Source organism: Biomphalaria glabrata, chromosome 11 (genome assembly GCF_947242115.1).
Source record: "Biomphalaria glabrata chromosome 11, xgBioGlab47.1, whole genome shotgun sequence".
NCBI classification, from domain to species: Eukaryota; Metazoa; Mollusca; class Gastropoda; family Planorbidae; genus Biomphalaria; species Biomphalaria glabrata.
In genome coordinates, this window is record NC_074721.1 from 5,530,676 (window position 1) to 5,674,854 (window position 144,179).

The 144,179-nt window shown below is 35.9% G+C and overlaps 9 protein-coding genes across 14 annotated transcripts; 6 read left to right on the forward strand and 3 right to left on the reverse strand.

Moving 5' to 3' along the window:
* Positions 1-7,085: 7,085 nt before the first annotated feature.
* Positions 7,086-12,290, forward strand: LOC106058497 (uncharacterized). The gene is made up of 2 exons (XM_013215939.2): positions 7,086-7,344; positions 8,418-12,290. Exon 2 carries the CDS (start codon positions 8,697-8,699, stop codon positions 9,600-9,602), a length of 906 nt encoding a protein of 301 aa, XP_013071393.2. The 5' UTR covers positions 7,086-7,344; positions 8,418-8,696; the 3' UTR covers positions 9,603-12,290.
* Positions 12,291-18,384: 6,094 nt separating this feature from the next.
* On the forward strand, positions 18,385-27,082 carry LOC106058496 (uncharacterized). The gene is made up of 2 exons (XM_056004387.1): positions 18,385-19,167; positions 22,544-27,082. Exons 1-2 carry the CDS (start codon positions 18,992-18,994, stop codon positions 23,562-23,564), a joined length of 1,197 nt encoding a protein of 398 aa, XP_055860362.1. The 5' UTR covers positions 18,385-18,991; the 3' UTR covers positions 23,565-27,082.
* A 2,273-nt stretch (positions 27,083-29,355) lies between these two features.
* On the forward strand, positions 29,356-34,478 carry LOC106058495 (uncharacterized). Its single transcript, XM_013215938.2, has 2 exons — positions 29,356-29,605; positions 31,123-34,478. Exons 1-2 carry the CDS (start codon positions 29,454-29,456, stop codon positions 32,054-32,056), a joined length of 1,086 nt encoding a protein of 361 aa, XP_013071392.2. The 5' UTR covers positions 29,356-29,453; the 3' UTR covers positions 32,057-34,478.
* A 10,680-nt stretch (positions 34,479-45,158) lies between these two features.
* Positions 45,159-49,883, reverse strand: LOC129929010 (uncharacterized). Its single transcript, XM_056045731.1, has 2 exons — positions 49,743-49,883; positions 45,159-48,340 (listed from the first exon to the last, which is right to left on the reverse strand). Exon 2 carries the CDS (start codon positions 47,939-47,941, stop codon positions 46,211-46,213), a length of 1,731 nt encoding a protein of 576 aa, XP_055901706.1. The 5' UTR covers positions 47,942-48,340; positions 49,743-49,883; the 3' UTR covers positions 45,159-46,210.
* Positions 49,884-52,351: 2,468 nt separating this feature from the next.
* LOC106075153 (uncharacterized) lies at positions 52,352-59,769 on the forward strand. Of its 2 annotated transcripts, XM_056004921.1 has the most exons (3): positions 52,352-52,555; positions 54,368-54,535; positions 57,043-59,769. In XM_056004921.1, exons 2-3 carry the CDS (start codon positions 54,402-54,404, stop codon positions 58,943-58,945), a joined length of 2,037 nt encoding a protein of 678 aa, XP_055860896.1. In that variant the 5' UTR covers positions 52,352-52,555; positions 54,368-54,401; the 3' UTR covers positions 58,946-59,769. The 2 variants fall into 2 exon arrangements, with proteins under 2 accessions (XP_055860896.1, XP_055860897.1); XM_056004922.1 differs by lacking the exon at positions 54,368-54,535 and having other exon boundaries at positions 52,355-52,555.
* A 3,232-nt stretch (positions 59,770-63,001) lies between these two features.
* LOC106075151 (uncharacterized) lies at positions 63,002-76,071 on the forward strand. Its single transcript, XM_013236074.2, has 3 exons — positions 63,002-63,125; positions 66,117-66,295; positions 75,104-76,071. The coding sequence occupies exons 2-3, from the start codon at positions 66,147-66,149 to the stop codon at positions 75,933-75,935; spliced, it is 981 nt and encodes a 326-aa protein (XP_013091528.2). The 5' UTR covers positions 63,002-63,125; positions 66,117-66,146; the 3' UTR covers positions 75,936-76,071.
* A 9,242-nt stretch (positions 76,072-85,313) lies between these two features.
* Positions 85,314-95,154, forward strand: LOC106059581 (mucin-2-like). The gene is made up of 3 exons (XM_013217249.2): positions 85,314-85,516; positions 89,777-89,913; positions 91,923-95,154. Exons 2-3 carry the CDS (start codon positions 89,786-89,788, stop codon positions 92,719-92,721), a joined length of 927 nt encoding a protein of 308 aa, XP_013072703.2. The 5' UTR covers positions 85,314-85,516; positions 89,777-89,785; the 3' UTR covers positions 92,722-95,154.
* On the reverse strand, positions 94,460-114,368 carry LOC106059582 (uncharacterized). 4 transcript variants are annotated; one of them, XM_056004369.1, is made up of 16 exons: positions 114,124-114,368; positions 110,444-110,578; positions 109,173-109,440; positions 107,859-107,995; positions 106,329-106,412; positions 105,149-105,247; positions 103,980-104,091; positions 102,564-102,697; positions 102,090-102,336; positions 101,445-101,542; positions 99,986-100,127; positions 98,252-98,400; positions 97,192-97,240; positions 96,597-96,696; positions 95,043-95,109; positions 94,460-94,920 (listed from the first exon to the last, which is right to left on the reverse strand). In XM_056004369.1, exons 2-16 carry the CDS (start codon positions 110,534-110,536, stop codon positions 94,825-94,827), a joined length of 1,875 nt encoding a protein of 624 aa, XP_055860344.1. In that variant the 5' UTR covers positions 110,537-110,578; positions 114,124-114,368; the 3' UTR covers positions 94,460-94,824. The 4 variants fall into 4 exon arrangements, with proteins under 4 accessions (XP_055860344.1, XP_055860343.1, XP_055860342.1 ...); XM_056004368.1 differs by having other exon boundaries at positions 114,120-114,368; XM_056004367.1 differs by having other exon boundaries at positions 110,444-110,589; positions 114,124-114,367.
* Positions 114,369-122,357: 7,989 nt separating this feature from the next.
* On the reverse strand, positions 122,358-134,950 carry LOC129921788 (uncharacterized). 2 transcript variants are annotated; one of them, XR_008773774.1, is made up of 4 exons: positions 134,872-134,950; positions 131,537-131,712; positions 123,459-125,279; positions 122,358-123,417 (listed from the first exon to the last, which is right to left on the reverse strand). XR_008773774.1 is itself a non-coding variant. In XM_056004643.1 (3 exons), exons 2-3 carry the CDS (start codon positions 131,707-131,709, stop codon positions 124,058-124,060), a joined length of 1,395 nt encoding a protein of 464 aa, XP_055860618.1. In that variant the 5' UTR covers positions 131,710-131,712; positions 134,872-134,950; the 3' UTR covers positions 122,358-124,057. The 2 variants fall into 2 exon arrangements, 1 of the variants encoding a protein (XP_055860618.1); XM_056004643.1 differs by having other exon boundaries at positions 122,358-125,279.
* Positions 134,951-144,179: the final 9,229 nt, after the last annotated feature.

Consider the following 144,179-nt stretch of genomic DNA (forward strand, 5'->3'; position numbering starts at 1 on the left):
GACTCTGGACAGCACTTATAAAGCTAAGCAACAGCAAAATAAAAACAAAAAACTATTCAATGGATACCAGCATATATAGAACAAGAAGGAAATGAGAAGGCTGACACACTCGCCAAGAGTGGGAGAACAAACTCACAATTAAACATTGCACTCTGTCCAGAAGAAATGAAGAAGCTAATAGTAGATAAAGTAAATGAGAAACGGACAATCTCTAATCCGAATCACAAGAAAGATAATGCCTATTATAAGCTATCCCGACAAGATCAACGTCTAATCTTTCGACTCAGGACCGGACACAACAGAATGAGACAACACATGTACTGGAAGCTCAAAATTGGATCCAGTGAAATCTGCCAATGTGGAGTGTCACCAGAAAATGCTGACCATGTCCTCGAAAACTGTTCTCTTTACCAAGAGGCCCGTACAAGACACTGCCCCCCCCCCAAAAAAAAAAAAAAAACAATAGAAAGAAAAGTATATGGAGATCTGCCTGGTTTGGGAACCGCTGCGCAGTTCATATATTGGTCTAGTCATCTGAATACTCCAGCATAAAAATGAGAAGGAGGAAGAAGAGATGTGACTCCCTGTGTTTCAGTAGAGCGGTTTTCTTCAATGATAACCTTTAATGTAGCCAAACAAAAGCTGTTGATCGAAGCGTCATTAAATATTGACGTACAAAACCGATTTACTGCCATTTTATTTTTTTTGCATTTCTTGGATGCTATGACACTAGTTCTCGCTTAGCTGTGTGCAATTTTAAAGAAAAAAATAACAACTATATTTTATAACGTCTAAATTTCAATTTATAGTTGTTCTAAGCAAATTGAGCTATTTTAGTGTTGGCGATAGACTTTTGTTTTAAAACCTGCTATTAACTATCACTTTCTTCACAATTAATACCACAAGTCACACAAGTCAAAAATCTAACATACATCTTAATAATTTGAATAATAGCACATAGTAGAATGATGGCGACCTAAGTTTTCATTATGTAAATTTTAAAGTACTGCCTGTTTTTTTTTTGTGTTAAATTTATCAACGAAGAACACTATTTCGAGTAGATTTGACAAGTTATTGAGCTGATTGAGTTGTGTTAGTGTTTGCGGAGAGCCTGACCGAGAGAATCGCAACCTATAGTTCGTTCAGCCTGGTTCCATGGTGACCACCTTTGCCATCCGGGGGGGGGGGTGACCTATGTGAGCCCAAAATGTTCGGCTGCACACTGGGCAGGTTATTTCAGCTGGAGCTTGTATGGGCAGGTTATTTAAGCTGGAGCTTGTATGGGCAGGTTATTTCAGCTGGAGCTTGTATGGGCAGGTTATTTCAGCTGGAGCTTGTATGGGCAGGTTATTTCAGCTGGAGCTAGTATGGGCAGGTTATTTCAGCTGGAGCTTGTATGGGCAGGTTATTTCAGCTGGAGCTTGTATGGTCAGGTTATTTCAGCTGGAGCTTGTATGGGCAGGTTATTTCAGCTGGAGCTAGTATGGGCAGGTTATTTCAGCTGGAGCTAGTATGGGCAGGTTATTTCAGCTGGAGTTTGTATGGGTAGGTTATTTCAGCTGGAGCTTGTATGGGCAGGTTATTTCAGCTGGAGCTAGTATGGGCAGGTTATTTCAGCTGGAGCTTGTATGGGCAGGTTATTTCAGCTGGAGCTAGTATGGGCAGGTTATATCAGTTGAAGTGTGTATAGGTAGGTTATTTCAGCTGCAGCTTGTATGGGTAGGTTATATCAGCTGCAGCTTGTATGGGCAGGTTATTTCAGCTGGAGCTTGTTCGGGCATGTTATTTCAGCTGGAGCTTGTATGGGCAGGTTATTTCAGCTGGAGCTTGTATGGGCAGGTTATTTCAGCTGGAGCTTGTATGGGCAGGTTATATCAGCTGGAGTGTGTATAGGTAGGTTATTTCAGCTGCAGCTTGTATGGGTAGGTTATATCAGCTGCAGCTTGTATGGGCAGGTTATTTCAGCTGGAGCTTGTTCGGGCATGTTATTTCAGCTGGAGCTTGTATGGGCAGGTTATTTCAGCTGGAGCTTGTATGGGCAGGTTATTTCAGCTGGAGCTTGTATGGGCAGGTTATATCAGCTGGAGTGTGTATAGGTAGGTTATTTCAGCTGCAGCTTGTATGGGTAGGTTATATCAGCTGCAGCTTGTATGGGCAGGTTATTTCAGCTGGAGCTTGTTCGGGCATGTTATTTCAGCTGGAGCTTGTATGGGCAGGTTATTTCAGCTGGAGCTTGTATGGGCAGGTTATTTCAGCTGGAGCTTGTTTGGGCATGTTATTTCAGCTGGAGCTTGTATGGGCAGGTTATTTCAGCTGGAGTTAGTGTCGTTGGGCTTGTTTTTTTTTTCTCTGACGCTTTTCTTTTGCCAAGGCTGTTGTCATGTCCGCTGCACTTTTTGCGCCAGTTTTTACATCGCGACGCAATGGCGCCCTATAATGTGCGTGTATCTTTCAGGTAGGAGTTTGAATCTTGTAGGCTTTCAGAAACGATTTAGGGTGTCCCAGAAGCGTTTTCTTTGTCCATCATTGCTCCTCTTTCTTTCATTAATCATAAAGGAGTCATTTAGAGATGCGTGGAGTCTTCAATTCTGTAGACGTGGTCTGCCCATTGCCTTGCAGCAAGGGATCATGTCAATGGTTCCAAGCTCCTTTCTGAAGACGCATTGGCTTTCTGGTAGTAGTCCATGTTCTAGATGATGCATGAGCCGATTTAGTAGGATACGTACAAGGATTTACAAAGAAATAGAAAGCAGAGATATTCTTCTGTGGTTGTTGCAGATTTGGCAGTTATCTTTTTCGCTAGTATAGATGGACAACTGTGAAATCTTTAATGTCTTGTGGTATTGACTCTTGTTTCCACATAATTAAGGTCAGCTCTTTCAGTCAGTACTAATACACCTTTTGTAGATCTCCTCGGGAATGAAGTCAGCTCCTGGGGCTTTTCCACTTTCGAGCAGTCGAAAGGCAAGATCAGCTTCCTCTAGTCTAGAGGGGTCATCCATTTTCTCAGTTCTTGCTGTAGCCTGTTTATACTGGGGTTTCTTGAGAACATTTTCAAAATGCTCGGCTCATCATTTCTTTTTTATCAGTCTATAGTTTTTCCCATCAGCATTTAGTAATGAGACTCTTTTTAAGGCCCTTTAAAACTCATATATAGTAAGAAAGACGTTCAATGCTCTAAGAACAATAAGAAAAAAAAAGGGAAATAAAAGGAATTTGTTCTAGCATCCGAAACAAATGTTCCTTTGTTTTTTAAAACAAAGTGTAGTAACTCGTTTAACAATATGATTCTGTTTAAAAATAGCTCAATTCACTCCCCTGACTGGAAATACCAAAGCACTCAAATGTGAAGTGCTCATTTGTTAACATACAATGTTAAAAAGTATATGATTCTATTTGTTTCAGTTTGGTGTGCCAGTTTATGCCTGTAGCAGATTTGAAAACGTATGCATATATGACATAATAACGACATGTGAGAACATTTGCTGTCAGTTGCGTCATTCAAGTGTCGTGTTTTCTTAATATACGTATGCGTACTTCTGACCACCAAATGTACACTAGTAATTAATATAACCGTGACGACAAATTTTAAAGATATAATAAAAATTAAAAAGACAAATAAACAGACATATATTGAGAATATATGTAATATAAATGCACAGTTCTGGCCAATGAAATATCCAATGTAGAATAAAATCAAATAGAACATTAATTTCACAAACTAATTAAAGCATATCTTCCACTCTAACAAATAAAAGTCCAACTGTCTTGGACAGGAAACAAAAGTCCGCACTGTTTTACTAAAGAGTTACATTCAATTTAAGAAAAAAAAAATAAAACCTCACAAAGCGAGACAAAATAACAAAACAATCTTCAAGTCAACAACCTGAATTGCGTCCCTTTCTCCTTTAAAGTTAACAGGAGATCCAGACTGACCGGAACTCAGTCTTGACAGCATCTATGTTGTATTATGGCATATGTCACGATTAGGAATTAGTTATTTGTTTACTAAGTAAGAAAAGTTTAGATTTAGAGACAATGGCATAGGATTTTAGGAAGAATAGCGAAGTGTAAACAATACTTTTAACGACTTTAGAAAGAGGCAGCTTTTATGAACGTGGAGATTTAGCTTGACGACATTCGACGGCACCCTTTTTTATTACTCTTTAAAGACCAGACACCAGCTTGGGGGGGGGAGTGGTGGCTGAGTGGTTATAACCAGGTGTCCTGGGTTGGAATCTTGGTGAAAACTGTGATTTTGTATTTCGGGATTAAAGGGCGTCCCGGAGTCCACCCAGCTCTAATGGTTACCTGAATTTAGTTGGGGAAAGTAAAGACGGTTGGTTATTGTGCTGGCCACATGACACCATGCTAGTTAACCGTTGAGCAAAGAAACTGATGATCTTAAAATCATCTGCCCTATAGATTCAAGGTCTGAAAGTATAGTTTATATTTTATTTTTTTAAGGCGCCAACTTGCTTTAACTGAGAAAAAAGAGAGCACATGTCTGCAGGCAGGCTTTGGAACGAGACAGTTGGAGATCACTTTCAAAAGGACGCGGAATACACATTTGAGAACGAAAGGTGAAACCCGCCGCCGAGAACGTTGTCGGCAAGAAGAGCATCTAACCGTTATGTCTGCTCTGGTGGATGTGACAAAGTATGTAAGTCGCAGCTGGGGCTGCATAGCCACGTGACATTGTGTACGCCTCATTCAACTTTGGACTTCAAGACAAGTCTTATTCTTATTATTGTCTTTTTGAAAGCGTGGGAAGCCAAGTGCTTGGCTTGGCTACCTAGAAGGGGGTTCGAGGTTCGACACCCGACTCGGGCAGAGTTGTGTTTACTGAGCGCCTAAAGGCAGCACGGAAAACCAACTCCTAGCTACCCCCTCCCCCCCCACCGGTCCACAAATGAGATTGGACCAAAAGCGCTCTGAGCATGCTATAAGCATGAAAGTAGCGCTATATCAAAGCTATAATGATAATATATATATATACTAGACATATGTTACCCGCGACCCGCGGGTCTTTATTTGCTCATTACTGTCGATATAGTCACAATTAAACGAAATAATAATGTAATAAGTAAAGCGAATGTGTCAATGTAAAAATAGTGTGAATGAAGCTATCAAATCAAAATAGCTAATAGGCTTGAATCCATTTTTTTTTTCAAATTAAAACATTTGCTTGTAGGCCTACATATATTTGATTAAAATTTGAGATGAATAGACTAAATTTTGTATGTTCATGTGTATAAAGTATAAAGTAGATCTTGAGGTAGACATAGATCTAAATATACACTAATCTAGAGTTAAAAATTGGCTATTATAGAGTTCATTCTGTGCTGAGCATGCGTGAACTTTTTTTCATGAATGAATATAGGCCTATCTCAACACGGCTACGCAGCTTTAGCGAACAGCGAACGAATGTATTAAAAATGCTTTAGAAAAACAAACTTGAATGTTAATTTGATTAAAATATGAAATGAATGGACAATAATTAGTATGTTTATGTGTTAAAGCATAAAACTATCTTTGCGAAAAGGAGTTTTATCATCTTAGAGTTCAATAAGAGTTTTAGACCTAGGCCTAGGAATAGACTCAGTAGAGAGATGTGTTAATGTGTAACCATTGGTAATGTCTAATGAAATAATGTTCGCCAGGAAATTTGTAGTCACAGATATCAGGAACTAATTTATGTAAAAAATGCTTTTGAATAATCTAGTGGATTGGATTTAGATGTATGTTAAACTTAACTAATGATCCTTTCAAGTTTTTTCTCTTTCGCTACGAAAATAAAATTAGTTTTGCGAAAATAGGATTACCCATTCATATCTATTAAAAAACAAAAAGAGCGATAGCTTTGTTAAATGAATGGGATTATAAAGTGAACAATTAAACGACATAATTTTTAGTACGCGATTCATGAATGAATATAGATCTAGGCCTATCTCAACTCGGCTTCGCAAATTTGAATGTTTATTTGATAAAAATATGAAGTGAATGGACTTTAATTAATATGTTTATGTGTTAAAGTATAAAACTATCTGTGCGAAGAGAAGTTTTATCATCTTAGTGTTGAATTAGAGTTTTAGATCTAGGGATGGGATTATAAAGTAACAATAAAACGAAATAATTTTTAGTACGCGATTCATTAATGAATATAGATCTAGGCCTTTAACTCGGCTTCGCAGCTTTCGTAGATGAATGTAGCTTTAGAAAACCAAATTTGAATGTTTATTTGATCAAAATATGAAATGAATGGACTTTAATTAATATGTTTATGTGTTAAAGTATAAAACTATCTGTGCGAAGAGAAGTTTTATCATCTTAGAGTTGAATTAGAGTTTTAGATCTAGGGATGGGATTATAAAGTAAACAATTAAACGAATTAATATTTAGTACGCGATTCATTACGGAATTGTCTAATGAAAGAATGTTCGTCAGGAAATCTGTAATCACAGATATAAGGAACTAATTAATGTAAAAAATGCTTTTGAAACACAAAATTGAAGGTTAATTTTATTATATAATGAAATCAATGGATCTTCTTTTGTCTTTTCATGTGTCAAAGTAAAAAACTACCTGCGCAAAGTGTATTTCTTAAAATTAGATCTAGGTCTAAATCCTTTCTATCTTTTCTCATGTCAACATTGTAGACATGGCCTAGATCCATAAAATACTATAGCTGTAATAGAGTCGGACAACTTTATTTTTTTTGAGGGTCTTAAGTTTGTTTTAGGGCTACAATACATACACTACGGTCTAAGTTGGTACCCAAGGAACATTCCTGCCTAGTTTTATCAAGATTGGTCTAGCGGTTTTGATGTCTATAAGTAACATACATACATACATACGCCACACATTCTACTTTATAATATATATATATATATATATATATATATATATATATATATATATATATATATATATATATATATATTTTATATATATATATATATATATATATATATATATATATTGTTCAAACTCATATTAACCACACGATGCTGTAAATGGCCCTGCACGTTTTGGAATCACTGAATTGACATTCGAAATAGTTTCCTTGTTGGATAAACTCGGAGGTCCTCATCAGACAAGACTAGACTTGTAATGACGAGGAAATGAATACTTTAGAAGTATGAACGAAAGAACTTATTTGAATCATTGAGACTTTTGAGTCAGAAAAGTTTGTTTCGTTAACAGTATGTTCAGCTCAACTTGAAAACATGTCGTTGATTTTAAATTTCCTGATTTGTTTCGGTTTTTATCGAGACATGGAGACAGGAGAAGACTATTCAGTTGGAATATAGTGTACACAATTGAGTACACATTGAAGAAAAAGTAAGTTATCTTTATAATCCACTTTTTAAACAAAAAACTATTTAAGTACTTTCTCCTTCCGATTTAGAAGAACCAGGGGAAGACAATTCAAACCTTCTCTGATAAGGAGGGTGTGATGAGTAGATACCAATCGTCATAGAAGGGTTGAACACTATAATGCCACGTCGTAACCTATGTGCATTGTGGATAGGTCTGTGAGGCGTGGCAACGATTATTGGTCTGCCCACAGATCCCGACGTCACAGTTCAGTGTAAAGGCCTTCTATAACGAGAGGTCTTGAATGAAGTTGGCACAGCGACTAAGCCTTTCTTTTTCTGTTCCGAATAAATGTCGACTACATACTACTGTTGGGTAGATTCACAAATGCTCCAAATACTAAAATTAATAGTCCAAGACTTTTTCTTGAGATTTGAGCTCTTGACTTATCGGTTCGGAATTCAGGTGCTTAACCTCCTTCAAGCGATTTAAGTTTACTATATGTATCGAGGTTTTAAATACGCTTTCCTTTTATTCAAAAAGTATAAAACTTGCTTTAAGTTCAGATTATGTATGTTTGTAAGTAAAAAAGTAAAGTTTTCTGTTAGACGCGGATGAGGTAAACAGGGTAGATGATGCTAAGATCATCTGCTTCTTTGACCAACGGGTAAAAAGCAGGGTGTTATGTGGTCAGCACAACGACAACCTCCTTTACTTTCTCCATCTAAATCCAAGTACCTATTAGAGTTGAGTGGATTCAGGGGCGCTCTAAAAAGCTCGAAATTCAAAAGCGCAGTCTTCACCGAGATTCGAACACAACCCTAGGTTTGGAAGCTTAGTGCCTCAGCCACCGCGCTCCATATATACGTTTGTACATGAAGATATTTTCTACAGATGCCTTAGGGCGCCTTAGGCATTAAAATAAACTATATACACTACAGGCACCGTGCGAAAGGTCCTATTTACGAAATTTCGTTAAATTGTTTAAATTTATATTTGCATTGTTAAGTTTTGTTAAAATAATATAAGTTTCTTGTTGCATTTAAAAAAAAGATCTTTTTAAAGCGTACAAATAAATATGTTTAACTATATTTCAGGACGCTCAAGCTTTGCAATGTTCACTTGCCAGTGACATAGCTGGATATGTTTACAATTATAGGACCCTTCGCACGATGCCTGTAGTGCATATTGTTTATTTTAATGCCTACTTGAAAATCTGCAGAAAATAAAAGACATATCGGCAGGCAGTATGAATAAGTTCTGTACAAACAATATTCACTTTCATTACAAGTTCATTGAGTGTGCTAAACAACAATAAAACAAACTGTTCAACTGTTCATCTCTGTTCATCTCTGTTGGATCAATAACAAAAAAAGATGAACTCTTCTAGCAGGAGCAAAGAGAGCTTCAGGGGATTTAAATCGTTGTCTTTTCGACACAAGGGAAATAATAAGATTGTAAAGTCTCATTCATGCAGGAGTTTTAGAAAACCACCCACAGAAACGTACACAAACATCATCGCCGACGATTCCGGCCGGAATGTCATATCGGAAGTTTACGGCAATTCCAGTTGTCAAACTTTGCCCCCGGAAAGTCACATCCCCACAAGGCTTTCCGCACTTGATTGGGCGAGATGGAAATTCTCACTTTTTCGTGATTCGCTAAAGAAGCGGAATAATGACCGATTTATAGAGAAAGATTTCGAGTACAAAGAGTGTGATGACAACGCCGATTGTTATGATACTCCAAAAGACTGTCAGGGTATACACAAGTCTGAGAGTGGCGTGAATGAATATTCAAACACTCTTTGTAAAGAGAAGTCTCAAAGCGCTGACAATGTCAACAAAAAGACCACCCGTCAGCACACACTCGCTGGCCGATTTCATATAGTTCGCTGGATAGCGTCGAAAGTGTTGAAACTTCGGCGTCATGCCTCTAAAAGGCCGAGAGTTACCAGAAGTAATTACGAAATGGCCCGCCCCATAGAGGAGTCAGACAGCGTGTCCATGACATCAAGTAACGCTGACCCCGTGTACATGGACCCTGTCCTCGCCTTCCCTGACCAGTGCAGTCCGGAGAATGTCGTTGAGGTCCACAGAGAATCGAACCCGTATTTTGAGCTTGAGCCAGAGCAGCAATACGAGACCGTGACCATTGATTCTGATTCGAAGCCTGCGTTGTCATTAACTAAGAACGCGGCACCGAGTCAGTACGCCAAGCTAGGAGAACATAACAAGGTCTGTGATGGAAATATTTATGGCGAGTTGTCTCCAGGATGCTAACCCTAGTACATAACTCTAACAATTTTCAAAATATATGATAGTTTAATGAAATCATAATTTTAACATGACTTTCTATTATGATTCTTTATTGTCTGGTGTGACTACAGAGCCCCAACCACGAGACTAACTCTGCTTTATATGGATTATTTTATCACAGATAAGGAATATTTGAGACAAAAAGGAAATCTACTGCCTAGGACAGACGTTAACGGCGAGAAGAGAAAAACCGATAACCAGTGGTTAACACGGTCAAGTCAACGCTGGAAGCTGCAAACTAGGGTTTGCCTAGCCACGTGAAATACTGCATTCTTCCTTCATCTATAGATTCAAAAAACTAGACATTATTATTTATTATAAAATAAAAATCTAAGTTTCAGATATATGTTTATTTCTTTACTATTAAGTACTGGGAATAATTTATATAACTCATTATTACAAAAGAAAATGTTTGGTTTATTGAGAAAATGTACCATTGTATAATCGTAAAGCGAATGAGCTATGCTAATTGTGTTTTTCCTTGATAAGCTGTTGTGTAGAAGATTTGGAAAGCAGCAATGGATGTTGGGTCTGTGAGACTATATTTATAAGAGATGGTTGGGCGAACTTGAAAATTACTGCATTACAAAATGAATTAAGTATGTTTCACGTGGTCAGGAAGAAAAAAAAAGCATCTTTCATTGTCCCTTCCAATATGCCGTTCCTCAAGGCCCTCTCCACGGTCATGTTGCAGTACAGAGTAACCCTCATGAAGCTAAGCCCCAGTTCTCACAGTGTTGGAGGAACCGGACTTAGCTCAAGTGGTCATGACTCCACAGTTGTTGATAGGAGAAGTTAGGGCTGAGAGTCGATGCCCACAGTTGTTGATAGGAGAACTTAGGGCTGAGAGTCGATGCCCACAGTTGTTGATAGGAGAACTTAGGGCTGAGAGTCGATGCCCACAGTTGTTGATAGGAGAACTTAGGGCTGAGAGTCGATGCCCACAGTTGTTGATAGGAGAACTTAGGGCTGAGAGTCGATGCCCACAGTTGTTGATAGGAGAACTTAGGGTTGAGAGTCGATGAAGAGCCACCCTCTCTAATAGCTGATTTTTTTCCCCTTCGGCTAAACTTTTAATTGGAAAGTCACAATGGGACGCCACAGTTGACACGTCATTGTTTTTAAAAAAGCCCTGAAGAAAAATGAAGAAAAATAGAAGTTAAGTGACTTGTCTATTGTAGATTGTCACGATAAACTAAACCATTTGCAGCACACTAAATTGAACTGTTGCCTAACTAAATGAAGAACAAGCGAGCTATAATTTTAATAAGAGCCAATCACTAGGTGGGGGCGCGGTGGCTAATTGTTAAGCGGTTGGCTTCCTAACCTGGAGTCCGAATTTTGGTGTAGAATGAGAATTTGAATTTCGGGATTTTTATGGTGCCCATGAGTCCACCCGACTCTAATGAGTACCTGACTTACGTTGGGGAAAGTAAAGACGGTTGGACGTTGTGCTGGCCACATGACACTCTACTCGTCAACTAATGGCTAATCAGATGACTTTTACATCATCTGCCCTATAGATCCAAAGGTCTGAAAGGGGAACTTTACTTTCATCACTAGGCGATGTAGTTAATTTTTCATTCCCCCCCCCCCCCCCGTCTTTGATTACCTCTAGTTGAACACGTCATTTTAATTAAATTTTAATTCATTGAGTAACAGTCTAATATTGAAATTGGCTAAAACTTGGTTCTGCAGTCCTAAACAGGGCAAATAAATATCATAGACTTAAAAAAAACAACACCCTAACCTATCAACACTTTCTGTATGTCGTACGCCGGAAACACCAAAAAGCTTTCTTGTTTTTCGTGATAAAAATCTCCAAATAGAATATAAGTGAAATGATTGAGTGAATATGTACAGAGAATGAATGCCCAGCTGCCAATGTTTTTTTTTTAAACCATTAATTTCTAAGTTTTTAATATGAAAACTGATGATGAAGACAAACTTCGCAATACGCCAAATAATAAATTAGTTTAATTACACTCGAGAAACTATCGTAAAGAATAAATACATGACATTACATTGTCTTGGTGTAAATTGTATTGTAAATATCATATTTATTTATATTCCAAAAATTTACACTAAAAACACGCAAGCTTATTCACATGTGCATGACTGGCCTGTGGGCAGTTTTTATTTGAACTATAGCTCGTTCCCACATCACAGGTCGTAACTGTAGACAGGTGACATGGCAACGAGCTATTGGTCTAAACTGCCCACAGACTTAACGTTGCAGGCCTTCTATAACGATGGTCACGGTTTCTGTAACCCAGTTACCTTTCCTACGTTTAGTGAGTACTGGAAATCATTCAAAGCTGTTCTCATGAAAAACAAAAGAATAAAAATAAATTTAAAAAAAGGGTATTTATTGTTTACAAATATGTATTTATTGCATGCGTGTAAAGGCTTAAACGTGATTTTATTATTTTCCGTATATATTTATAATTATTTTTAACATTTCATTTTTGTGAAATTTGAGATAAGAGCCTCATCATCCCCTGTTGTGTATTTATATTTCTTGTGTGTTGTGAACTGATCTGTTCTTGTGTGTCAAAATGTGTTGGTGTCCAGGTCAGCTTGTGTGTGTGTGTACTGTGTTATCGTGAACTGTTTTGTTACTCTTGTTCAATAAAACCTAGGATCAAGACATGTCTTCTTGTAGTGTTTTATTTAAAAAAAAACAACAACATATGGTCGGAATGGGAACTTTTATATTATAGCAGTCAAAAATTGCTAACTCAAACTAATGGTGTTTATCATTTTCATTTTGTTTAATTTTAGCAATCTGTGTGCCAGCAGTGTGTATGTGTTTGAAGGTTAATCAGCAAAATGTAATTAAGCTGACTTTATATGACCAAACTAAAAATGTATTTTGATTGATTTTTGGAAGTCAGTTAGGTCCTAGCAGTCCGGTCCTAGCAGTCCGGTCCTAGCAGTCCGGTCCTAGCTGGATGCTTTGGTTTCGTTTAGTCGATCTTTTTTTTCTCCGTGTTTTTGGATTTCCTTTCAGAATTGAAACTTATTACATCCGATTCCAAACCTTCCACAGGACAGGGAATGTCAACGGGCAAGGTTCGATCCCGGGACAACAGAGAGCACAGTCCTGAGCGCATATCACAAGAAGATGCAGCCACTTAGTGTTGTATTCTAAGTAATCCATATGTCCCAACTTCAATGTTATGTAATTCGAACATCGACCGTTATTTATTTATAAATTGCCCTTCTTTGGTGTAAGATACAGCTCAAACGGTCAAATTTTGAAGCGCCAAGGCCCTGGTCTTTTTAAAGACCCCCCCCCCAGTAATATTACCAGTTCAGGTTCTGTCTCTAGTGATTTAAAAAAAAAAAGGTAGAGTAAAGAAGTTTGCACTTAACATAAGCGATTACAACTCTGTTATGTCTTTGTTTCTAAAATCTATTCTAAGAATATAAACGACTCTGTTAGCGAACGACTGATGTAAGCTGATGTCCAATAACAAAAGGACAGAGTCCAGACACAATGCTACAATCCGTCCACTTGACCTCAAACTTGACCTCAGACCGACGTCTGCTGATGACATTGTGATTCACTTTGTCACGTGATAGAATGTTTGCCAACTTAAAAAAAAAAATATTACTGGCTTAAGTGCTCAACAAAGATGACTAGGGTGACTGGGGTAGTATCATCACATAGTACGCATTACTGGCATTTTCTTGAAAAACTATAAATACCTAGAAAAACTCGCTACTATTTTGTTTTTCTCATACCCTTGGTAAAGAAGCATTGATATTTATATATACTTTAAGTCAGAGGCGTAGCGTGCCGCAACAAGTGTTGAGGGGCATCAAACTTTCACAGTATGTTGTCACAGTAAAGAAAAAAAAAATAGAACAAATTTTACATACATGAATAAATACAGACTACTGCATTTAAAATTTTAACAACAAAAAGATGAGGATTCTGTATTAACACGCAAGAAAGAGTTACGAGGGAAATGTATTATTTATTTGGCCGGATTGTTCAAGAAATAATCGCCTGATTTAAGCAACTTCAGGATGAGGCAGATACATTTTTTTTCCCTTTTCTGAACTTGTAAATCATCAAATTCTAATCAATGTTAATAGTGCTCCTAGCGACACAGACGATGACGAGTTTCTTGGAGTCGAAAGAGGCTTGAACTGTTTGGCGCAATTTATTCAGAAGTCCCAAAATGACCTGCTGAGATCTTAAGCTTTTAAAAAAATGTATCAGCTATGCTAGATGATATTGTCATTTGCATTCTTTGGATAGTTGCGGAAAGGGTGGCTACATGTAAGGGAAGTTTTTCGCCAAACTAAAGTTGATCAAGCATTTTTTTTTTTAGATCTAAGATGCCAAACTTACGATTTAATTCTTTAGCGATTTTGTCCATTTATATCCATTGAAAAATAGCTTGTGGAAAAATGATTTAGAAAAAAAAAAGTTTTTTTTTTAGTTTTGCAGTTTTGCAAATATATATATAGTTGCGACTTAGCAATACTTAAATAATTTGACAGTTATTTATAACTTTAAAAATCTCAGCTGAATCATTTTGGGTCGTCTTCTTTTGATTCATTGCAAAAGGTACCGTAACATTTAATATTTGAGAGTGAATGAAATGGGTGAAGAAACGGAAAGTAGACTCTGAATGTAGAAACTACCAAGAAAAGTTGGGCAGATCTTTGCCTTTTTATGGAGTACAAAAATAAGCCAATATTTTTTATTGGTATAGAGATGTTAGTAGCTGCTATTAAAGAACGTAACTTTAAACAGCATTATGAAACCAAAAACAGAAATAAATATTACGGCATTCTTAGTTTGAGCCACCAAGAAAAGATTGCTAAGAAGCGCCTAGAGATTTGAGGATTGTCGTGAAGATTTATCAAGAAGAAACAAGACAATGAGTCGGCGGTAAGGGCATGGCAGAGAGTTGCTCACATTTTAAGTCGTGAATTAAAGTCTGTTTTTCGACGTAAGAGAAGGTTACTATCAGGTGATGGAAGAAATGTGTCATGAAAATAAGAAGGCACTCTTTCTTGCATGACAATTAGAAATCTCCATTAAAAACTAAGAGAGCAGAAGAGCTGGAAATGTTTACCATTAAACAGTCAGCGATATCTGATAGTGTTCAACTCTTGCTACTTGTTCGCAGTACGAAAAGCAATTTTTAAATCACAGAAAAATGCATTTGTACCAACACTGGCAAAGACTTTTTCAAAGAAGTTTTATACATCATAGAGGAGAAGGCTTCTTTCCTTAGGGAGAAATTAATAATAAGTGACTATTGATACCGCCAGGAGTATGGTTGTAGCGAACTGAGAGCAAGACTTAGAAAATTGTCACGTGAACCGGAACCTCTGTTGCAAGAAGTTGAATCAGACTGACACACGCGAATTGCAACTCTTCGTTTAACTGGCGGAAAGGGGCAAAACCAATTTGGCATATTCGCTTCACAGACGAGCATCTAGATTCACTTCTTCATCTTATTGTCTCATGCAGTGGGATCTTCAGAAGCTGGTTTTGGATAAACTTCCTACATCCCATGAGTTAACATAAAGAGTTGAAGCTAGGTGCTGAAACAAATGATACATACATATATTAAACATAAATGAATAACAGCACCAGTGACCAAGTTTTTAAGAGAGAAAGTAGTGAATTGGTAATTTGCATACGGGCGAAATGACTCTGGATCAGAAGAAAGTTTTTTTGGACATTCTGATGGTCTAGAGGCTAGTTTCGTTTGGTGCGTTATCGCTAGGCGGTGGTGTCGAATCCGGAGTCACAGATTCGAGCCTCGGTCGGCGCATGCCCTTATTTTCGTAGCATTTTAATTCACTACTTTCTCTCTTAAAAACTTGGTCCCTGGTGCTGTTATTCATTTATGTTTAATATATGTATCCCATAAGTTAGTGTATATATTATAGTCACGTGGGAGGCGGTGGTGTCTGAGTGATAAAGCGCTTGGCTTGCGGTCCGAGGGGTCCCAGGTTTGAATTTTGGTGGAGACTGAGATTTTTTAATTTCGGGCCGCCTTTAAGTCCACAAAGCTCTAATGGGTAACTGACGTTAGTTCGGGAAAAGTAAAGGCGGTTGTTCGATGTTGTAGTCCTATCCCCGTTAACCGTGGACTACAGAAATAGATGACATTTACATCAACTGCCCTACCGATAGAAAGTTGTAATAAGGAAACTTTTTTTTATTTATTATATCCTCGGATTTCTAATAAAAGTGCATTTTGTATTTAATGTTTTTTTTGTATCTTTTCTGTTATGTGGCCCGCAACACGAGTGTTGGAAATTAAAATGGCCCACCGGCCAAATGAGGTTTCACATCGCTGTCTTATCTAATTAATATTAGAATTAAACATTATTACATGTACATAATTTAGCTATTACCTTATTTCATAACATCGAATCGAGCCCGAACCTGAACTTTAGACCTGGTCGAACCTAACCGAACCCGAACTATACTCGTCACCAAATCTAACTGAACCCGAACTTTAAAGGTTGGGTTCGATTTCTCATTTCTACACAGATGTCATAAAACGATTTTTCAGTTCATTACTAGCTCCGATAAAACGAACGCAGTTCATGGATGATTCATTATCACCAGACTAGAAACAACTTTTCGACATTTCACCAACACGAAGAAACAAAGGTCCTAAAAAACCGTTGTACCCCTCACCTCAAGAAAACATTAAGAAACTAGAACAGACACAAAATAGAGCAGTGATAACAAACGAATATTTACACTTGACTAGAGTAACACCTTTAGTAGAATCACTAAATTTAGAAAGTCTTCAGGATAGAAGACTTAAAAAGTAAAGTAGCAATTATACATAAAACACTGAACCATAATCTTCAAATACAAAAGCAAAATTTAATAAAATACTCAGAAAGACACAAAGATAAAGGCACATTGCTCGTCCCATACGCTACGACAAATTTGAACAAATGCTCTTTCTTCCCTAGCGCTATTAGAGCATGGAATGGGTTGCCTGAGCTAGCCAGGAAAAACCAGTGACTTGGCAGAAATTAGGTCATTGGTTAATATGCATGACTAAATGCATGACGCGTAGGATGCATCTATTTTCTCTGTTGGAGTATCGTCTGTATTTTATAAGATAAGGCGTAATGTATATTAACTAATACTAATAAAACTTCAAATAACTTGAATAACTTCCTTTTGTGAACAGACTAAATAACACTTTATTTAGACTATAAAGAAGATCAAGCTGAAATAAGGTAAACTAAATATAGTAGACTTAAGTAAGAATATCTTTAACAAAATCTAACTCACTACATTGACCCAACCTTTCAGTCTTTCGTTCTGGAGTCGTCCCCCCCCTAACTATGATCAAGTGACGACAATGCCACCTATATTGCATCATTCACAGCAAATCGCTATCCTCTTTCCACCGTTACCATATGAGCACACATACGCACACGCACATTCTATAAACAGGTCTTCTTCTTCTTCTTCTTCTAGCCAGCTTTATTGCTGCTGAGCTGTGAGCTCTTTTGCAGACTGTGCCAAGGAAAAAAAGTGTGCTGTTCTCTTCAGTTGTTCAGCACTGCCGTACGGGGTGTTGGTTATGTTGGGCTGTGGTGGAAGTGGTGTCTGCCTAAGGTGGATTAGGGAGGGGCATTCAAAGAGGATATAGTTTACGGTTTCAAAGGGGTCGGCGTATAAATCTGCAAAGGGGGAGTTGTGTGGAGTTTATTTTGTTCAGATGGTAATTTGATAGTGGTGTGTGTCCAGTTCTTAGTTGGAAAATTGTAGATTGTTCTTTGCGGGGGAGGACGTTAATACTGTCCAGTTTGTTAGGCGTAGTCATTTCTTTGTACATGGCTCTGCCTGTGTTACATGATGCCCATTGGTTAAGCCACTCCTCTTAAATTAAATATCAACATCACTTTACAACGATCCCTGGACACATTGGCATCATGGGAAATGAAAAGGCAGATAAGCTCTCAAAGGCAGGCTCATCTATGGAACAACCAGACAGATCTGTAAGCTACCTCGCCCTAAGGTCAATGTTAGTCAACAATCACGAAGAGGAATAACAGGTCTTCCAACATACGTACTTTAATAAGTAGATCTATTGTCTATGTTTCAACATTCATAAATAAACCTTAAATCATAGTAAAGACTTAGCGCTAGGTTAGTAGACACAGACACAGACACAGACGGGTTCTGCTAATTTTGAGATTCGGTTCATGTTTTGCAATTTAAAAAAAAAAATTCTTTGACTCATCAGAGGCCCTAGACCCTGGCCTAGTTTGCCTATGCTTGAAGCCGTTCCTCAAACAGCACACTTTTTTTCCTTGGCACAGTCTGCAAAAGAGTTCAAGCTCAGCAACAATAAAGATGCCTAGAAGAAGAAGAAGAAGAAGAGGCCGGTCCTGATAACTTGTATGGGGTCACCTGGGGCGCAGACAGGCGCCCCTGTAATTCCTACTGTATCATGTAATAGATCGTTTATGACATCTATGATTTGGTACCTATTTAGGGTTAAGGGGAGGATTACCTTTGCAAATAATCATTTTGGACCCAAAAATGGATTTTTAGATTTAAACGTATATAGAAAGCTTATCCTTTTATTTACTAGAATAGAATGTTCAATTTTCTGAAATAATGCTGTAAATTATAATTTTTACATTTTTAGGGTGCTTATTAATCAAGATTTGATTGAAAAAAAGTGGACGCCTAAGTTGCTTTTAAGCTACGACACTTCTTTATTTTGATTTACTCTTTCATCTATTGAACTTAAGACTAGTAACTCGAAAGAATCCACCTCAGTTGTGGTGGGGAAGTTTTGTATTTCTCATGTCTGCCTCTCCCAAATAAAATTTCCTCTACCTCTTTGCAAATTACTAACTAGGATTAAGACAAAGCATAACTTCGCAATTCATGATTTAAGAGGCCAGCTAACCTCTGACCTCCACGTCCAAATGAACACAGTAGAATTGAAAGAAGGATGTGCTCTTCCGTCAATGTGATGCACACGACACAAGGATCTCTCCAAAAACAGCACAAAGCACATGTCAGTGAAGTGTGCCCTGAACTACCAGGCACTGACGTCTGATAGACTGTGTTCGTTTCACGACCTACGTTGAAACATGTAGAAATGGATTTTTGAATATATTCATGAAGTGATGGGATTAGCTGTTCTTAAAATGCACATACTTTAAAAAGCTTTTTTTGAACTATCATGGACAATTACGTTAAGACAAAAAAAAAGAGATTTTAACTTTGAAGTAAAATTGTATTTTATATGGACCACTGGATTTATTAATGAGAAACACTTACAATGTAAGCTGTGATGTAGAATGAAGCAATAAAGAGGACTATGGCAATGGATTTCAAAACTTGGATGACAAGGCTACTAAAGATTCTCATTGTTTGGCTGTCTTCTTACAGCACCTACGCTATGACTAGCGCCAACGCATTAGTTTTGAGGTTTGAAGCCAACCACACGTTGTCAGCACCTCTCTACATCAATTTCAGTCAAGAAATATTAAAACGGTAAGTATCATGAGGCTTAGACTTAGTACAAACAAGTATAGTATAATGGTTATTTAGGATATTTACTGAGTGGTAGTAATTGGATGCCGGCTTTTAAGTATCTATTTTATTTGGGGGCCACCTAATTCACTTCGCCTCGGGCCTCCAATTACCTCAGGCCGGCCCTGTGTGATCTCCTAGTTAACATTTAAATAATCTTTCTTCTTTTTCTTATCTCTTTTCGTTCTTTCTTCTCTCTTTATCTTTCTCTCTCTCTCTCTCTCTCTCTCTCTCTCCATTAGCTGAAGAGGCATGTACCATATAAAATATTAATCAAGAGAATTGATGTTGGTAATAAAAAAATATAATAATGATTATATCAACTTTAAGAAGTGATTATGATTATTCTAATGATTATATAACAGAAGACGTGAAGTTTACATTATCCACACGATGCGGTGACTGTAACAACCTGGATATTTACCTTGGCTGATACACTTTGTAATGACTGTATAATTATGACCATCTTCTAATATTTACATGTCTTCATTCTTCAGTTCACAATCTTACTGACATAATAGGTCACAGTAATGACTAACAAACTCTATTGAACTCCTGTACATATAGTGTATCTATAATATAAAGCAGAAAGTAAGGCGTATGTATGTATGTGTGTATGTATGTATCATGGGCGTAGCCAGGATTTTTTTTGGGAGGGGTTTTGGGGGGGGTGAAATTTTTTCTCCCCCCCCCGACCCCCCCCCCGCGCGAAAAAAAATTATATGTATTTGTGTGTGTGTGTGTACATAATCTTTATTACATTCTGACCCTTCATTCTTCCGGAAGACGTTTATTGTGCCCTAGAATAGGTTCTTCCATTAGTTAGTGGGAAAATTTTAGATTCCCCGATATCACTAGCAAAGGGGTCTGGGGGAGCGCTAGGAGCTCCCCCAGCGCGGGGCGAAGCCCCGCCGCCAAGCACCATTTCTGATATTGAAGTTCAACAAAATGCATATTCTGAGGTATCTACAGTGCATTTTCCTGCTATTAAAAAGTTCTGTTTCAAAAACCTAATGTGCTATTCTTACTGACTTAGACCCTCCCAGGACGTTCAGAGCATTTGACGTCAAGCTGTTTCCATAAAAATCTGTCACTGGTAATGTCTGAAGCCTCTTCCCACCTACCATGAGGACCTCCATGAATGAGTGGCATCAAGTTGTACTAGGATATCATTGCAACTCTTCTTATGCGTAATTCATTATGTCGGAGAACATTTCCCGCAAACCTCATGCGTCGCTCTCTCACAATCTTACTAAAGGGTCGACTTCCAGTTCGGCATAGGATTTCCTTGATTTAGACCCGATCTCTATAACTGACTCCTAAAATCTGTCTTAGCCATCTTTGTTGAGCTACATTTAGTGTTTTTCGATTTCGGTAGATGACTATTCACTGCAGTTTATTAATGGAGCCCTGCCACTGGTAAAAATGTGTAACCTCTCTTGAATACGCTCTTAGAATTAAGTGACTGTAGTTTGCTTTAGATTTTATATCGAAAAGAGAAGTTTTATCGTCAAAATCTTCTGTTGGGGCATTTCTACCTTAAAAATGCTCTGTAGGGGGATCTTAGACTCAAAACCATCTGGAGGGGTTTTAAACTTTAAAAAAAGCCATCTGTAGAAGAAGGGTTTAAACTCAAAACCCCCGATTGGCTTGGCTACGCTCAAATAATTTTAGTGTTTAATTTGCTTTTTTTTATATTGAAGATGTATTTTTAGCACCAAAACCCTCTGAATGGGGGTTTAAACTCAAAACCCCTTTCGGCAACGCTCATAGCATTTTGAGTGCGTAATTTTGCTTTTTTTTCTTACACTGAAGATGTATTTTTATCCTCAAACCCCCCTGGCGGGGGGTTTAAACTCAAAACCCCTTTGACTACGCTCATAGATTTTAGAATGGGTAATTTTCTTTTATTTATATTGAAGAGGTACTTTTTAGCTTCAAAATCCACTGGAGGGGAGTTTAAACTCAAAACCCCTTAGACTAAACTCATAGCATTTTTAGTGTATAATTTGCTTTGTTTTTATTATTAAAGAGGTATTTTTTACCTTCAAACCCCGCTGAAGTGGGGTTTAAACTCAAAACTGAGTCAAAACCCATTTAGCTACGCTCATAACATTTTGAGTGCGTAATTAGCTTTTTTTTATAATAAAAAGGGGGTTTATCGTAAATTTTAGACGGGGTTTTAAAATCAAAATCTTCCTTAACTGTGCTCTTGGAATTAGGGGATTTTCGTTTGCATTTTTCTTGTTTTGTTTTATAGAAGAGGGGGAGTTAACTGCAAAAACGCAGGTAGGGGGTTTAAAACTCAAAACCCCTGGTAGGGGGTTTTAAACTCAAAACCCCTAGTAGGGGTTTTTAAACTCGAACCCCCCTGGTAGGGGGTTTTAAACTCAAAACTCCCTGGTAGGAGGTTTTAAACTCAAAACCCCTTTGGTTGTGCTGGGGCAAGTGATGGTTTAGTATTAAAAGATCACCTAAAATAAACAAAATCAAAGCAAAAAATCAGTCACTAAATTTCGACTCCCCCCCCCCTCGGGGGGGATTTCATTTCGGGGGTACCCCCCCCCCCTGGCTACGCCCATGGTATGTATGTATCTATGTTATGTCCCGCATAGATATTAAAAACCAATCTCGATAAAACTTGACATAAATGTGCCTTGGGAACAGTAGGCCTAACGTATGTATGTAAAACAAGCTAGATCCTAAAAAAAAAGTTGCCCATCTCTGTGAAAGTATTACTTTTTACGGATCTAGGTCATATAGCCATGTTTACTTGAGACAAGTTCGAAAGGATCTAGATCTAATTTTAAGAACTATACTTTGAAAAGAATGTTGTTGTTTTTTTAACATTCATTTCATTATTTAATAAAATTAATCTTCAAATTTGTGTTTCAAATAACTTCGCCGTATTATTTTGTTAAAGTGGTCAGACCATTAATAGAATCTGCATCACCTGTATGTTTCTTTTTCTTATTCTGAGAATTATCATCATCATCTGTCCAATGATTTTTCGTCGTTGGGGGAATGTGACAGTTAGCGTACACTTTTCCCGGTCAGCAGATGATCTTAGCAAGGTATCAAGAGAGTCCGGTTCATTCTTTTATGTTATACATCCAGCTTTTCTTTGGATGACCATCTCTTCTTGCTCCTTCCACTACCTTGAAGAATAACTTTTTATATAATCCAATAATTAACTTTGAATTATTTATGCATATTGCCATACAAAAATTGTTTTTTTTTAATTTATAATTATTCACAATACATTTAATAACATTTGTAATAATTTGTATGTATATTAACATATTATTAAATGTATTGATACTTTTTTTTTCAACAGTTTCCTACTTTGCCTATGTGACGAATCAGTAGAAAAATGTACCGCAGTAACCAGCAATATGAATGAAAACAATTCGACCAAAGTATTTACTAGTGCCTCTACAAATAAATCGCTTGACAAGTCACATCATCGATATAGAAAAAATCTTTTATGCAAGTCTCAACTTAGTCTAAACTCAACTGTTTGGGAATTTCGTTTTACCTGTTCAAATTCACAAAAAAAGTGCCCAAAACATCATCGAGGAATAAACCTAAAAGCTTTCTGGGACACAGGCAGCAGTCTGGGGAATACCTGTTTAGCTTGTGGTCTAAACATTTTCTGGAATGATTCCATTAGAGAAGAAACGTATAATAAGTCACTATTGAATATCATCAAGAGATGCGAAGAAAATAAGAACAAATCACGTAAAGATACAGGTAAAGAGCAGGATGATTCCCCAGATAACATGACCACGTCTCCCATGACTCTGGCTGCGAAGAACAATTCTTTTTGTCAAAACTTATTCAAGACATTGGAAAGCGTTTCTTCTACTTCATTGACAATACAAAAACAAAGCGAATCTTTAAAGCAGGCAACAGATGTACCGCTCTCCGAAAGTACCACAATGCAAAGTGCTGTTACAAATCAAAGTGCTGTTACAAATGTTACAAATCAAAGTGATGTTACAAATCAAAGTGTAGAACTGACGACTGTGAACGGAAAGACAATCATTGACGTCCCGAGGACTTACGGAAATGACACTGGTGGCAGAAAATTAAATGTCGCCTTGCAAGAGCATTTACTCAAGAAGGTCGAGAATGCTGGGGTTGGCAATTCCAGCGCGTCTAAGGAGAAGACCTCCAGTTCTCCAACACTCATGATCGCGGCAAGCATCACTGGAGCTGTCACCATGTGTGCACTTATTGCTGTTATCGTCTTTGTCGCTGTTCGCCGAAAGAAAAAAGCTTTACAAAGTGCCCGGAGATATTCTCTGCCCCGCTCCCAGAGTTTGGACGAGACAAAAAAATCTATGGAAGTCTAAGGAATAAAGTTACTGTGTATAAAACATAATTAATCCTGACTTCTGGAGAGTAGCAGCCTAGTAGATCAAACTATTACAAGATAGAAGTGTCACAACTCAGAGATTCAAACTGTAACAACATAGAACTTCAAATTGTTTCAAATCGTAACAACCAAGGTTTTGTTAAAAAAGTACAAATAATTTTTTTTGTTACCAAACGAAAAATAAAAGGCTTACTTTTAGTTAGATGTCAGATGACTTTAAGTGTAATCCAATATCGACATACTATAAATCTGCACCAAAGTCCAAAATGTAAAGATACTACGTATTTGGACGAGCATTGGAAGTTAAAAGCCATGACTCATATATTTCGTCAAGCCACTTGCAGATGAAGCGATTACCACAAAAAAATTTTGAAAGAAAAATTTTTCAACAAAGGCATCTTTGAATGCGTTCCTTTATTAGAGAATATAGAATATTCAAGTGAGAAATATAATAGTAAGACATACCATACGAGAAGTCTTTAGCTCGTATCTCGGTATGAATTTTAAGATAACGTATTTTTAGTTCGTCTCAATTCCGCCCACTTCTAAGGGCTACCTGGCATATCTGGGAAAGAAAAAGAGTTTAGTCTTTTTGTTAGTAATTTGACACTTTTGTAAACCGACGGCCAGAAGCAAATGTGTTTTAAATCATTGGCTCCATGGATGGCAAAGTCTTTTTAAAGATAAAAACTCATTTTTTTTGCATATATATTTTTTTTAAATTGTATATTTCCAAAGTTCTACTGGCCAATCCTTTTAGCGCCAATAATAAAATATAAAAAAAATGATTAAACTAATTAACATATACAATATTGAAAGTCGTTCTACGAATGAAATTGTGCGTAGTATCTAGTCAGCTGTTTGGTTAAACATAGGAGTATATCTAGATGTAGATATTTGCAAACAGAAAATGTGTATGTGTGCAAGAAGTCATTTTTATTTTCAACTGTTAAAATATTATTTTAAACAGTGTATTTGAAAGACTATAAATTATTTTTAGGATCGCATATGATGTTCTGTTTGTTTGTTTTGTTTTGCATGTTTCGGATGTTCCTTCGGATTTAAAGATAATAACCCACTCCTCTCAAGTTTGGCATCGGGCTCGGTTTCAAAGCAGGGCTATCTAGATGACTGTCTAGAGAGTATATCATACAATACAGGCGTTACAGCAGGCTAGTTGGAAAGAACTTATCTAGCTTGGTTACCTTTCTTGCTGGTCTTAATTTTTATTTTCTGTAGAAGGATTTACGTTATCCTACTGTGTTCATGGATAGTGCTATTAGAGCATGGAATGGGTTGTCTGAACCAACCAGGAATATCATTGACTTGACAGAATTTAAGATAAGATTAGATAGTTGATTAAAAGTGTCTTGCACATCATTCTTTAGTTTTACTTCATAAAATACACATAGTACTTTCATATCTAACCTTCGCTCATCTAATAAAATACTCAGAAAGACACAAAGATGAAGGCACGCTCCTCGTTCTATAAGCTAGGAAATATTTGTACAAATGATCCTTCTTCCCTTGTGCTGTTAGAGCATGGAATGGGGTTGCAGAATTTAAGTCATTGGTAAACATGTATGACTAGATGCATGACGCGTAGGACGTAAACATCTTCTTTTTTGAAGTAACGTCTATATTTTATAAGATAAGAGTATTAAAATCCCTTCGCTTCTGTTGGTTAGCAGTTTTTTTCTTGGCAGGATATCAAGAGAGGGTCCGGTCCATTCTTTTACGATGTCCAGTCAGATTTTCTAAAGACGGCCCTTTCTTCGTGCTCCTCCACTGTACCTTGAAGAAAAGATTCCCTGTGGTGCTAATGTGTTTGAATTTGCTACACACTTTTAATGAATCATAACTTGCAAAAAAGGGCTTTGGTAACGCAGTTGTCACCAAACGACTTATTTGTTAAGATTTATTTTTAGTTGATACAATGTTTAAAATATATGCAGTGTCCTCATGCTTATTATAAATAAAATATTATTTAAACATAATTTCGTATTTAATATTTATCTGCTAAGTAGAACAGCGTACTTTATGTGTTTCGCCTTATATCTAGATATTTATTTATTAGGTCTATTTATTTTTTATTTTATTTACGTGGTTACTTCTAGCATTGATTTATCAGTATTGATTTATTGATTTATCAGTATTGATTTATTGAGTTATCAGTATTGATTTATTGAGTTATCAGTATTGATTTATTGATTTAACCATATTGATTTATTGATTTAACCATATTGATTTATTGATTTAACAGTATTGATTTATTGATTTATTAGTATTGATTTATTGATTTATCCGTATTGATTTATTGATTTAACAGTATGATTTATTGATTTATCAGTATTGATTTATTGATTTATCCGTATTGATTTATTGATTTAACAGTATTGATTTATTGATTTATTAGTATTGATTTATTGATTTATCAGTAATGATTTATTAATTTATCAGTATCTGTGTCTGGTTCTGCTCAATTATGTTAGAATTCCGTTGCTGAAGATTATTTCAATGATAATAATAATGATAACATCATTACAGCTCTACCATCCTCACATCTCTAGCATCATTACAGCTCTACCATGCTCACATCTATAACATCATTACAGCTGTACCATCCTCACATCTCTAACATCATTACAGCTCTACCATGCTCACATCTATAACATCATCACAGCTCTACCATCCTCACATCTATAACATCATTACAGCTCTACCATCCTCACATCTAAAGCATCATTACAGCTCTACCATCCTCACATCTCTAACATCATTACTTACCATGCTCACATCTTTTACATCATTATAGCTCTACCATGCTCACATCTATAACATCATTACAGCTCTACCATGCTCACATCTATAACATCATTACAGCTCTACCATCCTCACAAATCAAACATTAATTACAGCTCTACAATCCTCAAATCTCTAGCATCATTACAGCTCTACCATCCTCAAATCTCTAGCATTATTACAGCTCTACCATCCTCACTTCTCTAACATTATTACAGCTCTACCATCCTCACATCTGTAAAATCATTACAGCTCTACCCTCCTCACATCTCTAACATCATTACTTACCATGCTCACATCTCTAACATCATTACAGCTCACCATCCTCACATCTCTAACATCATTACAGCTCTACCATCCTCACATCTTTAGCACCATTACAGCTCTTCCACTCTCAAATATCTCTTATATATCACAGCGTTCATGCCATCATATTTCTCAAATCTTGAACAACCTCACATTTCCCACGTCTATGACAGCACCCACATTACTAGTATCTTCTCCTCAATAATATAATTTCCTCTCTAACAAATGTTCCTCTGTCACATCGGCTCTCGGTTCTTTCTACTGTGTGAATTGACTAAAAAACGTCTTTATAATGATTGCTCTCAACTTATAAGTAAAAAAGTGTTGAACATAGCAAAGTGTATTCACTTGAGATGACTCACTGGAAATACATTTTAAGAGAATGGATAGTTGTGTTTTTTTAAGTCAAACTTTGAACCGCTGCGAATATTTTACTGTTAGTCGGAGTGACTCTAATCTGAAGTGGGTCATTATAGTTGGCAAATAAGCACTGAGCCTCCATGTCAATACTTCGGAATGTCAAAATTGACCACTCGCTGACTCCTGAACAGTACAGAGAATCTACAGCAGCGTTTCTCAAACTTAAAGGCGCATTGTAGAAATTCATCTTTTAATAATAGCCAACTACAAGAAAAATATTTCATAAATGTAAATATTTTTAGCTGCTTTGTTACATCTTATAAGTAAGACATTGAAAATGTAAACTATTTCTCCCTCCCCCCCCTTTTTGTTGTTGCTAGAAGTCACTTTTTAAAGCGAGTCTTCTCGAAGTTTTATGTCAGGAAAGTTTAATTTCTTCAAGCTAATTATTCCAGCTCTTATACCGCTAGACAAAAAAAAACAAAACAATACCAAAAATTAATTTACAAGCAAAATATTAAAATATCCTTTTTAAAAAAACAACAACTAAGCAGCCCTTAAAACTATATCTACCAAGAACCAATAATGTAAAAGTAATTTTCTTATTCGGTATCAAACAAAATAATTAATTACCACTAATTAGTTGACTAGTTGGGTATTTTTGTTTGTGGATTCATGTTTTGTAAGATAAAATAAACAATTGTTTAAAGCAGTGATGCCCAACCTAATTTGACCCGCGGGCCATTATATTTTACAACACTCATCTCGCGGGCCACATGAACGAAAAGTTATAAATGAAATGAAATTGTTCTGAAACTATTTTGGTAGAAACTTGTGGATTCGATACTTAACTAATAGGTTATTGGACAATTATATATATTTTTTACGCGTCGGACAATAACTTCATTTCTCTACTTAAATTAGAGCAACACCGACTCATTTTGTGGTCTCGTTTTGATAAATATTTCCATGGATCCTCCAATATCTAAGCATAGTTTAACAATCTTTTATTCGCGACTCGAACCAAGAATGCCACCATATTTATTTTATAATGCCGTTTTTATGTTGTTGTTTTATTTAACAGCCACACTTTCTTTACAAAATAAATATGTTGGCTTATTATCATGTTCAACAACAACAAAAAGAAAAGATCTGCTAACATTTTCCTGGTAGATTCTACATTCAGAGTCCCATTTCATAAACACACAAATGTTAAAGATCATGATACCAATCCATCAGAGAAAAACTGAGGGCCAAAAACGTAGGTAACTAATCATTTTCAAAACTTTTTTTTTGTTTGGAACGTAGATTTTTACACATAGTGCCGACGTTTCGGCGGGCCGGATGGAACCACGTCGCGGGCCGGATCTGGCCCGCGGGCCGTAGTTTGGGCATCACTGGTTTAAAGTATCAAGTTGATCGAAGAATAATTGAGGGAGAAATAGAGTTAACAATTATTTAAGGGGACTAAACCCAACCAATTTAGCCATATCTGTGAATACTGAAGTATTAGTTTCCCTTGTTGCTATTGAAAAAATAAATGAGCTACCAGTAATTGATTGCAATTGAATAATCGTGCGAAGTGTTAGCTTGATTCGAGAATGCGTGTTTGGAGATATAACGTGTACACACTTTTTACCAGACAGACAAACAAACAGACAGACAGAGTGAGTTGATATAAGCTTTTAAAAAAATACTTTAAAACAAAAAAGACAAAACATCCTTTTTACAATGTATAAAGCGATTAATTTGCTTTTAATAACTAATTTTTGTAAGATATCATCTTGGTTAAGCGAATGTATAGATCTACATGAATATATAATATTCTAATGATAGGCTTTTATATCTAGTGTAAGACAACAATGCGCAAATTGTTCCTGAATATTGATTTATTGAATTCTTGAATAATATAATGCTACATGTGGAAATACTCATTCAATACTCTAGACAAATTTACTTTTAGGGTTAGGGTTTTAATTGAATAATTTGAGGAGGGCAATGTGCCTTTATGATTATTTTAGGGACCAAATTTTTTGTTTATTTAATTTATTTATATTCTAAATTGAGTAAACCCCTAAGTCCAGACCGTGCATGCGAGTTGGATTTAAATGTTGTCCAGGCGAACTCAGCAATCAAGACCACAGCGGGTAAGAATCAAACAGACGAATTTTTTTTTCTCCAGTATATGATTAGCATAGAGCTGATTGATCACACTGTTTTGGGCATCATTAGAAAATACTTGAACTTGAAAACAAAAGGGAAGTAATTTAGTGGGTTCACGTCAATGTAGTTCAAATTTCTTTTTTCCGTCGAAAGTCTGAGTCATGATTGTTTTGAATAGATGAACCCTCAAACCTAATTGATACAAATAATGATTACAATGCTATAATTGAGTAAAATGATCAAATTAAAACAAACAACATTCATGTCTTTAAATGCCGGAGAGCTCTGCTTGGTCATCACAACTTTCATTTGGAATCAAAATATTTTATGTTTCGCTAATGCAACAAGGCCTCCCGGTGTTAGCGACAGCACTTGTTCTATCAACTCGTAAGTTGAATTTCTTTTAGGCTATTTATTATTTAGTGACTTGTTGAGATGTTGAAACGTCATGACAATAATTTAGTTTCAACACTTGAAAGAAAGAGAAAAGATAAAAGAGAGAGAGAGAGAGAGAGAGATTTAATGAGAAACTGTGAAAATAAAAGACAGACATACAGACAGACAAACAAATTTATGTTTGAGCGAAATGGAAAGATACGATTTTTTTTTTAAAAAGCCGAATTTCTTGAAATATATAAAGAGAAAGAACTGGAACAAATAAACAGCAAAGAAAAAGAGGGGAAAGGTTTAGAGACAGTACATATTCAATATAGGCAAGTGAGTGAGATGTATTTACAAAAAAAAAAAAAAAATAAAGAAAATAATGAAAGAGAAATAGAGAGAGGTTAAAGAGAATGACGATTATCACGAACTTCATATTGTAGGATTCTTGTTTGTATAGCACTCATAGGGTTATCATTCATACATAGCAATACAGTCCGGATACTGGACGAACAACAATCACAGGAACTAGGAACTACTTGCGAACTTAATATCATATCATGTTTATTTACATCAAATACATTTAACTTCCATAAAGATAATAGATAAATACAGTGGCGGACTGGGTGTCAATATCGGCCCGGGCATTTCGATACAATCCGGCCGATGAAATGTATATCATATGATCCCCAAAATCATTATGTAATACAGTGCAAGAATAGCTGTCCAAAAGCATTAAGTGAGCACTATATTATGTTGACCTTATGTTGCTTTTTAATCGCTAGGTATGTAGATTCTAAAAGGATAAAGCTTACTGGTAGCAATGTCTACCATTGTAGGCTATTACATTATTTCGGAAAATGTGTTAGATTGCAGTGTAATACTAATTTAATCTAACTAATTTACAATATTATTACACTACTGACAGTTTATTTTTAACACGACACTCAAAGGGTCATTTTTATAAGAGAATATTATAAAACATTTAACAATACGTGCCATGGTGGCGTCCATGCGGCCCTTTAGGTGGATTTGGTCGCCCTACACCCATTGGGCCCACCGGGATTTGCCAGAATGCCCATATAACCAGTCTGCGCCTGGATAAATATAATTTACTCAGATCACTTTTTTTCACAAATATAAGTATGGGTTACTTTGTTAACTTTCTAGCTTCACCTACTATGGCCAAATGTCTACACTACTGAAATTCTCAAAACTTATTTCAATAACATATTTAAGACTTGTCTATTTGTTGCATGACTTTTTTTAAAACGGAAAACAAACTTACTGTAACGACTGACTACACAGACTGAATTTGCTACAACTGACTGGACGCTTACTTGCTATTCAAACTGAAAGAGAGAGAGAGAGAGAGAGAGAGAGAGAACGTGAGGGAGATTGGTAGTGAGACTTAGAGAAAGACTGAAAGAGAGAGAGAGAGACAGAGAGAGAGAGAGAGAGAGAAAGTAAATAGGAATAACTGAAATAAAAATACCAATTTTCAATTTGCATCTATCGAACAGAATACAGACCACCTCTACTTCAAAGAACCAGTGCTGTGTTCAAAGCAAAGAATGTATTAAGAATTGCACAAACGTTACATTAAGCACGTGCAATGCAACACTGAATGACTCACTTGTCTGTTGCTGTAACTCCAGCGTCAGCCCGCTCTCTGCAAACAATTCTGCAAAAACAGCCTTAATACTTTCCAGCGTTTTCATTCTTCTAGCTATCTGTATAGCTTTCGTAGTTGTTGTCTTGCGCCGACGGAAGCGTGCGTTGATAAATTCCAGGAAGTACACTCTCATGGCTCGCTTCTCTTCCACCAAGCAAGCCAAAGACGAGGCCAGAAACACCAAGAAGCCTGTAAGGATCAAATCTTTCAGACTGGTTGAGGACCACTGCTACGAGGTGGTTGAAGACAAGCCGCAGTCCGTCACTAGCATCGACTCATCGAAGGACCAATTCAGTCAGTATTTAAAATACATCGAAAAAGAGGACAAAGCCCTTCTCCCTGGCAATGAAACTCTTAATTACGAAGAGATCGAGAAAACACCAAAAGTCCATAAAGACGTTTTTAACAATAATTCTCTCAAGGACGGTACATCCGAGGACACCAAAGCACAAGCAGTCGCTCCTGGTCCCTTCAAAGAAGTAGCCTCCACGGGTTTTCTGTCGACGCTCCTAAACCGCCAGACGGAGAAAATAAAGCGCACGAGAACTAGCAGAAACAAGAAGCCAACAGGATTCGCCCTGAGAAGAACAGCAAGCGAATGGCACACTGACAGGTTCTCAAAGGACGCCAAGGATAAAGCGAAAAGCCACGGCGACCTTGCGAAGCTCACTGCCTCTTTCTATTTCGAGCTAGAGAAAACAGATACAACAGAAAGTGTGCACGCAGATTGCAATCAATCAGAAATGTTTGAGAAAGTGAATCATTCTGGGGACATTCATTAAGACATTGATTATTGAATGTTTTGAACATTATGGATAAATAACCTACCAATCTTTTATTATAAAAACAAAACGTAAAAATATTTCTAATGATAAACAATATTGAGGAAGGGATTTTACTTTTGTCGAAAAACAACAACAACAAAAAAACAACTTAGAAATAAACTATTTAAGAAATTTGATATTATTGTTAATTTACTTTGCTCTTTCATTGATATTTGTATATAACATAGTGAAAATAGAAAATGATATTGTTTTCTGTATCCGTAGTAACAAATGCTGAAACTAAGTTATTCTTTTTTTAAAAGCTACATGGCATTATTTGTGCATGTTTCTCTCTGCAGAAAAAGATTTTCTAAACAAACTTTTCACAAAATGTAGTTGGCAACATTAAAGTTCAACTTATAAATATTCGTGACAATGTTAAATTTATTCCGTACGCTAGAACTAATTCGTACAAGTGCTCCTTCTTTCCTAGTGCCGTTAGAGAACGGAATGGGTTGCATGAATCAGCCAGGAAAACCAACGACTTGGCAGATTTTAAGTCATAGATTAACGTGAATGACTAGACTGACACATGAAATGCGTAAGGCGTAATTATCTTCTTTTTTTAAAGTAACGTCTGTAATATATAAGATAAGATATGGTAAAAATCCACTAATATACTCATTAAAAAATTAAACTATATTTGCGTAACAAACCTTTGAACAATGAACACATTAGAAAAAAAAAACTTAATGATATCTTTCATTACAACTTTACCATGTTACACATTTACTCAAAGCATAGATTGTTTTATCAATGTATATTTTAAAAGACTTATATCTTCACAATAAGTTTGTTCTTCAACACAGGCTATATATAAAATGGACTTCACAGCTACTACAATGGTTACACAGCGCACAGCTTTATACACACTTTATAAACTTAATTATCTTTACAAATATAACAAAAAAATTGTATACAGTTATATACCCCAAAGTAAAAAAAAAGTATCTAAATAAAACAAAACTTTTTGACTCTGTGACACCAGTACCAATACGGACTTAGCTACACTCTGTCTCTGAGTCGAAAAGTAAAAAGTAAAGTTCTCCCTTTTAGACCATGTGGACTACAGGGCAGAAGATGGAAAGGTCATCTATTTCTGTGGTCCACGGTTAACGAGGGTGTCATGCGGACAGCACAATGACCAACCGCCTTTACTTTTTCCCAAGCAAGGTGGACTCAAGGACGCCCTAAACATTCCTAAATTAAAAATCCCTCCACCAGGATTTGAACTCGGGAACCCCGGTTCGGAGGCCAAATTCTTTACCACTCAACCTACGCGCCTCCCGTCAGTGTTTAACTGAATTTAAAATGTTGATCTAATCCAAGAGATCTGCTTCATTACCGAAAAATACTTACAACAAAGAATCAAGTGACAATTTAGTCAGTCTAAAGTGTGTCCATGTTCCCATGTTCTGTGTGTGTTGAAGCTAAGAGTCTATGGAGTATATTATTAATCGTATCTAAATGGTTATGTTAAAATACATTTTAAAGAAAATGTACTATTTATTGTGGCTTTCAGATGTTACTAAACCGTTTGACGAATTACGAAAAGGATGGAGAATCAGTGTTTCTAGTTATATTTATATAAGGTGCATAGAACTTAAATAATAATTATCTTTAAGTGGACTGATATATTAGATCAGGGGTTCTCAACCTGTGGGTCGCGACCCCCTTGGGGGTCGATTGACCATTTGCCAGGGGTCGCCTAAGACCATCGAAAATATGGATTGTTATTGTCTACTCTTCTATTGCTGTATGTGCGTGTGGGGGGGGGGGTCGCGGCATAGTGGGGGATTGTAAAAAGGGGTCGCCGAACTTAAAAGGTTGAGAACCGCTGTATTAGATTCAAATAGAAATTTAGTGCGGGCTAAACTTTTTCTTAAGATGTTGCCTGTGTATCCTAACTCACAAGGTGAATAGTGAATAGATCTGTTTTTTTTTATTCTATATTACTTATATAGCCATTGCAGCGTCCAACCACTGATGATTCATAAGCTACATAACAAGACGATTTTGAAATAATATTTTAGCTCAAACAGGAAAAAAAGTCTTTTTGTGTAACGCATGTTTAAAAATAAATAATTTTAATTTTCAAACAATATCATAAGCTATGCATTTTTAAGAGGCCACTAAAACATATCCTGCTTTACCGTTCTTTGTTTTTAATATTATTTTAATAGTAGATTTTTACAATTGTTCATGGATATTCTTAAATTATTTTTGGGTATTGCTTTATGTTCGCGAAGAAGACTTGGTTTCATAACCTCATCTGAAAATGCCGTCATTCAAAGTAGCACATTGGAATACTTTTTATTTAGTGCACATTCGCTAAATCTGTTATCGATATTCCATTACATACCAGCGAGTTTAAATAACTGCACTTTGTCATTGTTTTTTTGTTTAAAAAAATGGTTAAATTATTCTATTTGAATGTTGGCTTTAACGTTGTTTTGTTTCAATTAACATTTACATATCAATATATTAACATATGCAGATAAAACAAACTTTAATCTAAAAGGCGTATTACCTAGTTTGTTTATCAAATCATGAACGTTTATGCGCGCAAGGACAACAGTTATTCTCCTCATACACCAAAAGAGTAAGAATTTAAAAATAGAAAATGGGATTCCCGAACTCTATTTATAACGTTGTTTCTGTTCTTAAATTAAAAGCAAGCGTACTATATTTGTCTATATTCAGTTAGCCAGCTTTATTTTGGATTTTTTAAAATTTGTTTTGTTTCAGTGCATCTTTAGTTTCTTCTTTCTCACTTTATGACTAGCGCCCCCTCGCCGAACCCTATTGTGCCCAGCTCCCCCCTATCGCCCCTTTAGCTCCCAGCGCCCCCCCCCCCCCCACAAATCTCGAAAACGCCCCCTAGGGGGCGATAGCGCCACCGTTGAACTTTGAAGACCACTGGTCTAGATCCATTACACATTTAATTACACGACTATTCCGAACCAGTCGATATAATTACGCTCGATATAATATTTTTAAAGTATATATTTTTTTTTCTTTAGTTAGTTCATGTGCTTTAAAGGCCTACAAAATGATGTGACCAACCCTGGTACTAATTTTTTTAGTCAAATAAAGACAAACCAATTATTAAACAAAGTAACTAAACATTAAAGACATAATAGGTTCCTTTTTATTTAAGCCATCAGCAAAATGTAAACAATTTTATTCATCTGATGTAACACGACCTATGTTACATACACTCAAACAAAAAACGCAAACTAAAACTCTATGGCCATATTTAAAGTGTTCCGTGGCTAGCAAAGACCTTCCTACAGGGAACAGTTCCAAGAAGAAGAGGAAGACTGTGGAAGTGACGAAAAGAGAACATAAAAGAATGGTCGTGCCTGCCATTGAAAGATGTTCTATCCAAGACAAAAGATAGAGAGGAATGGAGAAAGACGGTCGACAAATCTTGTGTGGTGCCCCAACGGTCCAACAGACTAATGGATAAGTGAAGGTGAAGGAATAATATTCAAACTTCCTCTCACCAATTTAGGATCACTCTTTGGACTCTTTAAGTGTCAGTTGTTATATTGTCTGCAAGTGGGTCGCACTATAATCGATGTACATTAGAATTAATCATCGCCGTCTACTGATGCAAGTGTTTAATGCAGTGACGCACAAAATACGGCCAGCTAAACAAACAAAAAACTTGTCTTAAAGTGTACACAATTAAAAGAATAGTGGCCAGACTTTTACTGTTTTGTACAACATACAGAAAGTGTGTTTGTTTTTATGGAGCATGTGCATTCTAGTCGGTCATTCAGAAGTTAGTTTCGGTAAACCAGCTTGAAACATCCAACCAGTTGCTACAGAAATAATGCTGGATACAACGTGTTTATAATCAAAATGTTCTCTTTCATTTCTAGTTTCGCATTGATGTGGCCCGCGTTAAGAGTTGGGCTATTAATTTGGCCCGTGGGCTGAAGAAGGCTGGGCATAACTGGTTTAATGTCTTAACAAAATTCCATACTGAATCAGAACAGAGGCAGATGCTGGTTTAGCATCTAAAATTGGTAGACATCACAAGGCCACTTAAATTAGGTTAAACCTTATTATGATAATTTAAAAGAGACAATCAAACACATATGTAAGGCCACTGACACGCATTCTAGCAAAGCAATATTCTACAGACTCTTAACTCATTGTGGTGGATTAATTTGTACGCAATTTAAATATTTACAGTTACAAAATTTTAAACAATGACCTTGCTACTCAATAATGTGGGAGTATGTCAGTCATCTAGACCAGTTATCATGACAGATCTAAGCGTACCAATAGTAGTTAAAGTAAGGCAATGACCATCACATGACACTCGCCAAGGTCTTCGAATACTGCTATGGCTGCCCATAATCAGACAGAGATCATTCATTATAGAAGGTCTCACCACTGACCTGCGACGTCGCAACCTGTGGGCTGCGGAGACCAATAGCTCGTTGCCACGTCGTACAGGCATGTGACGTGGCAACACGCTATTGGTCCAAACTGCCTTCATGTTGTGACGTTGCAGGTCAGTGTTCAGGCCTTCTATAACAAATGGTCTCGATCATACCAAATCAATTAAAGCCCGAATATAATGGGCATAGCAAGAACAATCCATTTTCTTGTACCAAGAAAACTAAACTTTTGTTATATTCAATCAGAAGAGAAGAACTTTAGTCACTTGAGTTTCAATTCTAGGTTTAGGGAAAAACTTTTCATCAGCCGTTCTTTACGTACATAAATAAAATAATCGATTGGCTTAACTCTTTCTCTCCGTAATTATTTACCACATTCTGGTGGAATCAACGTTGGTATCGTCAGTTAGGAGAGAAAGAGTTAAACACGTACGTTTATATTTGTTTTCAATCATTCCTACTTGTCAAAAAATAAAGTAAATAAACCATTTCTATTATGTGAGTGATTTTAAAAAGGAAATTAATTAGTCAGTATGGTGATTGAACCCATGTCATTGGCGTGACGCTTTATCCACTTCTCTATGTGGCCTTTTTTGAAATAAGTAATAATTTTCATGTATATTTACTAACGAATACTAATGCTCATCTTACTTTGACTTTAACTATGAAAAATTTATATTATAGTAAGCAGTAAAAGAAAAATTCAAAACATTTTTTGTTCAAATTCAAATAAAATTGCAAATAATGTGTTTTCATTCAAGTTTATTTAATTACTTCACTTCTTCTTTGTATTTGTACAAAGAGTTAAGTTGAAGACTCTTGAAATTCTAGACTCTCAGAAGGTCCCCACCATTAGCCTGTTTAAACTACTGTTATGACCAGAAGGGATCTAAAGAGTTGCAGAAGTTACAGTCCGTCCTAAGAGGCCCTTTGAGGAATGGTGTTTGAATAGATGCATTGTTCTTGGGACTTTCTTCCATCCATTGCAATGGACAAGGTCCTAAGGCGCCCCTACAGTTGTTTTATTTTGCCCCCCCCCTTTATTGGCTTAATCCTCTCCAGTTCTACTCGGGCCCCACGTCGAGACACATCAAGACAGAAGACTAAAAAGTAAAATTACTATAAGACATAAAACACTAAATCATCATTTAGAAATAGAATAACAAAACCTAATGAAATACTCTGAAAGACACAAATATAGAGGCACATTATTTATTCCATACGCTTTAACTAATTCGTGCAAGGGCTCCTTCTTCCCAAATGGAATTAGAGAATGGAATGGGTTGCCTGAATCAGTCAGGAGAACCAACGACTTAGCAGAGTTTAAGTCATAGATTAACATGCATGACTAGATTGCCACATGAAATGCGTTGGACGTAATTATCTTCCTTTTTTTTAAAATAACGTCTCTAATATATAAGATAAGAAGATAAGACAAGTTGACTACACAATTTCAAACACTAGAACCGCTGTATTCTGTGTTAATTAGGTTTTAATTGTTTTAGGACGTCATCTGTCAACCGATTCATTAGGATGTAGTTTTGAATAGTCTTCATAAACAACATTCACAGTTTCAACACTTCTCCCTGGTATGTATTTAATCGCTGATGTAAGGTTTGATTTCTACATTAAACAAAGTGTTTTTTTTAAAAGACTATTTCTATTGGGTTACTTATCTAGTTTTATATTTAAATTATATCTTTTTCGATATAGCGAGCAAAAGACAATTACAGTTCATGATTCATATGTAACCAAATATTTTGATCATGTTTTGTTATGTTGCTTTCTTTTGTAGTTAAAATACATCGCTTCTAAAGATTAATTGAAAAGTGCATTAAACTACGGTGTTGGATCCTATCTCAGCTGCTGCCCTACCATGTGTTGTTTATAGTTTTAAAGTTAGTTTGAAACATATAAATTAATTGTGGATAGAACTTATGATGGGTTATAGCTTCTAACATAAATTAAATTGTTTGTTTTAGGAACACACACATACACACATATATATATATATATATATATATATATATGGCTCCTTTTGTCTCGAAAGGCAATGGATGCGCCCAAATGAGTCACTGGTTTTGGCTTATCTTGAGACGGGGCAGAATCTGGTGTGGCTAATCAAGCCAATTCTAGAACGGCAGACTTTGCCACAATTCGTACATGTGTATGCCTCTGATTTAGGGCTAGCGGACAGGGCAGCTTTCTTTTATTCCCTCTCGATTAAGGCCGCTTCAATTGTTTTGTTCTCAGCAAGGGTTGTCCCAGCACGCACAGTCTGTCTCCATGCATTCCGGTCTTTGGCTATGTTTTCCCACATACTTTTACTGATGCCTGTGGCTCTCATGTCTCGCTTGCAGACATCTCTATATGTTAGTCTTGGGCGGCCCTTGGGTCTGACTCCTTCCACATGCTCAGCATATAAGATATCTTTAGTCACCCGCATGCCAGATGGTAGAATCCCGAAAGATATATATGTATATATATATATATGAAAATAAATACGTGACTGTTTAAAGAGAGAGAGAGATGGATAGTCTGAGTTCAAATCGCTTGAGTGATTTGGCAGCGATTTTGAGGTTCTTCTTCATAGATAAGATTTTCTTAAAAATTTTAAAAACAATTAGGCTATTGTTTTTCTCTAAACGTCATAATAGTATGTGTCATGTCACTTTTTCTACTGTCTCTAAGCTTGCTTGTGCATTACTATAGTTAGAATAACCTAACAAATAAGTCACTTTTTTCCTCAACCTTCTCAACCCTAAGAATGAGGTGCATATGTGTATGAACTTGTCAATGGATCCAGAGTTTTTTTTATTTGGAAACTAAATGCTTTCTTTCTAAAGGGTTTTAATTTGTACTCCAACGATGAGTTCTCTCTGTTCGGCACTACATGCCAGTATTGTACTTGTAAGTAAATATTTAATTTATTCGTATGCTTAAAAAATTCTAATTTAATGCAAAATTATCAAATAAACTTAAAGTTTACGAAACTATGTTAATATTAGTAAGTAGTCATAAAATCTAATATATAAAGCAGAAAGTAAGGCGTATGTATGCATGTGCCGCATGGAAATCAAAACTGGTTGACCAATCTTGATAACACTTGGCATAAATGTTCTGTAGATCAAGGAGGAGACCGTTGTGTATGTATAATGTCTCTACCACAACCTGAGGGCCTTTATTATAAACAAAAAGTACCTAAATGTATCTCTATTAAAAAACAAAACTTTAAAAAACAAATCGGGTGCACCTGTTTTCGCATTATTATATGATATTGATATCGATATAAATATGTCGGTGGACGAGTAAACCCATTTTTACACTCTACTTATATTTTCTTGGTCAAATAAAAAAATCTGAAAGGAATATTCTACATGTTTAACAGATCTAAATTTAAACCAGTAGATCAGTAATATCCAAACTAAGGCCCGCAGGCCGCAGTTGATATCCAGCTTGTGTATATATAACACTACTAATAAACACTTTTGTAAATGGTATAAAGTTCTGCAAGGTTGCTACAGTCGGAAGTGGCGTGCTTCTTAAATAGCCTTTAACAACCTGTCCAACTCCTGGCATTCACTTATGGCTCAGATATTTAGTCCGTTGGAACTGGTTTCACTAACAGGAGAAGGATCAAAGGAGCCTATATTAGTAGGCTTCAATCAAGAGGGGCTCCTTAGCCAGGACTTGTTACCCACCTAGGAGTTAGGAGAAGGAAAATTCTGAACTCAAAACTCCCTTCCCTGCAGCAATGTACCCAAACATGTGAAAGGCTTGGGAGTCAACCCTGAAGAAAAATCAGAAGCCGGACATTCTTAGGCAGTTTGTAGCACTCAGTGGTACACCCTGTCAGAGCATGCGACGCTGCTGATACAAAAGCTTATTGGTACTTTCTGTTACTTTGGATGAAATAGCTGCGTGGAGAGGGGGTGGGGATTCATCTCATTCCCACAAGGTGATAGATATTCGCTTCGCGACTGAAGGTGGCCATATATAAGGGCAAAATTATAATATTAATTAAAAATATTTCATTAAGTGGGAGCAGTGGTTGGGTGGCCAAACGTTAGGCTTACAAAACTGGGGTCGTGAGTTCGAATATCAGTGAGGACTGAGATTTTTAATCTCGTGATTTTTAGGGCATCCATGAGTCCACCCAACTAATGGGTACCGGACTTAATTAGGGAAAGTAAAGGCGTTTGGTCGTCGTGATGGCCACATGACACCCTGCTGGTTAACCTTTGGCCAAAGAAACAGATGACCTTAACATCATCTTCCCTATAGATCACAAGGTCCTATAGGGTGTTTTTTACTCTCTATTTGGTAAAGCAAAATGTTCTTGTTTTCGTCAGTCTTTAGTTCGAATCCCCTATTTAAGTAAAAATCTTAAGTAAAGTACCACCTTGAAACCCCTTGCGATCCTTAGTGCCGGAAGATGTAAATTTCATCTGTTTCTATGGAATACAGAAAACAAGGGTGTCATGAGGGCCACGCTCAGACCAAGCGTCGTCTTTAATTTCCAAACTTAGTTAGGTGGACTCGTGGGGCGTCCTAATAATTCTGAATGAAATCCCAGTCTCAGAACTCGAGACTACTTGCTTCGGAAGCTAAGTGTTTTACGCCGACAGATGCTGTTTACAAAGCTTAAATCTTTTCTGTCTGGTAAAAAGTTTGTATGCGTTATTTCTCCCACACACATTCTCAGATCAAGCTGAAACTTCGCACAGTTATTCATGGGCATAGACAAGACATGAATCAATACAAAAAAAAATTACTAATTGCACAATTAATTACTGGTAATTCATTATTTTGTTTAAAAGCAACAAGGTAAACTAATACTCCAGTATATAAAATAGTGCTAAATTATTTCCAACAAATATTGTTAATGTTTCTCCCTAAAGCATTCTCCGATCAAGTTGATACTTTAAACAATTATCTATTGTACCTAACAAATTTGAATGAATAGAAAAAAACAAACAAACTCAAACTGGTAATTAATTATTTTGTTTAGTGTTGAATAAGGGAAATAACTTCTTCATTATTGGTAGATATAGATTAGATTTTTTTTTTTACTTTTTCTTTTATATTTTGATTGTTGAATGGAACATGTCAATTCAAACGGTTTGTACGCCCTTGTTGTATCAACTCCAGGTCTAGCCATTACTAATTAGAATTATTTTAATTGTATGTGTTGATGTGTAGAGAAACATCGTAGTTTTCATGTTTTCTATTCTAGCTGTTGTGTGTTTCGCTGGCCGTGGTGACGGATGCCAAGAACTGTGACTCTGTGGCCCTGGCCAAGAAACCACTCTCCCAGGTCATCAGGATGTTTGGACAAGGTCATGGCGAGCAAGCAGATGACAACACCATCAGATCGCATCCGCCGTTCGTCCCTGCTCCATTCGTTACCAAGGTGCACCCTTTCGCTACTAGAATAGGCTATAAAGGTTAAAAACAACAGCTAGACCTTTGTAATATTACGAAATAAATAGGAGAAAAAAAAAAGACCATTGTTTGATTTTTTTTTCGTGACTTCACTACATTAATTTATACCAAAACATACTTAATTTTATTCTAACTATAAGAGGCATTATTAAATATGATATTTTTATTTGTTTTTAAGAGTATATACACGCAATACATTTATAATACATACAATACAATAGATAATACCATCGAACCATAAATTACACATCTAAAAACACAACATAAGTTACTAAGAGAGACACATAAAATAGGATTAAGAAAATTGTCTTCTTCCATAGTCAAATGCAAATTCTTAAATTCCCTTTCAGTCCTTGTGATCTATAGGGCAGATCCAGGGCATGCGCCCAGGTGGAAATGATCGTAGGAGGAAACGCTTAGGCTAAAGGGTAGCAAAACAAGTCTACCGTGGGTGGGTGGGGGTGCGAGTGCATCCTCATTGCATTGGGCGAAGCTGTAAAAAAAGCTCCCACAACCTTGTCACAATCCAGGCGCCGTTCCTCAAGGGGCCGTTACATAAATGGCGTGTCCTGCACGGTTAGCCTGGTATAGAAAAGGTCCCTGTGCACGTGGTCTCTGGCCGTGAGTCTGACACCCCGCCAGACATTCAGGCCGGTGAAAGGGAGCTCTTGTTCACTTTTGCTGGCCTGGAGTTCCAAGAGCCGAAGGCTCAACTCTTCCTGACAGTTTCAAGAAGACCAAGAAGAAGAAGATAATGTAAAGGTCATCTGTTTCTGTGGCCTACGGTTAACAAGGTTGTCATGTGTCTAGCATAACGATCAACCGCCTTTACTCTTTCCCAACCATTGTCAGGTACCCAGTAGAGCTGGGTGGACTTAATTAAATAGCCCAGTCTTCACCAGGATTCGAGCCCGGGACCCCCGGTTCAGTAGCCAAGCGCTTTATCGCTCAACCACCGCGCCTCCATTGCATAGTCTTACAAGTGTCCATTCTCCATAGCGCCATAAAAGTATGGAAGGGCTTGAGTGACTAAAAGATAAGACTAAGCTGAGTTTAAGTTTAAGTAACATGCACAGCTGAACAAGGTAATGTAATGGATGCACTTGTAGTTCGTCCATCGTGGTTCGATGATGACCACGTTTGTCATCCAGGGGGCTGAGGGCTTTGCACTGGTGTTTTGTGCTTCCTCATGTGGCTGGTGAGACCTAAGTGAGCCCGGAATGTCCCTTGCCAAACAAAAATACAAATAAATGGATGGCAATTGCTATATTGACATTTAATTGAACTAATCGACCTAGTTTTATAATGTTTAAATAATAACGTAATTTAAAAAAACATATATGGGCTGCATGAGTGTTAACGACATTATTTTAGTTTTCTAATGTGTGTATTACATTCTATAGGACTGGAGTGAGGTACTTAACCTACATTAACGCTTAGTAAAAACATGGGAAAAATGAAATAGAAACGAGAATAAAAAAAGCAACATTGTATATCATCTACTGTGTATGTACGAAACATTTGAAAATGTAAACAATTAATCTTTTAAAGACTATGATGATACTTCTAGATCTTCACATGTGGATACCATTTCCGTTTTGGTTATTGAAATTTATTAATAGTAAAAAAAACATATTAAGGTACTGTATTGCGCACAAAGTTAATTATACATGATACACTTAATCATGGTAAATAGCACTAATGCTATAACGCCCGAACAATGTGTCAATTTATTTACATATTTCTCTTACACAGTTGACGCGTATTATTAGAAACTTACAACTCTTGTCAAAGGGAAATCATTCCAGATAATTATATAAACAATGTTAGTACACCATTTACAGTGTCGAGACGTTGCTGACTGCCCTTGACTTATAGCACCACACTGCTGGTAGACAGCTTCAACGATTCAGGCATAATGTATTTTTACAAATTTTACTAATAAATCTTGAAATAACTTGAGTAACTTCTTTGTGAACAAAACTAAATAGTACTTTTATTATTATATATTATAATATAATATAGTTAATATTATAATATAGACAAAGTCAAGTTAATATGAGATAAAAGAAATGTAGTAGACTTTAGTAATAATATTTGTTAACACAATCTAACCCATTGCAATAACACAAGTTTTCAGGCTCGCTTTCAGGAGTCGTCTGTTCTAACTAAAATCAATAGCGACAATGCCACCTATCTTAGTTCATTTATAAACCAATCGCTATTATCTTCCCACCGTATCATAGAAACACACACACACACATACACACCATCAGTCATATTGTTTGTTAAACATAGTAACATGTAATAATAATAATAAGGCTTGTCTTCGAATCCGAAGATTAGTTCGGGAAACAGTATTTCCCGTGGCTGTGACCTACATATTTTGCCACATCCATGGCAAGCAAAACCATTGTCCACAGGTGGTCGATTTAGATTTTCTTTTCGCCATCTGCGTTTTGTCCTCGGCAGCGGATTTTCTTTTGGTTTCAAATGTGTATCTCGCTGCCTTTGTAAATGACCTCCAGCTGTCTCGTTCTGAGGCCGCATGCAACCAGCTTCTTTCTTCTATGTCAGCTAAGGCAAGTTGACGCCTAAGCTGGTCTTTGAAGCGTTTCCGTGGGGCGCCTCTATACATCGACCACCTTTTAGCTCACCAAAAAAGACTGCTTTTGGCATACTTTCGTCTCCCATACAGGATACGAGCCCTGTCCAGCGTAACTGTCGTACCATAAGAAGTTCCTGTTTACTGTCCATACCGGAGTTCATAAGGACATCGCTGTAGTGCGGTCTTGCCACCGTATGTCCATGATGGAGCGCAAGCATCTTTGGTGAAAGCGCTCAAGTAGTCTTACTTGCTTTCTATATAGTGTCCATGTCTCAGAGCCATATAGAAGGGTTGAGAGAACCACCGCCTGGTAGACAATGATTTTTGTAGGCAGGCGGAGCTATTTATTCCGCCAAACTCTCACCTGAAGGCGTGCAAAAACGCTACTGGCCCAGGCCAGACGGTTATCAACTTCCTTTGAAAGTAACATGTAGATAACAAGAAAAACATAAAAAAATATTTTGTTTTTAAAAGACAATGTCTAATGCCTCCTTTACACATTTCATAGAGCGATTGTGTTTTTTTCTTAAAGATTAATGAATGTTAGATTAAAAAAAAAACAATGAAACAGTTTTCTACCCTGCCCCCTCTCCATTTCTCTCCGATAAAGAATCATGATTAAGCGAATGGTGGTAATGTCACAGCCTTCTGGGATACCACCTGCAACTATCACTTTCTCTGTTGGATCGTCGGGGCATCATACATGACTGACTTTTGCCTTGGATAGAACCTCTTCCAATGGCAGGCCCGTCCAGTCTTTTACGTTGTCCCCCCGTCGCTTTCTCTGTCTGCATCTTCTTCTTTTTCCTGGTACTGTTCCCTGAAGGAAGGTCTTTGCATGCCCCGAAGACATTGTAATATGGCCATATAGTTTTACTGTATTTGTGTTTTTAACAATTGTTAGCATGAAATCGTGGGGTCCAATCGCAGGCACTTATCTCTTCGTATGCGTTCTTTAAATGTGATACCTAGGATCCTTCTGTAGCATCTCAGTTCCAGTGCTAGGACCCTCATCTCTTCAACTTAAATATAATTACTGTAGTAGATTGGACCCAAAGACCTTAAGACTGCTAAATGTTTGGTATTAAGTCGTCATCATATACATAATGGAGGTTTGTCTGATGTGATTGTCAAGGCCAAGGAAGCTCTAGAAAAGGTATAGTTCCTGGTTGAATTACATTGAAAACTCCAGACATGTAATCATGGGAACATTTTCGATGATGTTGAAAGAGAAGTTAAAACAAAAATGGTTGAGATAAATATTCCTATTTTATGTTAACCAAGTAGTTGATGAAATAATGGTAATTAATTAACTTTGTTTGATATCGAAACAAAAAAGGGAAATACATCTTACAGTATTAAGAAATATGAGTGTACATGTGGAGTTCTCTCCTTGAGATAACCTTTTTTTCTTCTTCTTCAATGTATATATAATATTTTATTTGTCATTTCTAGAAAGACAGGCTAATCTAATCAAGAAACATCATAAAGGTGGAGAGACTACCAGAGCATAATGTGTTTTATGACTTGCTACGATTAAACTTCCGGGGGCACATTTCTCATTAACTGCATTGTTTAAGCATTACAGAACTGCTTATCTTATCTTATATAATACAGACGTTGCTTCAAAAAAGAAGATGATTACGTCCTACTGCTTGGTGGATAGTCGTACACTTCTTCAAGGCTGTCGTGTGCTGTCGAGTATGTGTTTGAAGAATCCAAGTTGGCGATCTCTGGTACAATTATGTCTTCATCCCCTTTACTACAAAATGGTTTAGTCAAAGTGGAATTATTTACAGTGGTACAAGCCTGTATATCATTGTACTGCATAGATAATCTGATTAGTTTTACATTGACATAGTCGTGGTTCAATAAATCAGATTTGTCTTCAAGCTCATTGAGTGCAGTATCACTAGGAAAATGTCCATCTTTTCTAGTGTCTATTTGGGAGTTGGTGGGCACCTCACATTTTCTTAATACAACATTAACATCAGATAAGGTCGCTTCTTTAAACTGCATTTCAGATAATTTCTCTGGTGAAAGATCGTTTGTAGAAAAATTGCTTTGCATGATTCCATCTGACGCTTCTGCAGAGCAGACACCCAGAACAGAATTTGCAGACACCTTTGAAGAAGGCTCAGTACCATGTATACTATTTGTTTCAGTATTATCATTTAAAATAGGCTGACTTGCTTCAGTTCGTAAAGTCTTGTTAACATTCTTACAACCCTGTAAGCTTATATGTGGAGCCTGTCTACTTTGTTCATTCAATGAGGCATTTCTTACCTCTTCAGTGGATCGCGGAATGGCATAAGTATCAGAATCATCACCAGTTCTATTTGTGCTCAGACCATCTTTACAATGGATAGTTTTATCCACAATTGTTTCAAAGCCGCTCTGCAAACTGGGCTGATTTAAATTTTTTGAATAGAAACAGTTTGTAGACAACTCGTTGGAACGTGGGATGACATAAATATCGGATTTGTCGCCAGCTTTATTTACGCTCAAGCCATCTTTACTATGAATAGTTGTATCAACAATGGCTTCAAAGCCGCACTGCAGACTGGGCTTATTTTGAGTTTTTGTAGACAACTCGTTGGAACGTGGGATGTCATAAATATCTGATTCTTCCTCAGCTTCATTGCGGATAGGACTAAGTTTGCTTTGAATATTTTTTTGTGGCGAATTCTCTTTTCCTTCAAGGTGGAGATGTAAGCAAGGCTTATTTTGTGGTTCTGTTGGCCTCTTTACTAAAGCATTTGAAAACGCTCCAGCTGTACTCGGAACATCATAAATCTCTGAGAAATTTGTCTCTGTACTGTGTAGATTCGTATTGAGACTACTATGAATGTCGCATAAAGAATGAGCAACTGAGTTTACTGTCTCTTGCCGGGTAAGAGATACAGAAGAAGAATCGTTTAGGCTCGAGATTTCTAGCTTTGAAGACAATGCTCCCAGACACTCTGTTGAATAAATCGATGATTGAACTGTATTGATTGGAGTCATATAGTGATTAGTCTCACAGCAGTCAGCGGGTGTCTTTACAATGATATATTCTTGATCGCTTGGTTTTAAGTCATCAGTGGCTAAGGTTTTGAGATGACAACCGCTGGCGATATTACTAAGCTCGTAGAAAGACTCCTCTGCCTTAATTTCATAATGTTGATGTATAGTCACCACTTGCTCAGTTGTTGACGCGCTACTTTCATTGGTGTAGATATGGCGAAAACTTGTTACACGGGCTGTGCTCTGGCCTTCGTTTGTTCTCCATAACAGTTTACCATTACGACACATCCATACTATTAAAACCACAGCCATTACTACCAACAGAACTCCAACGCCCAACACTGATCCTACAATCTCAAAGTCCATTGTATTTCTTGCTAGTTAAATACGTCGAATAACTATGCACATGTATATAACAGCATTATATGTTATATGCACATAGCTGATTATATATTACATGCATCTAGCTGATTACATGTATAGAGCTGGTTACATGTATAGAGCTGCATTTTATGTTATTGGGATGTAGTTAAAGTTCTTAATTCTATGTCACAAAAGCTAGGGACACTCCATTTCTTTGACATCTCTGTAATTGATACAATCACTTCCTTATAATAAACTGTGCATTTAATTGCTTGAGTGGTCTTTACACTCAGACTTTCAAATTTATTTATGAAATGCAAATGTTCAAACATTGGTGACAATACTGGTGTTGACAATATAGAGTCTATTTTCAGTAGCTCAACTCAAGAAAACATTAAGAAACTGAAACAGACACAAAATAGAACAGTGAGATTCATAACAAACGAATATTCACATTTGACTAGAGTAACACCTTTAGTAAAATCACTAAATTTAGAAAGTCTTCAGGACAGAAGACTCAAAAGTAAAGTAGCAATTATACATAAAACACTGAACCATAATCTTCAAATACAAAACCGAAATCTAATAAAATACTCAGAAAGACACAAAGATAAAGGCACATCCCTCGTTCCATATGGTGCTAAAACAAATTTGTACAAATACTCCTTCTTCCCTAGTGCTATTAGAACATGGAATGGGTTGCCTGAGCTAGCCAGGAAAACCAGTGACTTGGCAGAATTTAGGTCATTGGTTTATAAGCATTAATAACTGCAGGACGCAAAGGACGTAATCATATTCTTTATTTGAAGTAACGTCTGTATTATATAAGATAAGACAAGAAGAAGTGTCTAGCAATGATTGTATGTCTGAGATATTAAGAAGAAAAAAGAAATGTTAATACTTTTTATCGTTTGTCTTAATGGTAAAATAATCGACGCGTACTTCATTCATCTTTCGAAAACATTACTGAAATAGTATTTAAAAATGGCTTACAATATAAATACATTAAATCGTTAGCCATAATACAATCTCACAAGCAGTATATTTTAAGTATGATATAAAGGTAAAGTATTTTGTTTCTTGGTCCTGAGATCATCTGAAAAAAATGGAGTTCTTTAGTCAAGAATGACCTAAAGGTTTTACAAGAGAAATAACTAAGAAATCAAAATAAAAGAATTGATTATTATTTAGCAAGAAAAGTTGTTGATTAATTGTGGGACAAACGTTGTAGGATTTGGAGTAGTAAAAAAAAGTTAAGTTTCTCTTTGGCTTTAAAACCTGGTGTACTGGGTTCAAATCTCGTTGAAGACTGGTGTTTTAAATTTCGGGATTTATAGGTCCCACTCAGCTCTAATGTGTTCCTGACTTTAGTTGGGGAAAGTAAAGGGCTACGTGCTGGCCACATGTCACATTGCTCCTTGACCGTTGACCAAAGAAACAGGTGACCTCAACATCATCTGCCCCATAGATCGCAAGATCTGAAAGGGAAACTTTACATTTTTTTTACGAAGTGTGGTTAAATTGGAGGAAAAGAAAAGAGTAGAAAAATATCTTTAAATAATAGATTTTTAGTATACATGTGATTATAAAAAAATAATTAAACATATTCTACTTACTTGGTAAAGAATGTAAAAATAAAAGTAATTAAACATATTCTACTTACTTGGTAAAGAATGTAAAAATAAAAGTAATTAAACATATTCTACTTACTTGGTAAAGAATGTAAAAATAAAAGTAATTAAACATATTCTACTTACTTGGTAAAGAATGTAAAAATAAAAGTAACTAAACATATTCTACTTACTTGGTAAAGAATGTAAGTTAAAACTGACAACAATTATAAAAGCACCAGTCTAGTAAACTCCCGATTCAATATAAGTACATGTACATTACTACATAGCTGGATGTGATGTGTCAATCAGTTGGTACCTATTCCAGCAACTGATAGCGATTGTTAGTTAGGGCCTTTTAATATCAACAATCTTCATACGGGACAAAACAGGAAGCTTTAATGCATTAAAATTTGTCGTTGATTGCAATTTTATCCCCTCCTCATTCAATTAATCATTTATTATCGACATGATTAACATAATTGTTTTTTTTTATTTCCTGATTAAACTTGATTTGTTCAAATTTTTCTTAAGAAAAAAAAAGCTACTAGAATTCGTGAAACGTTATATTTAGAATTTTGAAAGTATGAACATTTAAATACATGAATTATTCTAGAGATCCTAGCAATGGAAGCGTGGTCGAGAGACTTGGCTTGGCTACCTATGAAGGCGGCTCGAGGTTCGACACCCAACTGGAGCAGAGTTGTGTTTACTGAGCGTCTAAAGCAGCACGGAAAATCTTCTCTCAGATACCCCTTCTCCCCACAGGTCCACAAATGAGATTGGACCATAGCGCTCAGAGCATGCTATAAGCATAAATGTAGCGCTATATAAAAGCTATATAAAATCTGTAATTTATTTTATGGAAACTAGGAATTAGGCGCGAAAAGCTATTTGTTTCGTAGAAACATAACATGTTTTGCTTAGAGACTGTCTTGGACTTTTAAAAACAAGACTATGATTTAGAATGTGTAGCGAAACGTAAACAGAAGACTTTGTGTAGCTCTAGAGCAGTGGCCTTCAACCTTTTTTGACCTTTTTTGTATTCTGTCAGACGACCACATTGCCATTGCGATCTTCTTTGGTGAGCTTAGATTAGGACGGAGTTACAGAGGTGCCTCCATTCAGGCGCCGTTTCGCCCTCACTGGCATAGAAGAAAGTACCTGAAAGGATTCTCTGGCAGCAGATTGCCTCTGAGAGTGACAGTTAAAAAGTTCTAACAAAAGCTGCGGAACAAACATTCGAGCCATTATAGAAGACGGGCGCAAAAGACGGAAAGAAAAAAAAAACTGAAATAGACCGCCAGCAGACAACGGCTTTGTCTGTACCAAATTCGGGAAAATATGCAGGTCGCAACTGGGTTTGCGTAATTATGTGAAACACTGCACTCAGTCGTAATCTTCGGAATTGAAGGCACTGCCAATATTATTATTATACAAAAAATATGTCAAATAATTTGCAGTGATCACACACAAAAATTAATCTCATTGTCATGACTTCTTTCAAATCCTAAAAATAATCCCCTTTTAAATTTTTGAATATTGGGCCTACTGTTTTTTAGGATCAATTGAAAATTTAGTTTTATTTTTTAATATAAACATTATCATTGCTGAATTCACTACAAAAAGAAATTAAGCTGATGGGAACCTTGTGCCTCCTGCAGTCTGAGAATATTAGAAACGTCAAGCTTTAAATTTAGCCAAAGCAAGGCGAAGTCTTCTCTAGTCTCTATATCCAGTCTATTTCTTTGTTTATTCATTAAATTTGTTACCCACTTAATCTAGGTTTACGGTGTATTTTGATGGAAAAGCTAAAACATAATTCCATTTTCGACCACTGAAACATTTTAATTCAACCACATCTCTGTTGTGCCTCCAGGGGCGTAGCTAGGAATTTTCCATCGTTTAGGGGCCAAGGGGGGCTTGAACTCATTGAGCCCACTGCATTTTGCGTAATATTTAATTAATAAAAAAACACTCAATTGGGAATCCCTCAAGTGGGGGCCTGGGGGGATTTTCAAAGTCCCCCCTACTTCCCCCCACCCTGGCTACGCCACTGTGTGCCTCCTATGTTTACATTTTTTTTTACTGAAGACATAATTTTGTAAATCTATTTTTTCCTGCTAATCAATTGGAACATCAGTAACAGATGTTTAATAGTTGTCATTTATATTAATTATTTTTTTTTTTAATTTTAGAAGCGAATCTTAATTTCTCATAGAGCATTCTTATGTGAATCGCATAGATATCGTTGTCCTTAGGCAGTAATTCATTTGTCAACAAACAAGTTATGTGAGATTGTAAAACTCTTTAAAGTAGATTTAATATCTCGATAAAAAAAAAGATATAATCAATTAAAGTACATTTCTTTCCTAGCAGTCGGAGGTTGGTTTCATTCACCAATAAGGGTAAAATCAATCCAGAAATCCTTTTCCAACTTCACCCACCTCCCCCCCCCCAACCTATTCTCCCAAATGGTCCTGATAAGTGATAGGATCATAATGTATGGTAAGGTAAAAGCATGAAATTGCGCTAAACATAAATTATTTGTAAAAATATTATCATATCTCAAAGATTTATTGTTGTTGGTATAGATGTATTACAAATTTATCTACATGACTGATCGTTTGTGTAATCTCAGTCCGTCTACGCTGTAAGTATTTTTAAAAATGTTTTTCTGGTTTAAATTCAGCTTTAAGCACAAGGGCAAAAATTAGGACAACAATTAAACATGCCTATTTTTTTTTAAATCTGTATCTGCTGGCCGCAGTTCAGCTACAATCATATGAGCGTGACCTATTTTGTTGCGTCAAACCAGGAAGACTATTATAAGAATGCACATTTAAAATAGTTTCTTTACGAGTTATTTCCTATATTAGTTGAGTTATACTTTTTCCAAAGCTTAATAGCAAAGCTATTAGGAAATTATCCTAGCTGTAAAGTGAAATTAGTAGTTCACTAAATGCACTTTCATAACTACTGAAGTGAAGGACTATTATTACACAAGGTAAGTATTTGTTTCATAGTTATTGATGAACAAAATGATACAATGCATTCTTGCGTGTCAGTACTGTGGTGCTGGGTTTATTTAATTTTAATTATACATTTCATTAGGCCCTTTACTCTACTACGAGCTTTTCGTGTATATATATATATATATATATATATATATGTGTGTGTGTGTGTGGTACTTTTTTGTAAAAAAAATAGGTGCGGTACTCAGTGATTAGGTGCCGGGCGGTACTCATTAGTTGATTGCCTAACTTTTAACTACTAGAAATTAATAATATACGTTAAAATACAAGAAAAGTAATAATTTTGTCCAAAAGGTGCCGGTAAGCCGTACCGGTGCGCACCGTCACAAAAAAAGCCCTGTATTGATACATATATATATATATATATATATATATATATATATATATAGATAGATAGATAGATATAGATAGATAGATAGATAGATAGATAGATAGATAAAGATACATGTATGTAGGGCCGGTCCTAGAGACTGCGGGGCCCTATGCGAAACGGATTGCGCGGGGCCTAGTCTGAGTAGGGATAAGGATAATAAGAAAATTAAGATTTTTTTTTTTGAAATAAATTCCTTTTTGCATTTTATTCGTATTTTTCTAAGTGCAAAATCAAATTAACTTTACGGGCCATCTACATTAGGACAGAAGGTAGATTTTCAACATAAAACCGATAAACATTCAGATCTGCCTTTTAGATTTACTATCGACTATCAAAATATCGCTTTTGATTTTTTTAAGAGATCGAGAAAGATTTATATCTATATTTGTATGCCAGTGACTATTACAGTAATTTAAGTATTGGAACTTACTGTTTTGGTTAAAATTCGCCCTATTACTTTTATTAATGAAAGCTGACAATGCCTTTTTTTATCGCTAATATGATTGGCGTTTTCCATATTGAATGACACACCAAAATTACAATTTTGTCTATTTTTCAGGATATGTTTTGAATTTTCAGAATATTTTAATAATTTCAGGAGATTTTCATGACTTTTTTTTCGTATACTTTGCAATTTCAGGAGATTTCCTGGAGCTCCTGGAAAATCAGGAGACCGCGAAAACCTTGTTATAAGTTAAAATGGTTTAATTTAATAATTTACTACTAGAGTTAGCGCGGGGCCCACTGCGGCCGCATAGGTTGCAGTGCCCTAATACCGGCCCTGTATGCATGTCTTTGCTAGGTTACGGCAAATCCCAAAACAGGCCAAAGCCCGATTTGGCAGGCCTATTCACGAACTGGCCATTTCATTTCACTTTGACCAGTTAATGCGCGAATTGGCGGCCAGTAGGCAATTAAAAATTTTTTAACACGAAATTTCTCCCACACCTTTTCACGGATCAAGATGAAATGTTTTCACAATTATTTATTGGCATAGCCAAACAATGAATAAAAAATAAAACAATTAGTCAATTAATTATTGGTAATTAATTATTTTATTTGATAATAAAAAGGGAAATTATAGATTTGGCTAAATAAATAGGGTTTTGTCCCCTTAGATAATTGTACACGTTGTTTCTCCTACACCCATTCTCAGATGAAGTTGAAACTGTAAACAATTATCTATTGGATCTAAAAAAAAATGAATCAATTAAAACATTAAGAAATAAGTCAAAAAAGTATTGGTAATTAATTATTTTGTTTGATATAAAAAAAGGAAATAAGTTCTACATTATTGAGAGATATAGTTGTAAATGTGGAGGTATTCCCCTTTTAAAAAGCTTTCTTTAAAGAAGTTATTATATATATATATTTCCTTTTTACTATATTAACTTTTGTATGACTTCTTAAGCTCTTCACTGGAACTATTATCAAGCAAGTAACACATGATGAGCAAGCAGCTTCAGCTGTGTCTCGCTTTCGTCATTATGATTTCTAATGTCAACATGTTTGCAGTGATGAGAGTTAAATGGTTGTCTTTTCCTTACGACGTCTTTTTCAATAGTTCAATGTTCCAAAGGTAACGCTTAAAACGCCCATAGCATGGCATATCTAAACCTTTTTTTAGCTATTTCGTTATTCGAACCAAATGTTTTGCATTTGGACTATCAGTTGTAGGGCCTACATGTGTCAAGGAATCAGTGAATCATAATATAATTCACTATATTAATCATAATAAGGCTTGTCTTCAAGTCCGAAGATTAATGAGGAATGCAGTATTTCCCGTGCTAAGCAGCCCCAGCTGTGACCTACAAAATTTGCCACTCCTAACGCAGGCATAACCATTGTCCGCCGGTGGTCGATTTAGATTTTTTTCCCGCATTCTACGTCTGTGTAGTGTGCTGACATTCCAGCAGGCGATTTTTAGATGTATTCTTATATTGACTCTGTTGCGGCTACTCATTTGTGGGCTAGCTATATAAAATACTGTATAGCCTCCAGCTTGCGCAAAGTATTTTTAAAGAGATAATTGGCTCGCGCAGACACTAAATGCGGTCAGTCCAATGTAGCACAGAAGTCTGAGCCGGCCGTGAACAACAGATAATCGTAGGTTTTAAATCGGAGTATCCGTCTTCTAGACTAGATGCTGACCAAGGCTTTAGAGCTCAGTCTGCCCCAGAGGAGTAGTGAGGGGGACGAGGGGGCACGATGCCCCGGGCGCCATCCTCAGGGGGGGGGGAGCGCCACACGCACAGAGGTGGCAAGAAATAAAATTATTGTAGATAATTTAGTAAGGAAATATATTGTAAGGTTATTTGTATTATTTTATTATTAAATAACTTTTATTTATAATCCTATATTTCTATGTGATGTTCATAGAAAATGGGGGGGGGGGAGGGGCAATAAAGTTTTTCGCCCCTGGCTTGCCCATAGGCCAAATTTCCAGTTTTAGGTAAGATTCAATACCACAATAGAGCCTATTATAGCTAGATCTATGTCGAGACTCCGAAAACTTGGCGTAGAAGGTAAATGGGACATATTGCGCCGATTTACCTTAATACAAGAAAATTAAACTATACAAAGTACATACAAGTTGAATGAGGTCACAATATTCCATAAGAAGCAATCAACAAATATTAAACTGCAACATTTGAGACAAATACTAGGCTTATGACAAACTGTAATTCCTAACCATGTCCGGAATGTGGAACGATTCTATTGGGTCCCCAAAGCGTAAGCCAAAAGTGCTAAATATCAAAATTGGTAACGATGAAAGTGGTAAGAACATGAATGGAATTGAGAATCACGATTAACTAAACATGACAAGGACCCTAAATTGAACATGACTTGACGTCATGGTTGCTAAGTAAATACAAAAATGAATTTAGCTCTATTTTGAACAGTTGGCTGAGCAGTAAAGCGTTTCTCTTTCAAACCGGGGTCCCGGGTTCGCATTGTGGTGAAGACTGGGATTTTTACTTTCGGGATCTTTAGGGCGCCTCTGAGTTCACCCAGCTCTAATGGGAACCTAACTTTAGTTGGGGACAGTTAATGCGGTTGATTGTTGTGCTGGGGGTACAATGACACCCTCGTTAACCGTTGGCAACAGAAACAGATAACCTTTATATCATCTGTCCCCATAGATCGCAAGGTCTGAAAGATGAACTTTACTTTTTACTTTTCGTTGGTAAGTTGATCTTGGTGTCAAATCTTCTTTATAACTGCCAGTTCAAAGTTGTTCATCCATGTTATTTATTTTGTACAGTAATCGGAAGAGCTCATAACATTTGACTTTCCCCTGACAGCACATCACCGAGGTGGAGGAAGTCTAGGCGTTAACAAACTATTATAGTGCAGTGAAGATCAGGTCACTGTCCAGTGAAATATTTCTTTGCATGTGTCAGGCCAAACTTCGACTCACGGTGCCCCGATGCTGGGAGGAAAAGGAAACCATTTCTGGTTCGCTTTTCGAATGCTGGACAAGTCTGTGTAGTTACAAGTGCTGACCTGCGTACATACGCATAATGGCCTGATTTCTTTTTAAGGGTTTTCAAGAGAGAATTTGAGCGCTTCAAGTTCTCACTCAAATTGAGTTTTCATGGTGATCATGATGAGTGTATGTTTCGTAGTCTGTGCTCAAAGTCGTTTGAGGTTTAAATTGCATTGCGATTCAAAGTAAGAGTTTGGTGATATCTGGGGCAGAGTTACAAAATAAGTTAAAGAAAATATTTAGTAATTTTAATGCTTTGAATGTACACGTTCTTTTTTTGTTTGTTACAGCAAACATTTTCAATATAAACATCTCTGGATTGCATTCACTAATGCATTCCTATATACATCCTTACAATGGCGTTTTTTAAAAGTATTAACAGATGACATACTTTGAATTAAGAAAGCTATCTTTTAATAGTTATAATTATTTAAGAAATATTGTAGAATAAAAATATAGCAAATAGCTGGTATTTAAATAAATTCTTTAACTAGAACATACTACAAGATAGGACAAGATGTAAATGAACAAAAATAATACATTTTTTTATATAACAATTATATCACTTATAACTTAAATGTGTCTTATAATTTCAGAGTTTTGGAATGTTTGAAAAGTAAAAAAACAGAATTGTGTGAGATTCAAACATCTAAACAAGACGGTCAATACGAAGTTATATCAACTAATAAAAAAATATCAAGGATTAGAAATGTCGATTTAAGAAATACATCATTTGAATGTACCTGGGACAAATTAAACTTTTTATCAACAAAATCACTAGGATGTTCACGTATGAATAAACCTGTGGAAATGCCAAAGGACAAGTGTGATTTGCCGTTTTTCTTTATAATGAAGTGGGAGACAAATGAATATTTTGATGACGTGTCTTTATACAACTGTTCATTGGGGTCGGAGTTATTCGCCTATTCAACAAAGCGTCTAACAACAACAATAACAACAACAAGATCTAATGTCACGCTTACATATACACCATCTGAAGGCGATTTAACGGATTCTACTTTGACATACAATAACGATACCACATCTAATTATCAAACGTCAGTTACTATCTTAGAAACCAAAACTAATGACCAAAGGCCAGAAAGTATCACTTTTCAACCACGCGAACCATCAAAAACATTAAGAATATCAGAAGAACTATCAGAATCCAATTCTTTTCATAATGCAAATGTCTTTATAATGAACAATGAAAACACCTCTATGACATCGAGTAATCAGTTAAATGTTACTAACATAACTCTCATCATAATCGGCCTTGTTGTCGGCCTCGGCCTGATAGTTTCACTAGTTATTGTATGCCTTCGATTGCGTAAAAGAAAACATACAAATAGTGAATGTAAAGATCAACCTTTAGTTCAGTACCGAGATAACTCAGAACACAATGGAAGGGCTGTGGTAAATGTGTTCTCATTTAGATCCACTAGCCCGGATGACCAATCTAAACCCTTTCCTGCAGTTGAAGAGTTATTGCACGATGACTATCTATCACTTGACGAGCCTAGTTCCGAGGTGGCGCTGTCACGGACGTCTCAACAAACCAATGCCACTCTTGTACAAACACGCTCAGAAAATAGCAAGCTAACAGAAGAAACTGTTACCCCACAACATCATGTGCAAGGCGTCTATTCAAAACTGAATGAAAACTTAAAATTAATGACCAATGTTTACGGAGACCTACTTCCTGAGAGAAATGACGCATCTTTACTGAATCATGCATATGTTTTACAAACAGAGTCTAGTGAAGAAAAACAGGGTCAATCTTTAGTTCACTATCTAGATACTTTAGAACAAAATGACAGGGTTGTAGAGAATGTGTACACATTTTATTCAACACACACGGAAGGCAATTCTAAATCTTCTCCTGCAGTTGGGGACTTATTGCAAGATAATTATGTACCAATCGACACACCAAATGCCGAGGTAGCACTGCCAACGTGTTGCAGACAAACCAATGTCTCTCTCCAAGAAACACAATCTGAAAATGAGGAAATAACAGAAGAAACTGTTACGCCACACCGTCATTTACAAGGCGTGTATTCTAAACTGAATGAAAATATAAAATTAATGACCAATGTATACGATGATCTACTACCTGCCTGCAATTCAAAGGACAAATATTTACAGTCTAATGTAAAAGCAAAGAACCCCACAGATATAACAATAAATCAAACTTGCCTTGATACTGACACAGTCTATTCTAACCAGAACATAACACAACTTGGGAATTATTACGAAGATGTTTCTGGATCTGACAGTACTATAAAGCCTCACGACAAAATCTTGACTTTACTTAAATGTGATTCTACGTGTACTACTGTAACTGGAGTAGACGCTGACCAAGACAATACAGATGGAACTATTTACTTTAACGAACACGCGAACCCGTATTCTAATCACGTCGACCATCAATCTGAACCAAGCAATAATTGCAATAATGAAAAACTAGAACCGATTTTTGGTAGTGAAGTGCAAGAATAAATGTACTCTTCACCAATTTACAGATTGTATAAACAATTAGACGAAACTGAAACCACGCAAAGTACACAAATAAAGAATCATTAAAAGGAGTGTAGCTTAACTGTGTAGCTAGAGTGGGGAAGATGCGTCAAAATTTAAAAATTCCCGAGGGCCCCCACTTGATGGGTCCTACAAATTATTGTGTCAAAAATTTTATTTACATTAACTATAAAACCAATGTCATGTTGTTGTTTTCTCTTGCTATTCATGTTTTGTTGTAAATTAGTGACCATATTGCATGTACTCTATACATTAGACTTGTATATATATATTAAGTACATTATCTCAAGTAATGATGTCGAATGTCAAAATGCAGGGGTCCCTGAAGAAGCCAAGCCCCCCTCCCCCAGGCCCTAAATACCCTGCTACGCCACTCGTCTTACTTAGATGATTAGTATTTGAAATGTAGTGATAACAAGTCTGTTAGTTAAATATAGTCACTAGAGTAATGAATATAGTAAAAGTTTTTAAATTCACCTAGCTCTTAGTCGGTTGAACAGTTGGGACACAATACATAATCTGTTGACAGTCGTTCTCTAATCCTTTCTGTCTTTTGCATTGGATAGAATTTCATTCAATGACAGGCCTGTCCATTATTTTATATTGTCTTCCCATCGCTTTCTCTGTAGATTATGAAGATGTTTCTGGATCTGACAGTATTATAATATAAACTTTTATGCTATCTTATTGTTTTCTGTTGTATAAATTGACAATTTTATAATTGCAACTTCTAAGATTCAACTAATGTTTATTAATAAAAAAAAATGTTTGGTTGCTTTTTTAAATTTCGTCCATGTCTTGAAGAAAAAGGAGGGGGGGGGGGGTTAAAGTGAAAATACAATTACTGTTAATGAAATATGTTGAGTTAAGGAAATAGAGTCCGAAGATTACTGAGGAGGAATGCAGTATTTCACATGGCTACTCAGTCCCAGCTGCGACCTACACATGCTTTACAAATGCCTGAATTGAATATTTGTGCTATTTCTATTCATGCTTTATATAGAACTAGTCGACCCGCGGCAAAGCATACGCCGCAATTTGCCGGAAGTGTTCATGTAGGCAGCGTATTGTCGAGCAGAGTGTATGACGGTGCTTCCAGTTAGTAAGAACAACGAACAGGGCGTCGCCATAGTTATCCCAATGTTCGCAAACAAAGCTTACAGCCATCTTGCGAAGTTCGGGATCAACAGTTTCGTCGATGACATTTTTCCAGAAATATGCGACTGATAGAAATAAACAGTTACCTGATGCAGGGATTTCGACTTCAATGAAAGACATATTGACTCCACGAAATATATGCGAAGCGGTGGTCATGGTTAGGAAACGAAGGGCAATAAAAAGAGGCAAAATCAAAAGAAAACTACAGAAAAAAAAACAGGCAACTATTTTAATGATAATAGAAATTAATGTGTAAAAAAAAATATAGACATAAATGTAGTCAAATATTTAGACAGCATACGCCCCCTCCCCCTTTTTTTCCCTGAGCCTCTCTCTCTGTCAACGCAAAAGTTACTACGTGGAATGGACGTAGCCAGAGGGGTTGGGGTTCAAGCCCCCCCCCAAATGAAATCCCTCCCCCCAGCAGGATGGGATCGGAGTTTAGAGACTGATTTTTTGCTTTGATTTTGTTTATTTTAGGTGATATTTTAATACCAAACGATCACTTGCCCCAACACAGCCAAAGGGGTTTTGAGTTTAAAACCCCCTACCAGGGGGGTTTGAAGTTAAATTCCCCAATTCTATAAAACAAAACAAACAAAAATGCAAACGACAATCCCCTAATTCCAAGAGCACAGATAAGGAAGATTTTGATTTCATGTGAACCAGTTGGTTACCTTAAGAGAGCTCTCCATGCTTACATGGGGCTTCAGAACGAGACAGCAGGAGGTCACTCACAAAGGCCGCGGGATGCACATTTGAGACCTAAAGAAATCCTCTGCCGAGGACAGACGTAGACGGCGAAAAGTAAATCTTAATCGACCAACAGCGGACAATGGTTATGCTTGCCATGGATGTAGCAAAATATGTAGGTCACAGCTGGGGCTGCGAAGCCACGGGAAATACTGCAATCCTCATTAATCTTCGGACTCGAATACATGCCTCATTAATGCATTCATGAATGATCGGTGGTATTTTGCGTATCTAGTATAGATTAGTTGGCTTGAGGTCAAGAAATTGGCAATTGTTGCTTGGAATTAAATAATATGTGAATTAGGTTAAGGAGATTATATAAAGATGATTACAAGTACTGTGAGTTCTTAAAGACCCATGTGAAGTTTTAAGGCATACATTTTTAAGATCTGATCATCAAAAGAAGCAGTCTAGTTTGGAGCTGAAAGTTAATGATAACTTCTAAATGATTGTTAGATAATGCAGACCAGGAAGTAAATCCACCAAATTAAAATATCTTCCTGCTCAGAAGTAGTAACAGAATGAAAGAAAGGATGTTATTTTATATTGTACTGTTCAAAAGAAGTAATAACAAGCACTTATAAAGAGGACATAGAAAATCAAGTAAACTATAAATATAAAATATTTTAAAATACTTAAAAAACAAAACAAAATAAAGATTATATTAAACGTATTTATATCAATTAGTTTTGATCAGTCAGGTAATTAAATTTTTAATTAATTTAGAGTAACAATAATAAATCCCTGCGATTACAAATATCTTTTACTTCCACCAATAGTTGTTTTTTTAACGCAATTCCGTGCATTTAGCTCTCTCAATACGCTATGATACTATCACTTATCTACACCAATTAGGAAATATATATATAATGTATTTAAAAAGCGATTACGCTAACATTAACAAGATACTCCCTTCTATATCTCCCACCTTCTTTTATATGTATAAAGAGTTGTGGAACTTGAACTTAAGCAAACACACTCATCACTTTGCCAGTGACAGGCTTATCTACACAAAGTATAATGCTATTAATGGGACTAATTCAACTTATACCACCACATCAGTCAGGTACAATTTATTTCCCTTGTTCGATATTAAACACAATAATTAATTAACCTTTTTGCTTTTTTTTTATTTGATTCTTGTTTTGTCAGGTAGAAAACATAACAGTGCACAATTTCAACTTGATCCGAGATTAGATGTGGGAGAAATCACGTGGTCCTACTTTTTACCAGACCGACTGATGTAAGATAAATAAAAATACTTTTTATAAAGACGATTCCTGCTTCATACAGCTGTCCAGCCACTGTAAGAGCGATTTTTTTGCTCTTAACAACTAATAAATACATTTTTTTTCAAAATGAACCATTTTGTTTTACTTCGCCCCATTCCCTCCAGACACACGCACACACACGCACGCACACACACACACACACACAATCCTCGTTAAGCTCATAGTTTATACAATCCTAATGATAGGCCTATAGATCCAGTTTTAGAAGAACATGCTCGAAACGTTTTTTATTTATTCCACTCATTAATAAAGACATGTGGAAATACAAGCTGTATCTACAGTATGTATCTACAAGATATAGAGTGTCAGGACATCGAGACCAAATGTAATTATTAGATTTAAACAATTTTACGGTAAAACCAGAGTTTTTCATTTGTTGCTCATGATTCTTTACATAAAGATTTATATAAGCTGTAAAATCTCTAATGAAACAGTTTAAGCCGCTTTCGACAACCGTTTCTTTCAATGAAGAATTCACAAGCTGAAAAGAAGACTTGAAAAAATGTTTAAGTTTCAAGTTGAGATTTACATAAACATGGAACAGACCTGAGGACAGAACTACGAACTAGACAATGTTCAGGGGGCCATTAGTAGGTCATGTTGGCACGTAAAGGAGGATAACTCCTCAAAGGTTCGTCAAACTTTTAATTTGTCAATCAGGAAAGGGAGGAGAGGTGAGTTACAGCCCCTGCCATTCAATTCTTCTCAGTATCTTTCCAAGCAGAGGTTTTATCACTTGGTTTATCAAGGATGTTTATATCTATTTAAAGGAAGCGCTAGTCTTTCCTTGTTTGTCTTTTGTTTAATGCAAATCACCTCCATATCGCATTATAGATATTTCTTTTTTATAGTGTCAATGTTTGACTTATAGAAGGTTTGAAAAGTACACGCCGCAAATTATTTGATAAATCCTTATTTGCATTTCTTCTTATGACTATGTAAGTTTTATTTATAAATTCATTAACGTTTAATTATTAATTATAATCTTTCAGTTAAAAGTTTCATAAGTTTGATCATAATTAGAATCCATAACATAACTATTTTTATAACTTTTTGGGGAGAAATAATAATGTTATAATCGTATTCAAAATAATTATCGGGAGGCGCGGATACTGAGTGGTAAAGCGCTTTGCTACCGAACCAAGGGATCCGGGTTTGAACTCAGGCGAAGTCGGATCTTTCGGGCAACTCTGAGTCCACCTAGCTCTAATAGGTACCTAACATTAGTTAGTAAAAGTTAAATCGGCTTGTCGTTGTGCTAGCCAAATGACACCCTCGTTTACCGTGGGTCACAGAAACAAATGGCCTTAACATCATCTGCCCTATAGGTCGCAGGGTCTAAAAGGGAACGTACTAACTTACAATAATTATCACTGTTCCTAAATATAGCCTTCCCAGTTGTTGTTTTTTTTTTACAGTACACAAAGACTTTTCCAATTACGTAAGATGCTAAAAATAGATTAACGTAGTAGAAAAATAATTCAACATATATATATGTACGTGTTGTTGTTTTGTACATTTACTTCGATTATATTTGGACATCCATAAATTGTGAACCGTATTCCCAAGTAAAGGGGCAGCTACATAAACGATAAAGTCAAAACGGGACAAAGTCAATGACTTTAGTGAAGTCTTTAGGAGATGACGTAAGCATAACCACATATACTTGCTGTACTAGGCTCAAAGCACAAGATTGACAAGTGTCTGTACGATTTTTCATGATACGTATAAAATAAAAGCTCCAAAACTAGCTTCTCGAGGCTCTTGGCTTTAAATCCTTGGTACTTTCCTTCAAAAAGGGAGACTAGTAGGTCGTAAAACAAACAGAACGGCAGTGGTTAGAGGCAGTCAGAATTTGAACTCCGGACTTCAGTTACCACAGTCTTGAGCCCATGCTACAGGACCAGGCAGCCATCAAATAGTTGTGTAACCTACACTTAAGCTTATCTTTGTTTTCTGTTCATAATTTTTACCCAGACTTTATTGGGACCCAAAAATTTGTTGTTCTTTTTTTTTAATTGACGAATGGTAGTGGCCTAAACATTTTTAAATTCATACTTGAAATTTAAGAATAAAATTGAGATACATCAATGCTTATTTGTTTTCATTAATTATATTTGTTAACAATTGAGACAATTGCCTGTAAATATGTTTAAGGAGAAAAAATGTTTGGATGACCAAGATGTTAATTTATTGTAGGTGATCCACTCGTAATTAATTCAATTTTATATATTTTATTAAACTTCATAAACTTTGAAAGATTAATATGTTGTTGATGTATTCTAATTTGGCTGTGACATTTCGGTTAATTTGTTGTAGAATTATGATTTTTTGACTGCAATTCATTCTCTAGGACAAAGATTCTCAAACTTGTTTGACAAGGGAACGCCTTTATTTAAGTTTATCCGCCATCTCCTAAGTGAGTAAGCTGCATACATATACATATTATATAAGTAACGAGGGCAAAAACACATTTTGTTGAAGGTGAATTTATTGAGATGATAACTTTGGTTTAAAATGAAATTTAAAAAAATTAAGGACTTGGAAGAGGTTGATGAGATTGTATGAATGTAATTATGGCCGGATCAACAAGCACAGATATCCAGTCGGTTTCTATTATTTGTGATAATTAAGGTAATAACAATAATAAAGCTTGTCTTCGAGTCCGAATATCAGTGAGGAACGCATTATTTCCCATAGGTACGCAGCCCCAAATTTGACCTACATATTTTGCCACATCTAAAGTAGGCATAATCATTGTCGGCCGGTGGTCGATTTAGATTTTCAGCACACTGCACCAAATAAGAAGACCGGAAAGCAGTCAAAAACTTCTGTCAGTAATTGCTATTGTCACCTTGAAGTGCTAATACCAACTAAATAATAGTAACATAAACAAGCAACCCCCCCATCCGTGACGTCACTAAATGTCGCTTTCAATCCGTCTGCTGTGGTGCGTCGCTAGGCTAAGTAAATGTTTTAGTGTCTTGTAGGAGTGCATTTCTTGCAAGCTCGATCTAACAGACACAAAATAGAACGGTGAGATTCATATCAAACGAATATTCACATTTGACTAGAGTAACACCTTTAGTAAAATCACTAAATTTAGAAAGCCTTTAGGATAGAATACTCAAAAAGTAAAGTAGCAATTATACATAAAACACTGAACCATAATCTTCAAATACAAAAACAAAATTTAATAAAATATTAAGAAAGACATGAGAATAAGTGCACATTCCTCGTTCCATATGCTAGGACAAATTTGTACAAACACTCCTTCTTCTCTTGTGATATTAGAGCCAAGGTTGCCAAGAAAACCAGTGACTTGGCAGAATTTAAGTCATTGGTTAACATGCATGACTAGATACATGACTAGATGCATGACTAGATGCATGACTAGATGCATGACGACTAGGACGTAATCATCTTGTTTTTTTTTTAAGTAACGTCTTTATTATATATAAGATAAGGTAACACTATTAAAATCACAAATAAAGAATCAACTTCAGACTGTTGAGTGTCTTGAACAATGTTTAATACACAAAGGCCACAGACCAGTCTCTGTCAATAATTCGATGTTGTTACCTTGAAGTCATGATACCAACAACATAATACTAACATCACTAGTCGTGACATCCCCAAATGCCTCGTTCAAAGTCCTCCAACTCTGGTGTCTCGCTACACTAACAAACATGCCTAACAGTTTTCATAGAAGAGTTCGTAACAGACATATTTAACAGAAGCGAGGAGCGAGTTGATTGTTACTCAAATCATCCGATCGGAGAAACTGGCTTTTAGCGAGGAAGTTACTTTTATTGTGTACAATTTTCATTTTTCTGAGAGTCCCCTTTCGGTGGTCTCTCGGACACGTGGGGTCCGCGGGCCACAGTTTGAGAACCACTGCTCGAGCGGAAATTTTTCTTTTTTTTCAGCCCCCAACTATTGTATGGAAAGAACACAAGATGAACACCTTGATGCTACTGACTCTTGTCGTTACGATGCACGGTGTCCACATGTACGCAGTGATGAGAGTTAAACACACGGTTGAAACAGAACTATATTCAAATGAGTTTTACATCGACACCATCATCACTAAATGGAATTTGCAAAGGTAATAGATAAAAATATAAATTAAATCTGTAAAAAACTATTTAGCAATTAATTGCCTTTTTTTAAAGTACTGTCATTCACCTTCACTTTTATCTATCCTTTAGTCTGATCACCGTCGGGGCATCACACAAGATCTGTTGACGTTTTTCTTCATTCGTCTTAGTCTTTTGCCTTGGACACAACCTATTTCAATAGCAGGCACATCTATTCTTTTTTGCTGTCTTCCCAACGCTTTCTCTTCCTCTTCTTCTTTTTCCTGGAACTGTTCCCTGCAGGAAGGTCTTTGCGAGCACCGAAGATCTTATAATATGGCCATAGAGTTTTAGTTTGCGTTTATTTTTTTGACAATTGTTAGCAGATTCATCGTGGGGTTCAATCGCTGTAGTGACCCTGTTTCTAATCTCTTCGTATGTGTTGTGGTCTTTGAATGTGATACCTAGAATCCTTCTGTAGCATCTGAATTTCATTGCCAGAATCCTCCTCTCTAGCTCTACAGTCAGCGTTCAAGACTCACAAACATATTAGAATGTGGCCAAGACCAAGGAGAGCATTTGATTTTGGTGTCGAGGGCTTTACTGTCACTACGTGATAGTTTTTTTAATATATAGATAGAGATAGAGATAGGGATAGAGATAGAGATAGGATTAGAGATAGAGATAGAGATAGAGATAGAGATAGGGATAGAGATAGAGATAGGGATAGAGATAGGGATAGAGATAGAGATAGAGATAGGATTAGAGATAGAGATAGGGATAGAGATAGAGATAGAGATAGAGATAGGGATAGAGATAGAGATAGGGATAGAGATAGGGATAGAGATAGGGATAGAGATAGAGATAGAGATAGAGATAGAGATAGGGATAGAGATAGAGATAGGGATAGAGATAGAGATAGGGATAGGGATAGAGATAGAGATAGAGATAGGGATAGAGATAGAGATAGAGATAGGGATAGAGATAGAGATAGAGATAGAGATAGAGATAGGGATAGAGATAGAGATAGGGATAGAGATAGAGATAGAGATAGGGATAGAGATAGAGATAGAGATAGAGATAGAGATAGGGATAGAGATAGAGATAGGATTAGAGATAGGGATAGAGATAGAGATAGAGATAGAGATAGAGATAGGGATAGAGATAGAGATAGAGATAGGGATAGAGATAGAGATAGAGATAGAGATAGAGATAGAGATAGGGATAGAGATAGAGATAGAGATAGGGATAGAGATAGAGATAGGATTAGAGATAGGGATAGAGATAGAGATAGAGATAGAGATAGAGATAGAGATAGAGATAGGATTAGAGATAGGGATAGAGATAGAGATAGAGATAGGGATAGAGATAGAGATAGAGATAGAGATAGGGATAGAGATAGAGATAGGGATAGAGATAGAGATAGGATTAGAGATAGGGATAGAGATAGAGATAGAGATAGAGATAGAGATAGGATTAGAGATAGGGATAGAGATAGAGATAGAGATAGAGATAGAGATAGGATAGAGATAGAGATAGAGATAGGGATAGAGATAGAGATAGGATTAGAGATAGGGATAGAGATAGAGATAGAGATAGGGATAGAGATAGAGATAGAGATAGAGATAGAGATAGAGATAGGATTAGAGATAGAGATAGAGATAGGGATAGAGATAGAGATAGAGATAGAGATAGGGATAGAGATAGAGATAGAGATAGGATTAGAGATAGAGATAGAGATAGGGATAGAGATAGAGATAGAGATAGAGATAGAGATAGGGATAGAGATAGGATTAGAGATAGAGATAGAGATAGGGATAGAGATAGAGATAGAGATAGGATTAGAGATAGAGATAGAGATAGAGATAGGGATAGAGATAGAGATAGGATTAGAGATAGAGATAGAGATAGGATTAGAGATAGAGATAGAGATAGAGATAGGGATAGAGATAGAGATAGGGATAGAGATAGAGATAGGGATAGAGATAGAGATAGGGATAGAGATAGAGATAGAGATAGAGATAGAGATAGGGTTAGAGATAGAGATAGAGATAGAGATAGAGATAGAGATAGAGATAGAGATAGAGATAGAGATAGGGATAGAGATAGAGATAGAGATAGGGATAGAGATAGAGATAGAGATAGACATAGTCATGTATTTGACCCAGACCAATCGTTATAGGAGGCCTTGATACTGGCCTGCCACGTCACAATCTGTGGACAGTTTAGACCAATAACGTTGCCACGGCGTACACTCTAGTTTAATCAGCCGACACGAGTGGCACGACTTAGCGTAGGGATGGCCAAAACTACGGCCATTGCGTCAAGAGTGGCGCATTGCACGTTTACTAGTGGCGCACTACACCCCTGAGATACTACAAAGAAAAAAATGTCTGATCGTAAAAAAAAATAATAAAACCGATCTTCAGAGAATAAATTAATGTGAATTTAACTCATTAGCTACTATGATGTCATAGATCCACATGGTTTTAATGGGCATAGGCCCAAAACTCAAATACGAAAAGTAAGGGATACCGCTTCAGATTTTCAAAATCTTGGTAATCAGGTCTATAATCAAAGACCTAATTTTGTATAAGATTACGTCTCTTTTTAATAACTCCCACCTCATTCCATTTTGTTTAGTCGTTTTCAATTTTTTTTTGTACCTCAGCTTTTTAGCTTATTTTTTTAAAGTGGTTTATTCAGATTATACTTTCACTTACACTAACAGACAAGACAAACAGGTTAACGCATCCACACCCAGACCACATAATACTGTTGAACAGTCAAGGTTATTGAGTAATTATATATAGTTCGTGATATATTGTAATATGTTCAGAAATTATGCAAGCTTGACGATCATTAGGTTGACTATTGTCGTTTTCAATCAGGGGCGTAACTAGGGATTTGGGGGCCCGGGGGGATTAACCTCTTTGGGGGCCCCTTGCATTTTGACATTCGACATATGACATGAGATAATGTACGCAAAAATATATAAGCTCAAAATCAAATTGGTTCAGTATATCAGTAAACTTAACAAAAAGTAATCAAGACTCTTTTAATGAATAATACCGTTGTTTATTAGTTAAATAATGCACAAGTGACAAATCTAAATTGATATCGCTTCACGTCGTGCATTCTGTGCAGCAAAGACATCTATAACATCAACTACATCGATACTTTCTAGTATTTGTGACTTCACTGACATTAAAACCATGATAAGCCTTTCTTGCGTCATTGTGCTCCTGAGATACTTTTTGATGAGCTTGAGCTTTGAGAATGATCTCTAACATGACGTAATGGGAGTGGCCTGAGTTAGCGGTATTCGGAGGAGGTTGCAAAGTCTGAGCACACGTAATTCCCATATGAAGCCTGTTTCCTCAATATGTCTTTTGGTGATTGTACTACTGTTTGTTGATGAAAAGTGCTCGTGTATCAATGACATCATTGAAAAAGCGATTTTCCATTTATTTCATCATACAAACAGGAAAAGTAGCACAGTTTGTCACAAGCGTGTCTTCTAACAGGTGTCTTGGTTCAAGAAGAAACCCAAAGGTATCCATTTTCTTTCCAGCCTTTGGAATCTGCCCTTCATCTCCATATGAAATCTGTCCAGCACTTCTGTCGCAACACGTTTGAATTGCAGTTCTATTGATAGTCCTACATTAGAACTCAACTTCCCATCAAGTCTTTTCTTTCATATAGTTGTTTTGATTACAGGGAATCCATAGTATTCACTACCTTCTTTTGCTTTTTCGATGGATTGGGTTTTTGTCAGTTTCTCATCATTTTGCAGAAAGCATGAAAGGGTACTAATTTCTTTAGCAGCTTCCCGTATATGCAGTCCAGACTTTTGTAGTTTCTTCCGAACAATATTAATTGGGCACAGGAGCTTTGATCAGAATTCCAGATAGGCAAAAAATTCTTAATTTTCCACTGCATGAAGAAGATTCTGTGCTAATATTATATGGCATTACGTCATTGTTGGTTGTTTATGTTTTGTGCGCAAGCAAAAGGATTCAGAGTATGCAAAAGTGGGAAAGATCCATATCTCGTTATGCTCGAGTATAGAAATACTCCGATAAGTGGACTGCCGTATTCACCATCACAACTGCTGACGAGTAGAAGACTCAGGGAATCATTCCAACTGATCACAAACTATTGAAACCATTGGTAGCTGAAAATGCAGAGACATTACTCAACGAACGACAGATGAAAAGCTAAGTGAAATACGATGCAAAAGCAAGACTACCTAAAGATTATTCTGTCGGAGAGTTCGTCTAGGTCAAACATGGCAGAAAGCAGTTGTTATAAAAAAAAAACATTCATCACCCAGATCTTACATCATAAAGACAAACAATGGAAAAACATACAGAAGAAATCAACACTTTTTAAATAAGAGTTTCGATGAAGACATCTCTGGGTACTATGATACCGATAAAGACAATGAACTGCAAACTGTTGCAACAAACGAAACAGACAGTTATAGACCAACGTCTAGAGAACTTGTTCAGTCAAGACAACCAGAAGTGGACGAATTGTTAAAGTTCCTAGTAGACAGTGCTGGTCGCAGTGGGCGCCGCGCTTTCATAGGCCCCGCGCTAATTCCAAGTGTACATTATTAAATTAAACAATTATAACGTATATAAAATAACAGGGTTTTCGCGACCTCCTGATTTTTCAGGGCCTCCAGGAAATCTCATGAAAAGGCAAAATATACGATAAAGTCCTGAACTTTTTTTGAATTTATTCAAATCTCCTGAAGAATAGACGAAATTGACATTTTGGGGTGCCAATAAATAAAAAGTGGCATTGCGAGCTTTCATTTGATAAAAATGTATTGCAAAGACGAAAGTAGGCCTATTTTCTAATTAAAAAAAAATAATTTTGACATTATGCTTATCCCTACCCAGACTAGGCCCCGCGCGATCCGTTTCGCATAGGGCCCCGCAAATGCTAGGGCCGGCCCTGCTAGTAGATATCACTATTAAGAACTTTAAAAGGAAGGGTGTGATAATAACTTCAATAGGAAGGATGTATTAATATTATATAATATTACGTCATTATTTTTTGTTTATGTTTTGTGCGAAAGCAAAAGGATTAGATCATTAGATGTAAATAAAAAAAGAGAGAGTTTCCATTGGATTGAGGAAAGATGAATAAAGGGGTAATAACTTGAATGTGAAGTTTAATTCTGAAATTATAGACGCCAAACCCGAATAATGGACAATTTTAGCATTGTTAAGAATAACTTTTAGTTATACTCGATTCTGTAAATTTTGCTTCAAGGTTAATTAGTGTAGCCATATAATACTCGCCATTTAGATCTATTATTAGTAAGGGTAGCTAGATACCTGGAATTCGTTGTATATCATGCAGTTTTATTCGTGGCAACAAAGTTTAAAATGGGTTACCATGTTAAAGATTAAAAACCAATCTCTGAGGCAAAAATATTTTTTAAATATCTAGGTTTAGTCTTTGTGATAAATTTAATCCATAAATGTTGATAAAAAAAAGACACCCGTTGACACTATTTTTCAATCAAATATATTAATTTGTGTATTTACAAATAAATTTCGGACACCCATTTGGGGCCCTCCCTAGGTGGGGGCCCGGGGGGATTTTAAAATTCTCCCCCCCCATCCCCCCCCATTGGTTACGCCACTGTTTTCAATACTTGTTTTTTCAATACAGATAACAATTATAATTCCACTGTTGCCTTACGATAATTTATATATATATTTGTGCTTTATTTAAATACAATTTAATAAACTTATATCTGGTAGAAAGGTTATTAAATACGAATGCATTTGTCATTTCTAAGAGAGAAAACAAATTACATTACATACTGTCATGTAATGAGAAAAAAAAACCTACATGGACTACTAGCACTAGTCCAGTTCACATACAAATTAGCTGAAAACAAAACACAAGATAAACAATGAAATAAGATGCAGGATGATTCTACTTGGAAACGACCAAAAGTTTCCTAATATCGAAATGTGAGTGCAAGTAACCGAAACCTTTTTTATTGTAATTTAAAACTAGTGTACGTTAGATTCTTCCCCTCCATCCGCTAACAATGCGAGAACATGAAAAATAGAAAAGCAGAAAGTGATAGCTAGCGTCAGTTGAATTAAATGTGGGAACAGTATTTGGTTATGCATGTCGAGTCCATTAGGAAAACCAATATCCATCGTTTGTGAACGCAATTTCTCGGATAACAGAAGATTTCTTTGCACACTTTATATAATACATGAAGTTGAAATAGAAGAACACCAGAATATGGTGTCTAACTCTGTTTTTTTCACTATAAGAATGTGGTAAATAAAAATGGGATTTAAAAGAGGCGAAAACTCTTTGTCAAGAGAAGTTGTGAACGAAGCGATACTTGAAGCATCCTACGTTTTCGTTCTAGTCTCAATGCAGACATTTAACTACTCAGATTGAGGAAACTTCTCAAGATCTATCTGAGGCAGACATTTACAAGACAGATTGAGGAACCCTCTCAAGATCTATCTGAGGCAGACATTAACTAGACAGATTGAGGAACCTTCTCAAGATCTATCTGAGGCAGACATTTCACTACTCAGATTGAGGAACCTTCTCAAGATCTATCTGAGGCAGACATGTACAAGACAGATTGAGGAACCTTCTCAAGATCTATCTGAGGCAGACATTTACAAGACAGATTAAGGAACCCTCTCAAGATCTATCTGAGGCAGACATTAACTAGACAGATTGAGGAACCTTCTCAAGATCTATCTGAGGCAGACATTAACTAGACAGATTGAGGAACCTTCTCAAGATCTATCTGAGGCAGACATTAACTAGACAGATTGAGGAACCTTCTCAAGATCTATCTGAGGCAGACATTAACTAGACAGATTGAGGAACCTTCTCAAGATCTATCTGAGGCAGACATTAACTAGACAGATTGAGGAACCTTCTCAAGATCTATCTGAGGCAGACATTTACAAGACAGATTGAGGAACCCTCTCAAGATCTATCTGAGGCAGACATTAACTAGACAGATTGAGGAACCTTCTCAAGATCTATCTGAGGCAGACATTTACAAGACAGATTGAGGAACCTTCTCAAAATCTATCTGAGGCAGACATTTCACTACTCAGATTGAGGAACCTTCTCAAGATCTATCTGAGGCAGACATTTAACTAGACAGATTGAGGAACCTTCTCAAGATCTATCTGAGGCAGACATTTAACTAGACAGATTGAGGAACCTTCTCAAGATCTATCTGAGGCAGACATTTAACTAGACAGATTGAGGAACCTTCTCAAGATCTATCTGAGGCAGACATTTAACTAGACAGATTGAGGAACCTTCTCAAGATCTATCTGAGGCCGACATTTAACTAGACAGATTGAGGAACCTTCTCAAGATCTATCTGAGGCAGACATTTATCTAGACAGATTGAGGAACCTTCTCAACTTCTGAGGAAGCTCTTTCTTTTCATTTTCCTTGAGCGAATCTGCTGATACTGTAATGTTGCCCAGTTAAACATTTGATAAGAGGAATTGGAAATAATTTTTAAAGGACTTATTGACCTTGATTTACTCAATAAAAAAAAAAATAAGAGAGCCAAATATATTTCTGTTATCTTATCTTATATATTACAGACGTTACTTCAAAAAATAAGATAATTACGATCGGATCATCCTTCAGATTCGAGCAAACATTTTCACCCATAAAAATAATCGAAAACAAATTGAGGTAGCGACTGTCCAGTTCAAATGTGAAAAACTGTCAATATATTTCAATTTCGAATTTAATCTAATAATATTACAGATACATTGAAAACAAACAATAATCAAAATCTCATTAAAGCTAACTTGCCTGTATAAGAAATATAGTTTTTATTTTTAAATGCAAACAGTGCTCATATTTAATTATTAGTATATTTAGCAAGAACTAATTAAAATGATCAATGCTAGTTCAGAAAAGCCTATCAAGTATTAAATTTCAAAGGTATAGAAGGAAGTACTACTTTGTGTACAATTATCTGCGCTAGTAGTGAAAAAAAATGGCGTATGGAAACAAACGGTTGGGGGTAGCCACCATGGGAGTAGCTAGAAATTTGCATCATTACGGGGCCGGGATAGGGATTCGACCTCTTTGGGGGGGGGGGGGGCCTGCATTTTGCGTAATATTTAATATTAAATGTAAATAACACTTATTTGGTGGCCCTCCTCAAGTGGGGGCAAGGGGGGATTTTCTGTTGGCTACCACTGGGTTAGCGTAATGAGAGATATGAAGCGTAACAAATAGATGAGACGACATTCCAGGAACGTACCGGTGTCAACTTTCCACACTCAGATCGCCATTGAGATAAACGGTGTTAGCTTAAAAATGATACACTTCTAAGCTTAACATTACATAAAAGAACACTGAACTCAATAAGCTAGACTCTTTATTATACACTCTAACTGTACACCCATTAAATACAACAAAACAATATGAACTCTCTTGCCAAGGTGACTTATTATAGGCCTATACGATGGAAACATACACAATACACATACACTTAAATAGACTGTCTATAGTTCGTTATTACTACAAACAGTTGGTAAAGTGCCACGCATTGTAACATCATGTTGCCAACTCTTTGAGATTATTGTGGCGATAATTTTAACGCTAGCAGAAAGCAATAATAGAGAAGCGTTTCAATACAATAAAATATTATAATTGGCAAATTTGGCTAATAAACAATCTTTAATATAATCACAATCTGTTTTTGAAATTGATTTGTACTTTATCAATTTAAATGTATATCTAAAGGTTTACTTATTACGCGTCTATAATTTTTGTCTTTTCAGTCTTTTAACTTGCCTGAAGAAGAAACAAACGGAATCTTGTATTGTCAAATCGTTATGCAAAAATTACAATCAATACAAAGCTTCGTCAGTAGAACCGCAAGTATTAAACAACGGAAAGTCCCGACGGAAAGAGACAGCGTTTGAATGTAAATATCAGAGTCCCTTGGATACAAAAACTTTAGCATGCTCACGACAGGATGTTGCTTTTCCAAATTGTAAGTGTAAATCAACATACAATTTTGTGATGAAGTGGGAAGAGAAAGAATATTTTGATCACGAGTCTTTAATCAACTGCTCATTAGGGTCAGGCTTATTCGCCTACTCAATAGTACCTCCACCATCAACATCGATGGATGTCACATTGACATCAAACGCAATACAACTCAAGCTGGTGAATATTCATTCCTCTTACTCTAGAACTACCTCACACAAACATCATTCATCAACAACCTTGTCTGATCCTCGGGGATCGGTAATAATCATTTCTCAAACATCGAAAGCTGAAGCCTTGACTTCCACAGCGTACAAACCATTAGCAGATAAGTACCAACCACCAGCATCAAGAGTTTCTCCAGACATCGACAGGAACAGTGAGAATGACGTCATCTCCAACAACGACGATGAATGCGTGAAGCTAAGCAGTCTAGTTGATGTCACAAACAAGACTCTCGTCATAATTGTCCTTATTCTCGTCATGAACCTTTTCGTCTCATTAACTAGTTTATTCTCTCACTTCTGCAGAGGCACACACATAAAACATACATCTAAATATCTCCCTCTTGAAAACTATCTAGATAAGACAGAAAATGATTTTAGGGTTAAAAATATTTAGATCTAAGACCATGGTAGACCATTCCAAAAGAGCAGTTTAATAATAATAATAATAATAATAATAATCTTTATTATCCTTAAGGAAATTTGTCTTACAATTTGTGCATTACACCAAACAAAAAACATTATAACTATAAGAAACAAAAGTGTACATTCACACCAGACTCACTCATAATTTACACGTGACAAAGTTTATACCAGATTGTTCTTATTTAATGATTTGACTGCCAGGGGAACAAAAGAGTGTTTGTGTCTGTTTGTCTTTGCTATCGGTGTCTTGTATCTCTTTTGTGATGGTAAAATCACAAAATCCTGACACAAAGGGTGATTCTTTATTTCGAGGATCTTGTTAGCTTTTTTATAGATGTTTGTCTCAAACAACTGCCCAAATGGGGCTTGTTTTTTGCCAATGATTTTGCCAGCAGTATTTAGGATTCTATAAAGTTTATTTTTATTTTTAATGCTCAGATTGCCATACCAGGCAGTGATATTGAAACTTAAAATATTGCAGATGTGAGCGTGATAAAACATAGCCAAGGCCTTTTCACTAACATTAAACGAGGACAGTTTTCTTAGTAATCGTAATCTTTGCTGCCCTTTTTTGCTGATATAATCAGTATTTGCAGTAAAATTTAGTTTATTGTCTAGGATAGTACCAAGGTATTTAAAGGTTTGCACAATTTCAATAGTCTCTCCAGCTATAGAAACAATATCATTTTCCTTCTTGTCCCTATGAAAATCGATTATCATTTCTTTGGTTTTTTTACATTTAATAATCCTGAAAAAAAAGTATGCATCAATAGACCCACCTATTTCAAAACTATCACTGTTATATACTTTTCGAAAACAACCGAGTTTGAAACTGTAGCCACTCATACCAGAACGTAACTTGACAATGACTTAAATGCACCAATTAGGTACACTAATTAACATGGTAAATGTCCAAGTTAGTCTCATAATTAAGATAAAAAATACAAATATAGATACGCACCGACGAAGACTCGAACCACGGATCTGAAAGGTCCATTCATCAGAGTTATCTTGACCTGTTCGGTTTCCTAGGATCACAGGGTTACCCAATCCTTCCTCAGAAACAACTAATTAATATAATTAGTGCCAAAGGTCTGCGGTTCGAGCCCACGTTGGAGCCATTGTATACATATATATCTATTATCACACTTTTAAAAAGTCAGTATCAAAACTAAGCATAATGTGAAGTTTCACACAACAGAATAGCTTTAAGAACTATTATCGATGGTCTTAGGCGCCCCCTATAATATTGCCAATATAACCCCACTGGGATCGCGAACCAAGAGGTAATAACTCTAGATTATAATTTGTATGTGTGCCTATACTTAAAAATGAATTGTATGAGGAATACACGCGGCCTCAGAACGAAACAGCTGGAGGTCACTCACAAAGACCTGCGGGATACACCTTTGAGACCAAAAAAAAATCCGCTTCCGAGGAAAGACGCAGACGGCGAAAAGAGAATCTAAATCGACCACCTGCAGACAATGGTTATGCTTGCCCTGGACGCGGCAAAATATGTAGGTCACATCTGGTGCTGCGCAGCCACGGGAAATACTGCATTCATACTAATCTTCGGACTTGAAGACAAGCCTCATTATTATTAGCGTGTAGACAGTGGAGTTATATATGATGTTATAAAAAAAATCATTTCTTAAAACAAAACTGCATTTATGAAAAAAGCCTTTCTTTCTGTGCATTTTATATACGTTGTTATTTAAATATTTATCTAAAATTATTAGTAATAATAAAAGTCTCTGATATTTTAATATTATATGATTAATTTATTATTGATTAAATGTAATATTTGTACTTCCTGTTCAGTGATTTTTTAAGTCTTAAAGCGTGTATCAACTTCAACATTGAAATTGACTACATCATAGTATTAAGAGTCATGCCTAATTCAAGTTAGTCAAACACATAAACTCTCATTACAAGTACACCCCATTAATATATTGCTGAAGTGTCCCACAGCTGTAAGAGACTCACAAAGTTATGTTGCTCTTTCAAAAGAGAGAAAGCAATGGGTCAGTGTGAAATTGGCTTGCAACTATTTTTATCACAGCATATTGATAGTACATCTGTTATGAAGTGAAATATAAAACATTGTCAATGTGTTGCTCCTGTACCGAAACATGTGATGCCCACACAGCGCATTGTTCAACACTGGGGATGGGGAGAATGTTGAGATGAAAAAGACGGTGGGAGGCGCGGTGGCTGAATGTTTAAGCGCTTGACTTCTTAACCTGGAGTCCTGGGTTTGAATCTCGGTGAAGACTGAGATTTTGAATTTCGGGCGCTTCTGAGTCCACACAACTCTAATGGGTAACTGACTTAAGTAGGGAAAGTAACGGCGGTTGGTCGTTGTGCTGGCCACATGTCACCCTGCTCGTTGACGTGGGCCAAAGTAACATCGCCCCTGTATATTGCAAGCCTAAAAGGGGAACTTTACTTTTACTTTAAGAGAGACCGTGGATTCCGGCTAAGCAGAGAAAATAGAAGTTTGTGTCCACTTGGGTGGACTATTTCAAGTTACATTATATTATGCTTGCCTTAGATGGTAATTGTATCTAAATATATCTTTTCATTTCTCTCACTCTCTCTCTCACTCTCTCTCTCTCTCTCACTCTCTCTCTCTCTCTCTCACTCTCTCTCACTCTCTCTCTCTCTCTCACTCTCTCAGTCTCTCTCTCACTCTCTCTCTCTCTCTCTCACTCTCTCTCACTCTCTCTCTCACTCTCTCTCTCTCACTCTCTCTCTCTCACTCTCTCTCTCTCACTCTCTTTCTCTCTCACTCTCTCTCTCTCCTTCTCCCTCTCTCACTCTCTCTCACTCTCTCTCTCTCTCTTGCTTTTTATCTCTTGCTGTTACTTTTCATTTTTCTCTCTTGATATCTCCTAAACTTACAAAGACTGCACCACAAATGAGTATTAGAAACAGGATTACTACAGCAATGGGACCCCTCGACTACCTACTAAACACAGTACCAAAAAATAAAACAAAATTAAACTCTGTGGCCACAGCAGATGGACCTCAGAGCTCACAAAGACCTTCCTTCAGGGACCAGTACCAGAGAAAGCGATGGGAAGACAACATAGACGAATGAACAGGCCTGTCATTGAATTAAATTCTATCAAAGACAAAAGACAGAGAAATGGAGAAAGACGGTCAGCAGATCCTGTATGGTGCCCCAATGGTTCAACAGACTAAGGGATAAGGGCTAGCTGAAGGTGAATCAGAACACATGCGTGAAGGATGAGGCAAACATGCTTTAGGAGTTTCTTGAACTACAGAGAAATGACATTCGTGAAATCAAGTCTATAGACAGTTTATTTTACGCACGTAGCTTAAAACATGCTTTGATATCATTTGTTGGTAGGGTTCAGTGTTAATCTGTATCTGATACTAACGCTGTTTCGCCCTCGCTCTAAATCTTTTGCTGTCCATCTATTTCTTTCTCTATATATTTTTTTGTTCTCTCACTCTCTCTCTCTCTCTCTCTCTTCTTGTTTCTTTTGACTGTCCTTCCATAGTATTTTTTATTAAATCTTCGCTCTCTCCTCTCTCGCCTTCTCTCTTTCTCTCTCTGTCTCTCTCTCTCTCTCTCTCTCTCTCTCTCTCTCCCTCTGTTTCTTTTGACTGTCCTTCCATAGTATTTTGTTTACTTCTTTTTTTTTATCTTCGCTCTCTCATCTCTCGCCCTCTCTCTCTCTCTTTCAAGCTCTCTTTGAAGCTATTCTTTCTCTATTTCTTCTCTTTTTCCCTATTTCATTGCTGCTATTATTCTCACATTCCTTACTTCATCAATACAAAATGGTTATGCAACTTTTCTAGTGCAGAAATAAGGACAAAAAATTATATGCTTGCTATCTTTAACTGCACAAGTTCCTTCTAGTTAGGTCAGGGTGAACAGAATAGTGTTGTTGTTTTTTGTTGATAGAACAATAGAAATAATTAACATATACAGTGTAAGCAAGAGGTGCCTGGCTTCTGAACAGAGCGGACCCAGGTTCGAATCTTGGTGAAGACTCGAATTTTGAATTTCAGGGCGCCTCAGTGTCCATCCAGCTTTAATTGGTAACGTTCGTTGGGTGAACAGTAGGACAGGGCGGGGGCGGTGTTTGGTCCTGACTTCTATAACTAACTTCTCACACAGCTTCTAAATTGGCTGTTTTAATGACTGCTGCACTAACTTCTTAAGTTAACTAACTTTCATTGAATGCTTTCCGACTTTCAAGATTCCAAACTGAGTGATCTTCCCTGAATAAAATTTCATTCTATCTTTCACCCGTACTTTCGATGATCTGATCTTATAAATTACAGATGTTACAACAAAGGGAGAGAAACATAACTACGTTCGTGCTTTCAGGCTCTTCCTCTTCACCTATCAGGTCTGTTGAACATGATCTGTCGAACGCCTTTCTGTCTTTTGCCTTAGATAGAACCTCTTCCAATGACACGTTTTAGGCTCAATATTCACTGTAACAAAGTGCAACAGGGTTACAATTCTATTAGTAACAGTAGGACTACTTGGAGAGACAAATAGCTATGCTCAAACAATATACAATAATTTTTTTTCAATTAAAAAAAATGGACTCATTAATAAAAAAAGTAGTTTTACTAATCAGTTTAGTATACACACAGTTACAACACATAGGAAGTCTTCTTGTGTATAAAATAGTGACCGATAATAATAGTGTGTCACGGTCATCATATGTGAAGTATTAGATAGAGCAATAGCATACTAACCTACAGAAAATAGAACTGACAAAACAATTAGTATATCTTCTCTCCTTAAAAAGACTAAAGTGGGACTCCTTTGTAATAGTTTATAGTCCCTTCCTTAGTTCCGTAGGTACATTTCGTACACTACATTTACAAGGTAAAACTGCAGGCGTTACTTCCCATGTGGATACATGAAAAATAAAAGCACCCTCTTTTTAACCCTTAAAGTGCTGAGTTGTTTTACAGTGAGTGCAAACACAAGTCTGATGTTTAGAGGCTAAACTACCACACGTGTTTTAAGGGTTAAATAACAAAACTTATTTAAGGAGATGATCTACGCTCTTACAACTACATCTCTCAATAATGTATAATTTATTTTCCATATGCGGTGTTAAACAAAATGATTAATTACAAAACATTAATTGGCTATTCGGTTAATTTGTTAATTAATTCAATTTTCAATTAATTCAATCAATTTGATCCGATAATGTGTGTGTGAAAAATAACGTGTACACACTTTTTATCAGACTGACAGACAGACAGTTGGAACTTTGTAAAAAAAAATAATTAAAATCATCCTGAAACTTGAACTAAGGAATACAGATATGTCAGCACTTTTCTAAAATCATTTTAGCACTTACAGAAAGGATGTCCGGCTTAAAAGAGTTTCTTAATAACATATTTAAGAAAAAGATTCCGTCTATGTTCACTCAAATCAACTACACACAGATTAAAAAAATATAACATTTCAGATTTCGCTGTTCAGTACCAAGTCTCGCATGCTCCTATTTGAGGCTTATTTGTTTTTAATATTAATTTAGTTATGATGATTATTAATTATTTTTGACTGAAACTGTTTCAAAAATGTTCTGTATAACAAATAATTAAAAAAGTTTTTTTCTGATCTGTATAGAGACAAAGTACAAAGAAAAACAATTCTTGTACTCTACGTCGTTCGACTAGAGAAACAATTATGAATCTTGAACAGTGTGTCTTTAACATTGTAATGCAGATCTAAAGATATCAGGGATAAAAGTTGACATTGTCTAAGTGGTTTACTTGACAGCTGATTATATCTTTGTTCATCTTTGATTTTGTCTGTTACAAAAACTCTCAAAAAAAGTAAACTCATTATTTTCGTCTTTTAAACTGTGTCATTATCATTAGTATTGTGTTTATATTACTACTGAAGCTTAACATTTAGCAGTTTTTTTTAAATCAGTATTTCTTGAAGTGACAAACACAATATAAAAGTAACATTTATATTTCATGGATATCAGTAACTAATAAACTTTGTTAGAATGCAACAATGTAATAAAAGAACGAATACAAAGAGAGTTTTCATTTTCATAAAACTCGAAGGCGGCTCTGGATGGGTTCATGCATGCATTTAAAAAGAAAGTTTTGATGGAATTACAGACTATCAACAACCACAACTCCGCCCCTCTCAATACAAAATATCAATTTAGAGCAAGCTTGCCTGAGAATATCTACACTCATGGCTCGAGGGTCTGTTTGTCTCCTGTCTAAGTAGGGCCAGTGTCATCTTTGTGTAATACTCTAATATAAACAAAAGAATTGACATATTTTTTGACTATTTCGTGTTTTTCCCTTATGGAAATGTCAGTAATAGAAAAGGATTTTGGCAAACATGGAATAAGAACTATATTCTCTATTGTGCTTACGAAGTACCAAGAAAAAAAAAGGAAAGTAACTGACAGCCCTCAAAAAGAGAGTTACAGAGTTTTCACGTAGGTCGCTAAACATACTTTTGAGACCCAGTGGAAAGTCCTTGTAGAAAACAGGCGCAGAAGACGCAAAGAAAACCTAAATGTAAACCCGGCGGACAACGGCTTGGTCTGCATCAGAAGTGAGTAAATATGAGGGTCTCAAGAGAGTTTGGGTAGTCATGTGGAACACTTCACCTCATCCTTAATCTTTGGAATCCAAGACATTGCCATTGTTTTATATATAGCCTATATATGTTACGATCTTGTCTATCAGGCCTTCTGCAAAACACCGCTAAACACAACACAGTACATCTAACTCAAGAACTTGACAACAAGAGCTTCAATAAACAATGTGGCGGTTTAATGACAAATACATCGACAGCCAATTCAACACAACTGGCTACATCAATTCAAATGCTTTCTTGAACTTAACAGAACTGCCTAACTAAACATTACTAGTCTCTCTAGCTCGTACAGCTACATTCTCGAGGACTCACAAGGTACCACAGTCCTTATGTCTTGCTGTCCTGGACTCTACTGTCTTTCTTACACATTGTCTCTCGACATTAAAGAAGGCTCTCGGTCACATGACCACAATACTGGTCATATTTGCGTGTACTAGCAGTAATGTCCCTTTATCAACAGCCCTTGCCCTATGTGATTGGCCTGAGTCGTGTGTATCAGTAGGCCGCACATACATTAACCGTTTCGGTCCGCCACTGGAGTTACTACAATATATATATATATATATATACGGACGTGGGTCGAAACAATTTTTAACAAAAAAAAAAAAAGGATTAACTCACGCCGCTATAACTTTGGTTGCAGATTTCTCACCGAAACTAAATCCATTTGTAATGAGTCAATAATCCCGGGTAAAGAGATACTTTACAATACTTCAAATCGAATTCACATCCACCGATCTACTAACAACAAAAGAAAACAATCCTCAATCTCTCGATCGAGAAAATCAAAAACTAATATCCCACGGTAACACACTAACACACTATAGAGGTCATTTTACGCTCTCCGGCATAAACAGTACACACGACACTTGCACGTGGAACAAATGATAATCAAAGGTAAAAAGGTGCACAACAAGATATCAATACAGTATATACAGTATACGATATATATATATATGTATATCGTAGAGCGAATATGGTTCATCTGGAACACTTTTTCATGTGGCTGTGGAGCCCTATTTTTGGAGAGACACTCCCGTCCACATATATTGCAGGTCAAGGTAGCTTTCGCTTTGGTGGTAGAGGAGCTGGCCATTTTTCGCATGGCACGCTTTTCTTCCAGAGCTGAGGCCCGCGATTTTGTTTTTAAATATTATTTGTCTGGATGTGGCAGAAGGAGTGCAGTATTTCGCGTAAAGAGGCAACCAATGCCAACTAGATCAGGCTTTGGATAAACATTTTAGTCCCACAGTCACTTTTCTTTTTTCATTCTTAGCCTTTTGTTTTTCCAACTGTTTTCCCATATTATTAGTTTATCATTCCCCCCCCCCCTTTTTCTCTTCCACATAAACACACACACATATATACATGATAAAATACACACATACCATCAGAGTTGATCGCAACAATTCAGCATCAAGAACGATAAGAGTGTAGAGAAGCAATGCCATCGCACTTGTTATGTACCTTGAAACCTAACCTATATCAAGCTTAGTTTAGTTTGTTAATCTTGAGTTCGCACTTTAGGCATAGCAAAAAATAAACAACAACATTCAACAGCCTCCGTTCTAATTACCATACGCGTCTCCAATAACACATACATACGTGTAGTACGCAAATAGCTTCTTTTGTATTATAAGGAACGTCTGTAACTTATAAGATTGGATTTATATGTCTTAAATGCTTTATTCCTAGTCCAGTGGCTAATCTTGATAGTAGCCTTAAATATTAAATGTAAATCAACATTATCTGGTGTAGTGAATTAATACAGTATAGGTACAGTATAGGTACAGTATAGGTAATCATTTCAGCATGACACAACACCATTTGAACACAATTGTCATCCCAACTGCTACATATGCATGTGAGACATGGAAGACATCTGTCAAAATTGAGAAAGGACTAAATGTGGCTCTACAAAAATGGTTGAGACGGATTTTGGGAGTCAGTTACACAGATCGGGTCTCAAACAAGGAAATCCTATGCCGAACTGGGAGTCGAACACTTAGTGAGGTTGTGACTGAGCATCGCATGAGGTTTGCGGGATATGTTCTACGTCAAAATGAACTACGCACACCAAGAGTTGCGATGACATGGAAGCCAATACCAGGAAAGCGCAAACAGGGACGTCCTCGTATTACTTGGCGACACACCTTCATGGAGGACCTCAGAACAGTGGACACCAGGAGGGAGGAGGCTTCAGACATTGCCAATGACAGATCTTTATGGAGACAGCTTGCCGCCCAATGCGCCGAACGGCGCGGGAGGACCTTAGTCTAAGTCTAAGGTAATCAGTTTAATAAAACACTTTGATTACCCAGTAACCAGGTACCAGTTCTAGAACCGCTCATAAAATTTTTTATCTCGGACTGAGGAGAGTTTATACAATAATAACTAGTGTAAATCATATTAAAGCTTTATAGTTTAATAGCAATAAGTAGAAAGTACCTTTTTATAATTATTATAATGATAGTAAAAAAACGCCCCAAGTTGTTTCGTTGGTCAGTTGAGGAGACGGGGAAGGGGCCGCCCTCTTAACGAGCCCCCGACTTTTAATATGACATGACTAAGTCTTATTGCTAAGCTGAATAAGGATGCAAATTAAAACAAGCGCTGTCCACTTAAGGTAGAAGAGAACAAAGAACATCGAGAAAAAACTCGCACACACAGACACACACACTAATACACACACATGCACGCAAAGCATCACTAAGCTAATGTACGTTGTTTTATTCTAGTGTGTTAAATGATTGAAGGTCTTAGGAATACATGCTGCAGTTTGTTATTTTCTATCAACGTATTAGTAGCAGTGCTAAGAATAGCCCTTATATTATTAATATACCTTACTATTATATTATTTCGATAGGTAAAGAACTTATTAGACAATTTAAGTGAAGGTCTGTCCCATTAAAGTAAGTTGTTGTTTTTTTTATTTAATACATATTTTTACAATAAATAGATTCTTTACAAATATTCAAACCTGAAATGTTTTTTATTTTTTTTTTTTAAATCTTTGATTGACTTACGTCTAGTGCGACAATTAGAATAACACACAAATTACTTTGTAGTCTAAAAGGCGAATATTCAGCTATTAACACGTATTGCGAGCTTAATTTGTTCCGATTGTCCGAAGATTTCTGAATGAATATATAAAACTGTATCGGATATTTTATTCTTAAGAAGATTCAATTATTTTACCTTTAAACATCCGCCCCTCTTCTATCAACGAGTTCATTTATCTGTTAGAGCTTCGAACCAGCTCTTCGGCTACATTTAAAATATTTTAAAACCGGCCTGCAATGGTGCAATCTTTAAACTGGACCACGTTAAATTGTTAGGGCGTGGGACTTGTTTGGCGCTTTAGATGAAATTCGCATTTGTGAAGGCGCGGTGGCTGAGTGGTAAAGCGCTTAGATTTCATATAAGGTCCAAGGTTCGAATCCTAGTGTGGACTGGAATTTTTTATTTCGGGATCTCTATGGTGCCCAGCTCTAACGGGTACCTGGCCTTAGTCGGGGAAACGCAACGGCGGTTGGTCGATATGCTGGCCACATAGCATCCTCTTTAACCCTAGGTCACAGAAGCAGATGACCTTTACCTTATCTACCCATTCAGATCTCTGGGTCTGAAAAAGGAGCTTTAAATTTGATTATCTTTTACCCATTCGCTCCTCTAAGGTTCCAATGTCCAGCATTGATCACGTTCATCGTTTGGAAAAAAACAATTAAATCACTTTCATTTAGGGTTCGCCTTGTTCCCTTGTAAATAAATGTGTGATCGAAGTACCTTGTTATCGACCTACAGGTTGCTGGGGTCTGCAGAAGGAAATCAAACCCTTGCCAGAATCATTGATGTTCCACGAAGAGCCCTATAGTCCCAGTACATGCACATGTTCGGTTTAACTCTTTCTCTCCATAATAATTTTCTCGTTCCGATAGCATTATTCGTTCAGCTCATTTGTATTTCACTCTCCTGTTATGATTTAACTTCAATAACTTTTTGGTTGTCCTAAAAAAATATTATATTTGGTATTGAATTATAGGAGAAGGATGCTCTTTTTAGACAAAACAAATGAAAGTAAATAAATCAAAAAATCAATTTAGTTTAATGGGAGTCAAATCAACGTTGGCATCGTCAGTTAGGAGAGAAAGTTGACTGTTTGGACATTGACGTCTTTCATCAGAGAAATGAGTTAGGGGCTGGGAGTCTTGGCAAGGATACTAGGTATAACATTCCGAGATTATATCAACAATAGAACAAGACAAACATTAAAAACAGTAACAAGGCTTTGTTAGTTTGAATCAGTAATTACAATAACATATGTCATCTGGACATGAAAAATCTGTGCTATTAGAAATATTTTCCCCAAAATTGGCCTCCGCATAAACTTGGATAAGACTAAAATTATGCGAGTGGGATATAAGGCAAAGGGTGCCCCCCGTCAGACTTGGCGAGTCAAAGAGCTGGATAAGTTCACGTACCTTGGCAGCATCATAACAAATGATGGAGATGCCTACCATGATGTAGCGTGCCGAATAGGAAAGGCAGGGAGAATTTTCCAAAGGCTGCATCCTATTTGGACTAGCCAAGCCATTGGACTCGAGACAAAAATACACCAACACAATCGTCATTCCAACTGCTACATATGCGTGTGATTCATGGAAGACATCTGTCAAAATTGAGAAAAGACTAAATGTGGCTCAACAAAAATGGCTGAGACGGATTTTGGGAGTCAGTTACGCAGATCGAGTCTCAAACAAGGAAATCCTATGCCGAACTGGGAGTCGAACACTTTGTGAGCGTCGCATGAGGTTTGCGGGACATGTTCTACGTCAAAATAAACCACGCACACCAAGAGTTGCGATAACATGGAAGCCAAAACGAGGAAAGCGCAGACATGGACGCCCTCGTACTACTTGGCGACACACCTTCATGGAGGACCTCATAACAGTGGACACCATGTGGGAGGAGGCCAATTGCCAACGCAAGATCTTTATGAAGACAGCTTGCCACCCAATGCTTAAGGCGGCGCGGGAGGACCTAAGTCTAAGTAAGTAAGAAATATTTTTACCAATTTTTTTTGTTGTTAGATTTCTCAATGCGTTGTGATCCTATCATTTGTCTGGACCAGTTTCGGAAAGGGGGATGGGGGTAAGAAGGAGTTGAATCCATGATCGTTTTTTATATGTATACAAAAAATGATCACCCAGGGCTCGAGTCCTCATAACAGTGGACACCATGTGGGAGGAGGCCAATTGCCAACGCAAGATCTTTATGAAGACAGCTTGCCACCCAATGCTTAAGGCGGCGCGGGAGGACCTAAGTCTAAATAAGTAAGAAATATTTTTACCAATTTTTTTTGTTGTTAGATTTCTCAATGCGTTGTGATCCTATCATTTGTCTGGACCAGTTTCGGAAAGGGGGATGGGGGTAAGAAGGAGTTGAATCCATGATCGTTTTTTATATGTATACAAAAAATGATCACCCAGGGCTCGAGTCCTCAAAGGGGACTAATTCAACTTATTCCACCTTATCAGTCAAAAATGATTTATTTCCCTTGTTCAATATAACAAATTTCCAATAGTTAATTGACAAGACTACCTTACAATGAACCAAGCATTGCTAGAGGCTGGTGTGGACATTCAAGGCTGCCTTTCCGGCTTCGACGTAACGCGTTAGTGGAAACGTCTCTTAGGGAAGATATTTATACTAACGGGAAACATTTTTGTACATGTCACGGGGCGTTAGCTGAAGAGAATGCTTTTCAATGTAAGGGGCTGTAAAGTAAAGTAATACAGAGAATCCTGTCGTGTGCTCGGTCTCCGGCCTTGCCAATGTGTGTGTGTGTGGAAATGATTATCTGGTCTTATGGATGCGCGGACAGAGTGAATCGCCTATCTCTACATTCTGGTATCTGGATAAAATACTTCCCTTAGGTCAAGAGTCATATAAACTAGACCCTTGATGGACAGTCTTTAAAGCTGAAACCTGTATAGAATTATTACTTATCGTTCAATGGATGCATTGGATCGGACAGAAATCCAAAATGGGGGTGGAAGCTTACCAGAGGCGATATATTTTTATTTGGTGAGCTTAAAAAAGGCAGGCGTGAAAGATCAAATCATGCACATTTTACCCTCACTGGCATAGAGCTAGAGAGCTCTCACAAAAATCGAGAGGCACACACTCGAGACCCAAACAATAAATCCTTTCCAAAGACAATCACCGATGGTGAAAATAAATCTTATCTTCTTCTTATCTTATAAAATACAGACGTTACTTTAAAAAAAGAAGATGATTACGTCCTACGCGTCATGAATCTAGTCATGCATGTTGACCAATGACTTTAATTCTGCCAAGTCACTGGTTTTCCTGGCTGCCCCAGGCTACCCATTTCCATGCGCTAACAGCACTAGGGAAGAAGGAGCATGTGTACACATTTGTCCTAGCATATAGAAAGAGGAATGTGCCTTTAAACTTATATATGTGTGCATTAGGTGTGGCAACAAATATTCAGGTCACAATGGGTTGGCGCAGTCTAGAGAAATATCGCCTTAATTCTCCATAACAAAGATAATGCCTTTTGTATTATTTCAGTACGACTGACAAACGGAAGCTTGCTTTATGAGTTTTTCATATACTGTATATCGTCATTTTTTAAATGCTATATGTTTACTTTAAATTGCAACCTTTTTTTTTAACTCTTTATATCCGTAACTATTTTTCCACGTTCTGACAGAGTGGTCCATTTTTCACATGTGTGCATTCTACCCTGTTATGATTAGACTTCATTAACATTTTGTTGGTATCCAGAAAACGTTGCTTTTTGGTATAGAGTTATATGAGAATGCATGCTCTTGTTATATAACACAGGTTATAGTGTCTAAAAACAAAAAATTATTTAATTTTAATGGGGCTATTCAACGATGGTATTTAAGACATTTGTGTAAGTCTGAAAAAGTTTCAAAATTACACACCACTAATACGTTTGTGTTTCTTTTTTTCATTGTAGATGCACTTAGAAACTATAACGAATAAGTGAAACAAATACATTATTTAGATTAAAAATAAATGTGCCTTTCTTCTCTTATTACGAATAACCACCATTAATGATGCAAAGGTTTACACTTATCTATTTAGTGGTTATGCTTATGTTTTCTTTTCGTCCATAGGCTCTAGCAATGACAATACGTAAGACGAGCAAGCTTTTGTGTTTGGCTTTTGTCTTTATTATCATTAGTGTCAGCTTGTATGCAATAATGAATATACATTCTAACTACCATGACATCAATAGTTCCAGTTTCCAGAGGTATTTTTTTTTATATTAAGTATTATTGTGTCATTATGTTTTGATCAGTCATGTCATTTTGCAAATGATGGACCTAGCCATGATAAATCTGTGAAATTAGAAATATTTTTACTAACTTTTAGCGACCCCCGAAAGGGGAAAAGACGATATTAGTTTTGGGTGGCCTGTTTGTCCGTCCGTCCGTCTGTCCGTTTAGATCTCAGAAACTAGAAGAGAAAATAAAAATCAGACATCATGATATTTTAGATCACTCAAAGTTCTGATGCAACGGCTACATTTTTCTTTTCTGAAAGCGAAAAATCTAATTTTTACAATCTTTTATGCAAGCAGTTATTTCATAAAAATACACCACTTTTACAACTATTCACTATTAATAGTTACAAACATGAGAGGCTCTTTCATAGGGGACAACTAGTCTATCACATTTTTGTCAATTCTTTTTTTTCATTTGTATTGCAAATTAAGTAAGTTCTGCCATACTACCTATTACATTTACACACAAAAACTGTTTACTATTTTTTTTTTCAAGAGAAAAAAAAACTATTTAATATACATATAAGTTGGACAGAATTTAAAACAACAATTATTTTTTCATATTATCGCGTGAACTGCAGAATGCCATTGCTACCAAACGGAAAAAAATAAAAATTTACGGAAATGCTTTTTTCTTGAGGATTTGAATAAGAGATCGACCCTTTACAAAAAAATTAGATCAATTAGATAATCACTATAAGACATCGGTTAGGCCAGGTTCACATCTAACTTCACATTCACTTTCACCTATCCTTTGGTCTGCTGGACCGATGGGGCACAACATAAGATCTGCCAACTTTTTTTTTTCATTTTTTCTCTGTCATTTGTCTTTGACAGAACTTCATTCTGATGTTCCTACTGAAAATATTGAAACCTGCCTTTTTACCTGCCTGGGTGAAGCACTTCGGGGATCCGATTTTGAGTTTGTGTTTCCACACAAACTGTCTTTGTAACCTTGTTTTGTTTAGCTTTCTGAATGCAATATATTTAATGCATACGTAGACTTTTATTCTTTTTGCTGGCCAGAGTGTCTATTTGTGGTAAGTCAACAAGGACATTCCCTTTCTTAATTAACCTAACTTGATACAGTGGTGTTATAATTGTGGTAATCAAGTGCGCTCAACATTCTATGTGTATATAAAAATGTTATTCAATATCAAGTTGGTATAACTAAAAAAATTGTAACATACAGACGTTACTTACAAAAAGAAAATTATTACGTCATGCATCTAATGTATATTAACCAATGACTTAAATTCTGCCAAGTCACTGGTTTTCCTGGCTGGCAATGGCAACCCATTCCATGCTCTAATAGCACTAGGGAAGAAGAAGCATTTGTACAAATTTGTCCTAGCATATGGGGCGAGTATACTGCCTTTATCTTTGTGTCTTTCAAAGTATTTTATTAAATTTTGTATTTGAAGATTATGGTTCAATGTTGTGTGCATAATTGCTACCTTACTTTTGAGACTTCTCTCCTGATAGTTTTTCATTTATTATAACGCCAAGGTATTTTGCGTTTTAAATGTGTTACTGGTTTACCATGAATAAGATACGTGGAATTAATTTGTTTTAGTCTTGACTACTGTCTTTTAATATAATATAATATAAATCTAAACCACCAAACTAAATTTGTTTATACTCTGAATAGAATTATTCAAGGGCGTTACCAGGATTGTTTTATGGGAGGGGTAACTTTATAAAAAAAATTATCATTATATTATATTTATTATATTTATATTATCTATTTATTAGTTATTAAGAACGACGTAATCCATTATACAAAAATTAATCAAGTTCATAATAGAGATATTGGCTTTAACAAAAAAAAATGTTTTAATGTTAATTTTCTTTAAATATGCATTTGTGATAAAGTGGAAGAATATTTTCATCACTACTCTGTATAAACCCGCTTATTTTGATCATAACAATACTTCTTTATATTTCATAACAATTTCTACTTCATTTTACTTTAGAGATACATTTCCCATTCATCAGACGTCAGATCCTCAAAATGTAGAATCTGGTACGGCTAAAAATGTCCGATCATTATCCAATACCAACCATCAATCGTCATCACCTACTTTCAAGACCGAGCCCAGTGATCAGGCGTCAAAAAATGTTTCAAACGCCGAGCCGAATCATCAGACAAAAAAACATACACCCGACAAAAAGACAACCATTTTTTCGAATACTACTTCCAGTCATAATGCTTCACTAACTAATTCAAATGAAACATCTGAACCTAATATGTTGGAAAGTATCTCCTATACCACGCCCTATCAGCCAACGTCATCAACTATTCCTAATGCCAAGTCTAATCCTATGACGCCAGAAGTCAGCCCCATTACCACATCTGATCAGCACAAATCAGCGATTAGCTCAGATACCACATCACTTGATAATACACACGTTTCTTACTCCAAGACAACGTCCAATCAGCAGACGTCAGACAATATGACTAATCAAACATCACAAGCTGAAACATTGACAACTATACAACAACAATCGACAACCATAACCTCTACCGTAGAGGACATTACTAATAAGAATTATAAGTCTCAAAATAATATCATCCATGAGGACCCAAGCGGTCAAGATGATAAAACAAATATAACTTCCATATTTGTCGGCCTTGTTGTCGGTATTAGCCTGATAGTTTCACTGGCCTATGTATGCTTTCGAGTACAAAAAAGAAAACAAACAATGCGCGGATCTACATATGTACCTTTGATTAACTATGAAGATGATACAGATCAAGTTGATGGGCTTTAAAATACGTTTTGTACTATTAGAAATCCATTCATAAAAAGCTGCTTTAATTTAAAAACTAATGTAGGCTAAGGATAAGACATCTATGGCAAGCTTAAGTCTGCAGAAGTTAGGCTGACTTTAAACATAAGAGTTATCTGTCTTAGAAACACATATAATAAAAATTAAAAACAACCGCTAATTACTACTATTTATCTGAAAATTACAGTGTTTAGCTCCCTATCTTCTATATAGAAAATTAATTAGAACTAAATGATTGACTTACTGGTTAATTTTTTGTTTTATTGTTTCGTGTATTGTTATCGCCTATTTACATCACTACTCTGTATAAACCTGCTTATTATGGGTTAGGGATTTCTACTTAATCCGAAATGGGAAGTGGAAGATAAATATTCACACTACATAATGAGGGGACTAAATCCATAAATTTATCCACATCTCACATTAAGTAGCATTTACTCCCCTTATTTACGAATCAAAGAAAATAATTAATCACCAACAATTGATTAACTGTTTAATTTTTTGATGTAGGCCTAGTCCTGCCAGGTCCAATAAGTAAAAGTGCAAAGTTTTAACATGATCCCAGAGCAGAAAATGGAAGAAAAAAAACATGTTTACCAGAGTCGATATAAGCTTTGTAAAAAAAATGCTACTTTTATAACTCAGATTTGTATACCAGATGTCTACTCTCAGCTAAATTATAGACCTAATATTCCTTAAGAGGTTATCATTGACCAAAATGCAATTCTAGCGATGAATCTCCACAGATTATTTCAACTATACTTGCAGGTTGATGTCATAATGATAACAATAGTTACAAACAGCTAACACCATTCCGATATTCTACTATCGATACTTAGAGTCAGTTAAAGCAAAATGAACACTTTGTACATAGCATGTGTGATTACGGATATATGCATGTACTGTCTGGATTTGATAATACTTTATCACAAGGAAGATTTTATACTGAAATGCCAGTTGATTCGTATTAATTGTTGAAAAACACATTAAACAGTACCATTTGATAACTGTATTTTCCCCTTGTGTCTAATTGATATTTGATTTACAATAAAAGGCAATGCTAAAACTACAAGGTCACTGACAAGACAATGTCAAATCATATTGACCTTCTGTAAAAAAAATAATTCTTAGAAAAATGCAAAACATATTAATTTATTGTTGTATAATTTAATAAAAAGGATGACAAAAGTAGACATATTAAAAGAGAACCTAAATCAATCACTCAGGGACGCCCTAATATTCCTGAATTCTAGATCTCAGTCTTCACCAAGGACCCCAGGTTTGGAAGACAAGCAATTAATCACTCAGCCACTGCATCTTCTTTTGAAGGTATACAAGATGAACTTATAGTTCAACATTTGGATTTGAACATTGTTGGTCTTGGACAGTGTGCAACACTTTTCTATGGAATGGGACATTGTAACGTGATGAGGCTCTCTTTAGTAATATAAGCACCAAGCATCAAAGTCATATTTATATAAATAATTTTTTCTTAACACTGTAAACACTATTCTCTTTATCTTCCTCCATTTTGGTTCTCTCTCCTTAAACACGTATTTGCACCATTCCATATACACACTAAGATGCTCACGTGACAGACATTAACAGACCATGGTGAACAGAATGGAATGAGAAGTCAAATCTAAAATACAAGTTATTATTTTACTGTAAGAAACAAGATAACAATCTGAAAAATAGAAACACATTATTTTAAAACAAATTTTGTTTATATGCCTTTTATTATTTCAACATAACAATCTAATCATTAAATAAGAACAATCTGGTATAAACTTTGTCACATGTAAATTATGAGTGAGTCTGGTGTGAATGTACACTTTGGTTTCTTATAGTTATAGTGTTTGTTATAGTTATAATGTAATGCACAAATTGTGAGACAAATTTCCATACGGACAATAAAGATTATTATTATTATTATTATATTATTATAGCAGTAATTTATCTTGGATGAAATAGCATTACACAAAGTTTTTTTGTTGTTGTTTGTTTTCATGAGAGTTCAGCAACTTCTGATTAGAACTAGCCTTGCAAGAGTCAATTTAAAAACCTAAGCTAGGGTTGCAAAAATCAGTGCAAAGTTTTCAGAGCAGAGTTAAACTGTATGACTTCAACCAGTGATAGTTCATATTGGTCTTTTATTTCTTTGAAAAAGTATTCAGGTGCCTGGAAGAAAATGAGACAAAAAAATGTATTTATTTTTTAGTACTTGACTAAGTTTTTAAAACTTTGTAGCTTTATATACAGACATACAGTGAATAGATTTGTTGGCACATTATTTTACTTACAGTCTCACTAAACAGCTTCATGTCCCACAACATTTTCCCATTGATGTTGTATAATAAAGACGATAATCTGAAAGTCAAAAGAAAACAAGAAAAACCATAACAGATAATTTTTTTTTAAAGCGTATACAATGTGTTATTGTATCAATTAGTTTGGATCAGTCATGTAATAAAATTTGTAATAGATCTGGACCAACAACAACAAATCTGTACAATTAATAATATTTTAACCAATTGTTTTTGTTTAATGCTATTTTATGATTTTAGCCTCTCTCCATATGCTATGATCCTATCACTTATCTCGACCAGTTGGGGAAACCCAAAAAAAAAAAGGGGGGGGGGAGGGAAGAAAGAAAGGGTTATCTGGGTAATTGGTTTTTAAAAGCATTTTTTTTAAAAATGGTGAAACGACCTGAACGAATTCTAGACTCATGCCTGCATGGGTCGACGTGCTAACCATTCTGCTTGTGAGGTGATTATATAGAATGTAGTTACAGAACATACTTGTACTGAGTATTTAAAAACAATATTGTTTCTTATCACACACTAATTATGTTCTGCTACTGTATAATAAAAAAATAGGCATGCAAGACAATTATGCATACATTCAAAGAGATTACATAAAGACAGTTTTACTTCTTCTAGCACTTAAAGTCTAGCTTTGTAGTTGGTCAAGGCAATCTGAACGTGTTCGAAGAATTGTGCTTTCAGTCATAATAAAAATGTTTCTGAATTTTATGAAAAAAAAAGTCTGGGGAAAGTTTAGAAATTAAAAAAATTTTAGGAAAACTCCCATCTCTGACAACGGCAATTGGGTGTCATGATGACTTGCTGGCAACTGTAAACAAAAAATGCAACTTTATGGCCATATCACAAGGTCCTCAGGGTTTGAAAAGACCTTCCTTAAAGGAACATTACCAAGATGTGAGAGAAGTAGTTATTTATCAAGAAGTGAAGATATTATTTGTGGAGAGTTCATGTGTATTTTAGACTGAGACATGAATTATCATGTCTCATATACTGGATTCCATTCATCCCAGTAGTGCTACAGCCCTTGGAAGGTCATGGCCTGCTTTAGCATATTTATCCATTCTGATCTATCCTGCGCTTTGTCTCCATGCCTGGACTTTTAGCTATTGTAGATCTGCCTCTACATCATCAAGCCACTGTACTCATGTTCTGCATTTGGCACTGCATTGTGTTCAGTATATTTGGATTTATCTTACACCACTGGTCACTTGTATATTACAGTAAATTAAATAACAGTGAAGTTTAGCTTATTATATGTGTTCCACACCCAAAAGTACTTCCTGTAATTGTAACTCTCAGGACTGTACATAAAGCTACGCCAACTAATATGTTATTAATATTAATATATGTTCAATTTAAAACTTGTAAAAAGAAAACAGAAGCAGAATGTCACATTTGAAAGTGACAGTTCTGTAATATTAAAAGAGTTAAATTTTTTCAATACCACATTTACTACATATATACCAGTTTTTTGTTTGTTTTTATTTTTGGCAATCCAAAGATAATAAAATATTGAAAAAAAAATACCTTTGTAAGCCTTTCTTCTCAAGCCATTCTACAACCTCTGCATTTGTCATCTTGTAACATGATACAGTGCTCTGACTCTCTTTAGAGGCTGGCATGGGTTCTGTAAAAGTGAAATTCACCATTAAAGTATGTCAAACTGTAAATAATTGTAATGAACATTTCATGTATGAAACAATTAAAATATATAAATTAGCCCTTAGCGAATATTGTTTTCAGGTTGAAGGTCTGAATTGCTGGGTACTTAGCTTGTAGAGACAGTAAATGATGACTTTTTAAGGTAGAGAATTACAATAGAAACTGTACAGAATAAACAAGGGAGGACATACCCTTTGACATAAAATAATATTTTCAATTTTAAAAAGAACTTTTTATTAAGTTTCTGGCATCTAGTTTGATTGAGCAGCTGTGTGGAGTTAACATATGATTGAGCTTTCCTTTAGATTAAAAAAAAAACACCCAACAAAATATAGAGATAATCCCATTATTGGTATTCAGCAGTTTGGAGTTGAAAAAAAAGTCCATTTTGTTTTTAATTCAAATGTAGAACATAAAAATATGTGATGCCAGTAATTATACTTTACTTTACTATGTTTACCTAGAGTTGGTCTTGTAATTTCTAATTCTTGTAAGGCTTTTAGTAATTGCTGTAAAAAGAATAGATAGTTCTTTAAAAACAAACAAAAAAAACATATCTATGTAACTATCTAGACAAGTCTGGTATAAAATGTGTGCTACAAATAGGTAACTAAAAAGAATTTAATAAAATGTTTGATTTACTTGACTGTTGGAATTACGCATAAGGAATAATATTGTAACAATTAAAGAAAAGTGTTCAAATCAAATTACTTTCAGGATATGATTAAACATGATATTAACTTATAAAAAGCATCACAATACAGTTATAAAGAAAAGCAGGTAAAAAGAAAATATGGTTACAGATAAGCTCCATGACCAGGGATCTCTAAACCTGCCACATCACATTCTTCTTTCAATAATCGCTCTTTCCTAGTGCTGTTACTATATGTAAATGTCATGTTTATTTGTCATTTGTTTCAACCCTAAAACCTTCAAATGATTACTTTCACACTTTCAGATTAAGCACGTTTAAGCAAGAGAAAATAAAAAAAAAGAATATTTAACTAGTTTCTATGATTTCCTACTAGAGTTTGAATCACATATAAAATGTATACTTTTTAAGAATGATTTACATTTTATTTAAATATCTGCAAGCCATTATCATCTGGTTTGCCATTTTTAAAGAAAGTTAATTTATCAACATTTTAATCCCTTTTTAAAAGCATTAATAGTATTTTAATTTGACATCATTATTTTTTTCAAATGATTAGTACAGGAAAAATACAAAGTGTGATAGAGAAAAAAAACACAAAACTTTAGACAACCTGATTTACTAAGTATGAGTAAATATGTAATGATGAAAAAAATGTATGACAAAAGAAAAAAAGATAAAAAAAAAATAATCAGTTTGATATATCAGTAATGGAGTATGATGCCAGAGACTCATCTGGGCACATCCATTGTCTTCAGAGGTAGAAGGAGCCATTCAATGAAGTATGACTAAGTTTTTATATATCTAAAAAAATTTGAATTTGAAATGCACGAAAGAAAAGAAGACAAAAAAATGCTTGATTGCTAACCTGTTCTGATTGCTCGTAGGGGTATTTGCCAGAGAAGTCATAGTAAAGTTTGGATCCAAGCATGATTCCTAGCCAGCCATCAGCTTTATACTGTTTTTGCATAACGAGAGGCAGGTAGTTGCGTTTCTTGGTGAATGTGTATTCCGCTTCTGCAATCAAATTTTATTTTATTTACAACAATTAAAATGGATTTTACAAATGCTGGGCAACCTGGCACACCATCACTAATTGGGCCATACCTGGCCAATAAAAGAGGTGAGAAAACAAAAGAGATGTGCTATGAAAAGATGGAAGTCATAAACATTGCTAATAGTCCATTTTTCTGTGTAAACCCTAGATGTATATTATGAGTGTTAGGCTTCATACAAAAAAGTTTATACAAAATTCTTTTTTTTTTTTTAACAAAGCTTAAAAATCAATTCCCTCTGTCTGTCTGTCAGGTAAAAAGTGTGTACACATCAATTTCCCCCACATCCATTCTAAGATCAGGTTGAAACTTTGCACAATTATTCATCAACATAGACAAGACATGAATAATATAAAAAAAAATAGCCAATTATATACTGGTAATTAATTATTTTGTTTGATACTATCAAGGAAAATAAATCCTGCAGTATTCACAGATACAGCTAAATATTTATGATTTTGTCCCCTTAGATAATTCAGCACCCTATTTGTTCCAAACCCATTCTCAGATCAAGTTGAAACTAAACAATTATTTATTGTACCTAAGAAAACATGAAACAATTACCACTTAGGCAATTCATTATTGGTAATTAATTATTTAGTTTGATATTGACATTTGATATTGATATTTGATATTATTGACAAATATAGTTGTAGTTGGAGTTCTTCCCCTTTGTTTCTTTAGACAAAGATATTGTATATTTTGCTTATTTTTTTTTATTAATATAAATGTTTAGCTAAACTTGCACATCATTTTTTTATTGACTAAATATTTGTTGATAGAACGACTTTTTATCTGTAATATAGATCTAAACTAATAACAATATATTTCAGTTAAATTTTTGATTAACCAAAAATAAAAAGCTAGTAAAGGCAATGGATGTTTACTGATAAAAAAGATGCCTTTTTTTCTTCAGCTTAAAAAGAAATTTTCAAATTCAATGGACCCACCCAGCTATTAAGCTGATCCTACACCCCCCCCCCCTTTTTTTTGTATAAGAAAATGAAAGAGGTTCTAATTGTATACTAAAATATCTAATAGAATTGTGCAAAAAAGAAAAATTTTCATTGCTTTAGTATTTGATTTAAATGCTTGTGTGTTACTTATTTTGATTAGTTTATTGAAGTTACTAGTTACCGCAACGTTATCCTAGTCAACACTCTTGACAGAACACTGTGTAGGGTCTTGGAGTGATCATTAAATGAACTTGTGTGTTACCTGTGCTTGTAATTGTGCTAGTATTTGTAATTGTGTTCGCATTATCGTAGTCTGTGAATCGTGACCAGTCTGTACTGTGTTATTGTGTGTATCAGTTGTGTTTTATTGAAATAAAGCCTTGTTTCTAAGGTTATGAGTTGATTTAGTATATTACAGGTCTCAACACCTATCAAGAGGTCTTGTGTTTGAATTCCAACTCAAGCTGAGTAGTGTGGCTGAGAGTAAAGGCACCAAGAAACCTTTTCTGTTACCTCCCCCCTCCCTCTACATGTCCATTGACCATAGTGTACTTAGCATGCTAAGTTTAATAACATTTAATAGCCACTTACCTAGCCTACAATTGTTGCTTAGCTTATAATTCTCAGACACACATATTAATACAACTGAAGCATTTTCCACAGCCTCTGCCATGGCTTGAAGAGTTGATCCACCCATGTTTTCCCAGTCAACCCAAACTTTGAAACCATGAGACTGTTGGAAATATAAAACATAGAGTCATGACATGCCCTTTTAAGCATGTGTTTTGCAATACCATGACATATATTGATCTATTTATCTAATACTCAGGCTCATTATGAATTATTACAAATTCGTAGAAGTGCTGCTTCTTCGATATTGCCATTAGAGAAAGGAATGGGTTGTCTGAATCAGCCAGGAAAACCAAAGACTTAGCAGAGTTTAAGTCATGACTAGATAGACACATGGGTAGGAAGTAATTATCTTCTTTTTTGAAGTAACGTCTGTAATATATAACACTATAGTTTTAATTATTTTATTCTTCCATCATGATTAAATTAATCAGGTTGTAGGCTACTACTTTGTCATGTGATATGCACCATATAGACTAACATCTTAATGGTCCGGGGTTCAAACACTGCCCATTGCCATCCCCTGCTGTCCAGCAGGATGTTAGAGCTAGAATGTAATAATCTTCAATTCTGATATATGTGAAACAAATACTAAACTAACTAGAGTATCACATTTAAATTTTAAATAATATTTAAGACTATAATAATAATTGCTGTGTTTTTTATTCGAAGATTAAGGATGAGTGCAGTGTTTCACATGACTACGCAAACATTTAAGACTAAGACTTCTTTATTGATCTTATTGTGTACTTACAATGACTTTTTTTAAAAATTTAAAACAACATTATGTACAATAGAATAAACACAATACAAAGGAAATTCATTGACTTACTAAACTTTTTTCTCATTCCCTATTTAACAAGTAGAGCTGATACAGTCTCATAGAGTAAGGAAAAAAAAACAGTTTTGTACAGAATGGTTCTTGACTTAACTAAGACATGATGTAGTTATGACAGAGCAAGTAGACATTGTCTTCTCAAATGTTTTCCAACTATGCTAAGACATGTTTGTTGAAAAGCTCATTTAAACATGATAGGGTTCTGCATGTGATTTTTTAAGCTCTTTTTTATAAGACTATTCAAGTAGTGCAACAATTTAGATGACTTACTATCGTGACAAGTAAGAGCATTAGCATGTTAGCAGATTTTGGATCATCGCACATTAATATTAGCCATTAAGAATATTTAACAAGTACACTGTATCAGAGTTTAAAAGCAATAAGCAGATATCATAGAGATAACCAAAGGTACTTTATAGCTCTCTGAACAATAGCACTCTAATACAAGATGCTTATGCAAGTGTTAAATTTATTGTGGCTTGGATATATCAAACCAATACAATTCAATACAAAAATCACCTGTGTCCAGGTCACATTGTAAGACCATAAATAACTTTGAATATATTTAACTTACTAACTTACTTTTAGACTTTTGTAGATTTCTTTCACCTTTGTTTTTTCCGCCCAACTGTAACTGATAAATATATGTTGACCAACGTCTTCCCCCACATTATCTGTAACTGGATGATATAAATTGTTCAGACATTTACAGAATTGAATGTTTATGATTTGAAAAGGTACATGAAAAAAAAGCCTCCTAGATTATCTAGGCTACACAGATTATAGAACAAAATTATTTAAGAAAAAAACATCATAAAACAACAAAAATTTCACACAAAGATAAAAACATGACATTTTAACAAAGGGTGTCATGTGACCAGCACAATGATTATTGCCTTCCTTTTTTCCAATTTTTGTCTTTGACTTCCTAAAAATACTAAAGTTAAAAAAAACAACAGCCTACAGTAGAATACAATCTTGAAACACTTCACATCAGAAACCAAGCAATTAACAACTCATTCACAACGCCCCAGCTTAAAACTGTTTTTATATAGAGTTTTTTTTATTAATTTTTAGTGCTAGATTAATATCAGAAGTGAAATGTTATATTTAGGCAGTAATAGAGTATTTTTGTTCACGTAAGCATACTCTTTAAATAGCATTCAGACTTAAAAACTTTTTATTTATTCCTGCAATAAATTGAAACATAAATGAAAGAAAGACAACCTTTGGAGGCTTCCTTTTCTTCATTGATTAGCCACAAAGCTCCTTTGGCATTTTTCCTTATCTTCTCATTGTCAGAATTTTTCAAGGAGTCTAGAGCTGTGACAAGGCCTGGGAAGTCTTTAATGACCTGTCGTGCACTTTTGTCAAAGCATAAAGTCCAGAGACATTCAGTAGTGTTCTCCAATTCTCTTGCATCATTGAACGAAATCATTTTGCTGAACTCCGGGAGGGCATTTGCTTCAATAATCTGTTGTTTTGGAAACATATTTATATGTGTTATTTGATTTTTATAAAGTCAATAAATTTAGTAAGAAAAATATAATAATATATAATATAAATATAATATATATAATAAATAATATACTATCTTGCAAATAAGATCTCACTAATTCTTATATTAGGTCAAACTTAATTCAAAGACAATTTTGTATTTATACTTAATGCCTAACAAAATTTTAACAAGTTCAAATTTACTTTTTTCTTGTTAGAATCATTGACTGCTAATTTAGACAGCCCCCGTGTCAGCTCCCAAGGTGTAAACCCTCGAGCTCTTCTACTAGGGTGGTCCAAAGACTGACTGAGCCATGTCACAATGTAAATGATGATATCTGAATAAAAAAAATAAGTTTATTTCACAGCATATTTCAGCTGCAAAGCGTCTTCCTAAAGAACATTTCGAATGTATAAAATTTAATATGAAATGCTGAATCTTATTTTCCATGTGCACAAAGATGACCATAGAGTCAAATCTTTGCTTTCAAAACTCATACATTTGGGGCATGTGGAGGTTCTTCCTAATTTAGCTTATTTCTTTAATAATGCTGGTTTTTAGCTAAGGCTGCAAGTCTATCCACATATCAACAATTGCCTGTTGTTACAAGTCTTAGACATGAAAGATTGTGATATGAGCAATAAAAATAATAGTATAAAATCAAGGAGATAATTCAGCTGAGTTTTGAAAATTTAAATACTTTGGTAGGATACATTTATACTATAACAGAGTCAATGTTGTTTTTCATTACAATAAAATATATATATGTTATTTCAATTATGATCATTTACAACATAAGATATGGTTTCTTAGTTAGATATTTGGTAAATATAAACTTCTCTTGTAGATCCAAGGGTTACCAAATAGTATAAGGGTGTGGTATTAAATCTTAAGTATCTGATAGTTTATTAAGAGCTAGTGACTTTCAGTTGTAAAGCGACTATTGATCATCTCATAGGTTGAGATGAATGCCTGGGCATCAGCTATGGTCGGAAAGAGGTAATCCACACAGCAGTTTCTCTTCTCAACACACCTGATGTATCAAAAGGAAAGTCAAGTGCCAATACAGTTAGGGATCAGTAGCGTCACAGGCAATGCCATGGTGTAGCACTGCATTCTGCAAACTGCCTAAGGGTCGCAAACTCCTGATTTTTCTTTAGGGTTGACTCCTGAGGACTTTACCATGTTTGGGTATAGCTGCAAGGCAGCAGAGGTTTGAATTAAGAGTTTTGCTTCTTCTCTTTGTGGGTTGCCAGCCTAGGCTAATGAGCCTCTCCTGCCTCACTTGTTTAACCTGAAAAACTTTGTCAAAAACTATTAATTTTATAACACATCCGTAGCATGTGATCTCCATTTTTTAGGTTTAGTTTAAGGAACATCTGCACTCTGTAGGTCATATTCATGATAAACAAGATCTTGATTATTTATGAAGTAAGCAATTGTAATTTGGATTCAGAGATAAATAAGTACATATTAAACCAAAAATTAGCTACTTTCTTGCTTGTATATTTTTAATCTGAGACTAAAGCTTCAATTCAATTCTGAACAAAAGAGAATTACACTGAACATGAAAGTCTAAGGAATTACATTATGTTACAGCTACTTATCAGGCTACTTACTGTTTTCATCAACTATTTTGTCATTTTCATCCTCGTCAATAATATAGGCTAAAAGTAACATGGCAACTGAACAAATAAATTCATTCTTCACTCCAATCAATGGCATGACTTTCTGTGAAACAGAAGCAAAGTTCAGATCAGGACTACAGCATGAGAAACAATATTTCTGTTGGTTTGAATGGATTGTAGATATGTGTGATAACTATTTTTTTAATGATTTTTTTTCAATGGTGTAAGTTCAGACTTACATGTTTTTTTTTTGTTCTATAAAAATGACAACTATTGGTTTTGAAAGTTTATAATAATCTTAGTTGTATTTTGGTTGTGATATTTATCATGTTTATTTGCTAAGCTTTAGTTGTACGCTAAAATGTTATGTTGACAATTTTAAGGATAAAATTAAGAGATCACATTTTTTAATTGAAATCAAATGGACGTCAAGAAAGACTGGCAGAGCAATGTACAAATGAATGACCATGCTAAACAAACTAGACAGTATCTTCATCGCCCGCAAAGAGCAATCTACAATCTTTCAACTAAGAACAGGACATAGACCTCTGTCAAATTACCATCTTATAATTCCCAAACACCTATACCTTTGCAGACTTTGTGAAACTGTAAACTATTTCCTCTTTAAATGCCCCTTGAGCCTAATCCACCTTAGGCAAAACCTACAACCACTACAGCCCAACATAACCAACTATCTGTATGGCAGTGCTGAACAACTGAAAAGAACAGCCCACCACTTTTTCCTCTGCACACTCTGCATAGAACTCACAGCTCAGCAGCGAAAAATTGAAATGAAAAAAAAACAACTTGTTATTTGAAAATTTTAGTCATTAAAAATAATTATCATTCTTGCTGTCTAGCAATCATTTCAAGATAATTTTTAATCATCAAACTTTAAATACACATAAAAAAAAAAAAAAAGTTAACATACAATTAGGAAACATTATAATTTGATCAAAGGCAAAAGTGTTAGAATCTGGTCATGCGGTTTGTGGTTCAGATGTTACAAAGGTCATAAGTGAGAGCCCAGGCCATGATTCCCTGCCATATTCAAAAGGACTATTTGGCTAGGGTGTAATATTCTTCCTTTCTAAGTGCAAGTGAAATCACATGAGCATTTATGAAAAGCTTTACATTATAAATGTATTTAATAATTGTACCTCAGCAGTTTTTGCTTCTTTATAATGAAACTTGATTCCACTAAATCTCACTATATTGTGTAAGGTGATTAAGATGTTTGTAAACACACCATACTTTAGCTGAAACATAACAATTTTGTCTATTAAAAGTTTGCTATAGAATATAAAAATGTTTTAGACATTCAAAGTATATCACCTTGAGATACAATACAAATATATTTGCTGTACAGAAATGCCTTTAAATGTGTAAGCCCTAACCACAGCCTGTGATGTGACACTACATTGTAGACCATCCCAATCTTAAAGAACTTTTGTCATAGCAAAATGTCTTTTTATAATTGAGATTCATACTCGATGAAAAAAAAAATAAAAATAAATATATATATATATATATCTTATCTTCTTCTTATCTTATATAATACAGACGTTACTAAAAAAAGAAGATAATTATCTCCTACTCGTCATGCATTTAGACATGCATATTAGCCAATGACCTAAATTCTGCCAAGTCACTGGTTCTCCTGGCTAGGTCAGGCAGCCCATTCCATTCTTTAATAGCATTTGGGAAGAAAGAGCATTGTACAAATATATCCTAGCATATGGAATGAGGAATGTACCTTTATCTTTGTGTCTTTCAAAGTATTTTTATTAAATTGTGTTTTTGTATTTGAAGATTATGGTTCAGTGTTTTATGTATAATTGCTACATTAGTTTTGAGTCTTCTATCCTGAAGGCTTTCTAAATTTAGTGATTTTACTAAAGGTGTTACTCTAGTCAAATGTGAATCTTCGTTTGTTATGAATCTCACTGCTCTATTTTGTGCCTGTTCTAGTTTCTTAAAAGTTTTCTTGAGTTGAGGGATCCCAAACAGAGGATGCATATTCTATTATTGGCCTAACCAAGGTTCTTGGTATTCATACTCAATATATATATACTAAGGTTGCTACTCATTTTGTGAAGAAAAAATATATAAAAAAATATTATCTAATTACTAATACGATCACGCTTATCATGTAAATTAATTAGTTCTTTTCCTAAAACAAAAGCATAGCATGCAATTATCACAAATATTTTTAGCTTATGCCACCAAATACAAATATATCTTCCTGATGTCTTGTCTAGGCCATGTCATGTAGAGTTCCTCTAGTCTAAGTATGAAGTAGATATCAATAGTATATGTATTTTTATAATATATACTAACCCCATTGTTTTCCAAATCGTCATCATACTCAGTGTGTTTAAACAACTCTGTCAATTGCTCAACAGCTTCAGATTTCTCAAGACACTAGAAAGATACAATTTTAAAAATCATATATTATTTTTTATTACATAAAAGTATTAAAATAGATAAATACTCTAAGCCTATAAGCCATGAGATGAATTGTTCTTTGGTTTTAGCTGAAAAAAAAATAGATCACAATGTCATCGTATAATTTTGCAGCTAGTTTGTATTCATACATTTTCCAAATCTGTGGAAGACATGTTTTTTTGACAATCGTTACACACATAACTTCCAGATAACTTAGATATGATAATCTAAACAAGGGATTTTTGTGACTTCCCTGAGTTCCCCCCAACTTTAATGGGTACCTTACATTTGTTGGGGAAATAAATGTTCTTGGTCATTCTGCTGGCCACATAAAACCCTCATTAACTATTGGCTGTAGAAAAAGATGAGCTTTACATCACCTGCCGCATAGATCACACTGTCTCAAAAAGAAAATATTTACTTTTAATTATCTTTTTAATAATAGAATATCCAACTTAAAGTTTGGAAAAAGACAATAGAATAAACAACTTAAAGTTTGGAAAAAGACAATAGAATAAACAACTTAAAGTTTGGAAAAAGACAAACACACAAATCAACTGGGTAGAAATCAATGACAGAATATAAGCATTGTAAAAAAGGGACCAAAGAGTTGGTTAATGGAGCTGCACTATGAGAAAATATTGATTTTGTTTTGTACTTTTTTTTCTAATAAGCATATTTGTAATAAAAATATTAAATATTTAAAAGTTTTATATTTAATATTTATAACTATAATTTGATTTTAAATGACAGGTATACACAAATAAAATGTATGTTCAAAACCATACTTTAAAAAGTATATTAGAGTATGGAAACTGTACTGTAATCAACTAGATCTTGGTATCGATTTAAAGCTTTTTTTTTTTGTGCTGAAAAATACTGTAAAACTAGTATTATGAGCTATTAAATAGGATTGGATGACAAACTAAATTAAGAAAAGATACTCAAGAAAATAATGAGAGACAACCTGTTTATCAGGAATTTTATAGATTGGTTTTGTTTTTCACTTACATATAAACTTGTGTTAAATATTTTTGTTTTGATAAAATATTAATCCACTTTTATTGAATTTAAGAAAACTGTTTAAATGGGAATTGAGATAAAAATTATAAGCTTGCACATATGCCACATTTTAGGATAGTTTAGGTCATAAGAAACAGTTACAAATTTAAGTAAAATCTCATAGTCAATAAAACTTGTTAGGAAGACTACCCTGTACACACAATACATAAAATCAGTATGCTTAGGGAAACAAAAATGTGCTTATTATTATTATAATGAAGCTGCCAAAGCATGGTTCAGTTGCACATGGTAAATTTTGGCAATTTATTAGTATGTGTGTAAGATGGCCCCCTTGCTTAAAAAGGATGAGAACTACTGTTCTTATTAAATTGGAAGTAAAACGATTGCAAACTATCTTACCATACTAAACTTCTCACTACTATCTGTGTAGTTTGTAGAAATCGTTGTGGTGTAGTAGAGCAGAACCCAAGTTTTTATATTCTCTGTTTCAATTACTTCTAATCTGTTGAACTGTTTGAAAATTTGCAGGACAACCTCTGAAATGTTATAGTCAGTTGAGCCTTATTACCTTTAGGAAGTGCTTTACAATACAATTACTATAGTTAGATGCCAACCATTATTTGACTTTTAAAAACGCTGCACCACAGTTGTATGGTAGCCGAGCATTCAATAAGACAGAGTAGGTCCTTCATTCTAAACAAATAAAAGCTCTAAATCATGTCTATGTCTTTAAAAGATGTTTGTTGCTATAATATAGTTGGAAGGAAACTATCAAGTTAGTAGTGCAGTGCTGGTAGTTAAAGAAGTAAAAATATCACATGGTGGGAAAATGTTGCAAGAGAATTATGAAAACCCTTATAGTGTTTAATAATGACAATGCAGAATAATAGCAAACTACAAAGAATCCATAACAACTTATTGTGAGCAGTCTTGCAATATTCAGAAAAGTACTGCAGCAAAGAAAAAGAATGTGACCATGTACCTAAACCAACTAGTTCAACTAGCCCAGATAGCTGACAGAACTTTTGTGTAAAAATCAACTTCTAAAATCAAAAGGACCAGTACAAAAAAGTTTAAAATTTATAACCATGATGATTATAAAAGTGGTTCTCTATTTCAAAATCTAATGGTTTGTCTTTACTCAACATATCTTAGGTATCAATTACAACAGGGATGGATTTTATGTAGTGAGCACTTTTGACTAGGAGGATCATTTTTTAATTTAATAAATAAAAACATCTATTTTTCTACAAATAAAAAATATGTTTGAATACAAAAAAACATACAAAACATAAGTGTGTATCAATGTTTTTCAAGACATAATATAATGAATATACACAATGTGTAAAAACAAATTTAGCGCCAAAATGTCTGGCGTCAACCCTTGTAACAAAACAACTGAGTCCAAACATCCCCTTTGTCCATTGTCTATAAATGGTAATATAGATCTAGTAACGTATGTTAGAGGATCGCCCCTCATCTATAAATTAACAGGATTCATAATGTTTGCAAAACCGTTTCTCAAATAATATATATATATATATATATATATATGATTCTGTTGAGGTCCTTAAAAACCCATTTACTTTGGACATATTTGTGAAACCAAATCTACAACATTCTACACCATAAACTTATCACCACATCTGCTGCCAACTATAAAACAATTATTTTAAAAGAATATGAATGACTGTTTAAAAACTGTATAATCACCATGGTATTCTAAGTCAGCTAAGAGATCACCAATTTTGTCCCGAATGGACAAATGATCACTACTGATCTCATCTATAACTTGTAGAAATCTCACACAGTCTTCTTCTAAGTAATTTGGAATGGCTTTCAATCCTCTTACAGCTGTAGTTATTTCCTCTTTGACAGCTTTGAAAGCTGGTGTTTCATTTTCAGGCTCAGCGACAACTGGCACTGAACTTTCATTTTCACTCTCTGCGGGTGCTGGCAAAGGTGAATCATTTTTAGGAGGCTGAATATGTAAAGATAAGATATAAAAAAATACAGATCTACCAACATAGAAATACAAAGTTAAAGTTTAGAAAGATTTGAAATCAACACTATGAAAATAATTGGTGAGACTAGTTTCTAATAACATCAAAAATAAATGAGTAAGAAAGGCTAGTATGTAGGCCTATGCCTATATATATATATATATAGTTAATATAGCATGTACATTTTGTCATGCTACTATGTAATAATAATAATAATCAGCGCCTCACTCAACAAAGAAGTGAATTTTTTTTTTCAAATGATTTTTTGTATAAATTTTTTCCCCGTCAAATCTTTTAAAATTTATTCAAATTCATTGCAAACAAGTTAAATGATTTCACAAAGAATATAGTAACTAGAGTCTAAGTAAGCCTAGTTTTAAGTTTAGTTACTATACCATATAGACTATAGATCTAGTACTAGTTTGTTCTATCGAATACAATTTATTAATTTATCAAAAACTAATTTCAATTACCACATTTAGGAATGAAACTTTGCCATTTTTTTTTTAACGAAAAGTCATTGATCACTGAAATCACTATTGCGGAGCCCTCTTTTGTGTAAATCAAGGGATAAGTAGGCCCACCTTCGCTTCACAGAATTCGGCCCTGTGTATAGTTTAGTTCGCTGTAGACCTAGAGAGCTCAAAATGCAAGAAAACGTCTTAATATCGAGCTGTCCCTTAAATTATTACTTCCGGTTTATTTATTATTATCATTGCCTTTTCTAGTTATTTTACAATCCCAAATGCTTTTTATACTGGCTCATCGATGTTTTATTCTCTTGCCTTTTCTTTGATAGGCCTAAACATATTTTGATTAACATGTTTCGAATCTTCAAAACTGATGATATTTACTTCCTAGCGAAAACCACAGGGTTTTAAAAAATCAATCAATAAACTCTTTAAAATAATGAGCTGTTGTTATATTTCTAATAAACCAGTATCCAGAATCAACATTATAATTCCAAAATAATTTTAGTACCTGTTCTTGTTTAATAGGATTCTTGCCCTTGTTTTGATGTGCAAGCTTTAAACTGCGTCTTGCGGAGCTACTCCAGTAGACTTGTTTATACATTGTGAAGACATAGATCTAGCCTTGGTGTTCTTTCGGTAGTTTCTGTAAATTGACTAATATTTAAACAGTTAACAAAAACGTTTTAAAAGAATCTTTGTGGAGATATAGGCCTTAACAAGTAACATAGAACAAAGTCTCTTTAAAAAATCAATTCCTCCTATCTAAAGCTGATGGGGTTCTATTAATCATCATTCTATTTATTTCTTGTTGTGCTGTACCATTGCAAGGGATCTCTGCAGTACACTATTAATTTGTAAGCTTTCATGAAGCCCTGGCTATAATTTATAAAGAAAAAACCGAAATAGAAAAGTGGTCTGAGTGCTGGGACAAGTAAAAAAAAAAAGCCCGTGCAGTCTGGGAGCGCATGAGGCGCCCTGACCGCACTTCCCCGTGGTGGAGGCTGTCCAGGCCTGAGCAAGCTATTACAGCGCAGTGTAGGACAGGCCATTGTCCTGTTGGCTCATATTTCTCGCGGCTATGGCCAAATTTTGATTCACGGTGCCCCCGCTGCGGGGAAGAAGAGGAAACCGTGCCTCATATTCTGTTTGACTGCCCCAGACTTGCTGATCTCCGTCTCGACAGGTCTAGGAAACCCAAAATTCTCGACCTGTATGGTGACATGTTTGCACTACGCAAGACAGCAGGGTTTCTGTCCAGGGCTTTTGCAAGAGAGGATTTGAGCCTCTCAAACCCTTTCTCAAATGGAGTTTGATGATCAGGGCCGGCCCTAGCATTTGCGGGGCCCTATGCGAAACGGATCGCGCGGGGCCTAGTCTGGGTAAGGATAAGCATAATGTCAATTTTTTTTTTTTTAATTAGAAAATAGGCCTACTTTCGTCTTTGCAATAAATTTTTATCAAATGAAAGCTCGCAATGCCACTTTTTATTTATTGGCACCCCAAAATGTCAATTTCGTCTATTCTTAAGGAGATTTGAATAAATTCAAAAAAGTTCAGGACTTTATCGTATATTTTGCCTTTTCATGAGATTTCCTGGAGGCCCCTGGAAAATCAGGAGGTCGCGAAAACCCTGTTATTTTATATACGTTATAATGGTTTAATTTAATAATGTACACTTAGAATTAGCGCGGGGCCTATGAAAGCGCGGGGTCTGACGTTAAACTGCCTCGTCTTGGATCTGACGTTAAACTGCCTCGTCCTGGGTTTGATATTTTTGTCCCTGACGTTAAACGGCCCCGTCCTGAGTCGGACGTTAAACTGCCTCGTCCTGGGTTTGACATTTTTGTCACTGACGTTAAATGGCCCCGTCCTGAGTCGGACGTTAAACTGCCTCGTCCTGGGTCTGACGTTAAACTGCCTCGTCCTGGGTTTGACATTTTTGTCCCTGACGTTAAACGGCCCCGTCCTGAGTCGGACGTTAAACTGCCTCGTCCTGGGTTTGACATTTATGTCACTGACGTTAAACGGCCCCGTCCTGAGTCGGACGTTAAACTGCCTTGTCCTGGGTCTGACGTTAAACTGCCTCGTCCTGGGTTTGACATTTTTGTCCCTGACGTTAAACGGCCCCGTCCTGAGTCTGACGTTAAACTTCCTCGTCCTGGGTCTGACGTTAAACTGCCTCGTCTCTTCCTTCTCTCTTTTATTTTGTCTTTTTTTCTATTTCTCTCTATTTCTTATTCTGATACTCAAGTTAGTCTTCTTTTTTTCTCTCTATTTAACTCTCTCTCTCTCTCTCTCTCTCTCTCTCTCTCGTTCTTTCGTTCCTCAATCTTTTTTTTTTTTCTATTAGTATCCTCTCGTTTTCTTACTTACTTTCTCTTTTAGTTACTTTTTTTTTGTTTTAACCTATCTGTCTTTCTCTCAAAGTCTCTCTTTCTACCTCGTCCTGGGTCTGACGTTAAACTGCCTCGTCCTGGGTCTGACGTTAAACTGCCTCGTCCTGGGTCTGACGTTAAACTGCCTCGTCCTGGGTTTGACATTTTTGTCACTGACGTTAATCGGCCCCGCCCTGAGTCGGACGTTAAACTGCCTCGTCCTGGGTCTGACATTAAACTGTTTCGTCCTGGCTCGTATATCGTTCGAAACTTGGGCAAGAACTAAATTTAATTCATCCTTAATAAATCTCTCGCCTTTCTATTTTATTTTTGTTTCAATTTCTATCACTTTCTTTATTTCCATCTTTTCATTTTGTCTTTTTCTCTATGAATCTTTTTTTCCCTTTCATTTCTCTTTCCTTCCCTTCTCTCTTTTATTTTGTCTTTTTTTTTCTATTTCTCTCTATTTCTTATTCTGATACCCAAGTTATTTTTCTTTTTTCCTCTCTATTTCATTCTCTTTCTCTCTATCTCTCTCGTTCTTTCTTTTCTCAATCTTTTTTTTTCTATTCTTACTTACTGTGGAGGGGGAGGAGTTGTTATGACATGATTAGGATTTAGTTATTTGTTTCGGGAATAAGGGGAAAGTTTTACTTAGCGACAAGTGACGTGACGGATCTTTGAAAAACAAGAACGCTCTAAGTGGCTCTTCGTGTAGAGCAGTATACGGACATAGCTGACATCGGACGATTCCCTTCGTGATTATTAAATATATTTGTAGAACAACATCAGCGTCGACTATTTATTGATCGTTTCGGCCTTTCGCCGGTGTTATGAAGTAGTTTGAAGTGTTACTTTCAGTCAGACGTAGATCTACACTAGTTATATTTCAAAGAACTAACACCGCTCGGAGCCTTTCAGTTACCTTTTTTTTTTGTTTAAACCCATCCGTCCTAATCTATTTCTCTATCTTTTTTTTTTTTTACTTTTTTTTCTTACAATCTTCTCTCAATTTTTTTCTATTATTTATCGCTTCTGTTTTTCTATCACAATCATATTATGATAATCGATTTTCGTAGGGACAAGAAGGAAAATGATATTGTTTCTGTAGCTGGAGACACTACTGAAATTGTGCAAACCTTTAAATACCTTGGTACTATCCTAGACAATAAACTAAATTTTACAGAAAATACTGATTATATCAGCAAAAAAGGGCAGCAAAGATTACGACTACTAAGAAAACTGTCCTCGTTTAATGTTAGCGAAAAGGCGTTGGCTATGTTTTATCACGCTCACATCTGCAATATTTTAAGCTTCAATATCACTGCCTGGTATGGCAATCTGAGCATTAAAAATAAAAATAAACTTTATAGAATCCTAAATGCTGCTGGTAAAATCATTGGCAAAAAAACAAACCCCATTTGGGCAGTTGTTTGAGACAAACATCTATAAAAAAGCTAACAAGATCCTCGAAATAAAGAATCACCTTTTGTGTCAGGATTTTGTGATTTTACCATCACAAAAGAGATACAAGACACCGATAGCAAAGACAAACAGACACAAACACTCTTTTGTTCCCCTGACAATCAAATCATTAAATAAGAACAATCTGGTATAGACTTTGTCACATGTAAACTATGAGTGAGTCTGGTGTGAATGTACACTTTGTTTTCTTATAGTTATAATGTTTTTTTGTTTGGTGTAATGCACAAATTATAAGACAAATTTCCTTACGGATAATAAAGATTATTATTATTATTATTATTACAGTAACACTAAGCAAGCAATGCAAAGTTAAAGTCTACTTACCTACTTTTAGCTCATTTGGTGATTGATTTCAATTTACATCCAGAGAAGCTCTAAACCGTTATTTGTCCTTATTAAGAAATCCATATAAATATTTTGGTTGTCCTTGGCCATGACGTTTGTTACGACTAAAAGGATAATGAGGTCTCACTCTCATTGCTGCTCTAGATTCATTCAATGCCACTAATCGATGGCAGTGCTATAGGTTTGAACAAAATCGATGTAGCCATTGAACCGGAACGGTGTTAACAACACTTGTTGCTATAAACCAGCGTCGGCGTGTGGTTCTATTTCTAAGTTCACTGTTCACAAGAAGAAAAATCAATCTTAAATGACCTATATAATAGGTAGGTTATTTAGTATTGTGAGTCTTGTTAGGACACAAGACTCTTCAAATAATAAGACACTCTCAGGTTTTATTCTAGTAATACTTTAATATTATAACAATTTATGTAAACATCAACATTTCATCTCTCTTCCTGTCACTTTCTCCCGGCTTCCTCTTTTTTACATCCCTTCAATTCTTTACACCAATTCGCACCTTTATTCATGCACATGCACAACTGAAGGAAGGCAAACTTAACGAGGCACATATAACTTTATTTACACGACTTCACAAGTTCATAAAACATCATCTGTCTTAGGCACAGTCTCACTTCAGCTCTCAACTTGGGCGGAAATCGTTCTCCTCTCTTCCTAATGTTGACATCCTTTTCAGTCTAGTTTATCACAGTGCGCACCTTCTAGCTTAGATGTCGGTGCGCATGGCGGAGTTATAACATTGCCCCCTTCTTAGAGCTTTTCGTCCCGAAAAGAAACACTGCAGTGGAGCTTTGACAGTTCAGGTGGAGGTCGATCGGTGGGAACCACAGACGTTAGGGTGCCTGTTGCCCACAAAGCCATCTGCACAGTTTCCCGTGGTCGTCGCTTCCTCTTCTTCCAGTTGGCCAGTCTACACTTGAGGCGATATCGTGGTCGCTGCTTCGACCTCATGACGATAGTCGCTGATGCCAGCCAGCTGAAACATGAAGAGTTAGTGGAGGTCAGGGTTGCCAGTCACGTAACACAAATGGATGTTGTGGCGATCACCGTAGATTCCAGGGTTGTTGTTCATTACAACTGATGGACTATAAATTTGAGACTAATACCAGGGAAAGAAAATGTTGTGGCAGATACATTATCACGATGTACTTAGGTTGGTGAGATTGTGTAGGGTATAAAATGATTACTTTACATTCTGTTAAGAATTAAGCTATTTTATTGTGTACATTTGTAAATTCTGGCATGGAGTGTGGTAGATATATTCCACAGAGGATTGTCCTATTGGGAGTATATACAACAATGATTGTGAGCAGATATAGATTTGAATTGAATTATAGGCTGGGAGTAGTATTAACGAAATCTGCATGATTACATAGAGATATGCATAGATATATATATGTGTCAATTGTTCATAGTAACCATTAGTTAATATGTCATTGTGTATGATTTTGTTTTGTAGTACATTATGGTTCAAAGAGTCTCATCTTAGAAAGGAACGTAACAAGTCTCACCATTCCTTTTTATTCTTTAGCTACACAAACAAATGAAATAAGATATATAAGAACTACTTTATTATGAATTTAAACAAATTTAGCTGCCCCTTGATTAGAACAGTTGCTTAGCTAGGGGATATGGATGCCCTGAGAGCTTCAACTCTTTAGCTGCCCATTGATTAGAACAGTTGCTTAGCTAGGGGATATGGATGCCCTGGGAGCTTCACTTCTTTAGCTGCCCCTTGATTAGAACAGTTGCTTAGCTAGGGATATGGATGCCCTGGGAGCTTCCCCTCTTTAGGTGCCCCTTGATTAGAACAGTTGCTTAGCTAGGGATATGGATGCCCTGAGAGCTTCAACTCTTTAGCTGCCCCTTGATTAGAACAGTTGCTTAGCTAGGGGATATGGATGCCCTGGGAGCTTCACTTCTTTAGCTGCCCCTTGATTAGAACAGTTGCTTAGCTAGGGATATGGATGCCCTGGGAGCTTCCCCTCTTTAGGTGCCCCTTGATTAGAACAGTTGCTTAGATAGGGATATGGATGCCCTGGGAGCTTCACCTCTTTAGGTGCCCCTTGATTAGAACAGTTGCTTAGCTAGGGACATGGATGCCCTGGGAGCTTCACCTCTTTAGCTGCCCCTTGATTAGAACAGTTGCTTAGCTAGGGATATGGATGCCCTGGGAGCTTCCCCTCTTTAGGTGCCCCTTGATTAGAACAGTTGCTTAGATAGGGATATGGATGCCCTGGGAGCTTCACCTCTTTAGGTGCCCCTTGATTAGAACAGTTGCTTAGCTAGGGACATGGATGCCCTGGGAGCTTCACCTCTTTAGCTGCCCCTTGATTAGAACAGTTGCTTAGCTAGGGATATGGATGCCCTGGGAGCTTCACCTCTTTAGCTGCCCCTTGATTAGAACAGTTGCTTAGATAGGGATATGGATGCCCTGGGAGCTTCACCTCTTTAGCTGCCCCTTGATTAGAACAGTTGCTTAGCTAGGGATATGGATGCCCTGGGAGTTTCACCTCTTTAGCTGCCCCTGCATTTTCACATTCGACATCATGACATGAATTGCAAATGCAAATTTCGGACACTCATTTTGGGTGCCCGCCGGGGGGGGGTCAAATTTGTACCCCTACCCACCCCAGCGTGGTAGGGAGGCTAAGTACGCTTGAACTTGGATTGGCTTGGATACCTATGAGAAGGGCTCGAGGTTTGACAACCGACTCGAGCAGAGTTGTGTTTACTGAGCGCCGAAAGATCACATAGAACCTTCTCCCTAATACCCCCTACTTCCCACCAACTGGTCCACAAATGAGATTGGACACTCCACAAGGGCAGATTTCACTGGTTCCAATTTTGAGCTTCCGGTACATATGTTGTCTCATTCTGTTGTGTCCCGTCCTGAGTCGAAAGATTAGACGTTGATCTTGTCGGGATAGCTTAATAAGCTATTTGGATGAGAGCTCGTTCATTTTTCATTTATTGGCGACCTCCAAAAGGGGAAAAGGAGCTATTAGTTTTGTGTGGCCTGTCTGTCCGTCCGTCCGTCTGTCGTCAGTCCGTCCGTCCCGTTTAGATCTCAAAAACTAGAAAAGGTAGTGAAAATCCGATATCATAGTATTTTAGAGCATTTAAAGTTCTGATGCAACGGCTGCTTTTTTCTTTTCTGAAAGTGAAAAATCTAATTTTTTAAATCGTGCGTGTCTGCTGTTTTTTTTTTTCAGTAGGAGAGATTACTATTAGCTATATTTGTAACACATTTATGGGAATAGTTTTAGATTTTTGTAAAAAAAAAATTTTTTTTTTTTTTTACAAATGTATTGCTAAGTTCATGAAGTTCTGTCATACTAACTACTTCATTTTACACGCACACATACATTTTTCTTTTTTTTTAAAGAAACAGAATCTATTTAGTAGGCATATAAGTTGGGCATAATTTAAAACAATAATTAATAAGTAGTTTTTCGTATTTCCGCGTGAACCGCAGAATGGAATAAAATCCGTATAACACTTACTAAAGACATTTGTTTTTACGTAAATATTTATTTTCTTGAGGATTTGAATAAGAGATTGCCCCTTTACAAAACAATTAGATCAATTAGATATTCATCATAAGACATCGGTTAGGTCAGGTTCACATCTAACTTCACATTCACTTTCACCTATCGTTTGTTCTGCTGGACCGCTGGGGCACCACACAAGATCTTTCACCCTTCTTTTTTTTCCATTCTTCTCTGTCATTTTCCTTTCATAGAATTTCATTTTAATGTTCTCTCTGAAAATATTGAAACCTGCCTTTTTAACTGCCTGGGTGGACCACTTCGGAGGCCGATTTTGAGTTTGTGTTTCCACACAAACTTTCTTTGTAACCTTGTTTTCATTACAATTACTGAAATAAATTTAATTATTTTTAGCTTAGCGTAGGTAGTCCAAGACTTACTGCAGTAGAGTAGCGTGCCAAGAACACATGTCTTGTACTTCCATTTTGATTATTGTAGTGAGCTTCTTTCTTGTCGTTACAGCCTTCCCTAAGCGTTGCTTATCTCCCCTTCTAAATCTATGTCATTTTGAATTGTGAATCTAAGATAGCAGAATTTATTTACGGCATCTTGCTTGTATTAATCACTGGGGATGGAGGGTGGTTTTGTTAAATGTGGCCCCATCTCGTATATTTTCTTTCTGCTAATGGTTAGCCCATACTCGCCTGAGAGAAGCGGGAATGAAGTGAAGCACCGTGTGCGTGTGTGTGTGTGTGTGTGCGCGCGTGTGTGTGTGTGTGTGTGTGCGTGCGTGTGTGTGTGCGCGTGTGCGTGTGCGTGTGTGCCTGCCACTACCAAACCGTCATCCGTGAATAGCATGTCTCTTAAAAGGGTGAGTCTGATTTTCGTTTTGGCCCTCCATCTGGCGAAGTTCAAAAGTTTGCCCATACAATAATCATTAATATGTTACTGTCGAGTTGCACATATATTAAATCCATTATAGATAACTGAAAGGAGGCAACTCAACGAGATATAGATGTTTATTTACACGAAGACAGGACAAACACATAAGACATCTACCTTGAACACAGCGGAAATCGTTATTATATTAATGTCAACATCCTTGCTAGTCTAGTCACTAATAGTGCGCACCTTCTGCACTATTTTGACTGGCGGTGCGCATGGCGGGGTTATAACATTGCCCCCTTCTTAGCGCTTTTCGTCCCAAAAAGAAACAGTGCCGTGGAGGTTCGACAGTTCAGGAGAAGGTCGATCGGTGAGAGCCACAGATGGCGGGGAGCCGGTGACCCACGAAGCCATCTGTACAGTTTTCTGCGGCCGTCGCTTTCTCTTCTTCCAGTTGGCCAGTCTGCGTTTGAGACGATAACGTGGTCGCTGCTTCGACCTCATGACGACTGTAGCTGATGCCAGCCAGCTGACACTGGGGAAGTTAATGGAGGTCAGGGTTGCCAGCCACTTAGCACAAATGGAGGTTGTGGCGACCACTCTAGTTCCCAGGGCCGTTGTTCTAAGACGCCAATTCAACGGACCTTTTCCATGGACGTCTCGTGGCACAGTTGTAGACCCACAGGTAGTCATGTTTTGAAACACAGTCTTTTTCAGCTTTATCTGTAAGTTATGTCCATTAAACACTCTTGTAATGTTCCATTTCAGTTCAGACCTTGTTGCTGGATTTCTTGGCATGGGCAGTGCCCCCGCTGGGTGCCGCATTTAAAATTCTTGTCAATCGCCTGGATGCAGTTGTCAAGCATCGAGTTCTCTCTTATGCCGCTGCCAAAGTCAAATTCGTTGTTTCTGTCTCGGCCATTGTTGGGGTCCGTATTCACAATTTCACCCGATGACATCCAAGGCAACGAATTAGAAATGGTCCTCAGGCTTTCATGGTTTGAGTTTTCGTCAAAGGTACCGACAGATAAGCAGATGTCTTTAAGGTCCACAACAACAAGCTTGGACGAAGACCCAACGTTGTCTCGACCTGTCCTGCTCATTGAGGTGCTCGTTGCAGGTACATCAGGAACAAAACTTCAGTTACATCACAGACTTTTCTAGTTTCTTCATTTGTTTCTTTCCTTTCGATTCTGTATATCCCATTGAGATCGTCGCAGCAATCGTTGTCACGTTTCTCGCCATGAAAGTCACCCCCGTTAGATTTGCCCACAACACAGTCACAGACGGCATTACAATCCCCAGCGCCACCACCATCATTGTTTGTGCAGCCACAGTCCTGACCAGGTAACTGCTCCTTCATTAACGAGTCTATTCCTTCTTTCGATTGCGACACCATTTGATCACCTTGGTCTATTGGCCTTCTACTTGCAATACACTTTCATCTAGGTTGTTCCACATCATGTTCCTACGCGTTCCTACGCATGTTCCCCATCATGTTTCTAATCATGTTCATTTAAATGCATCCCTACAGTCCCGGATCTTGCCAATACAGGTTCAATTTCAAATTGGTAGGTCTCCGAATCTTCTTCATCGATCAGGGCTTGCTGGAGACGAGCAGTGAAAGTTTCCCAACTACTGACTGGTTTTAAACCTCGGTACCGAAGCTCTTGTCTTAGCTCCTTAATTTAAGAGTTGATGTAATAGCTTCAAAAATGCCATTGAGATCGAATTCTACCTTCTCTCGTTGAGTTGCCTATAATCCCACTTCGCCACTAATGTAATAACTGAAGGGAGGCAACTCAACGAGATATAGATGTTTATTTACACGGAGACATGAAAAATACAAAGGACATCTGCCTTGAGCACAGCATCGTCATATCGGTTCTAGACTTGGGCGGAAATCGTTATTATATTAATGTCAACATCCTTGCTAGTCTAGTCACTAATAGTGCGCACCTTCTGCACTGTCTTGAATGGCGGTGCGCATGGCGGGGTCATAACAATATCTATAAATTAATAAAAGTGATAATAATTCTAATTCTGCCCGAACACCGACTTGGTGCCGTATTAAAACTTAAAAAGACCCTAACTATTAGAGATATGGGCTCTTTCGAAAATCCTTAAAATTTCCGATATTATATGTGATTGCTGAATATTTCTTAGGCATTCTGCTCTATCGCTTGTGTTGCCTATAGATAAATAGAGATGGACTGGTGTATATTTGAGGGTTCCCGGGCATTTCATCCCCAATTGTTTCATCCCCCGGTCATATCATCCTCTGGTCATTTCATCCCTAATTATTTGCATCATCTGATAATTTTATCTAACAAATAGTAATTGGTATTAATCATGAAATGAGCAATATTTAATATATTGTAATAACTGAAGGGAGGCAACTCAACGAGACATAGATGCTTATTTACATGGAGACATGACAAACACATAGGACATCTGCCTTGACCACAGCATCTTCATTTCGGTTCTAGAATTGGGCGGAAATCGTTCTCTCCTTCTAATGTCAACTTCCTTCCTGTCTAGTCTCTAAAAGAGCGCCACCTTCTGCACTATCTTGGATGGCAGTGTGCATGACAAGGTTATAACAATAATCTTTTTTTTTTTTAAATGACAAAATGTGTAAAACATTAGATAAAAATAAAATTAAAATTCAATGCCATTAAAAACTATAACAAATTTTGCAAAGTATAAATATTAAGGTAATGTAAAAAAGTGTTATTGTTATCCTAATATGGATACGGTAAACCTTTATTAGCAAAAAAAAAAAAAAAAAAAAAAACCTTTTTTTCAAGGCTAAAAATGACGCTCCCAATTTCAAGAAAGAGCGATTGGAAAAAAAAATAAAGTGAAAGTGCACTACACCTTGACCTTTGATGATAAGTTATCAGCGTTAAACAGAAAGTAATTCATTAAACTGTCATGCTCTCATGCCGAACCAGGCTTTTCTAATATATATATATGTCAGGATTTTGTGATTTTACCATCACAAAAGAGATACAAGACACCGATAGCAAAGACAAACAGACACAGACACTCTTTTGTTCCCCTGGCAATCAAAGCATTAAATAAGAACAATCTGGTATAAACTTTGTCACATGTAAATTATGAGTGAGTCTGGTGTGAATATACACTTTGGTTTCTTATATGTAATATGTGTAATATTGACGTTATGGTGTATTTATTTTGTCGTGTAGTTTTTATAATTATTTTTATTAATTTAAGCAAGGAAAAAAAAAGCTTTAGTGTAATTGCATCAATTATTTTGGATCCGTCTCTACATTGTTTGCGCAATTGACCTAGACATACTTACCTGTGAGATAGAAATATGTTTTGTTTAGCTTTTAGCTTTCTTAATGCGCTACGATCATATCAATTGTCTGGACCAGTTGTGAAAGGGGGAGGGAAGAAGAGGGTATCTTGGTGAATTTTTACACCATCGTTTTTTAAATGCATAAAAAAATGTTAACTCAGGGTTCGATTCCTCAAGGGACTGATTTAACTAATACTACCACATCTGTCAAATATGATTTCTTTCCCTTGTTCATACCAAAAAAAATAATTAATTACTAATTGTTAATTTGTTTTATTGATTGTTGTGTTGTCAGGTAAAAGAAAAAATTGTGTCGAGCTTCAGCTTAATCCGAGATTGGGTGTGGCAGAAATAACGTGTTTAAACCTTTTACAATACAGACTGACAGAGTGAAATAATATAAGATTTGTAAAAAGAAAAAAAAAGACTTTTGGCATGCTTCTTTAGAAAAAAAAAAAAAAAAGGAAAAAAATAATGTCTTGTAAGATAAGATAAGATTAGATACGATATTTTTTATTGATCCAATCAAATGGAAATTCAGTTTGACTACAATTGACCACCTCAGCGTAGCTACTGTAACAATAACAATATAGATGCAAATATGAACAACATTCACACCCAAGAATACATACACACTCACAACCAGCGCTTTATGCATTGGACTTCTATGTACTTCTCGATGACGACATATGACCTTGTAACATGTTACAACACAAGACTCTTCGAAATAATGCACTCTCAGGTTTTACTCTATAAATACTTTAATATTATAACAATTTATGTACACATGAACATTTCATTTCTCTTCCCGTCACTTTCTCCCGGCTTCCCCTTTTTAACATCCCTTCCATTCATTACACAAATTCGCACCATTATTCATGCACACCATGCTGCGCTACGACCGTAACAACCCCATTGAACACTGACCGAAAGTGGGATAAAGGAGTTTTAAAATCTTTTTGTTTTAGTCCTAATAGAAAGGTGATGACTACTTTGTTCATCTTCTTTTTTTGAAGTAACGTCTGTATTATATAAGATGTAACAGTGGTTTAATCTGTGCAGGTTGTCTTTAAGTATCATGTGTGTCACAAGACGCTAGCAGTGTGCTGGCGCCTGCTTTAACTGGTCGTGGTCTAGGGTGATTCTGGAGGCCCGACTGTTGACGCTGGAACTTTGGTGGCTTTAGCCCTGTCGCGATTTTGGTGTTTGTCTATATAATTAAGATATAAAACTAAACACCTGAATATAGTTAGAAAAACGTAGGCGTATAACTTTATTTACATCCAGTATAGAATCTTCCAAATATAACGTTTACATACAGGTATCAACAAAACTGGCCACGACTAAACTCAGATCTCTAATGACTAGGAACGTTAGATTCTCTATAAGTTTTCTCGTACAATATTAGGACGACAAACAGAAGCGGGAAATGCGACCGCCCGCTCTACAAAACCCACGCCGACTGTCCGTTCGTTTCCAGAGCAAATTCCCCTCCCATGTGGACTACACAGCAACACAGTGGTTACGTCCACATGCATCATCAGTGACGCATAACCTCAGTGGTTACGTCCACATGCATCATCAGTGATGCATAACCTTGGCCTCTGACCAATGATGACGTAGGCAGCGATCTGGTCAGAGCCAATATCTCCAAGGCGCCGCGCCAACTACCCCTTTTTCCCCAAATTTCCCAGGTCACCGCGCCCTCGTTGTAGACTAGGTCCCCTGGTCACGTCACAACAAAATAAACATTAAAGCACACAAAAAATACTTATTTCCCCTTCCAATAATAAAATAAATCTAATTCAACTAATTAAAATATATTAAAAACATAAATAATTGCATTAGCTCTAAAATATAAATAACAGTAAACAAACTTAACATTTTCCACAATAACAAGGCCATGATGGCGGGAGAGGGGTCAGCTAGGTTAACATTCCTTAGCCAGGCCCGTAGTGGACTGCGGTTGTTCTGCTACACACACACAAACGGGTGTGGGCTCACAGCGGTTTGTGACAATGTGTGTTTTGGAAAGATATCTTTCATGAAAAAGTTCTTTCAGAGATGATAAATCTGTTCTAGTGGTCTACGATGATCTTTAGTCGATGTCTATTTGCCAGTGAAGTAATGAAATCTATGCAAAAAAATCATCAGAAGGCTGAACCTTGTACCAGACAAGGAGATATAGACTTTGTTCAAAAGACAGTGCTGTCGGAACTGTTCGTTCTCGTTTGTAGCCTGTTACTTCGACCTTGTTTGTTGACTTGGGCATACACATCTTGACCAGCATCATAGTCAACAACGTTTTCGTAAGAAGGTGTGGGCCTTGTAGGAATAGCGCTTCCTTCCTTAGCCATGAGAACATAGCTGGATGAAGTGTTGGATTGTGGTCTATTTATTTCTTGTGTTGGAGACACATTATATACGTTTTGAAAATCTTTCCCACTTTCTCTTAGTCTAGAATAAAGGCTCGCTGTTTGGTCGGGTAGCGCGAAATCTACATAAGGCTCTTGGGCCGCTTTGTTAGCCGCGACCTGTTTGTCTCTCAAAATACTTTTATTTAATTCTACTGGATCAACAGTAGAGTTAGCACTGTCATGTGCTGGATTGAACTTCTTATTGTGACTACCATTATTATTGTTAGAATTTCGGGCATACGTCTCAGAATAAAGCTCATTGCTGCTCTTGTCATTTTTAATAGCACTACTTTTTAAATCGCTAGATTCAGTTGTTATTTCTGTATTTCCTGAACGCATATCATAATAATTTAGGTTGCTTGGAGAAACTGTTTGACTCGCGTCCTCGGTTTTCAAAAACTCATTAAAGGTAGGGTTAGGGTAAGGGTTAGTTGATGGACTTGAATGTTTTTTATTCGTTCTGATCTGTTTTTTCTTAACTACAAACACTACTATAAGTATAACAGTAATAGTAACTGCCCCCGCTACGCTACATCCTATTATCAAGGGCAGATTACCCTCAACATTATCTCCTGTATGCTGATTATCTGTGTTTGAGGCTGACGTTATCACGCTATTTATGACGGGGCTTGGTGATGTTTTAGAATCTATCGTATTTATTGAACTGGAAGTAGATGTTGATATTTGACATTCCTGCCTACTACTTGTAAGCCAATTGTTTGATGCGTTTATTTGCAATTCTTGATCGGCATAAAAATTAATACATTTTTTAACACACAAAGCTGCATTAGAAGAAAAAACATATTGTGTGTAATTCTCATGATGGATTGAATCTCTACCACAAACAAAATCATAATTAACTATCTGACAAACGTATGGTGAACTTTGGTCATGTAAATTTGAATACCTAGATATTTCTGCTTTTGTGGAATACAAGTTAATATTTTTGAATTGAAGTTTTACAGTGATCACTGTTTCGTTGCAGAGATCTGAATAAAATCTAGAATGTAAAAAAAAAGAGAAGTTAAAGTACAGTTTCACTATTTTGCAAAATGAAACAAACAACAACAATAATTCAAGGTCCGTACAGCCCTTGGGGTCGAGGCTCAGTAAAATAACTAGAAAGGCTTAAAAATAATTACTTTAGACATACAATTATCTAAGCATCCACAAATGTGCATTACTTCGATCTTAAACAGATAGGAAATGTATTTCACTAAATGTTTTGTATTGTTAAAGAAAACTTCTTGAAACGTATGTTTATGTATTGCCGGACCGTATTCAGAAAAGATAAAGCAAAATAAAAAAACTAGTATATTACATTAAGGATTTCAAATATAGACAGGTTCATAAAATCTGCATTCCATTTGTATTTTTTTTTATTCATGACATTAATTCTAACGACCCAATTTTGATAATTAAAATTGTGTATATTGTAAGAACAGTATTTGAATATTTAAAATTTTGAAGACATTAAACCTGAGACGCGCATATCAAGCTTGATTACGTTTTTATTTCCCTTTGAAAAGATTCATCAGATCAGTATTAGCCGTTTTGGCGCAGCCGTTTTAGCGCGGCGCTTTTTCGCGAGGGCGTTCTGGCGTGAGTAGTTCTGTCGATGTTTTACAAAACAGAAAACATTCTGTACTTTATTTTTCTTAACAACAAACATTATGAATGTTAAAAAAATTTCTTTGTGAAAAATTACCAGACAGGCGTAATTTTTGCTTATCAAATAATAAGAATAAATAATGCCATTTATAAGGTGTTGAAATTGTCGTCGTGTGCAGTTTAGAATGTTGGCTATGGAAACGTTAAGGTAATAGGTAACTACAAATTTACACAATAATAATTACATCACAATGCCAACAAAATGAGTTGAATAACACTGGATGAATTAATCTAATTTATAATTTTAAAAAAAGGGACTCGTCCACTGTTGTGTTAGTATTTATAAGGAAACCAAAAGCCCATATATTAAGACTCAGTCATATTGTCAAAAGTACAGTGAAAAGAACTGTGGTGAAATAGTTGCTATTTGTTTATGTTTGTGTAACGTCGTGAGAATGTGTTCACAACATTGATTTAGTGTGCTACAGTCCAAGTCTCTTTCGTCAGTTCATGTGTCGTTCTAGTTTAATAAAGCCTTGTTTTAGGTTACTCTTCAGTGTTCCTTTATTTCTTATTACAATTTATTGAACTAGAAATTTTCAATTTCATGGATCTATGTGCCTCACGTATCTTTTTTGGATTTTCGTTCAACACTATTCTCAGTCTGTAAGTAAAAGTAGTAATACAAATGGAACGTCTATTTAGGCCAAAAGAGCTAGACATAGAGCCTAGCTCGCCATCGGCTGCCGAGAAGTGGCTGCACTGGCTGAGAACATTTGAGAATTTCATCTCCTCAGTCTCTCATTGCGAGATTGACAAAAAGAAATTACTAGAAAACTACGTTTCTTCGAGCGTATTTCAGTATATAAGTGAGTGTACAACGTTCGAAGAATCAATCAAAGTTCTACAAAATGTCTACGTGAAGCCTAAAAGCGAAATTTTTGCACGGCACATGATAACTCTTTGTCGACAAGAGAACGGACAAACCGTTGACTCCTTCCTACTTAAGCTTAAAAGTATGGCCAAAGACTGTGACTTCAAAGCTGTCACCGCTGAAGAACACAGAGATATCTTCGTAAGAGACGCCTTCATTACTGGACTGGCTTCAAACAGCATAAGGCTGCGACTCTTAGAGAAATCTACTCTAACTCTACAGTGCGCCTATGAAGAGGCAAGACAACTCGAATATGCCCATAACCATGCCATGGCGTATAAAATCCACTCTGAAACTCCCTGTGGAGCTAGCGCCGACGAGGAGAGCCTTTCTCCAATGACAAAAGTAGAACACGAGGTGAGTGCGGCGACTAGTAAAAGATGTTTCTTTTGTGGAAACAGCCCACATCAACGCTTTAGATGTCCGGCCCGTGACGCTACATGCAACTTGTGCGGTAAGAGGGGCCATTTCCAGAAAGTCTGTAAATCGACCAGACAGACACTCAAATCTAGAACCTCAGCCATAGTGAAAGCAGATGATGACACGTCTCGGACTACAACCGTTGGATCTTCCTGGGCATCGACACCAGCGTCCGGTCTTACTAAATCTACTATTTCAATACTCGTCAATGGAGTACCATTGAAGGCTCTCGTAGATACGGGGAGCAGTGAAAGCTATATATCTTCTTCAATTGCTAAAAGGTACAAATGGAAATTAGAAACGTCCAGAAACAGAATCTACATGGCCTCTACACATCTTTCTCGCACTACTCACGGCCATATTTTCGCTAAAATAAAGTACAAAGATGAACAATATGAAAGTGTTAAGCTCTCACTACTAGATGGACTAGTATCTGATGTAATCTTAGGGCTAGATTTCATCAGCCAGCACGAAAAACTGATGATCCCATTTGAAGGAAAACGAAGCACTCTCCAGGTCTGTACGCTGAAAGCTGCACGAGTTGAAGCCCCTCGCCTCTTCGCTAATCTGGCTCCTAACTGCCATCCCATAGCCACTAAATCTAGAAAATATTCTATGCCTGACTCCAAATTCATTCAAACTGAAATCAAGAGACTTCTATCTGACAAAATTATTGAGCCTTCCACGTCCCCGTGGCGAGCCCAGATAATTGTAACAACGAATGAAAGGCACAAAAAGAGAATGGTTATCGACTATAGCCAAACCATCAATCGATTCACTTACCTCGACGCGTATCCCGTGCCAAAAGTGGATGAACTGGTGCAGGAAATATCTAAATACTCAATGTACAGTACATTTGACCTCAAAAGCGCTTACCACCAGATACCTATCAGGGATGATGAAAAGCAGTACACGGCGTTCGAGGCTGGCGGAAAGCTTTATCAGTTTTGCCGCATTCCTTTTGGAGTGACAAACGGAGTCGCCGCATTTCAAAGGACGATCAACACAATAATTGAGGAGGCAGGCATACAGGACACGTTCGCTTACGTGGATAACGTTACCATCTGCGGACTTGACTCCATTAGCCACGACCAGAATCTACAGAGATTTCTCAATGCCGCTAAAAAGTACGATATCACCTTCAACAATGATAAAAGTGCTATTGCGACTAATAAAGTATGCCTCCTAGGCTACGAAATCTCACAAGGGCAATTAAGACCAGACCCCGAAAGATTTCAAGCATTGAGAAACCTACCTCCACCACAAGACATGAAATCACAAAAGCGGGTGATTGGACTACTGTCCTATTATTCTCAATGGATCCCAAATTTCTCCAACAAGATCCATTTATTGGTGAACAACAAAGCCTTTCCTCCCCCTGAACAAGTACAACAAGCTTTTAAACAGCTAAAACACGAACTTGAAAACGCTGCTGTGTCGACGATAGACTACAATCGACCACTAACAGTCGAAACAGATGCCTCTGACATTGCGATTGCCGCCACTCTTAATCAAGACGGCCGTCCTGTCGCCTTCTTTTCAAGAACACTCACTAATAGTGAACGCAGACACTCAACAGTGGAAAAGGAAGCATACGCTATCGTAGAAGCCCTGAGAAAATGGCAACATTACCTTATCAGTAGACCCTTCACATTGGTTACAGATCAACGCTCAGTGTCTTTTATGTTTGACCAGCAGAACAAGGGCAAGATCAAAAACGAAAAGATTCAAAGATGGCGACTGGAGCTTAGTTGTTTCCAATATGACGTCGTATATCGACCCGGGAAACAAAACGCTGCGGCGGATACCTTTTCAAGGAACCACTTTGCGTCAGCAATGACTGGAGAAGACCTCAAACTGTTACACAACAATCTCTGTCACCCAGGGGTCACGAGACTCCTCCATTTCGTTCGGACCAAGAACTTACCTTTTTCCTGCGAGGACGTCCGCAAAGTGGTAAACCAATGTAAAACTTGCGCTGAACTGAAGCCTAGATTCTTCAGTTTTCAGGCACCCTCATCAAAGCTACCCAACCATTTCAGAGAGTAAGCATTGATTTTAAGGGGCCACTCCCATCTGCTACTCACAATAAATACTTATTAACAATGGTGGATGAGTACTCACGCTTCCCATTTGCCTACCCATGTCCCGATATGTCCTCATCCACTGTCATAAAGTGTTTAAATCAGCTGTTTTCCTTTGTTGGGATGCCAGAGTACGTCCATTCTGACAGAGGTACGTCCTTTATGTCGAGGGAGGTGCAATTCTTCCTGCACGAGAGGGGAATAGCTACAAGTAGAACAACCGCCTTTAATCCTTCAGGCAACGGACAAATTGAACGACTAAACAAAACTCTATGGAACGCTGTTACTTTAGCACTGAAAGACCTCGATCTCCCGATCTCGAGATGGGAGCTTGTCTTGAACCAGGCCCTATACTCGATTAGATCATTACTATCTACGGCAACAAACGAAACTCCACATGAGTTTTCCGGTTCAACCGGAAATCCTCCTTCGGGATATCTATCCCCACTTGGCTATCTAGCCCAGGTAGAGTGTTGCTGAGAAGAGAGAACCGATCTTCAAAGTATGATCCTCTCACGGAGGAAGTCGAATTGCTGATGTGCAACCCCCAATATGCTGTCGTACGGTTGCCCAGCGGTAAAGAGGAGACGGTCTCTCTAAGACGCTTGGCTCCCACCCCCTCCCCATCCACAACAACAAGTGAACCTTCGTTCTTCCCTCAGGGTGAGGATAATGAATATCCTCCAGAAACTCAAAACACGGAAGTACCAGTCAACACCCCTACGGTGATACAAGAAAGGAAAGAACCCCTGGTAGGCTCTGAGGACCTCCGAGCGCTTCCTCTTGAAAATACCCCACTTGACGCTCAGGAACTCACTAGTGACTCCCAAACTGTAGAACAGGATAGTCAACCCCGTTACAACTTGAGAGAGAGAAGAACCAGACCGAACTATAGAGTCTAGAGTTGTTCCTTTATTGCACTACATATGTTCTACATAAACTGGCATTGTTTATCTCTTGCTACTGATACTAGAGTTTACTTTTCACTTACTTACGTACATGTCTACTTACTACACTATTTGTTAATATTTAAAACAGAAACTAGTAATTGTTTATAAGTCATACAACAGATACTGGTTTTTAGGTTTCTTTGCATCACCATTCACTATTGTTTACAAGAGAAATTAATATTTCGACACTATTTATTGATCTATTGTATTACAGGCACTGGCATTCTCTTTTATTTATGCTATTGGCCTACTATATTACTATACTTGCTATTTTAATTCTAGGCGGGGTGAATGTGGTGAAATAGTTGCTATTTGTTTATGTTTGTGTAACGTCGTGAGAATGTGTTCACAACATTGATTTAGTGTGCTACAGTCCAAGTCTCTTTCGTCAGTTCATGTGTCGTTCTAGTTTAATAAAGCCTTGTTTTAGGTTACTCTTCAGTGTTCCTTTATTTCTTATTACAAGAACACAAAGAAAAGGGCACTCAATGAAAAGCTGGATGGACAACGTGAAAGAATAGACCAGCCTCTCTGTTGATATCCTGCTAAGAATAGGTGCTGGTCAGCAAAAGTGGAGGGATTTGGTAAAGCAAACTGTCACAGCACCCCTACGACTCTAAGTCTAGAGACAGATAGTATGACAGATATTATGCATTAATTAATTTTTTTTTATAATTTAATGTAAACATATAGGCCTACATTTTTTGTTAGATGGCATAACATATTTTAGAAAAAGAATGTGGCTTTTCATTTGTATTTGTGTGCTTTTGTTTATTTTCTCTATTTATAACAGAGAATGAGCTGGCCTGTCATTGATAGAGATACTAGTCAAGGCAAAAGACAATAATGGATGGAAAAAAGACGGTGAACTAGTGGTGCCCCAACGGTCCGACTAAGGGAGTGGTGAAGATGAAGTTTAGCACTTTTGGTTATAGGATATCATGCTCTAAATTTGATTGATCCATTACCAATTAAAGTAAACAATAAAAGCTTTGCAAAAAGGAGGTAATGTCGCTTTTTGACAATCGTAATTATAAATATGCATTGCGATTTTCTTACAGGCATGGTTCACAAAGTAAAAATGGTTCTGACTGAGTAGAAATCTTAGAATTTTAACAATCTTGGCGTACAAAAATAAAATGTCTTCTCTATCGTTAAAAAGGAATGGACCATTAGTAAAGATAATAATATGTATTCTTTAAAATTTATTCACCGTAAACCATTTTTATTTTGTTGTAATGTAAAAATAAAATCTTACATGTTATAATCTGCTTCAGACAAATTATAGATAAGTGAAAAATTTAAAGATTTGACGTCCACAGTTATAGTTAGGTACTGATCACTATGAACTGAGTGCACCATACTTGCTATTTGCATCCACAATATAATGAAATTCCTGTTAGTAGTTGTAATTTTCTTAAATTTAATCATGATCTAAAAGAAATAAAATAAATACGATATTATTTAATTTTTACACAACAAAGCAAAAGGATGTCGTGAGATGTTCACAGATTAGTACCATTGAAAAAAAATATAATTGTTATACATAGTAAACATTTTTTAAAGCGACAAAAAAAATGCAACTGCATCAACGTATCAACCCTTTCGTTGATAACTTTTAAGAAATTGAAAGAAAAAATTAATTCTATGATAATATATATATATATATATATATGTTAGGTGCGCATGCTAGTGTAAATGTGGAATGGTGCGAATGCGTGTTGAAAGGAGGGGAAACCAAAATGGTGGAATAGAAACTAAATAGTGTTTATAGTGTTCATGAAGATTAAATTAATTATAAACTATGACGTTGACGTTTTGTGTTGATATATTGTTAAAAGAGTCTCTTCATATAACAAAACGTTACAAGTGGCGCCCAACGTAAAGGTAAAACCCACGTATTCCTATATACTCTATACACAGTTGATCTCCTGTCAACAGACAGTAGAAGATATTAAAGTCTAGATCCAGACACAGAATAATATACGAGTCGACTATTAGTAAGAGACAATGGCGGACAAGGCTGAGGTAGCAGCGTTGAAAGAAGAAGGGAGGTAATTGGAGCTTGAAGGGGCGGAACTAAGAAAATACGTAAAAATTTGGAAAACAAGGGCATCCGGCTACAAATACAATTAACAAAGAAGTCGATGCTATGATTGATGTAAAAAAGAAAAACAATCGAAGGATATATTGCAAGGACTGTTTTTGTAAAAGCAGAACATTTGACATTTTGTGACCATATTATCTACCTTTTTTTTATTGAATAAGGGATTTCCATGGCATAATGGAAATGGGGAGTAGATAAGACCCAGAAATGAAAGCACATCTGCAATTCCTAATAGGTAATAAACGTTCTAGCTAACGTCCACCTCGTGCATGAGCAATAACGGCTGTAAGCGACTCTGTATTTTGTTTGACAACACATCTGACATAGAACACCTAACATACCACACACTGATTAGATCAGAAGTTATACGATTTTATGGGAGACAAAAAAAAAAGCTGAAGAGATCAAGTTAATATCTTAAAATGTCTAGAAAAGTTTGAGCTTTAATATATGGAGCTCAAAAATATGAAAATGCAGCTTCAATGTCTGGAACCATCAGTACAGGAAATTTATTAAGAACCAACAGAATAGCTATTTAATAGATGCATTCACTCAAACTATGTGGTCAAAATTTTTTTTCAGAAAATAGCTTTTTGACTAGCATTTTTGATACGATTGAAATACTTATTTTCGTTCTGCAATTATTGCATCTAAAGACGCAGCTTAAGATCTTTTATTTTACCTATCTTTATTTTTTTTTTTGTGGTGGGAAGGGGTCGGGGGGGGGGGGTAAATGTACTGGAATGCCAAAGATACACAAGAGTTGAGGCATATCTTTAAACTATTGACAGTGTGGTGACTAATTAAACCTTTTCTTTAACAAAAGCATTACACGTTAGCGCAGTGTTTTATAAAATAAAGGCTCTCCAAAAAAAAAAAGCACTGTGATTAAGAAGAAATAAAAATTAAAAACAAGAAGAAAATGGCAGGCGAGCGACCACAAGATGCCGACTCATTATTTAAGAAGAGAAAAAAAAGGTTCATTTGTATGTACATTGATCGTTTTTAACTCTGATATCCTTAAAGACATTACCTTTGAAAATTAAAATGATGAGTTTTCAAGTTTGAAATCCAGATAAAAAAAAAACCCAGTGTAATTGACTTATGGTTAAATTGTTACAAATTGAACAATACATTAATGGCAATGTCTTCAATTCCCAAGAGATAGGATGTTTGCAGAGTTTCACATGACTACACAAACCAATTGAACTGTAGATAAATTGTAATAAAAAAACTAAATTTTAAAATTTAACAGACACTCATTTTATAGTTAATAATCAAGTGACGTAGGGAATTTTAACACTATATTTCTTACATTGCAACAAACAAACAAAAGATTTTTTAAGGGGGGGGGGGTGACACACTGAGCTGACTGCACGAGTGACACCCACCCTAGTGACGCCACTTCTGCATTCCTCATTAATATTCGGACTCGAAGACAAGCGTTATTATTATATAATAAATGAAAAACTGTCATGAAATCCCCATATTGATGAAACTATTTAAAATTTAAATAAAGCAAATCAAATAAGAATATAAAACTAAAATTGTATTTAACCTTGATTGGGACCCCTTAAGTCAAGAAATCATTAGGAAAATGGAACAGACACAAAATAGAACAGTGTAATTCATAACAAACGAATATTCACATTTGACTAGTACAATCACTACATTTAAAAAGCCTTCAGGATAAAAGGCTTAAATGTAAAGTAGCAATTATACATAAAACACTGAACTATAATCTTCAAATGCAAAAACAAATTTCAATAAAATACTCAGAAAGACACAAAGATAAAGGCACATTCCTCGTCCCATATGCTAGGACAAATTTGTACAAATACTCCTTCTTCCCTAGTGCTATTAGAGGATGGAATGGGTTGCCTGAGCTAGCCAGGAAAACCAGTGACTTGGCAAAGTTTAGGTCATTGGTTAGTATCCATGACTAGATGCATGACGCGTAGGACGTAATCATCTTCTTTTTTTTTTTTTTTTTTGAAATAACATCTGTATCTTATATGATGAGATAAGAAGATAAGCTATGTAGGCCTATATATTTTTACGTAAATCTAATATAGATTAAATCTACATTCATGATCTAGAAGTAGATCTAGAGTCGATCTTTAGAGTTCTAAATCAGAACTTTAGGTCTTGTGTTAGATCTAGATGTCCATATAATAAAAAACCTCTTAATAACCGCATAAGAATGTCATCCGCGCTGGCCGATTCAGAAAATGCGGCAGTTCTACTTCAATGCAATCTAGCGGGTTCGAAACCCGATATCAAATATTTTTAAAATCATTTAATAAGATTTGAATTTTATTCGTGGAGGTTTTGTCTTTTTTAAAAAATATTTTTTGAAATGTTTTTCTTGTTTCAATGATATGATTACATTTAATGTACAACATATTTTTCGAAATATTTATTACATAAATTAATTTTTTAAATATTATAAATAAAGTAATACTTGCAATATATATATAACTTACGAGCTCTGGACAAAAAATATCTTAAATGACAGTCAAAAATTCATTCCACAGCAGGCGCGAGTATAATATATTACTACAAAACAAAGTAACGTTAAACCAGGAAGTAAAAAATAAAGTTTTAGGTCTTTTCTAACTTGCTGAACGGGTTTTTAAATCTTTGCACATTACATGAGAATTCTCGAATTCAGAATGCTGTACCAGATAATAGCTCCGGCTCCGGCTTTGCCTAAATATTCGGCAATTTTTTACCTATCCGGCGATAGTCGGCTTCGGCTGAATATCACTGAAGAATAGTTAGCCGGATACTAAAAAGTACACAATGTATAAAAAGTTTACATTTAAAATAAAAAAAAAATTTGCTTTTAAATATATTAATATGCACCTAATATCATTTATTACAGACGTGTTAATATAAATGGAAATGAAACTTATCATTATATTTAAGTCGGTAATAAAGAAGATATTTCATGCATGCGTTATTGCACAAAATAAAACAACAAAGATGTGCATATGTGTGTGTATGTATTTTGGCCTTTTATACGAGATAAGAGAAAAGATAAGATAAGAATTTTTATTGATCCAATCAAATGGAAATTTAGTTTGACTACAATTGACAACCTCAGCGTAACTACTGTACAATAACAATATAGATCCAAATACGAACAACATTCACATACGAAAATACATACACACTCACAACCAGCGATTTATGAATTAGACTTCTATGAACTTCTCGATGACGACAGATGATCTTGTAACACTCTGACCGAAAGTGGGATGAAGGAGTTTTTAAATCTTTCTGTTATAGTCCTAATGGAAAGGAGACGACCACTTCGTTCAGATCTTATCTAACTGTCGTTTAAATAAAAACCTTAAGAAAAAAAGCTACTTTTATTTTTTAATTATATTGACTTATTTGATAACGTAAAACCTTAGAGTAAAGCTTAAAATCTAATAAAAAGAAATTGATGTAGATGATTAAATAGTAATATGACAACATAGAAAAAAAGCTAGATTGTTAAAAAAACACTTGACTCCTGTAACTAGTGTACGGTTATAATAGATCTACATGCTTGATTAACAATGCTAACCTTTCATATTCTTGCCTGACCACTCAACACTATTGAGTATGCCGAATGAAATAAAAGCATAATGGTCATCATCATTATCAACTATGCACACTATCTACAAGATCTACTGATGAATGTTGTTCTTAAGTCTAATGCTAATTTGTTGCCAAAACATTTAGTACATCATTAGGATTGTCTTCGAGTCCTAAGATTAATGAGGAATGCATTATTTCCCAAGGATACGCTGGTTCCGCTACATCCAACATATTTTGCCAGCTAATACATAACCATCATCCGCGGCGGTTGATTTAGATTTTCTTTTCCACGTCTATTTCTGTACTCGGTAGTGGATTTTATTTTGGTATCCAACAGCCTTTGTAAGTGATCTCCAGCTGTCTCAATCCAAAGCGTAGCGCCATTAAAAGATGAACATAACATAATACATAATGATAATGAAACTAAAGCAAACATTCTAAACAAATACTTTGCATTAGCATTCTCAGCCCCAGGAGACAAAGACATATTACTGAATTTGAACCAAGTAGACAACATAGAAGATATAGTAGTACAAGAAAATGGAATTCAAAAACTATTAGCCAACACCAAACCAAATAAAGCTTCTGGACCTGATGGTATTCCAGCTAGATTACTCAAAGAACTAAGTAATGAGCTAGCCCCAGTGTTCAAAATACTCTTTCAGGCATCACTTAACCAGGGCAGAGTACCAAAGGACTGGAAAGAAGCTAATGTCACCCCCCTATTTAAAAAAGGAGAAAAATCTGACCCAGGAAACTACAGACCAGTATCACTTACCAGCATCACATGTAAAATCCTAGAACACATAATATGTAGCAACATCATAAACCACTTAGACAAACATAATGTCCTCACACCATACCAACATGGCTTTAGGAAATATAGATCATGTGAAACACAACTAATAGGACTAATTGATGATTTTTCAAAAGGTTTAGATAATAGTGAACAAATAGATGCTATCTTACTAGATTTTTCTAAGGCTTTTGACAAAGTTCACCACCATAGTTTGCTTAAAAAATTAAAATATTTCGGCATTAATGGTCCACTGCATCAGTGAATTAAAGACTTTCTGATAGGGAGAGAACAAACTGTAATAATAAATGGCTCTAAATCAACACCGATAACAGTAAACTCAGGTGTACCTCAAGGAACAGTCTTGGGTCCACTACTATTTTTAATTTACATAAATGATTTACCAAATTGCATTACTTCAGGAACAAAAGTCAGATTATTTGCAGACGATTGCATAATATATAGAACAATAAAAACAACACAAGACACAGATATTTTACAAAGAGAATTAGATGAATTACAGAAATGGGAATCAAATTGGAGCATGTTTTTCCACCCAGAATAATGTCAGTTGTTAAGAGTAACAAAAAAACTAAAACAAATTAATTCCACTTATCTTATTCATGGCAAACCAGTAACACAGACTAAAAACGCAAAATACCTAGGTGTTATAATAAATAAAAAACTGTCATGGAATCCACATATTGATGAAACTACAAAAAAATCAAACAAAGCATTAGGATTTATTAAAAGAAATTTCTATAAATCAAATAAGAACATAAAACTAAAATGTTATTTAACCTTGGTTAGGCCAATAATAGAATATGCATCCTCTGTTTGGGACCCCTCAACTCAAGAAAACATTAAGAAACTAGAACAGACACAAAATAGAGCAGTGCGATTCATAACAAACGAATATTCACATTTGACTAGAGTAACACCTTTAGTAAAATCACTAAATTTAGAAAGCCTTCAGGACAGAAGGCTCAAAAATAAAGTAGCAATGATACATAAAACACTGAACCATAATCTTCAAATACAAAAACAAAATTTAATAAAATACTCTGAAAGACACAAAGATAAAGGCACATTCCTCGTCCCATATGCTAGGACAAATTTGTACAAATACTCCTTCTTCCCTAGTGCTATTAGAGCATGGAATGGGTTGCCTGAGCTAGCCAGGAAAACCAGTGACTTGGCAGAATTTAAGTCATTGGTTAATATGCATGACTAAATGCATGACGCGTAGGACGTAATCATCTTCTTTTTTGAAGTAACGTCTGTATTATATAAGAAGATAAAGCCGCCTGCAGTCAAGTACTCTCTTCTATGTAAGTTAAAAGTAAGTAGGCACCTTATATTAGATAGATAGATAGAAAATATTAAGACTACCACCTCTGTTTAAATACATGCTTTGAACAATGTTGTGGCTATAGGTGAAAATTCTCTGATGCGTGAAATAAAGTAGGCATAAACCTGACGGGGGAGAGAAAAAAACCGGAGGGGTTGGTTTTTAAAAGCTATTTAGAGATCGTGATATTCAACTTTGTTGATCGTGGAAAATATTTTTTTTCCACTTTTCGTTCGCATTAAAGTTCAAAACAGCAATAATAAAGAATCAGCTATATAAACGTTTGAAATAATACTAGGCCTACGGTGTCGTGGTTCTTGAATTGGACGATTTAGAAGTAGTAGAAAGCCAAACTTAACACATGTATGTAAAACTGATTGTACTACATGAATAATATGTTTAAGAAGAAAATAAGTAAAATAGAAAAATAAGCACGACGACGACAGATTAGTAAAATATTAGAACTGCTTTTAAAATACTTTAAAAAAAAAACAAAGCTTATACCAAAAGTGTATACATAATTTTGACTCATTGATGTAATTAATTTTTAATAATTTTAGGAAACATTGGCTTTTGCATAAACCCAAAATTTTGCGTGTGGGATATAAGGCAAAGGGTTTCTCCTCAGACTTGGGGAGTCAGACGTTGAAGAATTGGATAAGTTTACATACCTTCATAGCAAACGATGGGGATGCCTACCATAACGTTGCGTGACGAATTGGAAAGGCAGGCAGTGTTTTTCAAAGGCTGCAGCCTGTTTGGACAAACCAAACTATTAAATTAGAGACAAAAATACACCTTCTTAACACAATTGTCATGTCAACAGCAACGTATGTATGCGAGACATGGAAGTCATTTGCCAAAATGGAGAAAATGTGTCTCAACAAAAAAAAAAGGCTAAGACGGATTTTAGGAGTAAGTTACTAAGATAGGGCCTGAAAGAAAGAAATCCATAATGAACTGGGACTCCACCACTTACTGAAGTTGTGAATGAACGTCACATGAGGTTTGCGGGGCATGTCTTTCGACAGATTTTAAACTACGCATAACTAGAGTTGCAATGACACGGAGGCCTATTCGAGGAAAGCGCAAACAGGTACGTTCTCATAAGACAAAGCGTCTCGTTTTCATGGAGGACTCCGGAGCAATGGATATTGGGTATTCATGTTTAGATCTAGGTAAAAGTATCTATAAGGCGTTTAATAGTCAATTTTCAATTGGTCTTACAATTTGTGCATTAGAAAAAAAACAACAACAACATTATAATAATAGAAAACAAAACATACATTGACACCAGACTCATTTATAATTTACATGTGAAAAGTTTATATCAGATAGTTTCTGTTTAATGATTTGATTGCCAGGGGGAACAGAAGAGTTTTTGTGCCTTTTGCTTTCGGTGTCTTGTATCACTTTTGTGATTGTAAATTCACAAAATCCTGACCTAAAGAGTGATTTTTTATTTCTAGAATCGTTTTAGCTTTTTTTTATGGATGTTTGTCTCAAACAGCTTCCCAAATGGGGTTTGTCTTTTGCCAGTGATTTTACCAGCATTTGTAACATTGGCTAGATATTTTGACAAAATATAAAGTTATTGAAACACATTTTTTTATAGTTTCACAAATCACTACTGATTTACAAGTGGCGTAGCAACGTTGGCGCGAAGATGCTCATTAAGCCCGGGCCCGTACCCATTTTAATGGCCTACTTGTCTCTTCAAAATGGTAAGGAAGCAAATGTGTGAAATGTATTTCATTGTCGGGTTCCTTTATTGCTTGCTTGCTGGTTAGGGGGTTATTTATAATTAAGAGAAAATATTAATAAACATACTTCAACTCTAACTCCAGATCTCCATGAAATGACAATGATATTTTAATATCCAATAGAGCGCAAAATTGACAGCCACTCTCGAGAATTATTAATACAACACCAGTCCAGGAAAAACAACTGACAACCAATGTCACTCTATCATACAAGGAAAACTCACATTCAAAACCATCACCTGTATACTGTTCACATTCATACCTGGACAAAATAAACAAAGGGATGTAACTCTTACATACTGAAACAGTAACAAAGAAATAACACATTCACTCTCACCATACCTGCCCCTGACATTCATGAATCACCTCCTCTTAGATGTCAATCCAAATACTTGCACAATGTAGAACCTGCATTTAGATGTCCTTTACTAGATGTACTGATACATACACGACGAGTCGGATTGCATTTTGTTACCCTTAAGTTTAGGAGAGGACCACTGTAAATGAAAGGTTGAGTGTTGTAATACTGGGTTCTTACTTCCTGAAGTACTCTAGACACGTGACGAGACAAACACTATACGACTGACTCAAGTCCGTTCAGCAGACAACATGAAGTTTATTTACAACATAATAATAATATACTGCACTCCTTGTTAGTGCTACAAGTCAAGAAATAATAATCCTATCCGCATAACAGCGTTATCAAAAGTATCAATCACGTCCGCATCTCAGCGGGTAACAATAAGAACAATTACTACTAGTGACACTGGAGCTTCAACTATAGATATCCATTGAAATACGAATAATACCTTAATATTCAATAAGCACATAATGAAATCAACTCTGAAATATAATTAATCAACAATCATTAGTCCATCGACTTTCATGCTATATACATATATATACACCAGTCCAGGAAGAAACGTCCAATCTTCCTGGAGCGGGAGCAGGACCTCACTGACTTGACTTGACTGAACTCAAAGTCAACTTTTCATTCTACTTCCTGTTTTCTACATCAGGAATTCCACGTGTCTTTTAAACTATTAACATTACGTGAACTTAAGATCATGCAATGTCAACTAAGACTGTGACAACCACCACTATACTCTTGAACCTGAGTCTATTGATACCCACCCCCCGCCCCTATGTTACTTGGGTTTACTGACTTCATAATTGCGATTAAAATCTATGATATAATTTCTTTATTTTCAAACACTTTATCGACTGCGTAATGAGAATATACTTGTATATGTTTGTAACTTTTTTGGTGTTTATACTATTGAACAGCTTGCTTTAATCTTATCTTCCTTATTTGAAAAAAAATGTTTCTTTTTTGTTCAATCACTGTTGCTCTCTGTTATATGCTTATCTCTGTTTCTCTTTTCGCCATTTTTCCTTTTCGAACTCTTTTCCTAATTGTTTTAACAACTTTCTAATCCATTGTTTTTCTTTTTATATCTTTTTCGTTCTCTTTTTGTTTCTTTTTCCTCATTTAGTTTTCTCTTTTTCTTCCTTTTTTTCTCTCTTCAATGTTTTTTTCTTTCTCTTTTCCATTTATACATCAAAATTTCTATCGCTTTTTTTCTCTATCCAGCTCTCTCCTCCATTTTTCTGTTGTTTTTTTTCTTTCTTATTCAAATGTCTCCCTTTTTTTTCTTTTTCCAGATTTCTTTCTGTCTTTCTTTGTCTTTGTCCACAATGATTCTCTTCCTTTCTCCTTTCTCCTATCTCCACTATTTGTATATCTCTTTGTCTCTTCCACAAGTTTCACTCTTTCTCTCTAATTCTCCTCCTTTAATAACTCTCCTTCTGTCTCTCTGCTCCCTGTTTTATACTTTAGACCAGTGTTTCCCAAAGTGTGTTCCGCGCAACCCGTGTTCCGCGATGCATGAATAGGTGCTCCACGAACTGCTGGAATAATTAACAAGTGGGCCACCACATGAATAAATCTCTCTAAAAAAATAAGTATGAGTTCCGCTTAATACTCAGAATGTACAAAATGTTCCGCTAAGGAAAAAATTTGGGAACCACTGCTTTAGACGCTCTGCAAACACAATTCAGCCCTACCAGTTAGGTAGCCAAGCGGTTTTGCACCTTCTCAGCCACACAATGTTTTCTGTTATACAAATTATTAATAATTTTTGAATACGTTTATTTTTAGTTTTGAAAATTCATGTTGCATTTGTATGATTCTAATATATTTTAAGACCAGATTTTATGAGAAGTATTTAATTTCATTGATCATGTTTGGCAACAAAAAGGAATTGGGCACATTTAAAATAGTTTGTTTTGTTTTATTTTGGACATAGTTATTTTGTATAGCTGGCAGCGACGATGTAGACGGATTAATTATCTTATTTTATTGTTGGACTTCGCCTGTGCGGTGCGCAACGTTTTGTCGACGCGTATTTTCGCCGTGGTCCTAATAGCTACGCCGTTTTGGCGTTGGGAGTTATGTCATGTCGATGATATAGAAAACACTTAAGATTTTGTAATATTCATTTTTTATATACGAAAAAAAAAGACATAAATATTAAAGAAGAACAAAAAGAAAAAAAAATAATTTGTAAAAAAAAATAAGAAAAAGTTATAAATTTTTAATGAATAGTGTTAACTAGAGCAAGCGGGGTTGGTAACCAGGATCAAGATGAATAGACAATGAATGAAGCTATTTCCCCCCCCCCCCCCAATCACATACGCATCATCACTTTTAGATATTCGCAGGAATAAAACATTCCTCATACCTGTACTTCCAAGCTAGCACGTTGGTATCACATTTCAGTCTAGATCACGTCTTAGCCTGACTTGACCAACACCACCTCATTTTTTTTATTTTGACAAGTTAGAAAGGGAAACTAACGTCTACAAAACGAAAAGTTTACACGTAAAAAAAAAAGTTCACAAATGTAGCAGATATATGCACATTATTGCACATACACAACAAAAAAAAAGTATATTAATCTTTTACAAGAATATTTCATTTGATTTAAATTATATGTCTACATATTTAGCGCCAAAAAGTCCCATTGTCAAAACGACCACGTCGTCTAAGCGGCGTTGCCCAAAACATCCACCTTCGTTGCCTGTACTGGTTGGAATTAAGTGTTGCCTCTGTTTTACCATAGTCAAAACACACATTTTTAAAATACCTTGACCAATTGGAAGAGTAATTGTCTAATTGAGGGTGTGGTAAGTGTTATACATCATTAAGATGATATTCAATTAAGTTAATCAACGAATGATAATATTTATTACTATATTTTTCTGTCTACTTGTTATGGTGTGTGTGTTGGGTGTGTTTCTATGGTGACGGTGGAAGAGGTCAGCGATTAGTTGTGATGCAACATAGGTGGCATTGTCGTCATTTGATCCTAGTTAGGGGAGACGACTCCAGAAAGTGAGACTGTAAGGTTGTGTTATTGTAGTCACAAGTAGTAAGCTAGATTTTGTTAAAGATATTATTACTTAAGGTAAGACTACTACATTAATTTCATTTTTCAAAAATCATTTCGTTTGTTTAGAAAAGGAAGTTATTCAAGTTATTAAAAGTTTTATTAATTAAGATATATCACGCCTACAACGGTTTAGTTGTCTACCAGCAGTTTGGTGCTACAAGTCAACAACCAGTAACAACACTACTCACACTATTCATTCATGCAATACAACTAGTTGTACTGTAATATTAAAGAAAGATATAACAATTAAACATAAACAGAATTAAACATAGTTTTATCTTATACAACACTTCCACATTATTTTCTTTCACGTTGATATTGTTAAGTACCAGGTGACCGAGCCTCGCTCGGGTGAATAATTTGTTAAGGAAGGATGTATACCCGAAGTAATTTTGGGATAAATTAATTATAGATCTATTTTGCGGCCTATTTTAGTTCACAGACTAAACATTTGAAAAGCACTCCCCATTGATCTCAGACAAAACTCTACTACACTACATTCAAGAATAACTTTAAGAAATATTTGTTTAGAACTTGTTAGATTAGTTAGTCATTTTAACTCTTGTTTTTATGTCTGTTTTCTTATTACAGCACCTTGAGCCTTCATTACGTTTGTCAACAGCATTTTATAAATACAATTATTAGTAATTACTTGTATTGTTTTGTTTGTTTTAGCTGATGAAGGTGTCGTGGTCTTAAGGTAGGTCTACTATTTATGCTTAGTGCATAAATGTCGCCATACAGGTCGAGAATTTTTAGTTTCCCAGACCTGTCGAGACGGAGATCAGCAAGTCAGGGGCAGTCAAACAGAATATGAGGCACGGTTTCCTCTTCTTCC

Excerpts from the sequence above, each read along its gene's own strand:
- LOC106058497 (XM_013215939.2), top strand. The coding sequence starts at position 8,697 with ATGAACTCTTCTAGCAGGAGCAAAGAGAGCTTCAGGGGATTTAAATCG.
- LOC106058496 (XM_056004387.1), top strand. The coding sequence starts at position 18,992 with ATGGCAATGGATTTCAAAACTTGGATGACAAGGCTACTAAAGATTCTC. Across the intron at positions 19,168-22,543 it reads AGTCAAGAAATATTAAAACG|TTTCCTACTTTGCCTATGTG; the intron begins GTAAGTATCATG and ends TTTTTTCAACAG.
- LOC106058495 (XM_013215938.2), top strand. The coding sequence starts at position 29,454 with ATGATCAAATTAAAACAAACAACATTCATGTCTTTAAATGCCGGAGAG. Across the intron at positions 29,606-31,122 it reads AGCACTTGTTCTATCAACTC|AATACAGACCACCTCTACTT; the intron begins GTAAGTTGAATT and ends TCTATCGAACAG.
- LOC129929010 (XM_056045731.1), bottom strand. The coding sequence starts at position 47,941 with ATGGACTTTGAGATTGTAGGATCAGTGTTGGGCGTTGGAGTTCTGTTG.
- LOC106075153 (XM_056004921.1), top strand. The coding sequence starts at position 54,402 with ATGATGAGCAAGCAGCTTCAGCTGTGTCTCGCTTTCGTCATTATGATT. Across the intron at positions 54,536-57,042 it reads AATAGTTCAATGTTCCAAAG|AGTTTTGGAATGTTTGAAAA; the intron begins GTAACGCTTAAA and ends TTATAATTTCAG.
- LOC106075151 (XM_013236074.2), top strand. The coding sequence starts at position 66,147 with ATGAACACCTTGATGCTACTGACTCTTGTCGTTACGATGCACGGTGTC. Across the intron at positions 66,296-75,103 it reads ACTAAATGGAATTTGCAAAG|TCTTTTAACTTGCCTGAAGA; the intron begins GTAATAGATAAA and ends TTGTCTTTTCAG.
- LOC106059581 (XM_013217249.2), top strand. The coding sequence starts at position 89,786 with ATGACAATACGTAAGACGAGCAAGCTTTTGTGTTTGGCTTTTGTCTTT. Across the intron at positions 89,914-91,922 it reads AATAGTTCCAGTTTCCAGAG|AGATACATTTCCCATTCATC; the intron begins GTATTTTTTTTT and ends ATTTTACTTTAG.
- LOC106059582 (XM_056004369.1), bottom strand. The coding sequence starts at position 110,536 with ATGTATAAACAAGTCTACTGGAGTAGCTCCGCAAGACGCAGTTTAAAG. Across the intron at positions 106,413-107,858 it reads GTAGTGAGAAGTTTAGTATG|TGTCTTGAGAAATCTGAAGC; the intron begins GTAAGATAGTTT and ends GTATCTTTCTAG. Across the intron at positions 105,248-106,328 it reads ACGATTTGGAAAACAATGGG|CTAAAGTATGGTGTGTTTAC; the intron begins GTTAGTATATAT and ends GTTATGTTTCAG.
- LOC129921788 (XM_056004643.1), bottom strand. The coding sequence starts at position 131,709 with ATGATTAAATTTAAGAAAATTACAACTACTAACAGGAATTTCATTATA. Across the intron at positions 125,280-131,536 it reads TCTGAAGCAGATTATAACAT|ATTTTATTCAGATCTCTGCA; the intron begins GTAAGATTTTAT and ends TTTACATTCTAG.